Here is a 119849-nt window from a genome sequence, read left to right as displayed (position 1 = left end):
TACAAAGAAATGCAAAAATTTAGCTGGGTGTGGTGGCATATGCCTGTGGTCCCAGCTACTCAGGGAGGCTAAAGTGGGAGGATTGCTTGAGCCCTGGAGGTCCAGGCTGCAGTGAGCCATGTTTGTGCCTCTGCATTCCAGCCTGGACGACAGAATGAGACCCTGTTTCAAAAATAAATAAATAAATAAATAAATAAATAAATAAATAAATAAATAAAAAGAAACCAAGAGCTAGATGCTGGATGTATTCACTGCCACTGGGTGTCACTTCTTCCAGGCCCTCCACTGACAGAGCTAGAAAATATATGTGTGCCTGTTTACCCACGTATACACACATATGCCTCCATTATGTTTTGTATTTGTAGCCATTTACATATAAAAATGGAAGTTTTATATGTACCAATTTTGTCTCCCCAAACTTAACAAGTTGTCTTGTTTTTCTCTTTGTATCATCTCATTGCATCCCACAGTTCAGTGAAGTCAAGAAAATTAATATTTCCTTCACAGAGAAGGAAGCTGAGAAGCAGAGGTGTTTTTTTGTTTGTTTGTTTGTTTTTTGTTTTTTTGAGACAGGGTCTTGCTCTGTCACCCAGGCTGCTGTACAGTGGTGTGATCATGGCTTACTGTAGCCTCGACCTCCAGGGCTCAAGTGACCCTCCCACCTCAGCTTCCTGAGTAGCTGGGACCACAGGTGTGCACCACCACGCCCAGCTAATTTTTTTTTTTTTTTTTTTTTGAGACGGAGTCTCGCTCTGTCGCCCAGGCTGGAGTGCAGTGGTGCAATCTCAGCTCACTGCAACCTCTGCCTCCCGGGTTCAAGTGACTCTCCTGCCTCAGCCTCCAGAGTAGCTGGGACTACAGGCCCCCACCACCATGCCTGGCTAATTTTTGTATTTTTAATAGAGATGGGGTTTCGCCATGTTGGCCAGGCTGGTCTCGAATGCCTGACCTCGTGATCCCCCTGCCTCGGCCTCCCAAAATGCTGGGATTACAGGCGTGAGCCACTGCACCCAGCCAATTTTTAAAATTTTTTATAGAGTCGGGGTCTCGCTGTGTTGCCCAGGCTGGTCTGGAACTCCTGGGCCCAAGCGATCCTCCCGCCTGGGTCTCCCCAAGGTACTGGAATTACAGGCGTCAGCCACTGCACCCAGCCCAAGGTGCAGGGAATTTAAGTAACTTGCATAGATGACACAGCTCTGGAAGGAGGTTTCAAACCCAAGAAAAGAAACTTTCAGAGGCTTGGAAGCCCAGCCCTGCCCAGCCTCCTTGTGTCCTGATGGCTGGAAGACCAGCCCAGCCCTCAAGAGGCTACCTGGCTGTGATTAGTGGGAGTCATGAGGATGTCCAAGGACCCACTACACCCCAAGCATGTGAGCTGTGGAGGATCCCTCCATTCGTTGCTCCAGGAGGTGAGTTACTGGTGGTGTGGAGCCATGATTCGTGACCAGGACAGACCATAATTAGTGGTCACTGGTGTGGCCTAGCAAAGGAGTCCAGAACCAACACCCCCTGGGAGCTGGATGCAGCCTTGGGTGCCTGACTTCAGGGATGGGCTGGAATCAGGCCCAGTTGGGAAGAAACACATGGGTGAAGACCAGGTAGCTGGTGTTAGGAGCCTGTGGGCAATGAACTGGGGAAAGCAGAATTCCCCACCTGGTGCCTGCCCCTGCCCAGCCCTCCCCACTATCTGTGGCTTGATCCTTCGGGGTTCAGTATAAGCCCCTCAACTCCCGCTGGACTGGTGCTTCCCCTAGGCCTACTCATCTCCCCAGGCCTGAACCAGCCCAGAGCTCCTGTCTTCACCCGTCCCTGCATGTCTGTCTCTTTCTCCCTGCCACAGAGGGTAGGCAGGACCACCTTGGCCACTGTGTGCCTAGTGCCAGTCCCCTCTGCTGAAGGAGAAGATGCGTGCATAGTTGGCGGGTGGTACCTGGAGCCCTGGATAGGGGCATTCAAGAAGTGCCCGGGAGGCCCCTGGGGAATAGGGATTGGAGAGGGGCAGAAGGCAGGAGCCCCACAGCCTCTCCTTGGGGAAGGAGTGAGGGGACTGATGAGAGAACCCTGAAATCCACATCCCAGGCAGACAGGCAGCTTAAGCCCCCAGCCTGCTGGTCTTTAGGAAGCCTGGCACAGGGCTGCACACTCCCATTAGGGCTCAGCTCAGCCTCTGTGGATGGGGGGCTCCATGAGGCCTAGAGGCCTCCCCAAGTCCCTCCCGACTGGGGGCTGAGTGGTCACTGGGGGCTGAGCTTCAGTTGAGCACTTCCTGAGAACCCTCTGGGTCCAGATGAAGCCAGGCTTCTCAGAAAGCCAGGCTCTGGAGCCCAAGGGCCTGGGTTCCGGCCCCTGTGCTGCCATTTTCCTGCTAGGCAACTGTGGCCCAATCATGGCGTCCCTGGGAGCCTCAGTGAGCGTGAAGCTGTGGGTCAGGCTTGGCACATCGCAGGCCCTTGATAAATGGGCACTGCTGCTAGGAACGCTGCTGTGAGAGTCTCCTAGGGAACATGGCACGTTGTGGGGTTTGCAGGGCTTCGTGGGACCCTCAGGACATTCCCAGTCCACAGTGCCCCTTCCCCTTGCCATCCAAAAACACATACTGGGAGCCAGAGACGCCTCACACACAGCTGTGTTTGCAGTGTCGGAAGGAGAAGCAAGGAAAGTTTTCCAGAGAAAGAATACCCGGGGTGGGTGGGAGTGTGCCTAGCATTGAGAAGACCTTAAAAAAGACCGTCCTGGCCGGGCGCAGTGGCTCACGCCTGAAACCTCAGCACTTTGGGAGGCTGAGGCGGGTGGATCACCTGCGGTCAGCAGTTCGAGACCAGCCTGACCAATACGGTGAAACCCCGTCTCTACTAAAAAATACAAAAATTAGCTGGGCATGGTGGCATGTGCCTGTAGTCCCAGCTACTCTAGAGGCTGAGACAGGAGAATTGCTTGAACCCAGGAGGTGGAGGTTGCAGTGAGCCAAGATCGCACCACTGCACTCCAGCCTGGGTGACAGACCGAGACTCCATCTCAAAACAAACAAACAAAAGACCATCCTGGTGTCAGCTTTTCAGACTTCTGGGTTTTGTTGTTGTGTTGCTGAGTGCCTTGTTATTTATGCCTTGCCTTGTTCCACAAAGGAATTGAAGCAGCTCACAAAACCCAGAAGCCTGAAAAGTCAAAAACCCAGAAGTTTGGCCAGATGTGATGGCTCACGCCTGTAATCCTAGCACTTTTGGAGGCTGAGGAGGGAGGATTGCTTAAGCCAGGAGTTCAAGACCAGCCTGGGCAACATAGTGAGATTCCACCTCTACAAAAAATAAAAATAAACAAATTAGCTGGATGTCATAGTACACACCTGCAGTCCCAGCTATTTGAGAGGCTGAGGCAAGAAGGATCACTTGAACCCAGGAGGTTGAGGATGCAGTGAGCTATGATCACACCACTGCACTCCAGCTTGGGTGACAGAGCAAGACCTTGTCTCAAACAACAACAACAAAACCCAGAAGTCTGAAAAGTTACAACATGAAAGAGGACATCAAGTGAAGGGAAAAATCATGTTAGGAAAGAAAGATGAAGCCAGCAGTCCCCACTCACTGAGCTAGAAGACCTGGAACACTAGACAGAGGTGGTTCTGAGCTTCCTAGTGGCTGAGGAGAAGAGTGAAAGCGGACCCCAGCCCCTGATCCAGCATGGGAGGATGAAAGCACAGCCATTGTTCTGGAGACACTTTCTGGTTGTCATCATACAGGCTCCCTGGAGGATGTGCCTCCTCCCCCTTCAGGATTTAGCTCTTCTACTTCCCCTGGGCTGGTGTGGGTACATTGTCTGTGCTTTGACAGTCCCTAGATCCCATGTGTTCTAGAACCTTCTTTTCCAAAGCAGAACTTTTTTTTTTCCCTGTTTTCTGTTTTTTAAATCTATCTCAGCCTCCTGACAAGCAGTAAGATTTGGAATATTTGTTGAGGGGATAAATAAATGAACCCCTTAGTCAGTGCAGAGATATCTGTGCATTGCGGCCATTTCTTGAGCATTGCCATGTGCAGGTCAGAGACGTGGGAGCCCCCACACAGCGGGGAGGAGAGCAGAGGCGGAGGATGGGGGGCTAGGCTAACCCAGGCTTTCCAAGCTGTGATGGGGCAGGAGCTTCTCCACTAGCTCCAGGGAGGGGGAACTTGGGCTCTGGGCACCTGTTTTGGAGGTTGCACCCCTTTGAGGGGAGCTACGGGTTGCAACTCATGCAGGAAAGGTGACCTTAGTAGTGATGGAGGTGGAGTGGGCCATTTTCTGGATCTTTATTTAGTCACCTCCAGCCTTGTTGGGACAGGGATCTGAGGCTAAGCTGCTGTGGTCTCGGCACCCTCTGTCCCCACTTCCCCTCGAGGACGGCCATTTGAATATTGTCTAGTGTGGGCCATTTACCCCCGTGGGCAGGAGGAAGGTAGGAGGGACCTCAGAGAAGACTTCAAGGGCCCCCCCACTGCCCTTCTAACCTTGCAGATTCCCCTCTCGGGCCTGTTTCCTCTTCTCTCAACCAGCGATGCCAGGCTGAGGCTGTAGGTTCGAGAATCACGTAGGTAATGGGCCTGGCACATAGTAGGCTCTCAAGAAAAGGTCGGAGCCTCTTGAGGAGTCTGCCTGTGATGGATGCGGAGCGCAGACCCAGCGCAGTGCGGCGATTCGCCCAAGGTCACACAGCCGCCCCTCCAATTCGGACCCCGGGCGGCCTGACTCCGGGGGCCGGGGCTTGTCGGGAGCCAGCGTGGGGGCGAGCAGTGTTTGGAAGAGCGGCCGCGGCAGTGGGTGGGAAGGGGCTTCTATTTTGGAGCGGGTGAAAGGAGCGGGACACGCGGAGGAGGTAAGGAAGGGGTAGGCCCTCTCCGGGATCTCTGTCCCCCAGTCACCTTCCTGCGACCCTTCCTGGGAGGGGCGTCCTGGGCGGTGGGGGAAGGTGGGAGGGGCGGGCGGTTACCTCATCGCCGCCTCCGGGAGGCCCCGCTCGCTCGCGCCGGCAGCTGGGGCGACGACTCTAGGCGCGGAAGCGAGAAAAGGATAGAGGCACAGAGGCTCCGGGAGGCAGCGCTGCCCCCCGCGCCCCGCACCGCTGCGGGACCCGCGCCGCGAGAGGGGCGGACTTCGGGGCCTCGCGCGTCCGCCGGCGCCTGGATTGGCGCTGCGGGGCGGAGGCGGTGTCTGAGCGCCGCTCCGGCTCTGCTCTCTCTCGAGCTTCGGCACCCGCCCGAGCAGCTCGCGCGCCCGCCACCTGTCTGCCCACTCCGCTGTCTGTCTGCCCTCCCGCCGCCAGCTCCGGCCTCGGGCCTGCCCTCTCCGGTCTCGGTGCTCCGAGGGGCGACGAGAAGCGCGGCGGGGCCGTGGCGCACCTGGCAGGGCGCGCGGGGCGCACGGCCGGGGGGCGCACGGTGCGGCGCCGACCCATGAGGCTTTCCATCGCGGGGAGCGGCAGCGCCGGCCGGCCATGGGGGGTAGCCTGCGGGTGGCCGTTCTAGGCGCCCCGGGCGTGGGCAAGACGGCCATCATCCGCCAGTTCCTGTTCGGTGACTACCCCGAGCGCCACCGGCCCACGAACGGGCCGCGCCTCTACCGACCCGCGGTGCTGCTCGACGGCGCCGTCTACGACTTGAGCATCCGCGACGGCGACGTCGCTGGCCCCGGCTCGAGCCCTGGGGGTCCGGAGGTAGCGGCTCGAGGAGCGGGCAGGGGCATGTGACAGTGTGAGGGGTGTGCGTGCTCGGTGCACACGTGCGTGTCCGCGTGGAGGCTTCGGGCGCCTGGCTGTGCTCCGGGTTGGAGGGATGTGTGTGCGACCTGGGATACTCGCGTTTCAGCCCTTCCCGCCGACCTGGAGACGCCCAAGCCCAGGCTGGAGGCCGGGCGATTTTGCCCAGGGGCGTTCCCTTGCTCCTGTGAGCGCCTCCACCTTTGCCTGCCTCGGCTGGGGGTGTGGAGCAGCTCGTGGTGGTGCATAGCGGTGCCTTCCCGAGAGTGTGGCGTTTTGTGTTTGGGGCCTTGAGCAGAGCTACAATGGGAGAGACTGGGGTCAGGAGCAGGGGTGTACTTTCTACGGGGGCTGGTGGAGGGGTTCATTCTCTGCCCTATCATTTTTGTGCCCTGGAGCGAAGACTCTTTTAGTAATTTGTGCAAAGTAAAGGACAGACTTCCGACCCTAGAGCAGTGAAGAGGAAAGAGCAGGCAGGATTAAGCAGGGCTTCCTGGAGGGAGTGGCATTTGAGCTGAACCTGGAAGACCGAGTGAAGTTCTCAGTAAAGGAAATGGCAAAAACATACCAGGTGGAAAGACCAGCAGGTGCTTACGCTACGGGCATAAACGGTTACAGCTGACAATCTGGGGGCGTGGTGGACCACGGGGCTCGGGCCAAGGGCTTTGGAATTAGTCTTAGAGGCAGTGGTAAACACCGAGAGCATCTAGGGAGGAGAGTGGCCTGAGCCGAGTTGGGGAAAGCTGAAAAGAGGAAGATTCGGGATAAGCAGACGAGAGACCAAGGATGAAGGAGGGTGGCTGACAGGCTCCAGGCACGATTTGGAAAATTTTACCCTGGTGGTCATGAGGAGACAGGGCCCGGAAAGCTTGGGGGAGGGGCACAGAGGTCTGTATGGGGGTGATGTTGGCCTGAGGATTAGCGTCCAGGCCCCTGCAGAGGGTTCCAGAGCGGGAGAGTGGAAAGGAGGCTTCCGCAAACCCCGGCCACCTGTCCCCAGGAGTGGCCAGACGCTAAGGACTGGAGCTTGCAGGACACGGACGCCTTCGTGCTGGTCTACGACATCTGCAGCCCGGACAGTTTCGACTACGTGAAGGCCCTGCGGCAGCGCATCGCGGAGACCAGGTAGGGGCCCGGCAGTTCTGGCGGTGGGGAGCTAGGACAGGTCTGGCAGGGCCTTTGCCTGAGGAGAGTGTGTAGGGTCTCCCAACGTCGTGGGCCGGGTCTTAGGCCTTCGCCCGTGGGAAGGTCTTAAGCTGTATGTGCTCTTTGGCCCACATGGGCCTGGGGTTTCGTTTGGCGGGGGTGTCTCTGGCCGTAGGAAGGGAATGCGCCTGCGTGTGTATACCCACTGGGGGAATTCTTCGGCCGTGGGGCCCCCGGCACCGCGTCTCTCATCTCCCATTCGGCCCCCAGGCCGGCGGGCGCGCCCGAAGCGCCCATCCTCGTGGTAGGCAACAAGCGGGACAGGCAGCGGCTGCGCTTCGGACCGCGGCGCGCGCTGGCCGCCCTGGTGCGCAGGGGCTGGCGCTGCGGCTACCTCGAGTGCTCGGCCAAGTACAACTGGCACGTGCTGCGTCTCTTCCGCGAGCTGCTGCGCTGCGCTCTGGTGCGCGCGCGCCCTGCACACCCGGCCCTGCGCCTGCAGGGGGCGCTGCATCCCGCGCGCTGCAGCCTCATGTGACCCGATCGGACAATGCCATCCATGGGCCCCACCTTGTGACTGGGACAACCAGGGACCTGGATTGGACGGGATCGCCCAACTTCACTGGGACTGGACAGGGCAGTCTCCGCCCTGATTGGATGACGAAAGCTCCAACCCAGTCTCCTAAGCGACGGGCCCCTTTTTGAACCTCATCGGACCCAACCAGGTCCCAAGCTCCCTTGGAGATGACCAGTCCTTTCTGGGACCTCAATGGGTCACAATCCCATTGGATGGAAAGGACTTGGCTATGAATTTGACTGGAAACACGCAGCCTGCTCCTGGAGCTTCACTGGACATATTCTTTATGCCACACCTATCGCGGGATAATAAAAGGGAAAATAATTTGAGTGCACCTGGGATTTCTGGGCTGGGCGGGATAACGCCTTAAGCCTAGAGGTCAGAGTTGCCAGGCTTGGCCTCCAGGCAGTTAACTCCAGGGTCCTCGAAAGGGTCTGAATGGCCCCAAAGCGGAGTCCCCAAGAAACAGACAGGTGGCTGGAGCAAAACTTTACTGTCTGGCTCTGCTGGGCCACAGGTCTTCAGAACACCGGGCTCGCCCGGCCTCCTCTAAGGCATTCAATAATATTAGTAATTAAATAGCAACGCTCATCCCCCAACCGGAATGTACAACAGAGGTCCCATTGTGCCATGTGGTCCCAAGGGGTCTGGTCCCATGAGGTCTGGTACTCAAGAGGCAGAGGGGGCTCCCTGATGCAGAGGGGTTAAGGCCACAAAGGAAAAGGAGAAGAGATGGGGTCTGGGGACAGCTGAGCTGGTCCATCACATCCAGGAATCTGGCTCAGCCCTCGGGGTGACTGAGTGCAGGGCATGCCATGTCCCCAGCTCTGCGGGTCCGGAGGGGCGGCGGGGGCCCCGAGGCGTGGGGATGCGTGAGGGTTTACGGTCTGGCTGTGTGTCCATCCGACCCCGTGCCCAGGTCCTCGAGGGCTCGGGGCCAGCCAGGGGGCTCCCAGGTGCATCTACTGGCCCCCCCATGCCAGGGCAGGGGCTGCCTTCATCGGAGGAGCTGGAAAGGGCTTGGCTTCGGGGCCCAGGCAGCCCATTGGCCGTCCGGCCAGAGTCCCCAAGTTGGCCACATTTGCCACCTAGGACGCTGAGGGATGAAGAGGAGGAACTGGAGGAACAATAGGCAGAGTCAGGAGCTGGAGGGTCGGGGGCCCGAGCTGGGTCAGGGGCTGGTCCAGTGGGGGTCACGCTAGCAACAGCCTCAAGGGCCCGGGCGTTGGCCAGGAACTCCTCTTCCAGGCGCTGGAACAGCTGCTGCTCCTGCTGCGGGTCGAGCTGCAGGGGTGTGCGGAAGATGCTGGCCGGTGTGGTGCCCAACTCTGGACTGGGGCTGGAGACCCGGGAAAGCCGGGGTGCTGCAGGGCTGCGGGCACGGGGAGTCTGGGGGGTGCTCCTGCCCGAGCCCCCACTGCCCCTGCCCCTTGGCACCCATGAGTGCTGCCCGTCTCGATCCCTGCGCACAAGCAGCACAGCCTGCTCCTCGCGGCTCTGGCTCCGGGCCCGCCGGGCAGGGCTGGGGACGGACAGCTGGGCTCCCCTGCCTCCTGGGGCCCCCCGGGGCCGGCCGCGATCCAGCCGGTCTCGGGACTGGCTGCGCAGGGCAGGAGGCCGTCTCGGAGAGGCCGGGGTGCCTGTGGTCAGCCGCCGGCTGGGTCGCTCCCTCCGGGGGCCAGTGCCTGTGTCATCACTGCGGGCACCAAGGGGGCCGCTCTGGGCGGAGGAGGCTGAGGAGTCACTGTCCCCGGAGTAGCGGCGGGAGCGGGGATTGGGGGGCAGCTGATCGCGGGGCCTGGGGCAGGGGGACAATAGAGACAGATGGGGTACCACGGAAGGACTGGCATGCAGAACAGGCAGGGAGAGGAACAGCAGGGTATGTGGCTGGTGGACAGGGCTGTCAGGGGCATCGGTCTGTTCTGGGGACTTCCAGGGAGAAGTGAGCAGCTTCCTCCAGCCGCCCAGGGCCCCAAAAGCCACGGAAGAAGAAGTTTCCTGGGCTCTAGACACCCCCCTTCCCAGGACGGGCCAGAGGAAGCAAGAGCTGGCCTGGCTGCCGCCCAGACACAGGGCCCGCCCCAGCTGTGTTGTTGGTTTGGTTGGGTTGCCATGGAGATGGGAAGCCAGGCCCGCCCCCACCCACGGGAACTTTTCCCAGGGTGTGAGTCACTCTGGCGCACAGGCAACCCATCATGCAGGCCAGGGCTGACGCCCCCCCACCCTCTGGACCCCTCACTCCTCATCCTCCTGCATCTCACCTGGGTGGGGTCTCGGGCCCCTCCTTTGTGCTTCGTAAGCTAACGGGAGTCATCTCAGGCCGGGAGCCCCGGCGCTCACTCCCAGGGACTGGGCTAGCAGGGCGGGGACTGGGGGTGGGTGACACCCTCTGTGGAGAAAAGGTGCAGACCCTCGGCTGGGGTGGGCGGTGAGCTGCAGGGAGAGAGGACAGGCAGCATGTGAGGGACAGAGCCACAGAAGCGAGTCCCCTGCCCGTCCAGCCCCAGCCTCACCCTGGCACTGACCAGTGGAGGAGCAGCGGCACGGGTCGTGCTTGTCCAGGTAATGCTCCAGCGTGTCCCAGCCACCACCCACTCGCACCATCACGTGGCTTCTCAGCACCTGCAGGTGTGGGCAGGTCACAGCTGTGCCCCGGGCGCCCGGCAGCCCACCACCTTGGCTGCTGCCCGCTGGGGCGGCCCCAGGCCCTTACCCGCACAAAGATGAGCAGGCTCGAGTCCCCCACACGGTACTTCCCCTCTGAGACCTTGATCATGGGGAACTGGTCAGGGCAGGTGCAGCAGCCCAGAATCTCCCTCACCTGAGGCCAGAGAGAGAGGGTAGGGGTCAGAGGTCAAGTCCTCCTCCTGGGGCTTAATGTCAGCCATTCCAGGGTCAGGAGGAAGTCAGGCTTTCCGGGGAAGTGGATGGAGGCGGTGTTGCCCCGGATGGGGTACAGCTTCCACACGTGACCTTTCTTTTCTTTTTTCTTTTTTTTTTTTTTTGAGATGGAGTTTCGCTCTTGTTGCCTAGGCTGGAGCGCAACAGCGCGATCTCGGCTCACCGCAACCTCCACCTTCCAGGTTCAAGCGATTCTCCTGCCTCGGCCTCCCGAGTGGCTGGGATTACAGGCATGCGCCACCACTCCCGGCTAATTTTGTATTTTTAGTAGAGATGGGGTTTCTCCATGTTGATCAGGCTGGTCTCGAACTCCTGACCTCAGGTGATCCACGTGCCTCGGCCTCCCAAATTGCCGGATAACAGGCGCGAGCCACCATACCCGGCCCACACGTGACTTTTCACCAGCTCCCCTTTCTTGGCTCTCTGGGCCCAGGGAGCTGCCCAGGATGAGATGATGGGGCTGTGGTCAGGCCATGGTCTGAGACCCGGTAATGAACATCCCACAGCCCCTAGACCTGGGGAAGCCCCAGAGCCCGTCCTCACTCCCGCTTCACCCACTTCCCAGAGAAGAAGGCTGGGGCCCACAGGAAGGCCAGGCAGGCTATAGGACACAGGTGCAGGGGGCCCCATGCCCCTGGGTGGGCACTGATGTGGAGGCGTACCACAGACACATCGGACACACACACACACAGGCCACTGGCCGGGTGAGCACACACCACATACAGCCCCCCACCAGAGCCAGAGCGCTGCCAAGCTGGCCATGTGGGCGGCCCTGCCCGCCTCCCCGCCCACAGCGGCAGCAGTGCCGCCAGAGGAAATAAGCAGGTGGGGCCTTGAGTGACCCTGGTCCAGGACAGGGGGTGGGGCCCCAGGCTCTGCCCACTGCCATCCGCTATCTGCCTCCCAGGCAGGCACATTGTAGTCCTGACCTTCCGATAAGAAGAGAACTCTTGGTCCAGCCCTCAGGGGTGGTAGGGGCCACCCAGATCCTGGGAGAGGAGAGACTTGGGGGCAGGGCCCAGCACCTCCTATGCTTAGAGTAGAACGAATCCTGTAATTCCAAACAGGATCCCTGCTCCCAGCAACAGCAACAACCCAGCTAGGCTTCCCAGGGGTGCCTGGGGAGTGGGGAGACCTGCAGAGCCCCCTGGGGCACCTACTGTGTGCCAGGCACCTTGCCCAGGTTTTTCCATGCCTCGTCTCAACTGAGCATCACAGCACGCACTCAACCTCGAGCCTCCATGAGGTTGTGGGCACATCTGCCTAAGACTGACTGCAGGAAGGGCACAGAGGAGGTGCCCCAATCATGCGGCCCCCAGAAGAAGGAATGCACAAGCTCAGTTGAGGCACAGCACACAAAGTGAGGGAAGATCGTGCCAGGAGCCCGTATCCTGTCTCAGGCCCGGCTGGGCTGCGTCATCTCCCAGGCACCTCCCTCTCTGTGGGCTACCCATTTCCTTGGGGTCAGGTATACATTCCTTGGTTTGGTGCTCAACATGTGCACTCTTTTTGTGGGGCAGACTGTTCTGCAGATAGCAGGGTGGACCCTGGGAGGTTCAGGGACAGATCGCAGGCACTGGCCGTGCTATTGGGTCCCTGGCACCTGGTGCTGGGGGACTCACCAGCTCGTCGAGGTTGCGCAGGTCGCTGGGTGTCATGCGGGGGCCGCGGGCAGGAGTCCCTGGTGCGGGGGCAGTTTCAGTGGTGTCCTCCCCAGCGTCAGGGGCGTTGGGGGCTGGGGGTGCGGAACGCAGCTCCCGCTCAATCTCCTGCTCGAACTGCACGAGGCGTGGGGCGAGCAGGCCCAGGCGTGCCCCACGCCGCGCCACCTCCAGCAGGCACAGCACCACGCTCTTCTCGTTCTTGCGCAGCACCAGGTCCTCAGTCTCAAACATGAGCACCTCCGGCACACCCAGCTCCATGCGGCACCAGCCGATGAAGGTGGCCACGTTGTCGCGCGCCATGAAGGAGCCAGGCACTACACTGTGCGCCTGGAAGGCCACACCTCGGGCCGGGCGGGCGGCTGCCAATGCGCGGGCAGCCTCGGTCACGGCGTTGGCATGTTGGCACAGGGTCGTGCCCGTGGCCAGCCCCGTCAGGAAGCCATCGCCGCCACCCGGGAGACCCAGGCCGTACAAGGCATTGAGCCACTCGGCCAGGTCCTCCTTCATGGCCTCCACGTAGGCCTCACTGGAGCGAAATGGCCGCACGCTCTTGGCCGCCGAGCCCGCAATGCCCGCCACTGGGTCCGCCATGCCCGGACCGGCCGAGTCACTGTGGGCAGGAACACAGTTCAGGATCGCTATGGGGACCCAGTAAGCGCTCAGTACAAATTAAGCTGCTGGCCACCTGCACCAGTCTGTCACTCAGGCCAAATGCCTGGTTTACATGTTGGCTCTGGGAAATGTCGGTGCCCCAAGTTTCCTCATCTGCGAAAGGGGTACAGTAACATTCCCTGCCTCATAGGACTTTATGGGATAATTTTTATCAATTTAGGGTCCATTAAGTGTTTGCTGTGTGGCTTTTTGGGGTGGAAACTGGGGCTTGGCTGGGGCCTCCCTTTCAAGCAGGGAGGCGCGTCCATTGTGAAGGGCTGGGACCTAGAGAAGTGAAGACAACGGCCAAGGCCCCCAGTGGACACAAAAGGAACCCAGGTCCTGACCTCAGAGTGGGTTATGCGCATGGCTTAGGGCTGGTGCCCACCCCACGTCCTGCGGGAAGGTCCCCGTGCCTTCCTTGGCCCCCCTTCCATAAGGGCTGTGCCGTCATTAACAACGACATAGCAGCAATAGTGTAACAGCACGACCGCGCTAGGGCTCAGCGCGCGGAGGCATTATCTCCATTTTATAGATGAGGAAACTGAGGCGCAGAAAGGGCCGAGCTCGTGAAGGTCGCAGAGCCGTGGGTGGAGGAGCCCAGCGTCCAGGCGGCGCAGCGTGGCCGGTCTCCGCGATCCGGGGCCAGGGCCAGGCCCCGCCTCCTCCAAGAAGCCTCCCCAGCGCTCCAGGCCGGTGCCTGCGGGGCCAGGACTCAGAACGGCCTCCGCAGGCCCCGCCGGTGCTCGGGCCCTGGGCCCAGAGAGGGTGCGGGGTCGCCCAAGGTCACACAGCCCCGGGGAACAGAGGCCGAGGACGCCGCTTCCCACCCCGCCCCCCACCCCCGTCCATGCGCACAAGGCAGGGAGGGCTGGGGGTCTCCGCGCTCACCTGGCTCATCCCGCGGCCCCGGGGAGCATTGCCCCAGCGGGGGCCGGAGCCGGGCCGGGCCCGCCGCAGGGAGGCGCCGCCCAAGCCGCAGCTCGATCCGTCCCGCGCCGCGGCCTCCTCCTCGCCGCTGTCTCCGCCCCGCCTCCCTGGAATTCGGATCCGGCCCGGAGGGGGCGGGCGGGGCCGCGCGCTCTTAAAGGGGCCGCCCCTTCCCCGAGCCGGCGGGGGCTGGGGAGGAGCTGGGGTCTCCCCACGCGCTCGGGCCAGGAATGCCGGGTCTTCGAGCGCTCTCGACGCAGAGAGACCCAGGGCCCCCAGATAACTGCGACCGGCCCAGGTGCCCAACCCCCACCCAGCCTAGTACCCGGGGCTCCGTCCAACCTTTTTGGTCTCCTGGGGAGGAGGTTGGGACCTTTTAATCGCCCCCCTCCCCAAACGGTGGGCTCCACGGGCTGGCGCACAGCACGGCCTGTTCCCAAGATGAAGTCAGGAAGCGATAGCGGCTGGAGGCTGCAAAGTCACCTCCTCCCGGGTGGACCTCCCCTGGCCAGATAACCCGCACCGCCGCGGGGAGGGGGAGGATGGCCCTGGCGACTGAGGGCTCCTTGTGCTCATTGAATGCTCATTTTTGACCCTGAGATTAGGGTCAAAAGATCGGTTTCACAGATGAGGATACTGAGGCTCAGAGAAGTAGGCAGATGGCCAAGGCCGGAGTTCCGCACAGAACAGGGGACAGGGGGCATCGGAGGCCGGCCGGACGCGGGAGGGTTAAGCCCTGCTGGGCTCTTTTTAAACTGCAGAGGACGGACCGCCGGGATCAGCGGGAAATCCTGCCCCCTGCTGCTGCCGGCTGGACTGGGCGGGACGTCGGGCGGGTCTGGGCGGCAGCCATGCTACACGGGTGGGGCAGGCTTGCAGGGAAGCCACCAACCACAGCCAGGCTCAGAGCTCCAATAAATCTCCTACTGTGTGCTGCCAGGACTGCTCTGCGCCCTTGACCTGAATGGACTGGTGTGTCACCTCTGTGAGGGACACTCATGCCCAACTGGAGCGCAGTCAGGAGAGCAGCTGGTGGAGCCAGGATTTGAACATGACGATTATGGGGACGCCCTCATCCACGGATCAGCAGCATTGGTTGAGCACCTATTGTGAGCCAGAACTCTTGGTGCCAGGCATTCACAGGCATCATTCCAGAGTCCTTGCTACCTTTTCTTTTTTCTTTCTTTTTTTTTGAGATGGAGTCTCGCTCTGTTGCTCAGGCTGGAGTACAGTGGCTGGATCTGGGCTCATTGCAACCTCTACCTCCCGGGTTCAAGCGATTCTCCTGCCTCAGCCTCCCGAGTAGCTGGGATTACTGATACGTGCCACCACGCCCGGCTTTTTGTATTTCTAGTAGAGACGAGGTTTCACCATGTTGGCCAGGTTGGTCTCGAACTCCTGACCTCAGGTGATCGGCCCGCCTCGGCCTCCCAAAGGGCTGGGATTACAGGCGTGAGCCACTTGCCTGGCCTGTGTGACCTTTTCAAAGGGGTTTTCTCACCTCAGCGCCCAGCATGGCACTTCCTCCAGTGAGGAAGGCAGTAACTAGCAACCCTCAAGGCTGACATCTGCGTGGCACCTACTGTGTGCTGGGTCTCTTTGGGCACTGGAAATCAACAGCAAAACAGCAGGGAACCAAGCAGAGCCAGCTCTCAGGGCCTGTTGTCCAAGTCTGGCAGAGAGGCAGCCCCAGGGCAGAGACAGGGATGAGGTGCAGAGAAGACAAGGATGGAGCTGGGTGAGGGTGTGGGTGTGAGGGGGGCTGCAACTTAAAATCCCTCATCAGGAAAGGAGGTGAGGGAAGAAGGTCGGGGATATCTGGAGAGGGAGAGGGAACGGCCAGTGCAAAGGCCCCAAGGTGGGCATGTGTCCGGCGTGCTCAAGAAGACTGGGGAGGTAGCTGAGGCTGGAGTGCGGGGAGGTGGGTGAGGGAGGAGGTAGAGAGGTTAGAGAGACCCCAGGGCCGGTTAAGCAGGGCCTTGGGGGCTGTGTCTCTTTTGAGGGACATGGGAGCCATGGAATGATTTAGAGCAGGGGTGGTTGGCTTAGATCTTAACATTCCTGGCCGGGCGGGGTGGCTCATGCCTGTAATCCCAGCACTTTGAGAGGCAGAGGCGCGCGGATCTCGAGATCAGGAAATCGAGACCATCCTGGCTAACACAGTGAAACCCTGTCTCTACTAAAAAAATACAAAAAAATCAGCCAGGCGTGGTGGCGGGCACCTGTAGTCCCAGCTACTTGGCAGGCTGAGGCAGGAGAATGGCGTGAACCTGGGAGGTGGAGCTTGCAGTGAGCCCAGATCGTGCCACTGCACTCCAGCCTGGGCGACAGAGCGAGACTCCGTCTCAAAAAAAAACACATTCCCTGGGGCTGCTGTGGTGGGCCAGGGCAGGAGCTGGAACCTCAGAGGAAACCAGGTGGTGAGAGGGCGCTGGATTCTGGCCATATTGTGAGGGGAGAGCTGATGTGCTGGTGGATTGGTTGAGTGTGAGGACGGAATCCAGGACAACTCCCAGGGCTGAGCACTGGGAGGGCGGAGGTGCTAACACCTGGGGAGGGGAGGGCTGCTGGAGGTGGAGGAGGGTTACAGGTTTGGGGTGGAGGTGAATCAGGGTGTGGACATTTAACAGTTTCATCTTCAAAATACCCCGATGAGCTATGATACTCTTAGGTGTTCTCATTTTACAATTTGGGGAAACTGAGGCCCAGAGAAGGCATGGGATGTGTGTAGCCAGCAGCTGTGCAGGAATTTGACTCCTGCTTATATCTACCTTGCTGCATTTTGGGGTTTTGGACATGGGTGAAGTTGGACTGAACCCAGGCTCTGTCATTGGTCATTGGGTGGGATGGTGAAGCTCCCTGAGCCTCAGTGGCACCATCTGCAGAATGGAACAGTTGTAGTAGTTACATCATGGCGTTGTGAAAAATAATGCCACTACCCAGCTCAGTGTGGCCTGGCTCAGCATATCCACTTCTCTGGGGAGGAGGGATTATAAAGAGATTCCTTCTGCTGGGCGCGGTAGCTCACGACTGTAATCCCGGCACTTTGGGAGGCCGAGGCGGGTGGATCATGAGGTCAGGAGATCGAGACCATCCTGGTTAACACGGTGAAACCCCGTCTCCATTAAAAATACAAAAAATTATCCGGGCGTGGTGGCGGGAGCCTGTAGTCCCAGCTACTCTGGAGGCTGAGGCAGGAGAATGGTGTGAGCCCGGGAGGCGGAGCTTGCAGTGAGTGGAGATTGCGCCACTGCACTCCAGTCTGGGCGACAGAGCGAGACTCCGTCACACACACACACACACACACACACACACAAAGAGATTCCTTCCTCCTCCTCTCCCATGAGCTGTGGCCGGTGATAAGAGGCCTGTTCTAGACCACAGCCTCCCACGTGATTCTAGGACATGTAGCTGCTATGGTGCAGACCTCACTGGGGGTTCAGACCCCCTGGCCCAGGGCATGGTAGACCCTAGCTTTGACTCCCTCTGTCGCCCTCTGTCGTGTGGTGGCCCAGGGCCTGTGGGGCCACCTCTGGGAAAGCCTCAGCCTCTACATGGTCTCCCTTGTTCCTTGCAGGACCAAGAGAAACCACAGAAACTGCTGGAGGGACAGGAGGTTTGGGCTATAGAGACCCTGAGCCCATCTGCAGGGACCCTTGAGGCCACCTACCTCTATGCACAGAATGCTGTGGCTCCCATGTGGGCTCCTTCTGGCCTTTGGCCAGAGGGCACATAGCCAGTTTCTTGCACCCACTGCTGGGTGCCAGCCAGCAGCCTGCTTGGCCTTGGTTGCAGCTAGAGGTCAGATGATGGCTGTGGCGAAACTCTCATTGTGGCCTACAGCCCTGCTACCAGGCAGCTCCAGGAACCTCTGGCACTGGTTGGATTAGAACTCCAAATTCTCCAGTCTGGACTGAGGCTCTGAGCACAGCCCAGGCTAAGTGAGGGACTCGCAGGAGGCTTCCGGCTGCTGTGTCCAGGTGTGGGCTCAGCTCCAAGGACACCTGCTGGTCAGCTCCTGCTCTGGCTGTCGGACAGGTGACCCTGAGCTGCCTCCAGTGCCCTCAACAAGAGACGCAAAACTGGAAAACCCAAGTGGGCTCTTTCCAACCTGCCTGCATCACACTGTCCTCACTGCTGACCCTGCGCCCAGCAGATCTGTCAGGAGTGGGGTAGGAGGGGGCAGCACGAGGGCCAGCTGTTGTCCGTCACAGACTGCACTGTCCTCAGCCCCACAGCTGCTGCTGCTGCTACAGCCCTGCGCTCTTCCCCGTCGAGCAGGGGAGCCACTCCCTGTGGGCATAGATTGGTCTCCCCATGGACCCCGCCACCTTTGCCCAGGCCTGTGCCATGTGGCCTCGTGGGACCTCAAGTTTGTATTGGCAACTTTTAGTCTAGGTGCTTTTGGGGAGTTTGAGCAGGGTGTGGGTAGAGGCCAGGCTTTTTCTCCACCTGCTCTGCTCTCCGCCCTGCCGACCTCCTTCACGCCCTGGCACCAGCCAGCTTCGTGCAGCCCTTTGAGACAGGCTCGGAATCCATGCTGCCTGAGGGCATCTGTGCCCAGAGCATCCAGAAGTTTCTTTGGGCTGAGAAAAACAGACCTGCCTGCTGTAAACATCTCTACCAGGGCTATTTAGTGCCAGTGACAAACCCCTCTCGGGCAGGGACGTAAGGCTACTCCTGGGGAACCTATGCAATGCCAGAGTCTGACGGATGCTTGTGCAGTAGCAGCTTCCAGAGCAGGCTGCTTGTCTTCCCTTAGTGCTGGCAGCATGCGGGTCATGTCAGAGCACCCATCCTTTTCAGAAGCAGGTGCCTGTATACAGCGGGTTGGTGGGAGGGTGAGCGTGCGACCACCCTTAGCTCAATTTGGCCTCTCAATGGCAAGTCCTCCCTTGACCTCTCTACTCCCATCTCAGCTGGCGTGTGGCTGTCCTATGTTACCTGCCTTGAAGGTTATTAGGAATTAAGCGCATGGAGGTACTTAGTGCAGTGCCTGGCACGACACAGGGGCCCAGTGATGCCCTAGTCGAGTTTGGGCCTCGTAGGTATGTGTGCATCCTGGCTCTGACACACCAAGGCTGCGGTGAGAGCGTCCTCGGCCCCTTGAGGAACAGTGCTGGACTGGCGTGCAAGGCAGAGCAGGGCAGCTGGGGTCCCAGAGGTCTTTTGGGGCATGACAAGCATGCTTGGAGCCACCAAATGGTTTTGAGACTGGAGATGACCTCCCATGTCAAGCTGGTTTGGGCCGAGTGCGGTGGCTTATGCCTGTAATCCTAGCACTTCGGGAGGTCAAGGTGGGATGACCACTTGAGCCCAGGTTGAGACCAGCCTGGGCAACAGTGAGACCTGGTCTCTACAAAAACATCAAAAAATTAGCCGGGTGCTACACCTGTAGTCCCAGCTACTCAGTGAGCTCAGGAGGTGAAGCTGTGATTGCACCACTGCACTCCAGCCTTGGTGAGAGCAAGACCATCTCGAACAACAAAAAACCCCATAAACCTTGGTCTGGCTTCTGCGGAAGGGCTGGAGATACCGAGGGGAGAAGCAGGGAAACCAGTGAGGTGGCGTCATGGAGGTGGGGGCTGTGGGTGGATTTGCACTGTCCTGGATTTGGAAGAGAGCTAGATTGGGAGCTGGGGTTTGAGAATGGGTCATGGATGACTCCAAGGTTTGGGGCAAGTATGCGTTTGCTGAACTGGGGTGTAGGCAGGACGGGACAAGAGCAAGCCCTGCTCTACACCCATCATGCACCCAAGCCGAGTTGGCCCTAGGGAGAAAGGGCTAAAGCCACAGTATGGAAAGGGCAGCCAGGCAGTGGGAGGGCTCAGGCGAGCACAGCGCTAGCCTTGGGGCCTTCCTGCATTTAGAAGAAAAAGGAAGCAACGAAGGAGATGGGAGAACAGAAAGAAAGACCATTGATTTGGCAACATTAGAGGTGGTTGGTGACTGAGAGCTGTTTTAGTGCAAAGAATGAAGTGGGTTCCAGAGAGGGAGGGGTGGGCACAGCTCTTTCCATGCGCTTCCTGTAGAAAGGGCCAGGAAGATGGTTTGATGGAGGGAGGGGGATGATGGCTGGTTAAGGGAGGGTTTTCCAAATGCAGGAAGTCAAACACATATTAGAACAGGAAATGACCAGGGAAAGAAACAGCAGAGGTGCACACAATGCATGCCCAGAAGTGCTGGGGATGAGAGGGCCCGACCCAGTCTACCTGAGAGGGATTGTCCCTCACCTGAGGGAGCAGCCCCTTAGATGCTCCTAGTGCTTGATCCGTGATCCCATGGAAAGCAAAGTTATTTCCAGTTCTTCCTCTGCCTCCCTTACCTGCATCTCCCCTTGAACCTTTGGACACTAGTGGGTCTCAGAGGCTGCATCAGGGCCAGAGTCTGTTTCATTATTTCCCCTCACACAACCCCTGAACAAACCGTTTACCTGGAAGGCACCCCTCTCCTGGGTGGGGTGGGAGCATGCTCCCAGCAGACACGCAGTGACTGTGGAACAGAGGCCAAGAAGGATGACTGTTTATAAACATTTGGAATTTTATTTAAAAAAAAAAAAAAAACATCACAACCATGAACATTGTTACAGTTAAGAGGCCCTCTTGGTTCTCCACAATGATACTGAGCATGCTCACAAGGGGTTCCCATTGTTAAAGTCTTAGTTAAACAACCATTTTTAAAAGAAGGAAAAAAAAACTCCGCACACTACCATTTAACTTGTTTTAATGTTTCTTCACAAATGGTGAAAAATACTAAAGTACAGACAAGGAATAATCATAATGTTGTGGCCAACATTATAAATATGGAATTATAAATTTAAAACATTTTCTGGTTTAAAAAATAAATCTGGTAGTCAATGCAGCTCTGCGGGGTCTCTGCATCTAGTAGGGCCGATCTCTGCGCTCCTGACGGTGCTCGCCTCTGCAAGGTAAAGAGGGCCCTTTGGTTAGAATGGGAAGGGGTGAGGAAGCCCTTCCAGAGCCCCCAGGTGCCCCTTCCTGGCTCCTCCCAAGCACTAGGCACAAGCTTCCTAGCGCCATAAGGACTTGCTCCAACCAAGCTGGGAGGGGCTGTCCTCTTACTGTGCCTGGCGGCCCACAGCTCTTTTCACCAGCACTTACTTATCCATTTTTCCAGGTCCTCCACGTCCTCCTCTTCTTCCTCCCATCTGTTCCATCAAAGGTCCAGGGGGCCCTCCGGGGCCACCTCGTCTTCCTCCACCAAAGCCACCTCGGTCCATGCCCCGGCCACCACGGAAGCCACCTCTGTCTCCACCACGGCCACCTCTGAACATTCCACCGGGACCACCACGATCCATGAGGCCACCTCTTCCTCCCCGCATGCCACCAGGGCCACCTCTGCCACGATCACCACCTAAGGTGAGAAGAGCAGGGCGAAAGCAGTCAGTGGGTGGCTGCAGAGGCCCTGTGGACACTGTGGAAGCTGCTCTGCTTCCTTCTCTCACAGCAGAAACAAACGAGACACTTCACTCAATCTCAGCATCGGGCTGACAATTTAGAAATAACGACATGACAACTCAAAGTTCTTAAGCAGAGGGCAACTGCAGTTTACGAAGCCCACAAATAAGAAAAGAGGTTTGGCACCAGGAAGCTGAGGGGACACTCATGAAACCTGCACCTACCCGGGGGCGGGAAGGGTGGCGGGAGGAAGCCTTCAGGCTTTGGGGCCTTACACTGGTTGCACTCTGTTCTCCAGGCGAAGTTCTGGTTTCCACAACCCCTGCATACAATTACATCACAGCAGAAATCACCAATTGAACTAAGGAAGATAAACAAGGAAAGGTGGTGTGTGAACAGGTACACACACTCACTATCAAGAGGATCTATGTACACCCAGGCTTTAGGGCACAGCCTCAGGCAGCATTGCACCCACAGGACAGGTCAAATCAATCTTCAGAAGGCTCTGAAGCATCCAGTGAATGGCTGACTAGTGTCCCTAACCAGCCATCAGGGTCATCATTCTGTTCCTCTAGACAGAGCAATCCACTCTAGAGTAGGGATGGGGTGAGGGAAGGGTGGCTTCACTCGTAGGGTATCAATTTGCCAAGACAAGTACATACGGATTGGGACACTGCCAGTCTCCAGCTCGGTGCTGGACGTTTCCTCCTCCAGAGGGGTTCCCTCGGGAACCCCGGGGTCCTCTTGGAGGGAAGCCTCCTCTATCTCCTCCACGGCCTCCCATGCGACCCATGGGTCCCCCAGGACCTCCTGGGCCTCCTGGACCTAGAACAAGAAACAGCAAATCATTTCTCTGTAGCACCAGATTTGCTATGGGAAATAAAAATCACTAAGTAAACCCATAGATACCACTGTTGTCATTTCCCCATCACCATGTTTCCGTGTGGCTCAGGCATCAGCCCCCTTCCCTGTGAGGAGCGTGTTCCACGTGCTCTACAGAAACAGAGCTCCCACAATTTTTTTTTTTTTTTTTTTTGAGACGGAGTCTCACACTGTTGCCCAGGCTGGAGTGCAGTGGCACACAATCTTTGCTCACTGCAACCTCCACCCCCAAGATTCAAACAATTCTCCTGCCTCAGCCTCCCGAGTAGCTGGGATTACAGGCATGCGCCACCATGCCTGGCTAATTTTTGTATTTTTAGTAGAGGAGGAGTTTCACCATGTTGGCCAGGCTGGTCTTGAACTCCTGACCTCAGGTGATCCGCCTGCCCCAGCCTCCCAAAGTGCTGGGATTACAGGCGTGAGCCACCGCACCTGGCCAAACTCCCACAATTCTGTAAGGAGTAGGCATGTCTATACAGACACAACCAAAGCCGAATAAATGGCAGTCTGGAGTTGACAGGCAGAGTAGCTTCCAGCCTCCCATGTTCTTCTCTTCCTTTTACTCCCAACAAACATTCATTGTTAGCTCTCAATAGTCTAGTACTGACTCTACACACAATTTTATATTTCTTCACTCTAATAATCAAGTTTCTCAAGGGTATGAAGTGTATTGAAAACCTTTTAATGCAACATAGGAGCTCAGAAAAAGTACCTCCGCGGAGTGGTGGTGGCATCCCTCTGCCCTCACGGGGTGGCATACCACCCCGCATACTGTTCATTGGAGGCTTCTTCCGAGCAAGGGAGACTTTAAGTTTGCTCCCTTGAAAATCTTTCCCTGGAACAAGACAACAGAACATCAATTACTCCCCTATACTCCCTGTTCACCAACTCCACAACATCATCAAATGACCACTCCCAGATGCATCAGGTCTGCCTGTAATCTTCTCTAAGATCTTTACTGACAAGGCCAGAAAAAGGCTTTTTTTGAGATGGGGGTCTCACTGTTGCCCGGGCTGGAGTGCAGTGGCACAGCTCACTGCAGCTTCAATATCACTTGCTCAAGCAATCCTCCCAAGTAGCTGGAACTACAGGCACGCATCACCATGCCCGACTAATTTTACAAAATTGTTTGTAGAGGCAGTGTCTCGCTAGGTGGTCCAGGCTGCTCGTGAACTCCTTGGTTCAAGCAATCCTCCTGCCTTGGCCTCCTAAAGTGGCAGGATTATAGGCAAAAGCCATTGTGCCTGGCCAGAAAAAGGCCATACTTAAATATACTTAAAAACCTCCCTACAGCCTGACCAACATGGTGAAACCCCATCTCTACTAAAAAATACAAAAGTTAGGATGGCGTGGTGACATGCGCCTGTAGTCCAGCAGCTACTCGAGTGGCTGACGCACAAGATTGGCTTGAACCTGGGAGGTGGAGGTTGCAGTAAGCTGAGATTGCTTGGGCCAAAGTGAGGCCGACTCAAAAAAAACACCACAAGCAAAAAACACTGTCTACCATAAGGAGGAAAATAAGCTGGTGGGAAGCTGACTGCATGGCCAAGAAAAGAGAACCAGGACTTATTATTTGACACTTTCTTTGAGACAGAGTCTTGCTCTGTTGCCCAGGTTGGAGTGCAGTGGTGCAATCTCAGCTCACTGGAGCTTCAAACTCCCCGGGCTCAAGTGATCCTCCCACCTCAGCCTCCTGAGTGGCTGGGACTATAGGTATAGGAGTGTGCCACAACACCTGGCTAATTTTTGTATTTTTTTGTAGAGACAGGATTTTGCCATATTCCCCAGGTTGGTCTCAAGCCCCTGGATTCAAGCGATGCACCTATGTTGGCCTTCCAAAGTGCTGGGATTACAGGTGCAAGCCACTGGACGTGGCCAAGTCATTCAATGCTTTCAAGTTGGTTTTGTCTGAAGTGAAATCCCAGCATTAATGTCAAGGCCTTATTTAAATATATATATATTTATCTATATGCAAATGTACACGGGCTAAGATGTTCTTTTGAAGGGTTTTCTGTACCTTCTGATAATCTGTGCTTAGAGAAGTGTTTGCCACTTTAAGCAAGGTTGATTTGTAATACTAATGCCTGAAAATAAAGGGATCTCCAAATCCAGGGTCAATGGCTGGGTCCTAATACTACTGAAGGGAGACGGGCAATCTACCTCCCCCAGGAAGAGATGGAAGGTCTTCTTGCTCCTATGGTTCACAAGTTTCTCCCTCATGCCATACTCTATAGCCAGGGAGATTAAGAATGCCAGTGAGTACATCTCACCATCAAACCATTCCACAGCAGCCTTGGCAGTAGGTGGGTCTTCATAGGACACTGTGGCATCGCCTTTGGGCTTTCCTGTTTCCTTGTCCAGGTAGATGTGGATCATGGGTTGCCCAGTTCTCTTGTTCATCTAGACAAAGAATAGCATAGTTAGGCATGACTAGAATATACTAATTTGGGAGAAAAAAGTCCAGGCAAAATCCAGGAAAAGTACCAATTTTTCACATGTAGTAAGTCACTAAATGTCACCGTTTCTCCGCTTTTAAGTTTTTCAGAATTCTAAGTTATTTTCTCCTCTATCCCTGCTTTATCATAAAAACCAAAGCAGACCAAAGCGTGGAAGTGAACAGGATAGGCCCCACTCCTGCCTTAGCCATCTTCTGATGCTGGTTCGCCTGCCCTGGCATTTTCTATGCCCAGACAGGTACCCACTGAGCACAGCCACCTCGTAGGGGTAGTCAGACTTTGATACCACCACATAAGACATGACTGGCATAAAGAAAATTATCCTTAAACCGTGAAGGACAGTGTACAGGCTGTGAGTGAACTACAGGGATTCTTGGTTAGTCTAACACAGCCACTACTTCCTCCAATTAGAACAGATGACTAGTCTTTCAGCTGAATATCAGATGTGGTTGACTTGAATTCAGGAGCCACCTTGTATAAGAATATCTTCATGTGTACTTTTTTGCATTATATATGCACATGATCAGTTTAGTCTGTAATTGTTTACATATATCCAGTAACACGAGAGCAATCTATATAAGGCTTAAAAAAGATTACAATAGGATATATATATATTGATACCTGACTTAAAAAAAGGAACATGATACCTAAAAACTGAAAATATGGCAAAACTGTGGTATGAATAATGTGGAAATGCATTTTTTTCTTTTTTGTGAGACAGAGTCTCACTCTGTTGTCCAGGCTGGTCTCAAACTCCCGGGCTCAAGCAATCCTTGGGATCCTCCTGCCTTGGCCTCCCAAAGTGCTGGGATTACACATGTGAGCCACTGTACCCAGCTTGGAAATCTATTTTAACATCTTTATTTCCAAAATTTTGATGGTAAATACTACTTTCTTAACCAGGATAAACTCCACATTCCTGAATAAACTACATATTATATACATATTAAAAAGCAGTCTTTTTAATATGCTCAAGCCTGTAATCCCAGCTACTCAAGGGGCTTGAGGCTTGAACCCAGGAGGCGGAGGTTGCAGTGAGCTGACATTGTGCCACTGCACTCCAGTCTGGGCGACAGAGTGAGACTCCATCTCAAAAACACAAAGGAGTCTTGCACAGGGTAGAATATGACGGCAGACACTAAAAGCATTTTACTTTTGAGGTGTGTGATATCTGTGCACACACACACCTACAAGTAGGGAGAAATCGCCTTATATAAGATTTACCAAAATCAAATCAACTGTACTTCCTTTTTTTTTTGAGATGGAGTCTTGCTCTGTCGCCAGGCTGGAGTGCAGTGGCGCCATCTTAGCTCACTGCAACCGCTGCATCCTGGGATCAACTGATTCTCCTGCCTCAGACTCCTTAGTAGCTCAACTACAGGCGCATGTCACCACACCCGGCTAATTTCTGTATTTTTAGTAGATACGGGGTTTCACCATGTTGGCCAGGATGGTCTCGATCTCTTGACCTCGTGATCCACCCGCCTAGGCCTCCCAAAGTGCCGGGATTGTAGGCATGAGTCACCACGCCCGCCTAAAATCAACTGTATTTCTTTTTTTTTTTTTTTTTGAGACAGAGTCTCACTCTGTCGCCCAGGCTGGAGTGCAGTGGCGCCATCTCGGCTCACTGCAAGCTCCACCTCCCAGGTTCATGCCATTCTCCCGCCTCAGCCTCCCCAGCAGCTGGGACTACAGGCGCCCGCCACCAAGCCTGGCTAATTTTTTGTATTTATAGTAGAGACGGGGTTTCATCGTGTTAGCCAGGATGGTCTCGATCTCCTGACCTCGTGATCTGCCCGCCTCAGCCTCCCAAAGTGCTGGGATTACAGGCGTGAGCCACCGCGCCCGGCCAAATCAACTGTATTTCTATACAGCAGTAATAAACCAGAAAAGCGTCATTTAATGAAGACCATTAATCACAGCAACTTGAAAATAAACGAAACCTAGAAGTAAAACTAGTAAAGTTTGCAAGACCTTTAAGGAAATCGACAGTCTTTACTGAAGATCTAAATAGGCTGGGTGTGGTGGCTCACACCTGTAATCCTGGCACTTTGGGAGGCCTAGGTGGGTGGATCACGTGAGGTCAGAAGTTCAAGACCAGCCTGGCCAACATGGTGAAATCCCATCTCTACTTACAAAAACTAGCCAGGGGTGCTGGTAGGCGCCTGTAATTCCAGCTACTCGGGAGGCTGAGGCAAGGAGACCTGGGGGGCAGAGGTTACAGTGAGCCGAGATTGCGCCACTGCAATCCAGCTGGGTGAAGGAGTGAGAGTCTGTCTCAAAATAAAATAAATAATAAATAGAGACAGGCCAGGCGCGGTGGCTCACGTCTGCAATCACAAAACTTTGGGATTTGAGGCAGCAGATCACCTGAGGTCAGGAGTTCAAGACCAGCCTGACCAACATGGTGAAACCCCATCTCTACTAAAAATACAAAAATTAGCTGGGCGTGATGGCAGGCACCTGTAATCCTAGCTACTCAGGAGGCTGAGGCAGGACAATCGCTTGAACCCAGGAGCCAGAGGTTGCAGTGAGCCGAGATCGCGCCACTGCACTCCAGCCTGATGCCACAGCGAGACTGTCTCAATAAATAAATAAGCAAATAAATATACAAATAAATGGACAAATAAAATCTTCATGGGAAAAAAAAGATCACTATTACAAAAATGTAAATTCTCCTGAAATTACTTCATAGATTAGTAAATATTCAATTGGGGTTTTAAGGTTTTGAGGTTTATGGGGTTCATAAACTAACTCTAATACAGAAAAGCAAGAACTGAAAAACAGTCAAAATCCCTGAAGAAAAAATTTGCATTACTAGCTATTAAGAATTAGCATAAAGACACAATAATTTGAGGTTGGGTGCAGTGGCTCATGCTTGTAATCCCAGCAATTTGGGAGGCTGAGGTAGGTGGATCACTTGAGGCAGCCAGGAGTTCGAGACCAGCCCGGCCAACAGGCGAAAATCCATCTCCACTAAAAATATAAAAATTAGTCGGGCGTGGTGGCATGTGCCTGTAAGTCCAGCTACCTCAAGAGGCTGTGGTGGGAGAATAACTGAACCTGGGAGGCTGAGGTTGAGCAACACTCTGTCCCTAGGGGTGGAGGAGGGAAGGCCGGGTGTAGGGGCTCACACCTGTAATCCCAGCACTTTGGGAGGCGCCAAGGTGGGCAGATCACCTGAGGTCAGGAGTTTGAGACCCGCCTGACCAACACAGTGAAACCCCATCTTTACTAAAAAGACACAATTAGCTGGTAGCGCACACCTGTAATCCCAGCTACTTGGGAGGCTCAGGCAGGAGATTCACTTGAACGGAGGTTGCAGTGAGCCAAGACTTACGCCATTGCACTCCAGCCTGGGCACCAAGAGGGAAACTCCGTCTCAAAAAAAACAAAAAAAAAAAAACAAAAAAACAACAGCTAATTTTTTTTTTAAAAGGAACAAACCATAAGATATCTAGAAAGAAGTGAGGCAAAGGCAACCTTACAAAACAGCTCTCAACATCAATTCAATCTCTTTAAAATGCTCTGTGGTTTAAAGTTCTGCCAGATGACCTGGTTATGCTTTTACTGACCTTAACAACCCCACACTGCTTAAAGAAGTCTGCCAGATCATCTAGAGTCACACTGTCATTTAATCCTTGTACATAAATTGCACTGTTGTCAGAGTCTTCATCTGGATCTACAGGTGGGCCTTTCAGAGAAAACAAGACAGGAGAATTATTATCATGCATCTATATTAACTACCTGATCCCTACTGCCCAAGGGTATTCATCATAAATCTAAGAAAACTACCAAGCATACTAAGAAGAATGCTATCAAACTTTTGGTTTACTTCACTGTAGGCAATTATGAGTAGATGCTCACATAGGATTTCCCAAACTGTCCTTGACAGCAAGAATATCACACCGGTCTATAAGGCTGCTGAACTCTAGGCATGCATCTACCTCTGTACCATTAATTTATAAAGCACAATATGAAGCACAACTAGAATTCAAAATTACCTAGATCAAGATCTGGTCCTTCATCCATGGGTCCTGCCAACCAGGAAAGATCATACAAAATATTATTAGTGCACGTCTTGCAAGCTACAAACCTTACAAACACACATAGCTATCTACTATACCACCATTTGATGGGGATTCATTAAACTCAAAATGACCCGCACTGCTAAAATGGAGCAGTGCCTCTTTAACATTTGTGAAAGGTTTGCTAGGGTTTGCTTTTTTTCTTTGCTGGTTTGCTTCTAAACCATTAACCAAATACACTCTCAATGCTTATGTGCCAAATCAGTGTTAAATTTAAGTCAAAATTTTTCCTCTAAATAAACCAAATTTAAAAATTTATTCTCCCCCATATTACAGAAGCAGTTACTCAATACTTCAAGTTACCCTTTGTTTTGTAACCATAGGTTAACCTTATTACCCCTAAGACAATGCCGGCAGTACCCATTAGTCTCTTTTGTATAGATCATTTTTAAACCACTTATGAAACTAATAAAAAAATTATAGTTTTCTAAAAACTGACTGCATTTTTTTTTTAAACACTATCTATGGTAATACTCAAAAACTTACCACCAGGCTTATTGAAGCCACCTCGCTCTCCAGCGCTGCTGGGGGGATAAACGAAGAAATGAAGGCCTTTCCCTTTAAAAGCCAGTACCGCTCTGAGCCTTGGGGGGGCTCGTGGGGAAGAAGGGCACTGGCTAAACACATCTCCAAACAATGCATCTCTCTCATCTTGTCACTATGCCTTTCTTCAGGGCAGCTTGCTCAAATTTCCTCAATATACAACCTTGCTTGTCTGATTGTACACACCAGTGTGGTTGCTTCCTTTCATTTCGGGGGCTGGTATTAATAGTGCAATACTTGGCAAATTAGGAAGAAAAAATAGATCCCAAACACCCACCCCATCAGGTGAAAAACCAGAAGAGCTTGGTATAGAGGGGAGGAGCAAGTGGGGGTTAACTGCTGTGATAAACCTTTCCATGTTCATAAAGGTGCACCCTCAACCTCTCCCAAGGGAGAGCCAAATGAGGCCCAGGGTTTCCTAACAAGTCACAGTATAATAAAGCAGGAGACAACCACATTAAATTCCTACAACACACATCAGAGGACGCATCCAGCCAATCTTCAGCATAAAGCCATACATCTCAGGGCACGAATAGATTTAACAATCGCTGTGAAAGGAGAATTTACAACAAATACCAAGGCTCAACGGACTGGGGGTGCAACTTTATAGACATATCAGTTAGAATAATGACTATGGCCATGTAAAATTACTTAAAGAGGGGAGAGGGAAATATGAATTGGACTTTTTGGGTTAGATTTTGTTTTCTTTAAAATTAAATAAAGGCAGCTCCCCAGTGGGAGGCCCTGAGTTTTTTCTAACCAGTATTGCACCTTTAATACCTGAATATACAATTTCAAGCTGTTGCATGCAGCTTTGTTTCCTTTTTAAAAGTACACACCATAAAATGTTCTCTCTCTTTAAACACAAAAGTTTACACTTTAATGTTACACAATTCTAGAGTATTATACCTCCTCTGGTTCATTACCAAACAACAAGTATGCAGTTACCAAAGTTACAGAAGGATTCCATTTATACAATGAATACATTTTGTTAAAAATATTCTATGTATATTTTTCCTCTCCATATGGACACCGTGTCTAGTCCCACTTTTCATTATGCTGCCGGCTGAGTACTGAGTACGGGTACTTTTTAAGTATTGAAGTGTATACAAGGCTCTCACTTTGTAACCTGTAGCATATAAATGCGACAAAGCATGTTAAAAAGTTTCCACGTTTAACAGCCAATGAAAATATCAAAATACTGAGGCAATGAAAAAGGGCATGTTAACAACAATGAGTGCCTTACCTGTAGAAGACACTGAAAACCATCACCACACCACAATAAAAAGGGGGGGAACGAGGGAAATGCCCGTCTATCCCCACAGGATCCGACAGACTGCTTCACAGTCTGTTGAAAAACCTATGGGGAAAGCCATGGTCTCTTCTATGGCTGCAAGAGAGACTTCTCATCCAGAAAGAGGGGCCCCCTCTACTAGCAAAGTCTAGCACAATTAGTAGGATTATAACTTCTGGAGTATTTAAATAAACTTGAAATTGTATTTGCAATTTAAAAATAATAGGAATTCTAGGTGATTTGAGACGTGATGATAGTACTTTCAAGTGTCTATGTCTATTTTAAAACATCCAAAAAGAAGTGAAACCTTTATAATAGAGTATTTTACAAATCAGAAGATTGGTTTTACTTCATACCAAATCATTAAATTTTTGCCTCTTGTCAAATGACTTTCTTCCAATAAAGATTTCACTAAAGACTTTCTTAAAGTTATGCAGAATATGCAAAATAGTACTTTCAGTAGTGAAGAGTATTTGCTAATGTGGAAGTTAAAGATCAACTTTAATTCTGAAGTTCATTCTATTTTTAAAAAAATGCTATTTAATTTTTCCTTGAATACTGACACACCGAATCAAATGTAATATCTAACATTCTGCATAACTTTTTTTTTTTTTTTTTTTTTACCAGTTTATATAGGGACAGAACACACACAGAACTAGGCCTTCTGGATTATGTTAACCACCAATATTATAGCTCACCTTCATCAAAGTACAGACACCAGATAGGGAAAAGGGGATGGGAGAAGGGAGGGGAAGGGCAGGCAGAGGCAGCAGGGTTATGTCATTGATCTAAACAAAGTTTTCTAAACCAGATTGTGCCATCAATCAAAATGGTCAAACCGATTTAGACTTTCAACATCTCCAGTGGGAAGTGAGCCTATAATTATATACGTTACTCTGCAAAATGCTATTGGATTTTTCTGTGCTCCATCCAAACTCTATGTAATCAGGTGCACCTCAGGCTATAGTTTAAAGATTATGGGACCAAAATCTTCATATGTTCAACGATTCTGAGTACAAACAGAAGTTGGGGACAAACACTGTGGAAAACAGCTGCATTCCTTTTCTGCAGTATATACACCAGGTATTTCAAGACAACCATTCAAAGGCAGTTAGTTAAAAACTTAGGGTCATTAGAAGGGTTGTGTGTGTTCCATCCCAAATCTACTACCCACAGAGGCTTCTCACCTCTGGAAACCATGAAGGGAACTGAAAGCTCTGGTTTCAAAACCATTCTTTGTTCTCCCCGACCCAACGAAGTATACTGGCAGGGAAAGAAAATAAACTGCCACTTAATATATGCCACAAAGATGACATTTCCATGTTTTAGAAGATGGCTTGAGCTCAACAGATTGTCCATGGAAATGCAGAAATTAATTTCTTATGTCTTTCAGTCCCTTCTTTCCATTGAAAATCCTATGGATGAAACAAAATTAGGTAAAAGGAGAAAAGGTTTGCTCTTACCCCATTCCACCGCGTCCTCCTCCCCGCCCACCTCTGCTCATGCCTCCACGATCAAATCCCCCTCTTCCCCTGCCCCGGTTATCAGGGCCACTCATGCTCCGGTTCTCTCCTGGTCCGGAAAATCCTCCAGACTCCTGCCCATAAACACCCATGCTACTGGGGTGGTCCTGTCGGAATGAACCTGAGGAAAGAGTCACATCTGTAAGCCATGGACCAGCATTTACACCACTGCCTGATGTACTTTCTCCTGGAATCACAAAATCCTCAATTCCAAGGCATAACCAAGGCACCATCTTCTTTACATCACGATAAAGCACCCTTAATAGGTAGGCTCTTTTAAGTTCAACAAAACTGCTGGTTCATCACAGCTGAAATAACCTTATATAGTTAGCCTAGAATAAACAGTTTCTAAATAACAACAAGAAAAAAAGCCCTCTGGCTAACATATAGTTTATAGGGTTCTATATCCTAAGATGTCTCCAAAAGCAGCTTCTTTTGAGCTAAACTCAAGAAACGAAAACAGAGCCAGGTTTCTTAGGGCTTTAGCACACTGCTAGGGGCTGAGCTCCATAAATCAACACTACTCCTTTCAGTTATTGAGAAATCCCCGTGGACAGAATGTAATTTAAAAAGAGCAACGATCCTGGTACAAACTAAATTCTGAAGATAATTATGTGTTTTGGTTACCTCTCTCCACACAGAAGAACTGCAAATATTCTGTGAGGAGGATTATTCTTCCCCCTTTCCTTTTCTATTTTCTTAAAGAATCTTTATTTATTTTTAAAAAGACAGGGTCTCACTATGTTGCCCAGGGTGGTCTCAAACTCCTGGTCTCAAGTGATTCCTCCTGCCTTGGCCTCCTCCAAAGTGCTGGGATTACAGGTGTGAGCCACCATGCCCGGCCATTTTTCCCCTTAATGGATATAAACAAACAGCAACAAAAAAACATAGCTTTTACTTGACTATCAAAATCATAGTGGCCTGCAATAGCTGCCTCCCCACTTTACATTAATGACTGATAGGGAGGCCAAAAATGATGTTGGATTTACTCACTGCATACAACTTCCCCAAAGACAGCAGGGCTAGCAGTCTAAAACATTTTTTTCTGATGAATTAGTATTTCTTTTCTTTTTTGCCAAGGCATACTAAAAACAAATTGGAAAAAAAGCACTGAAATCTTCACTGGGGCATCCAAGATGTTAGCTGGAATGCCATGCCCTGAAGATGTGTCCTGGATTCCAAAAGCAAACAATGGCAAAGAGTATTCCCCCTGTTCAAAAACTCCAAACATGGCTGGGCGCAGCGGCTCATGACTGTAATCCCAACACTCTGGGTGGCTGAGGCGGGAGGATCACCTGAGGTCAGGAGTTCGGGACCAGCCTGACCAACACGGTGAAACCCCGTCTCTACAAAAAATACAAAAATTAGCTGGGTATAGTGGCAGGTGCCTATCATCTCAGCTACTCGGAAGGCTGGGGCAGGAGAATTGCTTGAACCAGGAGGCGGAGGCTGCAGTGAGCTGAGATCACACCACTGTACTCCAGCCTCAGCCCCAAGAGTGAAACTCCATCTCAAAAGAAAAACAAACCAACAAAAAAAACATCAACCCCACAAAAAAACTCTAAACACATTCATTCTTATTTGGTTTTCTCTCTTAGCAACTCACTCTGCTGCCCGTAGCTGCTGCTCTGTTGGCTATATTGACTTGGAGCTTGGCTGTAGGATCCAGTTTGGGGTGGGTAACTAGTGGGAGGCTGCTGCCCATAGCTGCTTTGTTGACCATAGCTACTCTGCTGTCCATAGCTGCTCGGTTGCCCATAGGTGTTCTGCTGAGAGTAACTGCTCTGATCATAACTAGTCGGCTGTGTGGAGGAATAGCTGAAAGAGAGAGAAGAAAAAAAAAAAAGCTTTTTTAGAAAGAAGACGCTTGTTATTTCAAATCCCCTGAATAAAAGAGACATTCACACCATGTGACACAGACATCCATAAAACAGTAGTTACTTTCTACACATCAACAATTTGAATTTCAAGTCAGCAAATACTTTTGTGTTCAGAATAAAACATTAAATGGGAGGGTAAAAAAAAAAAATTTTTTTTTTTTTTTTTTGAGACAAAGTCTTGCTCTGTTGTCCAGGCTGGAATGCAGTGGCGCGATCTCCACTCACTGCAAGCTCTGCTTCCCAGGTTCATGCCATTCTCCTGCCTCAGCCTCCTGAGTAGCTGGGACTACAGGTGCCCACCACCACGCCTGGCTAATTTTTTTGTGTTTTTAGTAGAGACAGGGTTTCACAGTGTTAGCCAGGATGGTCTCCATCTCCTGACCTCATGATCCGCCCACCTTGGCCTCCCAAAGTGCTGGGATTACAGGCATGAGCCACGGTGCCCAGCTGGGAGGGGGAAATATTACAACAACCATCTGTATAATCCTTAAAGAGTTTTCTCTTAATCATCACTCCCATTTAAAACAATGGTCATTTTCAGCTGGGAGCCGAGGCTCACGCCTGTAATCCCAGCACTTTGGAAGGCTGAAGCTGGGGGAATAGCATGAACCTGGGAGGTGGAGTTCACAGTGAGCTGAGATCCGCTACTGCACTCCAACCTCGGCGACTCAGGGACAGAGTGAAGACTCCATCTCCAAAAAAAAAAACCCAAAAAAACAGGCCGGGCGCGGTGGCTCACGCTTGTAATCCCAGCACTTTGGGAGGCCGAGGCAGGCAGATCATGAGGTCAAGAGATCAAGACCATCCTGGCTAACATGGTGAAACCCCCATCTCTACTAAAAAATACAAAAAATTAGCCGGGCCTGGTGGCGGGCGCCTGTAGTCCCAGCTACTCGGGAGGCTGAGGCAGGAGAATGGCGTGAACCTGGGAGGCGGAGCTTGCAGTGAGCCGAGATAGTGCCACTGCACTCCAGCCTGGGCGACAGAGCGAGACTCCATCTCAAAAGAACAAAACAAAACGTCATTTTCAACTATATTCAAGACAGGCAAATATGGGAGTTTAGGTGCTTCCTGTATTGTGGCAAGAATATGCATTTGGGGAAGGCTGACCCAGTGAAATGGGGACGGAGAAAATATAGAGAAAGTGAAGTGAGGCATTCAGTTCCAAGCCTGCCTGCCAATAATCTCGAGTTAACGATTTTCTGAAGGGATAAGGGTACGCAACACAAAAATAGTAGTTTTCCCTCAAAGATTTGTCTTTGCTACTTTCAATCTTTCAGACATGCCCGATTATCTATGAAATCTGAGTATTAATATAGAAAACTTCAGAATGGAGGTATTGTATGAAAGACAAAATTATGTCAATTACATGGGAGAAATTAATAGATACATCCTTGCACAGAAATGAAGCTTGAAAAGAACTGGTATTGGCCAGGTTTGAAGGCTCATGCCTGTAATCCCAGCACTTTGGGAGGCTGAGGCAGGTGGATCACCTGGGGTCAGGAGTTCGAGACCAGCCTGACCAACATGGTGAAACCCCATCTACTAAAAATACAAAAATTAGCTGGGTATGGTGGCACACGCCTATAGTCCCAGCTACTCACGAGGCTGCGGCAAGAGAATTTTTTAAACCTGGAAGGCAGAGGCTGCAGTGAGCCAAGACAGCACCACAGCACTCCAACCTGGGCAACAGAGCAAAACTCCGTCTCAAAAAAAAAAAAAAAAAAAAAAAAAAAAAAAAAAAAGGGCCAGAAGTGGTGGCTCACACCTGTAATCCCAGCACTTTGGGAGGCAAAGACAGGCGGATCACCTGAGGTCAGGGGTTCGAGACTAGCCTGACCAACATGGAAAAACACCGTCTCTACTAAAAATACAAAATTAGCTGGGTGTGGTGGCGCATGCCTGTAATGCCAGCTACTTGGGAGGCTGACACAGGAGAATCACTTTAACCTGGGAGATGAGGGTTGTGGTGAGCCAAGATCACACCATTGCACTCCAGCCTGGGTAACAGGAGTGAAACTCGGTCTCAAAAAACAAAACACACACAAAAACAAAAAAAACCCATCTGGTATTAAGCTTTACAAATCATGATGAGAAACAGTAAGGACACATATTTTAAATTCCGATTAAACTAGGCCAGAAAGTTTGAGGCTACAGGGGGCTATGACTGTGTCACTGTACCCCAGCCTGGACAACAGAGTGAGACCCAGTCTCCAAAAATAAATAAACAAAGCTTCTAACATACCACATCCCTCACCATTGCTGTATGAATTCAATAATCTCTCACTGTGTACCTATCCAACTTGCCAGACTAACTGCTATTAACTGCTCTCAATGCAATAGGTACAAACCTGCTCTGTGGAAGAAGGGTTGTAAGCCCTGCCCACTTTTGCTCCAAGCTGGCTGTATGGAGAGACACCCAATCAATTCTACTTGTTCCTAAACCTGTTCACATCTGCTGCAAAACAATGAAATGAGTGCAAAAAAGGGAACCGCTACTTCTAGCAAAACTTTTAGAGCACAATTCAAACAATTTGAAAACCCACATCTAATTAAACATGGGCTAAGAAAACTTGCAGGCTGGGCATGGTGGCTCACACCTGTAATCCCATAATCCCAGCACTTTGGGAGGCCAAGGTGGGCGGATCACTTGAGGCCAGGAGTTCAAGACCAGCCTGGCCAACATTGTGAAACCCTGTATCTACTAAAAATACAAAAACTGGGCCAGGCGCAGTGGCTCATGCCTGTATTCCCAGCACTTTGGGAGGCTGAGGCGGGCAGATCACCTGAGGATGGGAGTTCAAGACCAGCCTGACCAACATGGAGAAACCCCGTCTTTACTAAAAATACAAAATTAGCCAGGTGTCGTGGCGCCTGTATCTAATCCCAGCCACTAGGGAGGCTGAGGCAGGAGAATCGCTTGAATCCAGGAGGCAGAGGTTGCGGTGAGCCAAGATCGCGCCATTGCACTCCAGCCTGGGCAACAAGAGCAAAACTCCATCTCAAAACAAACAAACTAACTGGCTGGGCGCAGGGGCTCACGCCTGTCATCCCAGCACTTTGGGAGGCGGAGGCGGGTGGATCACCTGAGGTCAGGAGTTCCAGACCAGCTTGGCCCACATGGTGAAACCCTGTCTCTACTAAAAATACAAAAAAAAAAAAAAAAAAAAAAAATTGCCAGGTGTGGTAGTGAGCACTTGTAATCCCAGCTACTCAGGAGGCTGAAGCAGGGAATCGCTTGAACCCAGGAGGTGGAAAATGCAGTAAGCTGAGATTGTGCCATTGCACTCCAGCCTGGGCAACAAGAGCGAAACTCCATCTCAAAACAACAATAAAACAAAAAGAAAAGTTAGTCAGGCGTGGTGGCGTGCACTTGCAGTCCCAGCTACTCGGGAGGCTGAGGCATGAGAATCCCTAGGAGGCAGAGGTTGCAGTGAGCAGAGATTGTGCCACTGCACTCCAGCCTGTGCAACAGAGTGAGACCCTGTCTCAAAAAAGAAAACTTGGCCAGGCGATAATAATAAAAATAAAATAAAAAGAGTTGGCCCAAACATTAAAAGGTTAGTGCATGAATGAACCTTTATGTGTTAGGTAAAATGTAAAATGATTAAGGTGAATTATAATGCCCTGCGCTTTACTTATCCTAACTGCATTGGGGAAGATGGATCTTATAGTTCTATTTACATGTTTTCATATACTTCTGTGGGAGGCTGAGATGGGTGGATCACGAGGTCAGGAGATTGAGACCATCCTGGCCAACATAGTGAAACCCCGTTTCTACTAAAAATACAAAAAATTAGCTGGGCGTGGTGGCGGACGCCCGTAGTCCCAGCTACTCGGGAGGCTGAAGCAGGAGAATGGCGTGAACCCAGGAGGCGGAGCTTGCAGTGAGCCAAGATCGCGCCACTGCACTCCAGCCTGGGCAACAGAGAGAGACTCCGTCTCGGGGGAAAAAAAAAAAAAGAATAGTTATTAGCTGCCAGGCAACACTATGGGACCCTAGAACTGAGGCTTTAATGTAACCAAGTATGGTCAGATGACTTATCACTGCGACAGTCAGATAACATACCTTACCTGAAGAGGTCAAAGTAAGCTGGTCAACAACCTGAAAAAAATTGTTTTGTCACTGTTTTTGTTTTGCCACAAAAAGTAGACTGACCTGGTAGGAGGGTAGGATGGAGGTGCAGTGACTGGCTGCATGGGGTAGCTTCCAGGTACCTGGGGATAACTGTAGTTACTCTGTCCATATCCTAGGCTGGGCTGGTTGTAACCCCCCGTGCTAGATTGAGGTTGACTAGTCTCAGTGGGCTTGTTTCCATCCTGCGGTCTAAGAGGAGAAATAATAAATAAAATTAAAAAGTGACTTTTTTTGTGTGGCTGGTCAACCACAAAACTCCTGGGTAAGAATGCTACAAAGCTATGAGCAATAAGCAATGTTATGATTAAGCCTGGAAATAAATACAATAATAAATACAATCCTAAAGTAAACTACATCAAACTCAGTGTTGGTCCAACTATATTTGCTTGAAGACAACACTAAGGAAGGGGGAGAATCAATCATATCCACAGAAGAGACATTAATATGCTCCATTCATCACAGTAAACGCTATAAAAGCGCGTTGCGATATTGTGTGCTACCAGTTTAGGTGATCCGGGAGAAGTGATCTGTTAGGGAATAAATGCTTTTTCTCAAAGGGGACTGCTGAAGACTAGAAACTAACAATAATGTAAGTTTTAGGTTGGAGTAACATTTATGTAAGTCCACGGCATCATAAATTTAGAGAATTTGTGGGTTTGTTTCTCATTTATTAAAAACAGACCAGGCCAAGGCCAGGCGAGAATGGCTCACACCTATAATCCCAGCACTTTGGGAGGCCAAGGCTGGTGGATCACCAGGTCAGGAGATTGAGACCATCCTGGCTAAGACAGTGAAACTCTGTCTCTACTAAAAAAAAAAAAAAAAAAAAAAATTAGCCAGGCGTGGTGGCAGGCGCCTGTAGTCCCAGCTACTCGGGAGGCTGAGGCAGGAGAATGGTGTGAACCCAGGAGGCGGAGCTTGCAGTGAGCCGAGATTGCGCCACTGCGCTCCAGCCTGGGCGACAGAGCGAGACTCCGTCTCAAAAACAAACAAACAAAAAAAATCCCAGCACTTTGGGAGGCTGAGGCAGGAGGATGGTTTGAGCCCAGGAGTTTCAGACCAGCCTGGTAATATAGGGAGACCCCACCTCTACAGAAATAGAAAAATATTAGCCAGGTATGGTGGTACATGCCTGTGGTCTCAGCTACTTGGAAGGCTGAGGTGGGAGGACTGCCGGGGCATGGGAGGTGAAGGCTGCAGTGAGCTGTTGATCATGTACTCCATCCTGGGCAACAGAGAGACTCCATCTCAAAAAAACAAACTGCCAAGTACGGTGGCTCATGCCTATAATCCCAGCACCTTGGGAGGCCAAGGCAGGTGGATTGCCTGATGTCAGGAGTTCGACACCAGCCTGGCCAACATGGAGAAACCCCGTCTCTACTAGAAATACAAAAAATTGGCCAGTAGTGGTGGTTCACACCTATAATCCCAGAACTTTGGGAGGCCGAGATGGGAGGATCACGAGGTCAGGAGATCGAGACCATCCTGGTAAACACAGTGAAACCCTGTCTCTACTAAAAATACAAAAAATTAGCCGGGCATCATGGTGGGTGCCTGTAGTCCCAGCTACTTGGGAGGCTAAGGTAGGAGAATGGCATGAACCTGGGAGGTGGAGCTTGCAGTGAGCTGAGATGGTGCCACTGCACTCCAGCCTGGGCGACAGAGCGAGACTCTGTCCAAAAAAAAAAAAAAAAAAAGCAACAAACAAACAAACAAACAAAAAACACACACAGACACAAAATTAGCTGGGCAGGGTGGTGGGCACCTGTAATCCCAGCTACTCAGGAGGCTGAGGCGGGAGAATCACTTGAACCCCGGAGGCGGAGGCTCCACTGAGCCGAGATTGTGCCATTGCACTCTAGCCTGGACAACAAGAGCGAAACTCCATCTTAAAAAAAACAACCAAACTACCCAACCAACCAGAAAAAAATCATTTCCTAAACTGGGCTGCCATAAATTAATCTAACTTGGCTCAAAGTCTCCGTAATGGAAACACCAGAGTAAGGCAAAGAGACCCCTCCCAAGTCCCTGCTCGGATGAACCTGGAAGTAAGTATCCCTGTTAAATGATGCAAATTAATCTCAATTCCAAGGAAAACTCCAGGGGTTTCTATTACCTCTTGACCCTAACAGTTTACATCAAGGCTACAGCAGACTGAGTTAGAGCTATTAATATTTTAAGCAAAGTCCAAAGAATCAACAGGCAGGCCGGGTACGGTGGCACACACCTGTAATCCCAGCACTTTGGGAGGCCAAGGTAGGCGGATCACTTGAGGTCAGGAGTTCGAGACCAGCCTGGCCAACATAGTGAAACCTTGCCTCTACTAAAAATACAAAAATTCGCCGGGCATGGTGGTACATGCCCATAGTCCCCGCTATTCGGGAAGCTGAGGCAGAATTGCTTGAACCTGGGTGGTGGGTGCACTCGCCACTGCACTCCACAGCCTGGACAACAGAGCAGCACTCCAGCCTGGACAAGAGAGCAACACTCCATCTCAAAAACCAACCAACCAACCAACCCAGAAAAACCAGAGAGGGTGTAAAGTACTAACTTTTCCTGAGCTGAAATAGGTCCCACACCCTTTTCCAGTCGAAAAAGCAGTTGCCACTGATTATGAGACAGACAGCTGTTTTAAAGTGGTAACAAGTGAAAAGAAAAAAAAAAAAAAGGATGACTTAATCAAAACCCAATTCATATATAAAACCCTCCAGATATGGCTTGCATATACTGTTGCATCACAGTATCAAATGGGACTTCACACATTTGATGACACTCGGAAATGAGGCCCTTTCAGGAATAAGCCACTAAGTTTAACTTAGCTACTGCAAAGGTGGTCTACCAAGGGTAAATTACCAAGTGGCTCTGATTACTCACTGTGCATTTTAAAAGTAATTTCACGAGTGTTTGTCAGAGCTAATTTCTTACCTCTAGAGCAGATATATCTAGGTTAGAAGTTGATTTCTTGTTTATTCCCTAAAATGTCTTCTTTCAAACCAGAATTCAATGTCCTTTCAAGACTGTATACGGAAGCCACTTAAGTGACTGTCTAAAGCAAAGATCTAAAATCTTTTGTTAAGTAATAATTATACTGTATACCTGCTAACCAGTCATGGGGTATGAGCTCTGTTCATCCTATAGCAGGGTACCCAGTTAAGAATTTTTATTTGCCTATAATATTTAGATTAAGCCTCTATATAATGTAGAGAAAGTCATGTCAACTGCTTAAGCCGAGACAATAATGTTTGATTTCTTGAATATGGATATGTCCTTTCCAGACAATTAGGTCATACGACCATTTGTTGACTCACATGATGCTCCCTTCCCCTCCTGCCTGTGTGAACTACCACGTTTTTGCCAAAGAGAAAGCGGTTACCCATTTACAGGGTCAATGAAACCAAAGATAAAAGCATCAAAAGTACAATTCTATCAGTTATGCTGTTTTGAGTGAAAACACACACACACAGACACACACACACTCTCTCTCTCTACTTCTGCATTTAAAAACAATGGACTTCTCCTACCCCAAAGGTCATTCTGAAACCAGAGAACCTATTCAGTGCCATTCCTCATTTTGGCCCTTGGATGGCACCAGTTCACTTTTTTTTTTTTTTTTTTTTTTTCTGAGGCAAAGTCTTACTCTGTCGCCCAGGCTAGAGTACAATGGCGCCATCTTGGCTCACTGCAACCTCTATCTCCCAGGTTCAAGTAATTCTCCTGACTCAGCCTCCTCAGTAGCTGGGATTACAGGCATGCGCCACCACACCCAGCTAATTTTTCTGTTGTTTTTGAGACTGAGTCTTGCTATGTCACCCAGGCTGGAATGCAGCGGAGCGATCTCAGCTCACTGCAAGCTCCACCTCCCGGGTTCATGACATTCTCCTGCCTCAGCCTCCCGAGCAGCTGGGACGACAGGCGCCCACCACCATGCTCAGCTAATTTTTTGTATTTTTCAGTAGAGACGGGGCTTCACCGTGTTAGCCAGGATGGTCTCGATCTCCTGACCTTGTGATCCCCCTGCCTCAGCCTCCCAAAGTGCTGGGATTACAGGCGTGAGCCACTGCGCCCTGCCGGTTTTTTTGTATTTTTAGTAGAGACGGGGTTTCACCATGTTGGCCAGGCTGGTTTCAAACTCCTGCCCTTATATGATCTGCCCACCTCGGCCTCCCAAAGAGCTGGGATTATAGGTGTGAGCCACCACGCCCAGCCAATTTCACTGTTAAATGCAGAATATTTCTGTGGTATGTTCTAGCACATCAGTTACTGTAATTAATGTAACAGTGAACATCTGAGAGTATATGAAAGCAACCATTAATAAGGAACGAAACCACAGATTATTTTAAGTGTACACAGTTGCTTTCTTTCCCTCCAACATGAGACTGACGCATTAAGGGGACCATGGCCTTACCTTGTAGGTGCAGTGGCTGCTGGCTGCTGCCCATAGGCTGGATAAGCAGGCTGAGTGCCATATGCAGACTGAGCTGCATAGGAGGCCTGGGTGGTGGTGACTGTAGCAGTGGTGGTATCATAAGCACCAGTGCCATACCCCTGGACAGGCTGGCTGTATGCCTGGGGGGCAGTTGGAGTAGTATAACCTAGAACAAAGGAGAGCTGCATCAGATTTCAGGCCCCTCAGAGATCTGCCTAGACACTCATTATCAGAACAATTTGTAAACCACTTACTTTAAACCATCAGGATACTGAATCCCTTTAAATAGTCCCCCTTCCGCAAGAGTAGCAACAAACTGGTATTTAAAGCCTAAGTTCTCTGAATGTACCTAGTTTTTGGTAAAGTAACTGTCTCATTTGCTCTAACACCACACCTAACAGAAGTGGCATGTCATGCTACAGAAAACAGGATTCCTTCTGCCCCCTCTTGAATGCTGTGAATAGGAGACAAGTCTGTTTTTGCCAAGTCTGTACTGATTTTGCTAGCAGGTCTTCTTAACAAGTTTGTAAACAAACTTACACACCCCAAAATACCCTCAAGCAGGAATAAAACATCCCAGAAAAAAAGGTAAAAGGCAAATGACATAGCATTTTAAAATAATTAAAAAATGATCCAGGTACTAGTTCTAGCACTAAAACCTGTAATTTGGGTAGTAATTAATTTAATCACTTTCTTTTGGTCCCAAGCACTACATCATATGAAGCACAAGCTTAATTACTTGAGCACATGAGTAATAAAGATAAACTATAAATTCTAGTTGCTTAACACAGGTTATCTTTTTTTTGTAAATTATTTAAAATTAAACTTCGATACTCCTCCAAACAAACATTTAAAAAGTAATGTTTTCACATCATAAAGCAGATTCCTGCCTGGTTATCAAGTTACTCAGCTCCATTCCTCTTACTTACCTACCACAAGCAAAAGACCTTTTCCTGCTCAGCAATATTGGAGGTAAACCCTAGAGTCCCTCCTCCCCTTCAGTATTTCACTAACCAGGTGTCAGAAAAGACCTGCTCTCACAGGTATGCTGCAAAGCAAGATGCATTCTCTCCCTAGCTCCTGCCTCTGCCAGACCAGGCAGGATCCATGCCTTTCCCTTCGGGACTTCAGCGTGAAGCATGACCAAAACCACGAAAGTCTGCAGCTCCTAACTAGAGTATCTTTCCTGTAAGAGGTATTACAACCATTCCTGGTGCTGGACTCTTCTTCCTCATGGTCAATGGGTACAATTAAGCCATGCAATAAAAAGTTTGGTTTACACTTTGGGAGGCTGAGGTGGGAGGACTGCTTGAGTTTAGGAGTTAGAGACCATCCTGGGCAATGTAGTGAGACCTCGCCTCTACAAAAAACAAACAAACTTAGCTGGGCATGGTGGTGTGAGCCTTCAGTCCCAGCTACTTGGGAGGCTGAGGTGGTGGACTGCTTGAGGCTGGGAGGTCAAGGCTGCAGTAAGACAAGATCCAGCCCAGGCAACAGACACCCTATCTTAAAACAAAACAAAACAAAACAAAACAAAACTTTGGTCTAGGTGCCGGCATTTATATCCAAAAAAGAAAAAAAGTCTGTATCTCACTAAAGAAAAAGTTTCCATATTTAAATAAATCCTGAATCAAGACTGCCCATTTTAGTTAAGATTTAGGGCCTTAAAGTGTCCTCACGTACTGGCCAGAAACAAGTATCAGCTTCCTTTTGTACAATCACCATTTGTAGCAGAGAATATAATAATACCCTTTCTTCTCTACCTCAAATATTAAAAGGAAATTCTGAAATTATACACAGAGATAGTAATGTCCTTGTCAAAACTGCTGACTTAAAATGTATACGAAAGTATACATAGTTTCAGAAAACAGGAAGCCCCAAGCAATAAAAGTTTTTGAGCTGGCATGTTGTTCATCTGAACTGCTTAAGTTTTTTGCAGAGTCCTAAGGTCAACCACATAAGGCATTCATTTATTTAAATTTAATTAGAATCTAATACCATCTACCCTACCGTTCATGTACCGATTACACCCCACTACATGATACAACATCTATAAGATTTACAAGGAGGGCAATTAAAAAAAAACAAAAAACTAAAAGTGATCAGGGCAATAACTCATGTCATAAAACTATGCAGCAACAGTTTGGGCCTTGTCATGCTAAGGATTACAGCAATAGACACTGGGTTAATAAATAACCTTTTAATTAATCTGTAGTACCCACAAAAGCAGCCAAGCAAAATGAACAAAAAACAACAGAGCAAAATGATTTAATGACCAAAACAAAACAAAACAAAAGACCAGTGGCAAAAAAAGAAAACACACCTGCTATGTGCTGACAACTTGAAGGAAAAAGGTGGTAAGAAACATTACACAAACCAAAACTTTTGTTCAACGTAAAAATTAAAAGTTTTTAAGAATTCCATTCAATTGAGGTTTATATAGCCCCTTTCTTCTGAAGTTTAATTTTTAAAAATCCTAGAAGAGAACAGTGTATTTCTATGTATTCCTTCCAATGACTATCCGATAACTTTCATGTGTAAAGGCAGTATGAGGTAAGGAAAAATGCAGCATGTGTGCTTGAACCCACTCACTACCAATTAGGCTCCTGCTTAGTTTTGTTCACACAGTTTGCTCATCAGGCTTAATTTTGGTGTTTTTATACTCCAAAAGTTCTTGGGAGGATTAAGGGAGATAAGAAGGCCACCCTATAAATTGTGAATTTTATACAAACATTATTATTACTAACTGCAATTTCCAGCTCATCAAAGCTACTAGTCTCTATACTAGAGTGACCTGTACTTTTTAGGCCCACAGTCATGATAGGGCTTTCTCAACCAACGACAATGTGATACATGGCTCTAGACAACCATTAATTTGCCCATAAATCACTCCGTCTCGTTCCTGTAAAATGATCTAAGGATTTCAAAGACTAGATCTAGGCCACATTAACTTTCACACCATACTTGTTTTAAAAAATGTAATGGCTTTAATACATGAAGTTTATCTCACAATTTCAAAATTCTATGCTAAAAAATCCAAACTGCATAATCTTAGGTCCAGCTCTTCCCACAGCTGCAATTAAAACCACTAGAAAGTTTAGATAAACATTTCCCATCCTATTTGAGAAACACCCTAGACGGGTTAGGAATTACTTCCCATCAAAATCAGGACACTGGTACTCAATGAGATAAATTACAGACAGGTTTTTCCTCTTAACTGGACTATATATAATTTGGAGAACTAAAGATAGTTTGAAAATAAGAGCTCTGATATCTTTAAGACTTTATATTAGTCTTTTATAACAGCAATAATAAAAGGGGGGGTAGATAGAGAGCCTGAAACATTACACAGCACTGAACACAAAAAAATTATCATAGATTTTTCATGTATCCCACCCAACCTCAGTATCAGAATACAATTTCTTCTAATTCTTAGAATAGTTTATTTTTTAGTTTCCTGGAATAATGTTATATATATTCAAGACATACCATGGATTAAAATAATTCATAACACTTAAAACAGAAAATAAAATGTGTCTGGACTAGAAACCAACCAATAGACAAACATGATACATGCAGGGTGGCAGTCTGCTCCTCTAAATAAATCTCATCATGCAATCTATCCTTCACGGAACAGGGGAAAATCAGCTGGGGAGAAATCATCTGAAATACCTTTGGGAAGGTAAATAACTATTATTAAGGCTTGAAACAAAGTAATATTAAATAAGAAAACCTTTCCCAAAATCATATAAAGAATAGGACATGGATCTGCAAATGGCACCTGAAGCAGTTTTTCATTAGCACCTTGCTGTGTGTGATGTTAGAAAGTTTGGGGGTTAAACAAATGAAAACACCTAAAGGATTAACATTACAGGGTTAGACAAGATGGAAAGCATTTCCCATGCAAGAATGAGCAGGATAGTCAAACCTGTACTGGTCCCTTCTACTGTGGAAAGCACAAAACAAAAAGTAGAGGGTACACTATCAGATGAAGCAAACATGTGAAAACCAGTTTGATTTTTAAGCAGCTCAATTTAAGAAGATTCATTCTTACTCAGTATTAGCATTAGCACAATCTTTTACATAGTCTTCATTTCATCGTGAGATCAAACAGTTAAAAGTTCTTTTCTCTCTTGGAATTTATCCCACCCACATTCTATTGGAGATCTCTCAAGACTATTAAGAGTAGGGAAGAAAGAGAAAAAATACCTCTTCCTAAGAACAAAGGATTCCCCAGATGCCAAAGTATGGACCAGAATATACATCCAAAAGCATGACTAATAAGCTTCTTAGGCAATACCCTAGCCAGAATGACCCAAAAATCTCTCCAAGGCAGGCCTTACCAGTGGGAGGCTGTCCATAAGAAGTTGCATAGGCGGTCTGCCCATAGGTTGCAGTGGTCTGAGCCTGGGTATAGCTGACATCGGTGGGCTGTCCATAGGTTCCATAGCTTTGTTGCCCATACGCCTGCTCCAAAAAAATGAATGCAAGAATTTCATATATGAACTTTTGTATTTTAGCAATAAAATGCACTGCTGTTTAAGTTTCTAAATTGGAGAACCAAAATCAAAAACATTCCTTTCTAGAAAATTTAAAAAACAAAACAAAAAAACCAACAAAACAAGAAAAATAATCACAGTATCATAAATGTTATCCCTTATCTGATTCACTCATATTATGGTAAAGTTAACTACAAAAAAAGCTCATTAGGTAAGTAGGCAATGTCATTCACAGCTTCTCAAGAGGGGGAAAAAAAGATAATCAGGCAAAACCTCAGTTAACTATACATGAGATTAACAAGACACTCTCAAGGGAAGAGCAGTAAGGGCACAGGTGTATTAACTGCCAGCACTTAGCATAGCACAGTTTTGGTGATTGGAAACAAAAGGTAAGAAGACAAATGAACAAAGAGAAAGCAATGAAGAGGGCTAAAATCTGTCAGAAAAAATTGAAAACCAGATTTTCAGCCTGACAGAAAGACTTTAAAACTACTACACCACTTCAAAGAAAATGAACCAGAATGCTGTATGTCCTCTTATGGTGGGCACATCAAGAGTACTGTCTTTTGAACTTAGACATCAATAATACTTAAAATCAGGCAAGGAATGAGTTGTTCTTTCAGATTATTAGCATGATTATTCTCTAGGTTTGTTTAAATGACCAGTTATGTAAGATCTGCCAGAGACATCACATTCTGCCTGTCCTAGAACATGTTTCCAAGGCAGTTATTAGTATCCATTTTATGGCATGGATCATTTCAGAATTCAACATTATCTTGAGAACACTAGAAGGCTAATTTCTAGAATCTGTTGGCCTAGGCTTTTCAACAGACTCTTCACTGGAAAGAGCTCAGCAGCTCCTTGTCTAGGTTGCCAGATTTTAGAGCTAACCCCACCACTTACTGTGCAACCACTGGCAAGTTACTTAATATCTATGCACTGCAATGTTCTCCTCTGCAGAATGGTCGTATCATCTTCTTCCTTTGCAGAATTGCTATGATGAATAAATTCACTAAATTTAAACATAATGAAGAGGACCAAGCATGGAACAGGGCACCTAACTTGAGAAATCGTATTAAAAAGTTATAGAGAGTCAATTATCAGCTTTTGAATGGTTTCATTTATGATGGCAGAATGGAGTCCTTCGCAATCCCACTGTGAAAGTTTAAAATGCCTGGGTATTTTACTATTACAAACACATTACTCATTTGTTTTACTGGATAACTGAAAGATAACTGGATAATTTACTGATTTTACTTGGAGATGCAGCTACATGTAATTATTTTAAAGATTACCTGGGTGGTCTGTGCATATCCTTGAGTGGGCTGGGCGGTGTAAGCACTGTAGCTGCAAAAGAATTAAATGCAGTAACTTGAATAGAGAACATTCAAATACCACCTCTACAATTATAGAAGGCTCCATATTCAAAAAATATTAATCACACACAAAATACGGTTATAAAAGACTGACTTACCCCTGCTGCGCTGCAGCTTGGCTATAGGTACTGTAATCTAGCGGAAAACAAGGAGAAAAAATAGTATAAAGTTAGCAGAAACAAGGAGAAGAGAAAAAAGGGGGAAAGAATTCACGTGGCAGGAAGAATTCTTTAAACTGTAGGGAGACCTGCCAACACAGGTCCAAATGAGTCCCCCTTACCTCTCAACACCTAACAGAAAAAAAGTCTAAACCAGTTAAACTCAACATTTGACTATGGGACTAGCTGAGGTCAAGATCAGCTCATTTGGCAGGTATACTTTGTATGTTCCCGTGACCACAAAACCCGTCCCAATCCCAACCGTCATTTGAAATACAAGATGATCATCAATATCACAGACTGACAACAAGATCTACTAACAGGATCAGAAGTTTTTACCCTCATATAAAACGGAGGCATGCAACAATAATACAAAGTTTAACACTAGATTGGTTACGTTAGAACCTACCTCTCCTCAAAAATTAGTTTTCACTCCCCTCACTTTAGCAAGTTAGACAAACCATCATTCCCTAGCTCAACGACAGTGAAACGGAATGGCAGACAAGAAGGCAGTCACCACACTCCAGTGTTTTAAAGGGTTTGCTGTGTCAGAACTACATTTGTGCAGCAACTTAAAAGCTAGATATATTATAAATCCTGGTGAAGCAGAGCTAAGGCAGAACCCTGAAGACTGGCAAAGAAGAAAAAGCATTTAGTCTTTCTGGGAAAAATTTGGTAACACCATTGTCTTTCATACAACTCAAAATGATTTCAACGTTTTAAAAAAAAGACATGAATTTTCATCCCTTATAAACCTCCCTATAATTTTCCTTTTCCTATGAAATTTATAACATGCATCCAAAGGGACCAAAAACTCTGGTCCACTGAGGTGTCTACAAGTAGTAAAAACAAAAGGAAAATAATTTTCAGAGCACTACTGCATTAAAGTTAGATAAATTTAGTTTTTTTTTTAAAAGGCAGTTAAAGTAATTATTTTTGAAAATTCTGCCCAATTCTTTCTTCTCCACAAGGACACATATCTTGCTGTCTGAAGACAGTACTGCCATTAGGACGAAAAAAGGGGTCCTTTATTTTTCAATCAGAAAGTAGTCCCTCATCCAAAACCAACAATTGACAGCTCTCCATGGCATCCACTTCATGCAATCCAAAGCCAGCCTCACAATCCCTCTGCGGCCTGAGAGCGCTTTGCTGAAGCCATCTCTTCACGTTGGCTTATCTGCCTACCTCTCTATACTTTACTGGACTACCTTCTTTCCTTTGCACACACTCTTAACTCAAAACCCTGAATCACCAAGAGGAACAAATCAACTGCCCAAAGGCTACCTATAATGAAAAAATAATCTGTTCATGACAATCTTAAAGGCATTTTCAATAGCACTACAAGTCATACTCTCTGTGACATTAAAACTAAATACAAATCATTTTTTTCCATGTGGCATCTATAAACTAAACACAGCAATTAATCATTTAACATCAAATATTTTAACCCACGTTTTGTTGAGGTCTTTGCTTGAGAAATGATTCTAAATCACTGTCATGTAAGTTCAACGTTTGCAAGACGACTTTTACACAAGAGCAGTTATGTAAAACATAAAACTGGCAAAGCTGATATGGAACAACCAATGACCTCTTATCAGTGAGAAACCAGAGGATTCGGCCCTATACTAACTTGTGGGCTATGGAAGGTAGCAAATTTGTTTCATGAACTTACATTTATCTTCCTAGAGCACACAAACATCTCAGGCCCTCAAACAAGCTATTAGGTTGGTGCAAACGTAATTACTTTTGCACCGACCTAATACAATTACAAACTGGTCAGATTATTCAGCAACCGTGTTGGTTTTTAACCCCCAAAAGTGAGTCACAGACTTCACTAAAAATCACTTCACTGTGATTGAGGGGTGGGGGTTCTAGATTGCTGCGAGTCTGCATTCCAATTCTTTGTTGCACTGGATATATATGCTTTACATACTTTTCTACATGAGATACATACGAGGAGAGAAAACTGTTATTATTATTAACCCAAGGCAACGGTTTAACACTTTAGAGCAGTCACTATGGAAGCTGCTTCACACTACCTGAGTTGAAGTCAGCATGCAACAATTTGTGGAATGCTTATGCTGGAAGGTCAGAAGGGCTCAAAAGCTTAAGAGGTCTAGCCTAACTTCTGTATTTTACAGGAAAGGAAACTAAGGACCAGATTACTTATGTGACTCTCTGAAGGCCCCCCCCAGCCAGGCCTAATGTGTTTACTTTGTGTCAACAGAAACCACAACTGTAATTCTAATACAGTACAGCACATGGTAGTTACTGGTGAACAAAGTTTGAACAAAGTTGACTGAAAAAAGGCATGTCCAGCCATGCAAAAATGTCAACGCACACGTTTTGCCTTTTCAGGCTTTTGCAGAGAAGAGGGTGGATAGGGCACCTAGGAAACCACTTCCCACCAGGGGGTTAGCTGTGGTATTTCAGAGTCCTCTCTTCTACTGGCACTCTTTGGTATCCCGGCACGAACAGCCAACACTTACCTGTTTATTGACCACAGATGGGGAGAATTCTTAAACTGTCCTTAAGTTGCTGGATTCTGGACTCTAAAAACTCTGGAGGGCCTAGAACTTTTCCTGTCTTCCTTCTCATCTTCTCCCACTGTCTCTAAGGCCTGGAACCAGGTGGCCTGAGAATACCCCCGGGGCAAAAATGCTCCACCCTGCCAATTTTCGCGGGTTAGTGTACCCACAGGTTGCGAACTGCAGGTGATGGCTAGGCGACACTCTTAAACGCCCCTTCCATCAAGGACCACTCTACTCCCATTTTGGAGTTACCATCCGGGGCTTGCTTGCAGGTGCCTTTAAGATTGCTTCTACTGGCCTTTTTTTTCCCTCTCCTCTGTCGACCTACGAAATCAACAGGCCTGCCGGCCTAACGCAGGCGAATAGACGTGCGAGGCCACTACTGAAACATAATTCAAACGCAGGCTCAGCCTTTTGTTCCTCCTAGGTCAGAGAGGCCAGAACTATCTTTCCGGTAGCGTTTCTCGTCTCTCGACCCAGGCTGGCCTTATTATACAACGGATGTCCCTCGGCGTTTGCAGAAAAAGGGCCCTGGGAAGCCACTTAATTGGTTTTGGGGGAGGGGAGGGCGTAGATTAATAAATAACGATAAAAATAGAGAAGCCCAAGAAAGCGGCAAACTGGGGGCCCTGGAGGAGGGAAGCACTTTCTGTCTAAATCCCTGGCGAGCAGAAGTTCGGCTTGGGGCTGGAAGCCGCAGAGGGGGCAGCTCGGCAGCGCCAGACACCCCAGCCGACTGAGTCTTAAGGATGACGGGGCTCCCGCTCATAGGCCAACACCCCTCGGCCCACAAATCCACGATATCTTTATTTGCTTTTTTCCCTGGTTTCTCGGGAAACCCTGAAAACGGGGAGAGAGGCCTCACAGGGACAGCAGCCTACGGCCCCCCCTGCGGTTTCATAGTGACCGGCTTGAGGCCTGGCCAAATCCTCCCCTTCACGCAGGGCCTCGAAGGCCGCAGGCCCCGCCCACGTGGCGGGAGGCCCAGAGCGCAGGGCGCGAGGACCGCCACACAATGGAGGCCAAGGCGGGCCCCGCGCGCCCCCGCCACAGCGAGCCCCCCGCGGGCCACGGGCGCCGGAAGATTCCAGAACCGGCCCGCCCGGTTGGGGGAGGGGAGAGGAACGCGGATCCCCGAGCTCGTCGGGCCGCGGCGGGTGCCTCAAACCCCTCTCTGCAACTCCACTCAGTCTTCCCAGCCAAGCCCAGAGACGAACGACCCCCAGTTTGGGCGTTCCGGCTACCGCCGGCGAGACCGCAGTTCCACCATACTCACCCGTGGACGCCATTTTCTCTCCTTCCTCCTCGTTCTCTCAACGTCCGTCTCCCTCTCGCTTTCCCTCTAGGCGCCTCACTGCGCAGGCGCAAATCCCGCAACCCCGGGCGCGACCATCGGGCCAGGCCACGGGGGTGGGGTCAGGAGGGATGAACCACCGCTTTCTCGTTCTTCGCGTCCGCAACCCTTGTCCCAATCCTCTCTAAAGAACGCCCGACATGACACTCGGGCCAAAATAGCACCTAAGAGGCCAGAGCGCGGGTGAGCGGGTCTCAGTGTGAAACCGGAGAGGCTCTCTGCACGAGGCTAGGCTGTTTGGAATGGTTCCGTCCGTTGGCTCTAGGGACCGTCGCTGAAGAGTCGGCCCTGCAGGGAGACGGAGATCGGCGGGAGGGCTGGGGGAAGGGACCCGGACTAGAACAACTGCTGACTAATCCGCGGGCCGCGGGGAATGGGTGGCGCGCCAGTCGGTCGGCCGGGGTCACGCGGCCGGGTGTGCGCGGAATGGATTCAGGGTTCCCGGGTCTCGCCCGGGAGCTAGAGTCCCGACTCCCAGCCAGGGTCCCCGACCGGCCTTTCGGGGTTGCCGGGCGCGCTCTGCAGTGAGTACCCGGGACGCGTGGCCCGGGCCAGCGGGGAAGGGCCCCCAAGGCCGGTCGGCTGGGTGGGAGGCCTCGAACGCCGTGCCTGGCCCCGAGACCCCATCCCCGGTAACGGTCGAGGTGGAGCAGGCCCTTTAATCATCCCTCATCCAATACCCTCGTTTCTACAGAAGGGGAAACTGAGGCCCAAGGAAATTGAGTATCTCTGCAAAGTCCCCAGCTGAGTTCGAACCAGACAGATCCTGGGACCCCCTACTCTATCCGCCACCCGGAAGAATCTCCGTCCTTGTCTTTCCATTCTGCCCTCCCGGCTTCCCAGTAAGGTAGGCAGGGCCTGGTGGTGCACTGCCCCGTTTCATAGATTGAAGAAAGTGAGGTCCAGGGGGCTCAAGTCCCAGTTCCGAGTGTCCACGGGTAAGCCCTTCACCCTTGTTAAGGTGCCCAGAGCGGGGAAATGGTTGTGAGGTGTCGATGCAGAAGGAGGTTTAGATGCAGGAGGAGGTTTACGGTGGGTGCCTTGGCCCCAAACCCTGCCCACCTTCCTGGACCTCTAGCCCCAGCCCCCTAGGTGGATACCGGGGTCCGCGAAGGGCAGGGTTCACCTTCAAATCCCTCAGCAGGACCAGGAGCCAAGCTAGTGTCCTTTCTTCAGTGAACATATATAAAGCACTGGCTGTGTGCTGTGAATACCATGGGGAATGTGGGGTTGGATGAGAGGAGCCATGAGCTCAGACCACCTGCCTAGGGAGACAGACTGGCCAAGCTGTGCTCCTAAGGATAAGATCCATGATGTTAGGGGGCCAGAGGAGGGGAAGGGATATTTGAGTTGGGCTTCCAAGGGTGAAATAGGAGTTTGCCTGCTGGCAAAATGGAGGGAAGGACAATGCAGGCAGAGGAGCTTTCCACATTTTTCCTGCAGGAAACTGGTAGATGTGGAGAAGGCACTTGGCAGGGGAGCAAATTAGGCAGCCTTCTTGTCTCCCTGGGATCCTGCTTCCTGCCCTGAATCAGCTCAGTGGGAGTCCTGGGACCGAGAGGCCTGACCAGGGATGAAGACCTACAGGCCCTGGAGGACAGGCTGGATGCAAGAGGAGAGCACGGGGGAGAAGGCCTTGCTTTGGTGGGCAGGGAAAGGCCATGTTTGAGGGCCAAAGCTGGGACCAGCTAGGCTGGAGCAGCCACCTCCATATTGAGGCCTTCTCGATGGGCCAGTTGGTGGCTACCAACGCCTGCCATGATTAGTGGGGATTGCTATGGTTTATGGAGCAAGGGTTGTGGGCCAGGGCCTGCCTTAGCCTATTCCTTTTTATTTCATCATGCTCTGAGGAAAGGAATTTCTGAATTTCCATTTTACAGATGAGAAAGGAGAGGCTCATCTGTAAAATGAGGCTCCTCTGTAAAAAGATGAGGGTGGAAACTTACCTCAGGACACAGAGCAGAAAGAGGTGGAGCACATACTGTACCCTTCCTGTGGAAAGGGGAGCCAGGGCCAGAGGGGCTGTGCCAGTAAGGAAGCAGGAGGAGGCTTACGGTGGATGGGTTCACCCTCAAAGGGGATGTCTCAGTCCCGGGTCTCTTAGTATGGCTCAAGGTGTGGGACTCCTGCCCTTTTGCCCCACCCCTTCCCCAAACTGCTTGCCCATTGTCTGGCCCCACCCCAGGGTCAAGGGCAACTGAAACCATCTGGAGCATTAAGGCTGGGCACAGGGGAGGGGAGGAAGGAGCCAGGTAGTAGCCTGAGGGAAGGGGGAGGACAGAAGAGGGCTAGAGATGGCCCTGAATTCGCCCTGGGGGGTGAGGGCCTGAACCCCTCTTTTTGGGATTTCAGGGCCCATCAGGACTCAGGAGTCTCTATGCCTGTCCTCTGCCAGTCCTTAAACAGAGGTGAGTGGAATGGTAAGATGGCTTATGAGCGCATGGGTTAGGGTCTGAGCTCCACTATGGCCAAGCTGCTGGGCCTGCCTCTCCAGCCTGTTTTCCACCTCTGTAAAATAGGGCTGTTGATAAGGTGCTTGAGAGGGTATTGGTGAGATAAAAGCTCCAATAATAACTTGTTATTGTTTTCTTTTATCCCCAGCACACAGCCCCAGGACCACCCTTGACCATCCTCAACCAAGCTATGCATGCCAGGGGCCCCCATGGCCAACTGTCCCCGGCGCTGCCTCTGGCCTCCTCAGTCCTCATGCTGCTGATGAGCAGCCTGTGGCTGGTGGGGGCCGGCCCTGGCCTGGTCCTGGCCCCGGAGCTGTTGCTGGACCCCTGGCAGGGTGAGGGCCAGCCACGTGGACCTTGGAGGAAGCAGGAGACTTGCTGTAGGGCCTGGGCCCAGTTGGCAGGAGCAGCACAAGGCCTCCAGGGGTCAAACAGGGATGGGGCCCAGTGTCCTGGGGAAGCGTGGTCTTAGACAGGAGCATGCCCAGCACATCCACAGCCAAGAAGGGAGGCAGAGGACTTGGCAGGGTGGGCTGGAACCTGTGGGTAGGAGTGCTTTTCTCATGGTTTCCCTTTCTGGCAGCTTTTCCTTGAAATAAGAACTAAGGCCAGGTGGCTGACGCCTGTAATCCCAGCACTTTGGGAAGCTGAGGCAGGTAGATCACTTGAGGTCAGGAGTTCGAGACCAGCCTGGCCAACATGGTGAAACCCGTCTCTACTAAAAATACAAAAATCGGCCGGGCGCAGTGGCTCACGCCTGCAATCCCAGCACTTTGGGAGGCCGAGTCGGGTGGATCACGAGATCAGGAGATTGAGACCATCCTGGCTAACATGGTGAAACCCCATCTCTACTAAAAATACAAAAAGATTAGCCGGGCGTAGTGGCGGGTGCCTGTAGTCCCAGCTACTCGGGAGGCTGAGGCAGGAGAATGCTGCAAACCTGGGAGGCAGAGCTTGCAGTGAGCTGAGATCGCGCCACTGCACTCCAGCCTGGGTGACAGAGTGAGACTCCGTCTCAAAAAAACAAAAAACAAAAAACAAAAAAACAACTAAGACTTTCAGCTAAGCATGAGGATGGGAGGAGGAGGTGTTGGGGGTTTGAGGAGTAATCTCAGCTGAGCACCTGTTTCCCAATAATAACTCCTCCAATTTGTATTTGAGGACCCCCAATGATGCTCAGAGAGGTTAAGTGATTTGACCAGGGTCACACAGCTTGAGGGAATGGGGTAGCTCCAGGATTGAAGCAGGACATCTCATGCTCTCAGCCAGATATGATTTAGTAAATACAGAAGCAGAGTACCTTCATGGTGTCTGGGAAATAGTGAGTGCTCAGTAGCGGGTTGTCAGTGAAAAGACTGAGTGGCAGGTCCAGTGTGTTCTGTTTAATACCACAGAGGCGTAGCCAGTGTTTGGAAGTCCTTGGTCCCTTCCACCAATGATTAAGTGCTGGCTGTGGGCAGACTGGCTCCTGGGGAGGGGAGGTGGGCTCAGCAGGTCGCCCTGGTGTAGGGTAACCTTCAACCTGGCACACCTGGGACAGCCTTGGATGTTGGGGCCACTAACCTGGCACATAAGCCCCTTCTCTCTCCCAGTGCACCGGCTGCTGACCCATGCCCTAGGCCACACGGCCCTGCCGGGCCTGCTCCTGAGCCTGCTGCTCCTGCCCACTGTGGGCTGGCAGCAGGAGTGCCACCTGGGCACGCTGAGATTCCTGCATGCCTCGGCCCTGCTCGCCCTGGCTTCTGGGCTGCTGGCAGTGCTGCTGGCAGGCCTTGGGCTGTCCAGTGCAGCCGGCAGCTGTGGATACATGCCTGTCCACCTGGCCATGCTGGCTGGGGAGGGCCACCGCCCTAGACGGCCCCGTGGGGCACTGCCACCATGGCTGCCGCCGTGGCTGCTGCTTGTCCTGACGCCACTGCTCAGCTCTGAGCCACCCTTCCTGCAGCTCCTTTGCGGCCTCCTTGCCGGCCTGGCCTGTATCCTTTGCCTGAGCCCAGGGCCCGTGGGGATGTGTGGGTTCTGTGGGTGGGTGCCTGGGAAGGAAGTGGCACAAAGGGGTGAAGGCCCAAGCAATACCAAGGAGCCATGCACACACATTCCAGGAGCTTCTCTGAGTCTTCCTCTGGGACATGCTCTGGGCTGGGACCTGGGGGCTTATGGCCTGGTGGAGGTGCCAATTACAATGTAAAGGGCTCTGTGGGCTCTCTGTAATATCAATGCCATTCTTCGCAGAAATAGAAAAAAAAATCCTAAAATTTATATGGAAACACAAAAGGCCCAGAATAGCCAAACCACCCTGAGCAAAAATTAAAAATTAAAAAAATTAAAAGCCTGGCCAGGCGCAGTGGCTCATGCCTGTAACCCCAGCACTTTGGGAGGCCAGGCGGGCAGATCATTTGAGGTCTGGAGTTCAAGACCAGCCTGGCCAACATGGTGAAACCCCATCTGTACTAAAAATAAAAAAATTAGGCCAGGCGCGATGGCTCACGCCTGTAATCCCAACACTTTGGGAGGCCAAGGTGGGTGGATCACGAGGTCAAGAGTTCGAGACCAGCCTGGCCAACATGGTAAAACCCCATCTCTACTAAAAATACAAAAATTAGCTGGGCGTGGTGGCGTGCGCCTGTAATCCCAGCTACTTAGGAGACTGAGGCAGGAGAATCACTTGAACCTGTGAGGCAGAGGCTGCAATGAGCCGAGATCATCCCACTGCACTCCAGCCTGGGCAACAGGGCGAGACCCCGGTCTCAAACCCCAAAAAACAAAAATTAACCGGGCGTGGTGGCAGGCACCTGTAGTCCCAGCTACTTGGGAGACTGAGACAGGAGAATTGCTTGAACCTGGGAGGCAGAGGCTGCAATGAGCCAAGATCGTGCCACTGCACTCCAGCGTGGGTGACAGGGCGAGACTCTGGTCTCAAACCCCAAAAAACAAAAATTAGCCAGGCGTGGTGGCAGGCGCCTGTAGTCCCAGCTACTTGGGAGACTGAGACAGGAGAATTGCTTGAATCCGAGAGGCAGAGGCTGCAGTGAGCCAAGATAGCGCCGCTGCACTCCAGTCTGAGCGAGAGAGCGAGACTTCCTCTCAAAAAAAAAAAATTACATTACATTAAAAGCCTAAGTGAATGGAAAGATCTCATGTTCACGGATTAGAATACTTAATATTGTTAAAATGGTAATGCTACTCAGTTGATGTATAGATCCCACACAATTCTTATCAAAATCTCAGCTGTCTTTGTTGTTGTTGCAGAAATTAGCAAGCTGGTCCTAAAATTAATAGGGAAATGTAAAGAACCCAGAATACCTCAGATAATCTTGAAAAAGAAAAGCAAACCTGGAAGACTTACACTTTTCAATTTCAAAACTTAAAACTACAAAAGTGGCCAGGTGCGGTGGCTCACGCCTGTAATCCCAGCACTTTGAGAGGCCGAGGCAGACAGATCACTTGAGGTCAGGAGTTCAGGACCAGCGTGGCCAACATGGTGAAACCCCATCTCTACTAAAAATACAAAAATTAGCCAGGCGTGGTGGCGCACGCCTGTAATCCCAGCTGCTCAGGCGGCTGAGGCAGGAGAATTGCTGGAACCCAGGAGACAGAGGTTGCAGTGAGCTGAGACTGCACCACTGCACTCCAGCCTGGGCGACAGAGCAAGACTCTCTCCAGAAAAAAAAAAAAAAAAAAAAAGCCATACAAAATTATAATAATCAAGATATTGTGGTACTGGCATCAGGATAGACATACAGATCAATGGACTAGAATTGACGATCTAGAAATAAACTGTTAGATTTACTGTATAGTCAATTTATTTTGACAAGAGTGCCAAGTCGATTCAATGAGGAAAAGAATATTCTTTTTAATAAATGGTGCTAGAGGCTGGGTGCAGTGGCTCACGCCTATAATCCTAGCACTCTGAGAGGCTGAGGTGGGCCGATTTCTTGAGGCCAGGAGTTTGAGACCAGCCTGGCCAACATGGTGAAACCCTGTACTAAGAATACAAAATAATTAGCCAGGTGTGATGGCATGTGCCTGTAATCCCATCTATTTGGGAAGCTGAGGCAGGAGAATTGCTTGAACCTCGGAGTTGGAGGTTGCAGTGAGCCGAGATTTCACCACTGCATATCAGCCTGGGCGACAGAGTGAGACTCTGTCTCAAAAATAAATAAATAAATAAATAAATAAATAAATAGTGCTAGAGCACTATTTATTGGTGTTCTGCTTCTAAGATTTTTTTTTTTTAATTTTTAGAGACAGGGTCTCGTTCTGTCACCCAAGCTGGAGTGTGGCGACACCGTCATAGCTCACTACAGCCTCAAACTCCTGGGCTCAAGTGATCCTCTTGCATCAGCCACTTGAGTAGCTGAGATTACAGGTGTGCACTGCCACGTCCAGCTAATTTAAAAATTTTTTTTGTAGAAATGGGGGTCTATGTTGCCCAGGCTGGTCTTGAACTCCTGGCCTTAAGTGATCCTCCCGTCTCAGCCTCCCCAAGTGCTGGGATTATACAGCTGTGAGCCACTGTGTCCAGCCCTAAGATGATTCATACCTATTGGGGAAAACAATGCCACGGGAGAGAACAGGCTGGCCCCTGCACTCTGGATTGGGGACAGGAGTTATCCAGGCCTGTCTGAAGGCAACAGCAGGTGTGTCCATGGGACTTCTTCCAGGAAGGGTGGGCCTTAAGTTACAGACCTGAAAAGGTGCATAGCGTTCTGGGAACAGAGTGGATCACGGGCGAGCCCAGGCCTTGGGGTGAGGCATACCTGGCTCTGTTTGGCTGAGTAGCTTCAGGCAGATCCCTTTTCCTTTCTGAGCCTCTGCTGCTGACCAGGGTGACGCTATTCCATGCTGGTCCACAGTGAGGAGACGGGAGGGAATGGTGGCCAGCACACTTGGCATGGGGCCTGGCCTGTGGTGTGGGCCCACCCCTGGCTGCTTTTGGTTTTCCTTGACCGGCCGCCCTGCCCGGGGCAGACAGATGCAGCTGGGGCCTTCCGGTGGCTGGAACCCTCAGAGCGACGGCTGCAGACGCTGCAGGAGGGCGTCTTGTGCAGGACCTTGGCAGGGTGCTGGCCCCTGAGGCTCCTTCCCACCCCGGGCAGCCTGGCGGAGCTGCCTGTCACCCATCCTGCCGGAGTGAGGTGAGGGTGATGCGGGGGACGCCAGTCCAGGTGGTGGGCACTGTGGCAGGGCTGGCAGTCAGGCCCTCTTCTGTTCCCACTCCTCCAGGCCTCCCATTCCTGGACTGCCTTATGTGGCCTCCCCTGACCTCTGGTCCCACTGTGAAAGCTCAGCCCTGCCCCCACCAGGCCTGAGGCCTGTGCAGCCCACCTGGGAGGGCTCCTCAGAGGCGGGCCTGGACTGGGCTGGGGCCAGCTTCTCCCCGGGGACTCCGATGTGGGCGGCCTTGGATGAGCAGATGCTGCAGGAGGGCATCCAGGCCTCGCTTCTTGACGGGCCAGCCCAGGGACCCCAGAGCGCACCATGGCTGTCCAAGTCCTCTGTCTCCTCTCTGCGGTAAGGTGGGGTGGGCAGAGGTGGGGTCCCCTGGTATAGGGGCCGGGGTGGTCCTGACACTCCCCACTTGTCCCCCCACCCCCCACAGGCTGCAGCAGCTGGAGCGCATGGGCTTCCCTACAGAGCAGGCGGTGGTGGCACTGGCAGCCACAGGCCGCGTGGAGGGTGCCGTGTCACTGTTGGTTGGAGGACAAGTGGGCACTGAGACCCTGGTGACCCATGGAAAGGGTGGGCCTGCCCACTCCAAGGGTCCTGGACCTCCCTAGCCCAGGCAGAGAGTGGGGCACAGGCAGGCCCTTGGGTGCTAAGGGCTGGGCTGCATGTGGGTAGCCTGAGCTCCTGCTCTGTCTAAAGAAGGCCACAGTGGGGAGCAGGGGCACCTCTGGAGGCAGGAGAGGCCCCCCAGCATGCTGCCCTAGTACGTGTTTAGAATAAAAACCAGTTTGTTTTTCAACCTGGACCTCCTTGGAGGCAGCAGTTGTGTTTGACTCTTCTGTGTTGGCATCAGGGGGATGAATGAATGAATGAGTGAGCACCAAATGAATGACCAGTTGTGGGAGAGCTGTTCGCCGATGTCCAGAGACACAGGCTTCCTGGCCCTGCACCATGCAGCCTGTACCTCCAGGAGGCTCTGTCCTCCAGCACAGAGCGTTCTCCACTGCCCATTTCTAGCCCTCTCCCGTCGTAGCCTCATTCCCAGCTGCCCCCATCTAAGCACACACTGAGACCAAGCTGCGGGGAATCAGGTAGGGGCCTTTATTGGCCAGCACACATCTACCTCCTAGCATCTGTCACAAGCATTTGCAGGAGTAGGCGGCCCCTTCCTCTCCATGTCCCCATCCCCAACCTGAGATGCGGGAGGGCCTGGGGGCTCAGAGGGGAGAACTGAGGCAAGAAGCCCCCAGTGATCCAGTCAGAGGATTGGGCAGCCTGACCTCGGGGTGGGGAACCCAGCACTGGACAACAAGGAGGGAGGGGCACAGGAGGGCTCCCCGAGGTTTGGTCGGGGAGGGGGAGGAAGACTGCCCCCTGCCCTGTCATCTCTGCATGTGCCAAGCCCCAGCTCCTGACTCCCTCAGTGCCTTTGGGCCTGGATGTTCAGACAGCAGATGAGACGAAGCCTTGTACCTCTATCCCTCCTTGAAGGCCTGCCTCCCCACACTTCACAGAGGGAAACTGAGGCCCAAGCCTCTCTTCTCAGCCCTTGCTCAGCTTCAGACATGTGCATGGTGCCAGGACTGAGACCTGCTTACCCCTAAGGCCTAGATGGCAGAAGGGACCCTGAGGACATTAATAAATATGGACGGGCGGTCCCTGGAGGCAGCTGGCTGAGTCCAGGTAGGAGGGGAAGCCTGGCCTGGTCTGCCTCAGGGGCCGCCACCGCCCTCAGCCTCTCTCGTCCCGGCTCCTGGGGGCCACGATCCGGTAGTTGGCTGCATGTCCGCCCCTCTTGCCCCGAAGGAGGCTGGGGGTGCCTGTGCCGGCAGGGCCTGCCCCAGACCCCAGCTCTGGCTCTGCCGGAGGGAAGAAGGAGAGAGGCCACATTACAGGGGTTCATGTGAGGTGCCCACCTCCCCTTGGCCCTCTAGGGGGTGGCAGAAGCAGGCACCCTCTGCCAGGTATAATCCACCCTGGTATCTGGCTGCAGAGCTGTGGGAAAGGGGGTCTGCAGATTGGTTGGTGCCTCACGCCAGGACTTACCAGCCCCCCAGCCCAAGGAGAGCACTCAGGGCCTCTGATTCCTGCTTTGTCAGGTGGGGATAACCACACCCACTGCCTTTAGGAAGTGTTTAGATGCAGTGAATGCTTCATATAAAGGCTGCTTCTTTTTCTATTCATTTTGGGGTGGAGGTGTACCCTGAATCATCCCCATTTGGTAGCTGGGTAAACTGAGGCTAGGTAACAGACATGGGCTAGGCCACCAGTTGGGGGAAAGAGCTTAGGAGGCCAGGCTCTGCCACTGACCTCCTGTGCAGTCTTGGGCAAGCTGGACCTCTGTCAGGGCCTCAGTCATCTCATCTCTGAAACAGGGACAGTTCTGGATGGAACCGGAAAACTACTCATCCTTCAAAACCAAGGGTAGGAGCCATCTCCTCCAGGAAGCCTTCTGTGACTATCATCTCAGCCCTTCCCAAAGTAAAATGAGCAGGCCAGGCAGGTCAGAAGAATAGGCTGTTTTTCTAGGGGGAGATGGACACTCAGGGAGGAGAGGGCCATGGTGGAGGACTTGGCTAAGCCTCCACAGGACAGATACTTGGGTTCTGGTGAACACCAGGTTCCCACTGAGGGCACTGCCAGGGAGTGGGCTATCCCGTCGTAATCATGACTGCCAGTGCCCCGACCCTGTGTGGCCCAGCCTGCCCTGCACCTCTGGGCTGAGATGAGGGCTCCTGGAGCAGACAGGCATGTGTGGTCACTGAAAGGGACATTCCATGCCTTAGGGAGCGTGGGAGGGGAGTGGCACAGAGCACTGGCCCCAATGCCAGCTGGGATCATGGCTTGGTCCTACTCTGCCAGTTATGTGGCCTTAGGCAAGTCGCAGAACCTCTGAGCGTCATCTGGAACATGGGCATAATAGTCCCATTTTCACACCCTTGTGATACATGTGTTTACCGTGACCAGGACTGGAAAGTGGTTTTCACGGGAAATGCTGGATTATTATGGTTACTAGGTTGGTGTCGCTTCCACCCAGGTCTCCTGCAGGTCTGGTCCCTGTGAGTTTGTCACAATCAAATTTGAGGCCATGGATGAGTGGTGGAGTCAGCAAACCTTTGCTGATGCAGTCCAAAGGGCCAGGACTTTAGAGGGGAGACCTGAGGTGGACCCCTAGCCTGACCATTCCCACTCCTGTGACTGAAGCAGTCACAAGAGCCTCTGAGCTTCTGTTTCTTCATCTGTAAAACGGCCACGGCATCGCTCACCTAGCAAGCTTACTCCTCTAAGAGACTGGAGATGATCAATCCAGCCCAGGTGGGCCAGACACTTGGCAGCTGATACTATTATCATAATTATTGACTATAACCTAAACATGAACCTCATCTGGGTCTTCAGTAGCACCTGATGTGTATGTTGGGCCAATGGGGAGGGTCCCACCTCCTTCCCCGTCCCATCTCCCACTCCCCCGACCTGTCCCTCCAAGCCCCGACCTAAGCTGGCTTGAGGGGCCACTGGCAGTGGGTGTGGGACTTCTGAGGTGCCTGGCACTTTTCTCCCTGGGCTGTCAGAGACAGAGCTGGCTGAAGGCAGGGACAGATCCAGAGCAACAGTGGCCCAAATGTGTCCCTTCTAGCTCCTGCTCCAATCCTGAGAGAGAAGGTGAAGACACCTAAAAAGGTTCTGGGAGCCTGAGATTTGGTCCTTGGCCCCTCTCTGTAAAAGGGGAGGAGGTCTGGGAGCTAGGCACTGAAGTTTCTAGAAGTTAGAGAAGCATGTGGCACCGTGGGAGGAGCTTTGGAAGCAGACCCCACACCCTTCCCAGGCTCTGGGCCTCTGCACGGGCAGAACTCTCTCAAGGCTGCCCGACCCACTTCCCCACCTGGCACACTCATTGGGATCTTCCAGGACGCAACGCAGAGTCCCCTCTTCCAAGAAGCCTTCTCCAACCCCTAGGGACAAGTGACTGTTCCTCACCCATATCCTTCCGTGCTCCCCTACCCCATATCTCTGTAGATACGATTCCCTGCCACTCATGGCCAGCTCCCCAAGGCCGGCACCTATCCGTACTCCAGAGCGCCAGTGCCCAACCAGGTCTGGCTTTCAATGAGTGCTCCCTACAGTTTTGCTGGATGAAGGAGGCTGGGCTCTAACCCTCCTTCCTGCTTGGGACCTAAGTTTCTCAGTCTTTTTTTTTTTTTTGAGATGCAGTCTCGCTCTGTCGCCCAGGCTGGAGTACAGTGGTGCGATCTCGGCTCACTGCAACCTCTGCCTCTCAGGTTCAAGTGATTCTCCGCCTCAGCCTCCCGAGTAGCTGGAATTACGGGCACCCGCCACCACACCCAGCTAATTTTTAGTAGAGATGGGGTTTCGCCATGTTGCCCAGGCTGGTCTTGAACTCCTGACCTCAGGTGATCCGTATGCCTCGGCCTCCCGAAGTGCTAGGATTACAGGTGTGAGCCACCATGACCGGCCTCTCAGTCTTTAAAATAGATGCGAGGTTGGACATGATGTGGAGGCCTCCATGCACTGATGTGCTCACTGGGCTGCGAGATGGGGCAGCTGGGCAGGTGAACAGAGCTCAGCCCCTCGGGTAGCCAATCCCTTCCTTTCTTCAGGGCCAGCCACAGGCTCCAGTTTCATAGAGAGAGATTTTCTCAGCCTCACTCCCAGGAGCCAGACGCAAGGAGGGGTACCACCCACTGGTGTCTAACCACCTCCTGTACTACCCCAACCTGCCTTCTAGGACCTTCTCAATCTAGGCCCTGCCAGACTTTGTCGCTTCTAGACTCCTTCTGGTCCCTTGGCCTTCGCTCATGCTGTTTCTCTGCCTGTTCACTCTCCCCAGATCCTTGCCCTTCAAGTCTTCACTTAGATACCACCTCCTCCAGGAAGACCTCCCTGACCCCCCTCCAACCTCCTCTGGGCCAGGCCAGAGGCACTTCTATATCCTCATGGCTGCCTGTACTCCCTTCCCTGCAGTGTAGCTCACCTTGGGTTTCTCTACCAGTGTCAGGGTTCTTCTGAGCCCCCCAGCACCCTATACTCCTCAAGGGCAGGACTATGTCTGTCTTATCTTGTGGAGCCTGTCCCAACAAGGTGCCTGGCACAGAGCAGGTGCTCATTCACTCGAGTGACCAGAGCCTTCTCTCTGCCAGGCACCATTTGCTGGCTGGCTGGCTGGATGAAGAACGAGTGTCCGCTGGCCTGGGCCAAGCATCGGAAGGCACCTTCTGCATGCCCAGGCCTTTTCCAGGCCCTTCCTGGAAGAGGCTGCCCCTGCCTGCCCGCCCTGCCATTACCTGGCCAGATGATGGCTTCCAGGAGGGTGACCCGTCTGGCCAGGAGCTCCAGCTGAGCCTGCTGCTGCAGGAAGCTCTGTAAGCTAGGAGCCTGATGGGAGATGGAGAAGAGCAGACGGTGCGAGTCTGGCCTCCGAGGGCTGGGCTGGGGAGCCAAGCAGGGAGGGTGGGAGGGCACTGCCAGCTGGCGTCAGGGCAGGAGCCTGGGAGTGAGTCTCAGTACTGAGACCTCAGTCTCCCCTCCTATGGTGGGGACAGGGCTGGCCTGGCTCCTCAAATAACCACATGGGTGGAGAGTTTCATTCACCCAGGTGAATGAATGCCTGGGGTGAGGGCCTGGCTCTCTTAGTCCCCTAAAGGGACCAACAGAACAGGTTAGGAGGACCAAAGGGAAAACTGCAAAGGGGACATCTGGGGCCAGGAGGATCTGCCTTGTGAGAGCCTCTGGGGGCTTATGGGAGAGGAAGGTCAGAACTAGTAGGTGGTGTATTACCCAGAGTCCCCTGGGGCCTGAGCCTAGCTCTGTCACCCACAGTCCCCTGCCCTTCTGGAGTCTTGCTCCATGACCTATTGTCTTGCGGGCCTGACTCTGTTACCCATGATTTCTCTAGAGCTGAAGACTGACTAGAGTCTGGATCCATTACCTATAATCCTCCTGTTGCCCTGAGCTGTGATTGGATTCCCCATGACTCCTTACACTGCAGGAGTCTGGCTCTGTTACCCACAATCCCACTGCTGGAGTGGAGTTTGGTTCCATTGCCCATAATTTCTTCCAAACTTGAAATCTTTCATCTCTGGTTCCCTGCAGGCCTAGAAACCACACTACCCATAATGCTTAGAGGCCCAGGTCTGACCACAGCAGCAGGGCCCGGGTTTCTGGGGCACCCCTGCACCCGTGGAGGAGGGAACCAGTCATTGAGGGAAGGGTGGTTGTGGCCTCTCAGGTCCATGCTTGCCTGGGGCAGGCACCTTCTCCAGCCTCATGACTGGGCTCAGGCCAGTTCCACCCCAGGAGGGCTTGGGGAAGGCTGGCAGGCAGGGGCTGGGCCGTCTGTCCGTCTGTCTGTCTCTACTCACCATAGAGCCCAATCATTGTTTCCAAGATTAAAACCCTCTCAGCTAAAATCTTCAAAGCCTCGCGTAGTTGGTGCAACCCCTCCCCCTGTGGAGGAAAGAGACAGATGCAGCCGTGAAGGGGGTAGGGGAGGGGACCCTGCAAAGCCCGTCGGTGGCCCATGCCCCACCCGGGACATGCACCTGCAGCCCCACAGTACCTGCCACAGCCCAGGGTCCATGGACAGCCAGAACAAGACCAGGTGAGGACAGGAGGGGGACAAGGCAGGTGGAAGGAAGCAACCCCTGCAGGACCTCCCAGAAGGTCCCGTTGGATCCCAGCTGGCTGCTCTCTGACAAGGCCACAAATCCTGCTGCGCTGAAGGCAGGGGGAGCCAATCTTCAGGGGCAGAACGGCAGTCCCAGAAGCTGCTGGGAGCCTTCCTGTCCTCTAATGTCTGTCGCCCAGCACCAGTTGCTCTCCCAACACCTGCATGACTATATCTCTTGGCCACCTATATGCTTATTTACTTCACATTCTTTTTGCTTTAAATCACCACATTAGCCTCACCCTAATTACTCCGATCAGTGAGCTCAGGCTACTTACCAGTATTTCCACTCATGCCCAAATGAATATATAGATGTTCCTTGACTTTCAATGGGATTTCATCCAGATAAACCCAGTGTAAGTTGAAAATAGCACAAGTCAAAAGTACATTTTTTTTTGAGAAGAAGTTTTGCTCTTGTTGCCCAGGTTGGAGTGCAATGGCGCGATCTCAGCTCACTGCAACCTCCACCTCCCAGGTTCAAGCGATTCTCCTGCCTCAGCCTCCCAAGTAGCTGGGATTACAGGCGTGCACCACTACACCCAGCTAACTTTGTATTTTTAGTAGAGACAGGGTTTCTCCATGTTGGTCAGGCTGGTCTGGAACTCCTGACCTCAGGTGATCTGCCCGCCTCGGTCTCCCAAAGTGCTTGGATTACAGGCGTAAGCCACCGTGCCCAGCCAAATACATTTCTTTTTTTTAAGAGACAAGGGTCTTGCTATGTTGCCCAGGCTGGCCTCGATCTCCTGGCCTCAAGTGATCCTCCTATCTCAGCCTTCCAAAGTGTTGGAATTACAGGCGTGAGCCACCATCCCTGGCCAAAAAAGTGCATTTTTGACATACAATATTTTCAACTTATGATGGGTTTATTTGGAAGTAAGTTGAGGAATGTACTGAAAGCCTATATTGCTTTCGCACAATTGTAAAGTTGAAAAATTGTAATTTGAACCATCGTAAGTTGGGGACCATCAGTATGTCAATAAAATTAGACACGGTTTGAGTTACATTGCTTCTGGAGAACTTGTGCTTAAAATGCTGAGAAACCTGAGGCTCAGGCCTCTGCCCCTTCCCCAGCTCTTTGCGCTTTGGGCTCCCTGCCTGGAAAACAGTGCTCACCTCTCCCAGGGCTTAGACTATGCCAGGTCCACAATCTGGCACATCCTGATGCGTCACCCTCAGCCCAGCCCTCTCCTCTTAGCAGTATGGATCTGCTTCTCCCTGTCTCTGGCTCCCGGACCCCAGGGATGTGGCACTGGGCTCACAAAGCCCCTCCTCCAAGGCCACCAGCTCTGGGGCTCCCCACTCCCCAAGTGGTACCAGCTGCTACCCAGGGCTCATGCCAGTGACCTCATCTCTTTCTCCCCATCTGCATCCTTTCCTTCCCCAGCATATGGTCCATAGTCTTGACAACACTCCATACTCCCTCACTCCTTCCTCTTTCCTAGTCCAGACCAAAGCTATTTCCAGAATGTAGATCTCTCAATTCCAATAGCGCACCAGGATGACAAATAGAACTATCCCAGCTCTGACAACATCTGGAAATCTCTCTTGGTGCCCTTTACTCAGTACAGATAAGTGAAGGGATGGACAATATGCATAATTGTATAATTACAAGCCAACCCTTTAAGGTTGTTGCTTCCCACAAAACCATCTAAACAACTAAGAGGTCTCTCAATATGTCCATCATGAGCGAGCCTGCTCGCTGGGGCTGACCCTTGTGATCCAGCTGTCCTGTCCTCATCACATGGATTGGGTGACCCTCAGGCCGCTGAATGGCCATTTCAGTCTGGGGGTCCCAGGGTGACCGCGAGCTGCATGCCAAAGTAATCCCCCTTCGAGTATTACAGGGGCGGGATCTAAAAATGAATGACCTTCGCTGGGCACAGTGGCTTACACCTCTAATCTCAGTGCTTTGGGAGGCCAAAGTGGGAGGATCACCTGAGGCTAGGAGTTTGAGACCAGCCTGGGCAACATAGCAAGACCCCATATCTACAAAAAATTAAAAAATTAGAGTGGGCACAGTAGCTGTCTTGTAATCCCAGCACCTAATGACACTTTGGGAGGCCAACGTGGGCAGATCACTTGAGGTCAGGAGTGCAAGAGCAGCCTGGTCAACATGGTGAAACCCCATCTCCACTAAAAATACAAAAATTAGCCAAGCGTGGTGGTGTGCACCTATAGTCCTAGCTACTTGGGAGGCTGAGGCAGGATAATCACTTGAACCCAGGAGGCAGAGGTTGCAGTGAGCTGAGATCACACCACTGTACTCCAGCCTGGGTGACGGAGGGAGACCCCATCTCAAAAAAAAGGAAAAAAAATTATCTGGGTGTGGTGGCACACACGTGTAGTTCTAGCTACTGTGGAGGCTGAGGTGGGAGGTTCACTTGAGCACAAGAGTTTGAGGCTACAGTGAGCTATGATTGTGCCACTGCACTCCACGATGGGTGACAGAGCAAGACCGTGTCTCAAAAAAAGGGGGGCTGGCATGGTGGCTCACACCTGTAATCCAGCACTTTAAGTGGCCAAGGTGGGAGGATCACTTGAGCCCAGCCAGGGCAACATAGTGAGACCCCCGTCTCTAAAAAAAAAAAAAAAAAAAAAAATGGCCAGATGCAGTGGCTCACGTCTGTAATCCCAGCACTCTGGGAGGCTGAGGTGGGTGGACTGCTTGAGCTCAGGAGTTCCAAACCAGCCTAGCCAACATGATGAAATCCCATCTCTACTAAAAATATAAAAATTAGCCAGGCATGGTGGTGCACGCCTGTAGTCCTCGCTACTTGGGAGGCTGAGGTGGGAGGATTGATGCCCAGGAGGCTGAGGCTGCACTGGGCTGAGATCGTACCACTGCACTCCAGCCAGGGCGACAGAGACCCTGTCTCAAAAAAAGAAAAAATTAAAAAATTAGCCAGGCGTGGTGGTGTGTACCTATAATTCCAGTACTTTGGGAGGCTGAGGTGGGAGGGTGGCTTGGGCCCCTAAGGTCGAGGCTGCAGTGAGTCATGATCGTGCCATAGCACTCCAGCCTGGGCAACACAGCAAGACCCTATCTCAAAAAATAAAAAAAAAAAGATGATCTTAAAAAATTCCAGGCTGAGCGCAGTGGCTCACGCCTGTAATCCCAGCACTTTGGGAGGCCTAAGCGGATGGATCACCTGAGGTCAGGAGTTTGAGACCAGCCTGGCCAACATGGAAAAACCCTGTCTCTACTACTAAAAAAAAAAAAAAAAAAAAAAAAAATTAGCCGGGTGTGGTGGTGCATGCCTGTAATCCCAGCCACTCTGGAGGCTGAGGCGGGAGAATCGCTTGATCCCGGGAGGCAGAGGTTGCAGTGAGCCGAGATCACGCCATTGCACTCCAGCCTGGGCAACAGAGCAAGACTCTGTCTCAAATTAAAAAAAGGAAAAAAAAAAAAGATAAAAAAAATTCCACTAAGCCATTCCTGGCATGGACAATGGGACAAGCTGACATCATGAGCTTCCTAACGAGGTACAATAAAAGGCACCACAGGTGCCCCTGCCAAGAGTATTTAGCCTGCATCTCATCATGAAGAAACAATCAGACAAATTTAAATTGTGGGACATTCACACAAAGACAAAGTCAAGAGAAGAAGAAAAAGGCAGGAGGCCTGTTCTAAGTTAAAAGAGACAAGAAATGTGACAACCAAACGCAGTGTGTGAGAACCTTGATTATATTTTGGACTTGATTGATTGATTGAATGAGACAAGGTCTTGCTCTGTTGCCCAGGCTGGAGTGCAGTGGTGTGATCATGGCTCACTGTAGCCTTGACTTTCAGGACTCAAATGATCCTCCCATCTCAGCCTCTCAAGTAGCTGGGACTACAGGTGTGCACCACCACACCCAGCTAATTGAAAAAAATTTTTTTTTTTTTTTTGTAGAGACAGGTGTCTCCCTATGTTGCCCAAGCTGGTCTCAAACTCTTGGGCTCAAAAGAGCCTCCCACCTTGGCTTCCCAAAGTGCTGGGATTATAGGCATGAGCCACCTTGCCCAGCCAGATCTTGGACTTTGGAAAAAAAAGAGCTTTAAAAGGCATTTTGGGGGCCAGGCGTGGTGGCTCACACCTGTAATCCCAGCACTTTGGGAGGCTGAGGCGGGCAGATCAACTGAGATCAGGAGTTTGAGATCAGCCTGGCCAACGTGGTGAAACATCGTCTCTACTCAAAATACAAAAATTAGCCAGGCGTGGTGGCAGGCACCTGCAATCCCAGCTACATGGGAGGCTGAGACAGAAGAATCGCTTGAACCCAGGAGACAGAGGTTGCAGTGAGCAGAGATTGCGCCATTGCACTCCAGCCTGGGCAACAAGAGTGAAACTCCATCTCAAAAATACATAAATAAATAAATAAATAAATAAATAAATAATAAATAAAGGTATTTTGGGGGTCAGGCACAGTGGCTCACGCCTGTAATCCCAGCACTTTGGGAGGCTGAGATGGCCAGATCACCTGAGGTCAGAAGTTTGAGATCAGCCTGGCCAACATGGTGAAACCCTGTCTTTACTAAAAATACAAAAATTAGCCAGGCATGGTGGCGTGCGTGCATGACTGTAATCCCAGCTACTCAAACATTGGAGGCAGGAGAATGGCTTGAACCTGGAAGGCGGAGGTTGTAGTGAGCTGAGATCACGCCACTGCACTCCAGCCTGGGTGACAGAGACTCTGTCCTGGTGCTCCAGTCTGGGTGACAGAGACTCCATCTCAAAAAAAAAAGGAAAAAAAAAAAAAGAAAAGCCATCTGGGGACAACTGGTAGAATTTACAGATAAGTCACATATTTAATGGCATCATTTTGCTAAATAAATGTTAGCTTTCTTAAGTATGACGATGGTATTGTGGTTATGTGGGAGAATGTCCATATTCATTCACGGTGCACACTGCAATGTTAGGGGAAATGTGGCTGGGTTTTGCAGCTTACTTTTTTTTTAATTTTTAAATTATTATTATTATTATTATTATTATTATACTTTAGGTTTTATGGTACATGTGCGCAATGTGCAGGTAAGTTACATATGTATACATGTGCCATGCTGGTGCGCTGCACCCACTAACTCATCATCTAGCATTAGGTATATCTCCCAATGCGATCCCTCCCCCCTCCCTGCAGCTTACTTTTAAATGAATTTGAAAAAAAGATCTATAAATATATAAGAGAGAATGACAGAACAATTGTGGCTCAATACAGTCATACGTCACGTAATGATGTTTCAGTCAACGATGGATTGCATATCTCCACGGTGGTCTCATAAGATTATAATGGAGCCAAAAAATTCCCATTGCCTAGTATTTACTATATTTTACTTATTTACTTATTTATTTTTGAGACAGAGTCTTGCTCTGTCGCCCAGGCTGGAGTGCAGTGGCGTGATCTCGTCTTACTGCAGCCTCGACTTCCCCGGCTCAAGCGATCTTCCCACCTTAGCCTCCCAAGTACCTGGGACCACAGGCACGTGCCATCATACCCAGCTAATTTTTTTATTTGTACAGACAAGGTCTTGCTATGCTGCCTAGGTTAGTCTGGAACTCCTGGGCTCAAGTGATCCTCCTGCCTTGGCCTCCCAAAGTGCTGGGATTATAGATGTGAGCCACTGCACCTGGTCATATACTATACTTTCAATTGTTATTTTAGAGTGTACTTCTACTTATTTAAAAAACAGTTGAACTGTAAAACAGCCTCAGGCAGGTTCTTCAGGAGGTATTCCAGAAGAAGGCATTGTTATCACAGGAGATGACAGCTCCATGCATGTTACTGCCCAGAAGACCTTCCAGTGGGACAAGACGTGGACATGGAGACAGTGATATTGATGATCCTGACCCTGTGTAGGCCTAGGCTAATGTATGTGTTTGCATCTTAGTTTTTAGCAAAAACATTTAAAAAGTGAAAAAAAAAAAAAAAAAGGGGCCAGGCACAGTGGCTCACACCTGGAATCCTAGCACTTTGGGAGACCGAAGAAGGCGGATCACTTGAAGTCAGGAGTTTGAGACCAGCCTGGCCAGCCAACATGGTGAAACCCCGTCTCTACTAAAAATACAAAAAAATTAGCTGGGCATCGTGGTGTTCACCTGTAGTCCCAGCTACTTGGGAGGCTGAGGCAATGAGAATTGCTTGAACCCAGGAGGCGGAGGTTGCAGTGAGCCGAGATCAAGCCACTGTACTCCACTATACTTTTCTTGAGACATAGCAAGACTCTGTCTCAAAAAAAAAAAAAAACAAAAAAGTAAAAAAAATAATAATCTCACCAGCACGGTGGCTCACGCCTGTAATTCCAGCACTTTGGGAGGCTGAGGTGGGCGGATCACTTGAGGTCAGGAGTTTGAGACCAGCCTGGCCAACATGGTGAAACCCCGTCTCTACTAAAAACACAAAAAATTAGCTGGGCGTGGTGGCTCATGCTTGTAATCCCAGCTACCCAGGAGGCTGAGGCAAGAGAATCGCTTGAACCTGGAGATGGAGGTTGCAGTGAGCCGAAATCACACCACTGCACTCCAGCCTGGGCGACAGAGCAAGATTTTGTCCTAAAAAAACAAACAAAAAAAACCTCCAAAAACCTTTTATGGTGTATTTTTACTGTACCTTTTCTATGTTTAGATAAACAAATACTTACTATTGTGTTGCAGTTGCCTGCAATATTTAGCATAGTAACATGCTGTTTAGGTTTGTAGCCTGGGAGCAATTGGCTACATCATACAACTGAGGTGTGTTGTAGGTTATTCCATCTAGGTTTGTGTATGTACATTGTATGATGCTCATGCCACAACAAAATCACCTGATGGCATATTTTCCAGGACATATCCCCATCATTAAGTGACACATGGCTGTACCAATAATTGGTCCATCTACAGGAAGGGCAGAATGACATTCATTGTACCAACTTTTCTGTATATCAAAATGCAAAATGGCTGGGTGCAGTGGTTCACACCTGTAATCCTAGCACTTTGGGAGGCTGAGGCGGGTGGGTCATGTGAGGCCCAGAGTTCAAGACCAGCCTGGCCAACATGGCACAACCCCATCTCTATTAAAAAAACCCCATCTCTACAAAAATTAGCCAGGCATGGCCACAGAGTCCCAGCTACTCAGGTGGCTGAGGCACAAGAATTGCTTGAACCCAGGAGGCAGAGGTTGCAGTGAGCTGAGATTGAGCTGTTGCACTCCAGCCTGGGCGATAGAGACTCTGTCTCAATAAAAAAGGAAAAAAATAAACATAAACAAAGAAAAATATTGGGGAGGCCAGGTGCAGTGGCTCACACTTGTAATCCCAACACCTTGGGAGGCTGAGGTAGGAGGATCACTTGAGGCCAGGAGTTTGAGACCAGCCTGGGAAACATTGTGAGATCTTGTCTGTATTTTTTAAAACATAAAATTAAAAAGAAAAATCTGGGGAAAAGTGTTTTTAAAATCCACTGTTTGGAACTCCCTCAGACCAGGCGGCCTGATGTTTGCACTGATGACAACCCAGTCTCCTTCAGCCTGGCCTGCCCTCTGCACTCTGGATCTAAGTGTCTGGGCCTGCTGGACACCCCTACTTGGCTGTAACACAGACTCCTCCCATTGGTCCACAGACAAAACTCAGCCTGCTTGCTTCTCCTGGTTCTCTTTTGCTATTTTAAGTCTCCCTTGACTCCTCACTGCCTTTTGCAGCCAGACCAGCACACAAGTGTCTTTTTGCTCCATCAACGGCTGTCTGTCCTCACTGGCTCCCACCCACTGCCCAGCTCAGTCTCTCACCAGGATGACCACAACAGCCCCCTATCTACTGTCTTTCTGCTTCTCCCATCCATTCGCCATGGCAATCACAGGGATTTTTTGCAAATAAAAAAACCTGACCACATCACTCTCCTGCTTCTAGAGCCTTCAATGCCTCCCCACTGCCCTAGAACAAAGTCCAAATTCCTGAACATGGCCTCCTACATCCTGAAGGACTCTTTAGCCTCTGTTCCACTCTCTACCTGTCACAATGCCACTCCAAGTATTTGCAGATCCTCAAATATCCGAGGCTCCCTCTTGCCACAGGGCCTTTGCACCTGTTGTACCCTCGCCTCTGCCTGGACACCCCGTGCCTGGTTAATGCACCTTTCAGGCTTCACCTGGCTCCTCCGGGAGGATGCTAAAGTGTAAAGTGTTTATAAAGTTGATAGTCCTGTAGCTGCTGATTATAGGTCTTTTTTCCCCCACCTCACTGTAACCACCCTGAGGGTGGGGACTGTGTCTGAATTGCATCTGTGTCCACAGTGCCCAGCCCCAGGTCTGGTGCCTATGGAGGAGATGCTTGCGGAATGGTAGCTGGTTCTCTGGCCCTAAAAGCTTATAAGTCAGGGCTCCAATTCCCGCTCTGCCAAGGATTCTCTCTGCAGAGTCGGGCTTCAGTTTCCCTGTCTGAATAAGGGGTGAGAGCTTTGATCCAGGTGGGCGGGCCCAGCGCAGTCACTCCAGTTCCTGCAGTGCACCATCATGACCACCAGGTGTCACTGCTGGGCCACAGCCAGAACACGTCTGCAAGCTGCACTAAGGGAGTTGGTTGGTGAAGTGTACGTAGGAGCCCTCGGAGACCTTGCCAGCACTGAACCTCATTCCCACCTGTCCCCAACAGAGCTATTCCCCCAGCCCCCAAAGCCTCATGCAGCCCCCAGCCCAGTGGGTCCCCTCCCAGGCAAGCAGCAAGCAGGGGCAGAAGTGCAGGTAGAAGAGGGGCAGGAAGGTGGGTGGGCAGGGGCCCTGCTACCTCTTGCGGGGAGCCCACAGGTGGTTCTGGGCTCAAGGACTGGTCTAGGATGGCCAGGGCATCCTGCCGGGGGTTCTTATGAAGGGACAGGACTGCCTAATCTCTCCCACCCCTCCTGGGCTGGGTGGTAAATGTGTTCCCAGACCAAGGGCCTCTGGGAGAGGCCAGCAAGTAGCGTAGGGGAGGCAGAAAGCCAGGCTTGCATGGGTCTATCTGATCCCAGCTCAGCTCATGTCCATACTGGCAGTATTCAGAGACTCTGGAGCTACAGAGGATGGGCATGGGGTAGGAGGAGATTCAGGGCAGCAAGGGCCAGGAGAGGCTAACTGGAGAGGTAGCAGGGCACCAGAAGTCATGGGCAGACACAGGGGAAGACTCGTGCAGGGTAGGGGGCTCCCACGGCTGTATCTATCACTGACCCCACAATCAAGAACTGAGAGGGCAAGGCAGGCACTGGGTGCCACCCACATCCTCACTAACTTGTGACTGCCAGGAAGTAGGGTGTCCCAGCCAGACTGCATGTGGAGGGGGAGTCACAATCCCACCCCCCAAAAAGAGCTTCCTAGTTGTCTCTCTCTCCTGAAGGAGTGTCTGCCTCCATTCTGTCCATTTTCCAGATGTCTCCCCTGTCAATGATGGTTTCCAGATCCCCGTGTTGTGGGGCTTTTGGGTATGGTATGTTTTAGGGTCCTTATCTTTCCCCCACTTCTCTTGGGTGAGTAGATTTCTAGGTCCTAACCCGAAAATCCCTCCCCTGCAATGATCTTCAATGATTGTGAAGGTTTCTATTTTCTTTTCTTTTCTTTTTTTTTTTTTTTGAGACAGAGTCTCGTTCTGTCGCCCAGGCTGGAGTGCAGTGGCGCGATCTCTGCTCACTGCAACCTCTGCCTCCTGGGTTCAAGCGATTCCCCTGCCTCAGCCTCCTGAATAGCTAGGACTACAGGTGCGTACCACCACGTCCAGCTAATTTTTGTATTTTTAGCCCAAAACTTTAAGGCTAATTTTGTATTTTTGTATTTTTTTTGTATTTTAGAGATAGGGGTTTTGCCACGTTGGCCAGGCTGGTCTCAAACTCCTGACCTCAAATTATTCACCCGCCTCGGCCTCCAAGAATGCTGGATTACAGGTAGGAGCCACGGCATCCCGGACGATTGTGAAGGTTTCTAGGACCCCACATTAATCATGAGATTTTGGGGTATGTGGTTTCTCGTTCCCCCTTCTTGTCCCCTTCTCATTTACTCTGTCTCCTCCATATGTGAGAGTTTCTAGGCTTCCCTTCTCAACCATCATGGGTCTCCTATGTATGTGATGGTGTCTAGGACCTTGTGTAAACTATAGGTCCTTTAAGTATAGAGGAGTCTAGGTCACCTGGCCTCATTAACCACATCAAACGTGTACATAGCAGTTTCGAGGCGTCTCCTCACAGGCTCCATGAATTTCCGATGTGTATGGTGGTATCTAGTTCCTCGCCCTTTTTACCACGTGGCTCCTATGCACCTCATCATTTCTAGGCCCATTTCCTAGGTCCTCTATCCCATTCTCCCGTGTAGATACTGTCTTCATTCTTCCCTTTGTTCTGCAGACAAGGGAGCAAGCTAAGCCATTGCTGGGAGGGGGCTATGGAGGCAGGGGATGCAGTCTGGCCTGGGTCAGCCCAAACCACCCAGGAGGAACACGCAGAGCCACCCTGGCCTGGAAAGGCTGCAGAGGGAAGGTGGAGACAGGCACAGAGACTGAGACAGAAGGCATGGGGTCTGCTGATAGGGCTGGCCCTGCCCAGTTGGGAGCAACAAGATGGGGAAGGAGTTGGGGCTGAGAATTGCCAAGGCTCCTGCCTGGGAGACCAGGCTGTAGTGGGGATGTGGATGGGATGCCCCCACTCCCAGGGCCTCCTGGGGAGGGAATACTCTCTTGAGCACGTAGGGCTGAGAAGGCAGGGAGAGGCCAGTGCCAGGCCAGAGCTTACCCAGTGGCTCTTCTCACCAGGGTCTCCCTTAGGGCCAGGTTCCCCCTGCAAGGAGAGACAGAGATAGCAGCAGTGAGGAAGGGAAGGAGACAGAAACGGAGGGGAAAAAAAGAGGGAGGAAAAAGATGGGGGAGAGGGAGAGAAACTTAAGAGTAACAGAAAGTAGCTTGCATTGGATACAGAGCAAAAACCAACTGATTGAAGGCAACGGAAAGTAATAAAAAGCAGACAGAAACTGGAGAATATTCAACCCTTAAAAGAAGGGAATGGCATTGGGTAAAATCCATATATTTACAGCTTTTCCTCACAGGGTGCACCCCAGCCCCATCAGCCTGGCAAAAAAGAGCTCAAGCAGAAAGTTTCAGTTTTATTGGCCTGAGGATTCAGAGGTTGAGGTTGCCAGAGAAGCAAGAAATTGATGAGAAATACTGGGAAGCAGGGAGCTACAAGTGGGGGAACTAAATCTGCATAAATGTTCCTTTCTGACGCTTGGATGGTCCCTGGATTGCCCAATCACAGGGCAATACTCCAAGGAGCCCAGAGGGGGAGAACCAACAGATTGGTAGAACTGACTGAAGATGTCAAAAATTGCCCACCATATAGGAGACAGAGTTTAGAGTTCCAGTCCAACCAAGTTAGAGGTGCTTGTGAACACCTAAAGCTTTCTAATGAAACTCTAGAACAGTCATGACTTAGGAAGAAAGACCCTATCTCAGGATTAAGGGATTTTTCCTAGGACTAAGAGCAAAACCAGAGATTCTCTCTAATAAAACCTACAACTAAGCCTCTGAAAGAGCAAGATGACCCATCAGTAATTTAACTGTTCTAGAATAAAACTCAATACTCTTCAGGAGATAACAGAATTTAGAGTCTTTTCAACATATTATCTACTTTGTCCAGTGTGCAATAAAAAATTACTACATGTGAAGACACAGGAAAATGTGACCTATATTCAAGAGAAAAATCAGTCAATAGAAATAGATCCACAGCCGACCTAGTTAGAATTAGCAAAGGAGTTTAAAATATCTATGATTAATATGTTAAAGAATCTACTGAAATTGATATGAGTGACAAGATGGAGAATTTTAGGAGAGATATATAAATTATAAAAAAGAATCAAATGGAAATCCTGGAAGTGAAAATGATAATACCAGAAATAGAAAATTATCAGATGAAATTAACATAAGATTGGACACAACAGAAGAAGTAATCAATCAACTCAAACATAGGTCAATGGAATAATTTAAACTAAAGTGCAGAGAGAGCCTGTAATCCTAGCACTTTGGGAGGCCAAGGTGGGAGGACAGCTTGAGGCCAGGAGTTTGGGGCCAACCTGAGCAACCCCATTTCTACTAAAAATGAAAAAACAAAAACCAAACAAAAAAACAAGCCAGGTATGGTGGTGTGCACCTGTAGTCCCAGCTACTCAGGAGGCTGAGGTGGGAGGATTGCTTGAGCCTAGGAGCTCAAGACTTCAGTGAGCTGTGATCACGCCATTGCACTCCAGCCTGGGTGACAGAGCAAGACCCTATCTCAAAAAAGTAAAATAAATAAATATAAAGCACAGAGAGACAAAGATTGTTTAAAAAACTAACAGAACTTCAGTGACTCATGGGAGAAAATCAATGGAGTTCCAGAAGGACATACTGGAGAGCAGAAACAGAAAAAAATGTTTGAGAAAATGTTGACCTTTTTTTTTTTTTCAAATTTGATTTAAAAACAAAGCAAAACAGACTTCTGGGTTCCAACCTGGCATGTAAAGAGGTTAAAAGTTGTTGGCCGGGTGCGGTAGCTCAAGCCTGTAATCCCAGCACTTTGGGAGGCCAAGGCAGGTGGATCATCTGAGGTCAGGAGTTCGAGACCAGCCTGACCAACATGGTGAAACCCCGTCTCTACTAAAAATACAAAAATTAGCTGAGCATGGTGGCAGGTGCCTGTAATCCCAGCTACTCTGGAGGCTGAGGCAGGAGAATCACTTGAACCTGGGAGGTGGAGGTTGCAGTGAGCCGAGATCACACCATTGCACTCCAGCCTAGGGGACAAGGGTGAGAGTCATCTAGAAAAAAAAAAGGACCTTAGAAGTTATCATTCCATCTTAACAACAAGTGGAAAGTTGAAAAAAACTGAAAAATCAACAACTCTTCTTAGATCTGTTGGAGAAGTGAGACCATAGGCAAACCACTGCCTCCAAAGCTGGAGAGGCAAATCCAGACCATCACAACTTACTAAAGCAGAAACCCACAAGCACAAGCCTCCAGAGGAACCAGGGCCAGGGTAGGAAAACCTAAATTGTAATTGATGAACTTCTGGAGGCTCAGTGTAGACAAGTCTTAGGGTTAAAAACTCCAGGGGGACCCAGTCATAGGCCCACATCCCTCCTTTGGTGAGTTTTACCTCAAGGAGCTCTACAAGGCCCTCACAGTGAATATCAGAGAAAAATGCCCTTGTCCTTCCAGCAGGGAGAGGAGAGAGAAGGCACCATTTTGAAATAGACCAAAGCATTCTGTTCTGAACAAAGCCTGCCTCAGGAGAAACTACTTTACCAGAGCCTAACCTGTTGGGGTGATTGGACCCAACACCAGGTCATGGGGGCGACAAAGTCTGGCAGAGTCAAAGGAATGAGAAAAGATAGTTTGAGAGAGAAAGGGGATCCAGAGGGCCAACACGAGTATGGAGGCCGTGAAGGCCCCAAGTTCTGGGAGCCCACGCTATTTACTGGTGATCAAACAAAGAAACAGGTGGCAAGGATGTGGGGGTTGAGAGAATGCGATGCATCAAGTGCATGATTTACAGCTGTGATAGTTTAGCATTTTCTTTGAAGCATATGGAGCATGTTCTGCTACTTGAGGTAATGGGAGTGCTAGAAGCAAGGAGCCAGCAAGTCTAGACACATTCCAGAGGCCACGAAGGGTTTTATGCCCTGAGCCCTGGATTCCATCCAAGTCACGAGGGGTTTTATGCCCTGGGCTTAGATTACGGTGCGGCAGGGTAGCCTTCCACCCTTTAGCACAGAGTTTGGTGTTCCAAAGGCCATGAGGGGTTCTTGACCCTGGACCCCAGACATGTTCCAAGACTCTTTTACATTATGTCAGACATGCAAGCCCTGCCTCAGCTTCCCTCCCAACACTCAGCTTTTCTCCCAACACTAACCAACCTGGAGGAAGCAAAATACCCACTTCTAGCTCCCTCTAGTTTTCACATGAAAGAAGGGAAATATCCAACTCTAACCCCCTCTAGACAACCTGTCCCACCTAAGGGGCAAAACAACCCCCAAACAAAAACAAAACACAACAAAACAACAACTGAGACACACTGGTGAAGTTCACAGTCCAAGGGCACAAGCTCATCTAAAGACTGAGATCTAGGCCGGGCGCAGTGGCTCACACCTACAATCCTAGCACTTTGGGAGGCCAAGATGGGTGGACTGCCTGAGCTCAGGAGTTCAACACCAGCCTGGCCAACATGGTGAAAGCTCATCTCTACTAAAACACAAAAAAATTAGCTGGGTGTGGTGGCGGGCACCTGTAGTCCCAGCTGCTTGGGAGGTTGACGCACGAGAATCACTGGAACACAGGAAGCGGAGGTTGCAGTGAGCCAAGATCGAGCCACTGCACTCCAGTGCTTGGGAGATAAGAGTGAGACTCTGTCTCAAAAAAAAAAAAAAAGACTGAGATCTAATCATAGAACTCCAGAACACTTCCCTTCCCCCTATACCTTCTCACTACATTACTAAAGGCCTATCTACTGCAGTTCTTTTGCACAGTACATTATGTCTACCTTCCAGTGAAAAATTACAAGGCATACTAAAAGGCAAAAACACAGTTTGAAGAGATTCAACAAACATCAGAACCAGCGTCAGTTATGGCAGAAATGTTCAGATTATCAGGCCAGGAATTTTAAAAATCTACAATTAACATGCTAAGGGAATTAATGGAAAAAGTAGACAACATGCAAGAAGAGATGGATTATAAGCAGAGAGATGGAAATTCTAAGAAAGGCCTGGGCGTGGTGGCTCACACCTGTAATCCCAACATTTTGGGAGGCTGAGGTGAGTAGACTGCTTAAACTCAAGAGTTTGAGACCAGCCTGGGTAACATGGTAAAACCCTGCCTCTACAGTTAAAAAAATAATTTAAAAAAAGAAAAAAAAAGATATTCTAAGAAATAATTAAACATAAGTGGTAAATATAAAAAGCACTGTAACAGAAATAAAGAATGCCTTTGATGGGCTTATTCATGGACTGGACATGGCTGAGGAAAGAATCTCTAAGCCTGATGATATGACAATGGAAACTTTCAAAACTGAAATGCAAAGAGAAAAAAGGCTGAAACAATAGAACAGAATATCCAAGAATTGTGGGACAACTACAAAAGATGTAAATATGCATAATGGAATACCAGAAGGAAAAAAGAGAAAGAAACACAAGCAATATTTGAAGTAATAATGACAGAATTTTCCCCCAAAAAATGTCAGACACCAAACCACAGATATAGGAAGATAAGGGAACACCATATAGGATAAATGCCAAGAAATAACAAGTAGGCATATCATATCCAAATTTCAGAAAATCAGGCCGGGTGCAGTGGCTCACACCTGTATTCCCAGCACTTTGGGAGGCCAAGGCAAGAGGATCACTAGAGGTCAGAAAGACCAGCCTGGGCAACATAGTGAGACCTTGCTTCTAAAATTAAAAAAAAAAAAAAAAAAATGGCTGGGTGCGGTGGCTTACGCCTGTAATCCCACCACTTTGGGAGGCTGAGGTGGGCAGATCACCTGAGTCAGAAGTTTGAGACCAGCCTGGCCAACATGGTGAAACCCTGTCTCTACTAAAAATACAAAAAGTTAGCCAGGCGTGATGGCAGGCGCCTGTAATCCCAGCTATTTAGGAGGCTGAGGCCGGAGAATCGCTTGAACCCAGGAAGCGGAGGTTGCAGTGAGCCAGGATTGCGCCATTGCACTCCAGCCTTGGGGACAAGAGTGAGATTTCATCTCAAAAAAAGAAAAAAAAAAATTAGCCAGGTGTGGCACGTGACAGTAGTACCAGCTACTCGAGAGGTGGAGGCGGGAGGATCCCTTGAGCCCAGAAGCCTGGGTGACAGAGTATGACCTTGTCTCTAATAATAATAATAATAATAATAATAATTTTTTAAAAAACTTCAGAGAATCAAAGATAAAAAAATACTGAAGAGAAAACAGAGGGAAAAAATATCTTTCTTGCAGAGGAGCAACAATAAGAATTACATCCAACTCTGCAGAAACCATGCAAGCAGGAGAGTGGAGAGTAATATACCAAGTATTGAGAGTAAAAAAACACATCAACCTAGAATTCTTTACCCTGAAAAATTATTCTTCATACATGAAAGGGAAATGAAGACTCTCAGACAAACAAAAAGTGAGGGAATTTTTGTCAGTAGATCTGCCTTGTAAGAAACATTAAAAGAAGTTCTTCAGCAGAGCACTTATTTTATTTTATGGAGTGAAGTGTTGCCCAATTCTAGAATCACAAATAAAGCCAACTGGGAAAAAATAAAAGTAGTTCTTCAGAGAGGACAAAAATTATATGTCAGAAACTCACATTTTTTTTTTTTTTTTTTTTGAGACGGAGTCTTGCTCTGTTGCCCAGGCTGGAGTGCAGTGGCGCGATCTCCACTCACTGTAAGCTCCGTCCCCCAGGTTCATGCTATTCTCCTGCCTCAGCCTTCCAAGTAGCTGGGACTACAGGCGCCTGCCACCACTCCCAGCTACTTTTTTTTTGTATTTTTAGTAGAGACGGGGTTTCACAGTGTTCACCAGGATGGTCTCCATCTCCTGACCTCATGATCTGCCCGCCTCGGCCTCCCAAAGTGCTGGGATTATAGGTGTGAGCTACTGCACCCGGCCAGAAACTCAGATTTTACATAAAGAAAAGAGGAGCATGGCCGGGCATGGTGGCTTATGCCTGTAACCCCAGTACTCTGGGAGGCCGAGGTGGGTGGATCACCTGAGGTCAGGAGTTCGAGACAGTCTGGTCAACATGGTGAAACCCTGTCTCTACTAAAAATACAAAATTTAGCCAGGAAGGGTAGCGGGTGCCTGTAGTCCCAGCTATTCAGTAGGCTGAGGCAGAGAATTGCTTGAACCCGGGAGGCAGAGGTTGCAGTAGCAGAGATCGCACCACTGCACTACAGCCTGGGTGACACAGCAAGACTCCGTCTCAAAAGAAATAAGTAAATAAATAAATAAATAAATAAATAAATAAAGCCAAAAAAAAAAAAAAGGCAGAAAAAGTCTGGCAGACAAAAATAGGAACAAAGAACAAGGAAAACAAACAGAAAATAGTAGCCGGGCGCGGTGGCTCACACCTGTAATTCCAGCACTTTGGAAGGCCGAGGCCGGTGGATCACAAAGTTAGGAGTTCAAGACCAGTCTAGTCAAGATGGTGAAACCCCATCTCTACTAAAAATACAAAACTTAGCCAGGTGTGGTGGCGGGCACCTGGAGTCCCAGCTACTTGGGAGGCTGAGGCAGGAGAATTGCTTGAACCTGGGAGATGGAGCTTGCAGTGAGCCGAGATCGAGCCACTAGACTCCAGCCTGGGTGACAGAGAAAGACTCTGCCTCAAAAAATAAAAAAAAGAAACAAAGAAAGAAAATAGTAATATGGTAGCTGTTAACCCAACTATATAAATAACACTTCATTTATTTAGTTATTTTTTATTTTATTGATTGATGATTTTTCTGAGATGGAGCCTCACTCTGTCGCCCAGGCTGGAGTGCAGTGGCACAATCTTGGCCCACTGCAACCTCCGCCTCCCAGGTTCAAGCGATTCTCCTGCCTCAGCCTCCTGAGTAGCTGGGATTACAGGAGTGCGCCATCATACCTGGCTAATTTTTGTGTTTTTAGTAGAGACGGGGTTTCACCATGTTGGCCAGGCTGGTCTCGAACTCCTGACCTCAGGTGGTCCACCTGCCTCCACCTCCCAAAGTGCCGGGATTATAGGTGTGAGCCACTGTGCACAGACTATTTAGTTATTTTTTAGAGGCAAGGTCTGGTTCTGTCACTCAGGCTGGAATGCAGTAAAGCAATTATAACTGTCACCTTCAACTCCTGGGCTCAAGCAATCCCCCCAGCTCAGCCTCTCAGGTAGCTGAATCTACAGGTGCACACTACCACATCCAGCCAATTTTTAAATTTGTTTTACAGAAAAAGGTCTCATTTTGTTGCCCACTCTAGCCTCAAACTTCTGATTTCAAGTGATCCTCCTGCCTTGGCCTCCTGAAGTGCTGGAATTACAGGTGTGGGCCACTATGCTGGGCCTCAATAATCACTTTAAATGTCAATGGCCTAAATACAGCAATTAAAAGATGAGGATTGTTAGAATGGACCAAAAAATAAGACCTAACCGTATGTTGTCTACAAGAAACTGACTTTAAATATAACCACAAAACAGATTAAATGTAAAGGAATGGAAGTTAACTGGGCATGGTGGTACATGCCTGTGGTCCCAGCTACTCAGGAGGCTGAGGTGTGAGGATTGCCTGAGCCAGGGAGGTTGAGGCTACAGTGAGCTATGATTGCACCACTGCACTCCAACCTGAGTGACAGAGAAAGACCTTGTATCAAAAAAAAAAAAAAAAAAAGAAGTCAAGGGATGGAGAAAGATATAGCATGCTAACTCTAAACAAAAGAAAGCAAGAATAGCTTTAATTCTACAAAGAAAATTAATTTTAGAAAGAGAAGATTTTAAGTCAGGCACAATGGTGCACACCTGTAGTCCCAGATACTTGGGAGGCTGAGGCAGGAAGATCACTTAAGACACTTCATTCACTATGTGCCCAGGAGTTTGAGTTCAGCCTAGGCACATAGGGAAACCCTGTCTCTAAAAAAGAAAAAAGAAATCATAAAAAGTACTCAATCCAAAAGAAGACAAGAAAAGAAAAGGGAAAAAAGAAACACAAAACAGAAGGAATAAATAGAACATAAACAGCAAGATGGCTGAACAGAACCATATTAATTAATCAATGATACATATCATTAAATATAAATTAACTAAACAGTCAAACTGTTTTTAAACAGCAAGACCCAAGTCATATGATGCACTTTTTTTTTTTTTTTTGAGATGAAGTCTCACTCTTATTGCCCAGGCTGGAGTGCAATGGTGTGATCTCAGCTCACTGCAACCTCTGCCTCCTGGGTTCAAGCAATTCTCCTGCCTCAGCCTCCCGAGTAGCTGAGATTACAGGTGCCCGCCACCATGACAGCTAATTTTTGTATATTTAGTAGAGACGGGGTTTCACCATGTTGACCAGGCTGGTCTTGAACTTCTGACCTCAGGTGATCCACCCGTCTCAGCCCCCCAAAGTGCTGGGATTACAGGCGTAAGCCACCGTGCCCAGCCCACACTTTCTTACATTTAATAAAATTTATATACATATTTTTATATAAAGACAGAGTTTTGTCATGTTGCCCAAGCTGGTCTTGAACTCCTGAGCTCAAACGATCCACCTTCCTCAGCCTCCCAAAGTGCTGGGATTACAGGTGTGAGCCACCACACCCAGTCATGATGCACTTTAAATATAAAGTTACAGGTTGAAAAAAAAAAAGGATAAAAAAAGATATAACATGCAAATGCCAAGCATAAGAAAGCTGGTGTGCTATTAAAAGCACACAAAGTAGATTCAAGACAAGTATTATCAGAGATAAAGATATTAATTTCATAAAGATAAAATGACCAAGGAGACATTAAAATACTAAATGTGAATGCATCTAATAACAAAGACTCAAAATACGTAAAGCAAAATTGATGAAATTAAAGAGAGAAATGAACAGATCTACAATCAGAATTGGAGAGATAGAGTGTAAATGAAATACAGAGTCAAAGAGACAGACATACGGGAAAGAGAGAGATACAGTGAAACAGAGAGCCAGAGTGAGAGAGACAGAGGCAGCCTGATCCAGAGGACAATGAGTCTCAGAGACAGGGAGCATCTGAGAATAAATGACAAGACAGGGAGGGTCAGAAGCTCTGGTTGCAGGGGATGGAGTCACAGGAGGAATCTGGGACTATGGGATCCTGCAGGGATGATTGCAGGACAGACAGCAACACTTACCCGCTGCCCAGCAGAGCCTTGGGGGCCAGGCTCCCCACGCAGTCCCTGTGTAGGAGGGAGGAGACGAATGGCGTCAGCTGTTGAGGACTCTGACCTGGCGCCCTCAGGACTCCCCAGAATTCCCCCACCTGGGGCCACCTGGGTACTCACTCTCTCGCCCTTCTCTCCTGGGTGGCCAGAGATTCCTTTGGGTCCAGTGGGGCCTGGGGGTCCCTGAGCAACAAGACAGGGCCTCAGCCTTGTGTTGGGGCAGGATGGAGTGGGCAGGGGCTTGGGAACAGAGGTGTTGGGGAGGGTGCTCAAGCTTGGTCTGGGCCTCTGGGTTCTTCACCATACACCCAGCACACAGCAGTCAGTTCATACAGCTCAGTGTTAAAAGATCTGATCCTGGAGTCAGACAGTCCCACCACAGCTCATTGCCATGTGCTGGCACAAGAATCTCCACTTTTCTTGGTCTTAGGTGATAACCATACATGGTTCTCATTACTTGGATTGAATAAGATTTATGGAAGGTAGTTTGCATATTAAGTGCTCAATAAATACTTGTTGAATGAATGAATGGAAGGATGAATGGATGGATGGATAGATGGATACAAGGGTGGATGATGGACAGATATATGGATGTATGGATAAATGGAAAGATGGACAGACACATGGGTGAGAGTACAAGGAGAACTACTCACTATGTGTCCAGGACTCCCAGGGACACCTGTGGGGCCAGGAGGCCCAGGGGGACCTGGAAAAAGACAGGATGTCCTAAGGGTCGGAACAAAGTACAATCTCAGGAAGTGCCCCATCAGCTCCCTCCTGATAGCCACAAACCCTATTCCCTTTGCCATCTACCAACTTCACCCTTTACCCCTGGCCTGGACTCAACTTACCCATGGGCCCTGGAGGGCCTGGAGGCCCAGTGGGTCCCTGGGGCCAGTGGTTGTTGGTCTCAGTGAAGGTGTTGGATAGCAATGGGTCTCCTGGGTGAGCAAAGATGATGAGTGAGTAGAGCTGGGTAGAACGGGGTGGTTAGTCTTCACCTGCCACCTCTGCCAAGACAGCTTGGACTGCCCTATGGGGCAGCCTGCAGCATGGCTGGTACCACCTGGGCACCTGCTCCAGGGTGAGGAGTGTGGAGAGTGTTGGTCCCGCAAGACCAGGAGGCAGGGAGATGTGGGTTCTAACCCCACTGCAATCTAGCTGGTGACATCCAGCAACACTCTCTACTTTTCAGAGCCTGTACTGTCACCTGTCAAATGGGAATGACAATAAAAGATACCATTTATCCACCACTTACTGTGTGCCAGGCTTCTGTACATGGGTGTTACGCAGCTCTGGGAGGCTGGCACTGTCATTGTCCCCATCGTATGGACAGTGAGATGGAATGAATGCTGGGATGGCAGAATGAATGGTGTGCTGGGTTGTGCACCAAAAACATGGTGGAGAAGAGGCTGAAACCTGGCGCTCCACACTCTGACCCCTGGCAGCCCATGGGCAGGTCAGGCTGGGCTGCCAAAGGGAAGAAGCCAAGGATGCACGTCGGGGCCTGGAGGAGGGGCCAGGCCTGTGGCCTTGGGAGTTCAGGGCTCGCTTCCTGCTGCCGGGTCTTTTGCGTCCCAGTGCTCTGAGAACTGGATTCCAGCCAGTTCCAAGGCTCGGGAGGGCCTGATGCCCGGTGGCTCTAAGCACAGGTTCTGGAGGCAGCCTGGGTTTGAAGCTGTTCCCCTACACCCAGGCTGTGGGACCCTGGCAAGCCACCTTCCTTCTCTGGTCCTCAGTGTTCCTCATCTGTAACCACAGGACAACGGCGCCTGCTGGAGGACTGGGTCACATGTGGCCTACCATGAGCAGGGCTGGCACACAGAAGGCACCCGGCAGATGGTAGTGGGCACTGTGCTGATGGCTACTCCACCCCCACCTCCACCTGCTGGGATCCCGGGGGACTCACCATGCTGGGAGATCCGGGCATGGGGTGGCCCAACAGGGGCTGGGGGCCCAGGGGGACCAGGAGGCCCTGGTGGCCCAGGAGGTCCCCTCTCTCCAGGGGTGCCCACAGCTCCAGCCCGGCCAGGGCTCCCTGGGGGGCCCTGTGGACCTGCAAGGGAATCACATGGATTTGTGGGTATACAGGAGGCAAGGAGGCCCAGGGTGGCCTTGAGCGACAGGACAGGGCAACCTGGAGCAGTGGGCACGAGAGAGGGCCCCGGAGTCCACAGGCCTAGGCTACCTGGTAGTCTAACAGGGGGATGAGCACAGCGCCCAGTCCTCCACCTCGTCCAGGCTGAGTCTTCCTTCCTTGGGGCTCCCAAGCCCCCAAAACCCCTCATAGAAACCCTGGTCATATGGGGCAAACACTGCTGCTTCTCCTCTGCCCAGCCCTGCTCCCAGCAGTATGGAAGCTCCAGAAGGGCAGGGACATGTCTGACCCCACCCAGTGCCCAGCTCAGAGCCTGCTAAATGTAGGTGCCCAGGGAATGTGGGTCAGTGAACATAAGAGAGGATTTCATGGAGCCCAGGCGTGGGCAGGGCCCTCCCTGGTGGGGTGTTGAGTGAAGAGGCAAGTAGATGAAAGGGCCCAGGTCATCCTGGCCATGTCAGGAGCAGGGAAGGGCCCACCTGGTGGGGGGGATGGCCAGAGGAGCTGTGGGGCAGCATTGCGGGCACTCACCTGGTGGGCCTCTCATCCCCATTGGGCCCCGGCTGCTGGCATCTCCCTTGGGGCTGGTGGGCCCGGGCAGCCCCCGAGCACCGACTTGGTCTGGGGGGTAAAGCATATCAGACTGGCAGCTCCATATCTGCTCTTGACCCCCACCCCGGCCCCAGCCCCCCAACCAGCACCTACCATTTCGGGGAAGCAGCGGGACCCTCACACTCTCTATGGCTCCTGGCAGCCCTGGGGTGGGGGGGTAGGCAGAGGTCAGTGTCCCCGCTGGGCCTGGAGGAGGGAGGCTCATCCAGAATCCCCACTCCCAGCTCCCCCCGACCTCCAGGCAGGGTCTGCTGGGGCTGCTTGGTCTCCAGGGACTGCAGCATTCAGGAGTCCCAGGAGACGGTCCTCTTAGGCGGGTCTAAGAAACGGGAAATGGGAAGACTGAGGCCCACTAGAGGGTTAAGCTGGGAGTCAGCGACAGGGTGGGGACCAGAATCCCACTTCTCCCATTCCCAACCCACTGCTCATTCCCACAGGGGAGTCTGAGTCTGACACTCACCCTGGAGGCCTCCATCTCCGGGGCTGCCCTGGGCAGGAGGGGGGCCCCAGAGCGGGGCAGCGTCCTCAGGGGTAGCTGGTGTTGGAGGTACCGGCCGCTCTATGACAGTCAGCATGGCCATCTGAAGAGGAAGACAGGGACGGTGTGGGTACCAGGGTCTCACTAGGACCCCTCCCTATTTTTTTTGAGATGGAGTTTTGCTCTGTTGCCCAGGCTAGAATGCAGTGGTGCCATCACGGCTCATGCAGCCTCAACCACCCAGGCTTAAGTGATCCTTCTGCCTCAGCCTTCCAAGTAGCTGGGACCACAGGGATGCACCACCACACATGGCAAATTAAAAAAAAAAACTATTTGTAGAGACGAGGTCTCGCTATGTTGCCCAAGCTGGTCTTGAACTCCTGGGCTCAAGCAATCATCTTGCCTCAGCCTCCCAAAGTGTTAGGATTACAGGCAAGAGCCAGGGTCTCACCAGGGACAGGCCAGCCAAGGGGCCTGGTATGGGAGGCAGGAGGCACATAGCCAGCAGGGCCCAGCTTGGAGTGGAGCCCCAGGCTCGAAGGGGCACCGAACTTCATCAGAAGTGACAGTGTTTTTCAAAGCACACAATTCATAACACGCATTATGGAAAAGTCACTGACACCATCATTGCCATCAAAGTTGAGCTTTGTGACTGTCGCGGTGCTTGCTGGGCCATGCGCTTTTTCTCTATGGTTATCCAAATAAGAAGCTTGTCTTGATTTGTTAAAGCACCACAGGGTATGGCTGGAAGAGTTTCACTCAGTTTGTTTTTTTGTTGTTTTTTTTTTTTCCAAGATGGAGAGCCTTGCTCTATTGCCCAGGCTGGAGTGTGGTGGCGCGATCTCAGCTCACTGCAAACTCTGCCTCCCGGGTTCAAGTGATTCTCCTGCCTCAGCCTCCCGAGTAGCTGGGATTACAGTCATGCGCCACCACACCTAGCTAATTTTTGTATTTTTAGTAGAGATGGGGTTTCACCACATTGGCCAGGCTGGTCTCAAACTCCTGACCTGAAGTGATCTGCCTATCTCAGCCTCCCAAAGTGTTGGGATTACAGGCGTGAGCCATCACTCCCAGGCTTTCACTAAATTTGGAAAGAAGTTTGGAAGAGTCTGACATGAAATAGAAACCTGGAGGTGTACACAAAGTCCACTTTTGGGCCCATGGGAGGAAGACTCTGGGAAGCTGGAGGTGTCCCCTCAGCTGTTGAGGACCAAGGAAAGGCCAGATGACCACAGATCAGGGGCTCAGGGATCGTGGGGGCCTGTCCAGAGAAAAGCTGAAACTCTCTGGCAGATCCTGAACCAGGAATTCCCATCACAGATGTGCAACTGAGTTGCTTCTTACATGGGCTTCTCCTGGGAGGGAGCTCAGGGAACTGCTCCTGGAACCCTGTGCCTTGTAACTCAGGTGCCAGCACATGCTATTTGGAAGCTTGGTTTTCCCATTTGATAAATCAGGGGCATCTTCTTTTTTTTTTTTTTTTTTTTCTGAGATGAGTTTTGCTCTTGTTGCCCAGGCTGGAGTGCAATGGCATGATCTTGGCTCACCGCAACCTCTGCCTACCAGGTTCAAGCAATTCTCCTGCCTCGGCCTCCCTAGTAGCTGAGATTACAGGCATGCGCCACCACGCCTGGCTAATTTTGTACTTTTAGTAGAGACGGGGTTTCTCCATGTTGGTCAGGCTGGTCTCGAACTCGCGACCTCAGGTGATCCGCCCACCTCAGCCTTCCAAAGTGCTGGGATTACAGGCACGAGCCACCGCGCCTGGCGGCATCTTCTTTTTTTTAATTTTAGAGACAGGGTCTAGCTCTGCCGTCCAGGCTAGAGTGCAGTGGTGCTGTCACGGCTCACTGCAGCCTTGTCCGCCTGAGCTCAAGTGATCCTCCTGCCTCAGCCTCTTAAGCAGCTGGGACTGCATGCCAGCTGTGTGCCACTAAGCCCAGCTAATTTTTTGTAGAGATGGAGTCTTGCTATGTTGCCCAGGCTAGTCTCGGGCTCCAGGCCTCAAGCAATCCTCCTGCCTTGGCCTTCCAAAGTGCTGGGATTACAGGTGTGAGCCACCATGCCCAGCCTAGAGAAATCTTTTCATGTTAGGGTAGGGAAGTATTGTAAATGGCTGCTGAATGCCCCATAGAATGAATTCTCTACAATTATACAACATGCCTTCTTTTGCCTGGTTTTCAAATTTCTCTATTGGTAAACATTTTTGCATCTGATAATCTCATTAAGTTCCCAGGCTGGGCACAATGGCTCACATCTGTAATCCCAACACTCCGGGAGGCTGAGGCAGGAGGATTCCTTGAGGCCAAGAGTTCAGGACAAGTTTAGGCAACACAGCAAGGCCCCAGCTCTAAAAAAAGTTTTTTAAACTAGCCAGGTGTGGTGGCACATGTCTGTGATGCCAGCTACTCAGGAGGTTGAGGCAGGAGGATAGCTTGAGCCCAGGAATTGGAGGCTGCAGTGAGCTCCAACTCACGGCAGATTGCAATGCCTGCACTCCAGCCTGGGTGACAGAGCAAGACCCTGTTTCTGAATCAAAACAAAATGAACAAACAAAAGATAAATTTCTAGAGAAGGGAATGATGGAGCAAAGAATGGCACTAAAGTGTATGCATGTCTGTGTGTTTAGAAAATCTGGAAGAAAGAATGCTTAAATGTTGACAGTTGCATTCTTTGGGGGCATGGGCAACACTGTGAATGGTTTGCTGGCTGTTTTTTTACATTTCTGAATTTTTTTTGTTTCTAAATTTAGAATGTTGTACTTTTTAATTTAAATTAATTAATTAATTACTTTTTTTTTCTTGAGACGGAGTCTCGCTCTGTTGCCCAGGGTGGAGTGCAGTGGTGTAATCTCGGCTCACTGCAACCTCTGCCTCCTGGGTTCAAGCAATTCTCTGCCTCAGCCTCCCAAGTAGCTGGGATTACAGGTACCTGCCACCACACCCGGCTCATTTTTTTTTTTTTTTTTTTTTTTGAAATGGAGTTTTGTTCTTGTTGCCCAGGCTGGAGTGCAATGGCATGATCTTGGCTCACTGCAACCTCTGCCTCCCGGGTTCAAGCGATTCTCCTGCCTCAGCCTCCCGAGTAGCTGGGATTACAGGCATGCGCCACCATGCCTCGCTAATTTTTGTATTTTTAGTAGAGATGGGGTTTCTCCAAGTTGGTCAGGCTGGTCTCGAACTCTTGACCTCAGATGATCCGCCCTCCTTGACCTCCCAAAGTGCTGTGATTATAGGTGTGGGCCACCGCACTTGGTCCTGGCTAATTTTTTGTATTTTTAGTAAAGACGAGGTTTCACCATCTTAGCCAGGCTGGTCTTGAACTCCTGACCTTGTGCTCCACCTGGCTCGGCCTCCCAAATGCTGAGATTACAGGCATGAGCCACTGCGCCTGGCCTAATTTTTTTTTTTTTGAGACAGAGTCTCGCTCTGTTGCCCAGGCTGGAATACAGTGGCGCAATCTTAGCTCACTACAACCTCCACCCCCCAGGTTCAAGGGATCCTCATGCCTCAGCCTCCTTTGTAGCTGGGATTATGGGCATGTGCCACCATGCCAGGCTAATTTTTGTATTTTTAAAAGAGACGGGGTTATGCCATGTTGGCCAGAATGGTCTTGAACTCTTGGCCTCAAGCAATCCACCTGCCTCGGCCTCCCAAAGTATGGAGATTACAGGTGTGAACCGCTGCGCCAAGCTGTACTTTTTAATTAAAAAAAAAAAAAAAAAAGTTTTATGGCAGCGCAGTGGCTCACGCCTGTAATCCCAGCACTTTGGGAGGCCAAGACAGTGAATCGCTTGAGCTTAGAAGTTCAAGACCAGCCTGGGCAACATGCAGAAACCCCATCTCTACCAAAAATTTAAAAATCAGCTGGATGTGGTATTGTTCACCCATGGTCCCAGCTAGTCAGGAGGCTGACGTGGGAGGATCGCTTGAGCCCAGGAGGCATAGGCTGCAGTGAGCTGAGATTTTGCCACTGCGCTCCAGCCGGGGCAACAGAGGAAGACCCTGTTTCTAACAAAACAAAACAAAACAAAAAATACACAACATTTTCTCTTGAAATAATTTGAGACGTGTGATAGATGTTTTGTTTTTGAAACGAGGAAGATAGTATTATGGATGGGGGTTGGGGGGATAGAGAAAGGGGATGGGGCAGGGGCAGGCAGGAGATCCTACCAGGATCTCTGGGCAGTGTCTATGCTGATCTGGCTGGGATGGTGATGGAGCCCCATGGGAGGGAGCTCACAGGCCTCCTGGAGGAAGAACAGGCCAGGCTGGCTGTGACTTGCGCTTCACATATACAGTCTTCACTGAGTGGATGCCAGTATCCCCTCTGCTTTACAGATGGGGAAACTGAGGCACGACCTGTGAGCAGGCTTCCGAGGGAGGGACACTGGAGGAGACCACGATATGCCTGACAGGGGATGCTGCTCGCCGAGTCGGCTCAGAGCTGCCCTGTGGGTTCGCTGAGGGTGTGAGCATGGGGTTCGAGCATCGGGTGCAGGGAAGGAGGTGGGGAGGGTGGGATGATGGTTGCCCGGACTGGCCTGGGGCAGGGGACAACACAACCACCAGGAGGGAGCTGCTCACCCACCTTGGCTTCCAGCACCTTCAGCCGCTCTGTCAGCTCTGACACTTTGCTGCAGTTGAGACAACCTGCGGGGAGGGAGGATGCTGGGGCCAGGGCCAAGGGTCCTAGGCTTCCCCTCAGAACCCTTCAGTCTCTGGGGGGTGAGATGGAGGAAAGCATCAGATACCTGATGACCCCAACCCACGAGGGAGCCTTAGGCTTGGGAGGGGCTATAGGATCACAGTGGGTCCAGGGGGACCTCACCCTATGGGTTCCTTTTGGCGTTGGAGCCTCCAGAGTGGCCTCCTTCTCCTGCAGCAGGACCAGGGATCCGACCCCTGGCAGCCTCTGTGTCCAAAATGACCCCTTTCCCAGAAGCCAAGAAATGGCAACGGGGCGGGGGCCATGGATGAGGCTGAGGACCTCTCCAACGACCCCAGCCAGCCTCATGGGCTAAGAGTTTAGAGCTCAGACAAGCCTGGGTCTGAGCCTTGACACTTACTGTCCTGCGTGACTTGTCCTCTCTGGAAAGATACTGTTGCTTCCTGCCTGGGCAGGGCTGGGGCCAGGGCTTGCCGGCTTTGGGGACCCACCCAGCGCAGTCTGGACTGGGCTGGCCTCAAAGGTCCCAACCTCTGAGCCTCCCCTGACCCACAATCCAGCGCCGCCCCCCCGGCTGCCTGGCTGAGACTCACGAGAATGACATGAGTCATTCACAGCAGCTCCGGACATTTACGGAGCCTCCCAGCCAAGTGCTATGCCAGCAGTCTCTCCCCTCCTCACGGGAGTGTCACCCCTGTTCACACCTGAGGACACAGCTCAGAGCAGGGAGGGGCGAGTGCCTAACTATCACAACATCTGGGGTCTAGTCCTGGTGCTGCCCCCACTCCCGGCTGTGGGGCCTGGGGCGGGGCAGGGCAGGGAGGTCAGAGACCTTCAGCTTCCTCCTCTTTAAAAAGGGGACAATGGGAGGGCGGTGGACAGCTGTGAGGTCTAAACGAGCTGCTGATGGGAAGCGCCTGGCACAGGGCCTCGCACACTGCTGATGCTCAGAAAAGTGCTGATTAAATAAAAAGAGGAAATGGGGGATTGAACTGGCGTCTGCAAGAGTCCAGGGGTCATGGGTCTCAGGGTGTCTGGGCCCAGGTCAGATGCCCTTCTGGGGTCCTTTCTGTGCCCCCCGAAACAACTTTTGTAGCCTGGGGAGTGTGGGGTGGGGAGACGGTTACTGTCCTTGACCCTCCACTGTCAGACCTGCTGGCTTTTAGGACAGTTACCAAACTGCCCTGAGCCCCCTCCAGGGCTCCCTCAGCCCAGGGGGACCCCAAGAAGCTATCCCAGGACCCACCTGAGAAGGCTGTGGGCCGAAGCGCCATCCGCCGCATGGTACTGCCAGACCACGTGGGCTCCAAGGAGCCAGAGGAACCTGCAACTAAGGGATGGAGGGTGAGAGCCCTGCTGGCGTGTGATCCTTGCCTCCTCAGGCCCCCCTGCCCACCACTGTAGCCCCAGCAGGGATCCCTACTCCCCTCAGCGCAGGACACAGAGGCCCAGAGAAGGAGAGGCAATGTATCTGGGTCAAACAGCATGAACTGGGCTGAGCTACAGCAAGGCTGGCCACCTGATAGGCCTGGGAAGAGGGACTGGCCAAGTGGGGGTGGGGGGGCATAGATGAGGCTGAGGACTTCCCCAACGACCCCAGCCAGCCTCATGGGCTAAGAGTTTAGAGCTCAGACAAGCCTGGGTCCGAGCCCTGACACTTATTGTGCTGCGTGACTTGTCCTCTCTAGACTTATTTTCCCATCTGTAAAATGGAATTCTAAGGCCTCTAAACCTCCCAGGCTGGGGTGAGGCCTGAGGTCGGCCATGAATGCAAAGGGCCCACTGTGCACACACAGGGACTGGCACACACAGTAGGTGCTCAATAAATGGTCGCCGTGACTGTCGCCATCCACACTCTTGCTGCCTGGCTTGGTAAGAGGAGACTGAAGTGGATCCAGCCTTGGTTTTAAATGAAAACCAGAGGGAGTCTGGCTGCCTGGGAGGGCAAGGGGAGCCAGTTCCAGGGCCAACCCCTGCCCCCACCCCTACCCGAGGAGGACCCCCCTCACCCTCCCCAGCCGCCCTGGCTGGTCTGGCTTTGGGGGACTGGTTTTCTCCACAGCTGGAGGGATGGACTGGCCAAACCAGGGGCGGGGGCACAGCTGGAGAGGCTGTGGAGCCAACACTGGCAACTGCCCCCCTCAGCCCCCCAGGCCTTCCTTTTAAGGCCACGAAATGTTGTCTGGGGGGAGACAAGACCCAAATAAGGAGCGGGCCTGGCAGCTCAGAGCGGGGCTGTGGGTTGATGCAGGGAGCGAGAGGCGCCGGGAACTCAAACCAGACGGGTCCCTCTGGCCAGCCCCCAGCAGAGGCTGCCAGGCCCTGCTCTGGGTCCCATTGTGGGGCTTTCACTCGTGCTGAGCCTGCATCCCCAGCATACCCTCCTCAAGGGCCTACGACTTGCCCAGGCACAGGCGGCTAATCTCACCCAGGATGGAGGAAGGTGGGTTGCCAGCCCAGGACTGGGGCCGGCACTGGGGACTCCCTGGGGAGGGGAGACATCACTGTGAACCATGCTCATGTGAAGGACCTTGTATAGCCTGACTCAATCCTACAAGGAAGGTGATAATCAGAACAGACAACTCTTGTTTAGCATTTACCCTGGCCCTGGCACCATCTAAGCACTTCACATACATAGTCTTAACTGTGAGTGGGTGCTAGTATCACCTCCAATTCACCTCCACTTTCCAGAGGGGGAAACCAAGGCACAGGGCAGCTCTGTGCTACCTCTTCTCTTTCGCCCATGCTCAGATAAAGGTAGATGAGTGAATGACGCTCAGCTCCACTTCCCCGCTAGGAGGAAATGAGGCAGAGAAGAGAGGCAATTTGGCATCGGTTGTCCATGGGATGGTCCCAAGCCTGGATATGAACCCAGGTCTGCCTGATTCCAGGGCCAGATTTCTTTTTTTGGTTGGTGGAGGTGGGGGGCACCTGGCAGGGAGGCTCAATGTTCAGCAGGAGCACTGGTGCCTGAGAAGAATGGCCTCACCAAGCCCTCTTCATTCTTTCTGCTTCCAGGTGGAGATGTGATGTCATTTTAGTACTCTTTTCGAGAAGTTGACCAAAAGAAGCGGCCGTCTCTCACAACCTGGGGATGTTTGAGTTTCCTCTGTGATGAAGCTTTGTCCGCTCCCCCACCTGCTTCTGCCCTCCCCTCTACTCTGGTTTTTTTTTTTTTTTTTTTTTCCCATTGCATTATCTACCTTCTAGCGTGTTATTAACTGCTCCAGTTTCCCAGGCCACTGCCTGTCATCTGGCCTCCTGGCTGGAACATCAGCCCCACTAGGGCAGGGACCTTGTCGGTCTTGTGCTTGGCCTACAAAAGTACCCAGCACCCAGTAGGACCTCATGGGCCTCATGTATAAAACTTCTTTTTTTTTTGAGATGGAGTCTCGCTCTGTCACCCAGGCTGGGGTGCAGTGGTGCAATCTCGGCTCACTGCAACCTCTGCCTCCTGGGTTCAAGCGATTCTCCTGCCTCAGCCTCCAGAGTAGTTGGGACAACAGGAGCGTGCCACCATGCCCAGCTAATTTTTGATATTTTTAGTAGAGGTGGGGTTTCACTGTATTAGCCAGGATGGTCTCCATCTCCCGACTTCGTGATCCACCCGCCTTGGCCTCCCAAAGTGCTGGGATTATAGGCATGAGCCACTGCGCCTGGCCATGTATAAAACTTTTGTTGATGAATACATGAATCACCAACTGAAAATAAATTTTGAGCAAGCAAACCAAATATAAGGCAGAAACAACTGTCTTGAAAGTCAACATAGGCCGGGCACAGTGGCTCATGCCTGTAATCCCAGCACTTTGGGAAGCCGAGGCGGGTGGATCACCTGAGGTCAGGAGTCCGAGACCAACCTGGCCAACATGGTGAAACCCTGTCTCTACTAAAAATACAAAAATTAGCTGGGGGTGGTGGTGCATGCCTGTAATCCCAGCTACTTGGGAGGCTGAGGCAGGAGAATCGCTTGAACCCGGGAGCGGAGGTTGCAGTGAGCTGAAATTGCACCACTGCACTCCAGCCTGGGTGATAAAGTGAGACTCCTCAAAAAAAAAAAAAAAAAAAAAAAAAAAAAAGTCAGCATAAATGGGCCAGGTACAGTGGCTCACACCTGTAATCCCAGCACTTTGGGAGGCTGAAGTGGGCAGACTGCTTGAGCCCAGGAGTTTGAGACCAGCCTGGGTAACATGGCAAAACTTTGTCTCTACAAAAAATTTAAAAATTAGCTGGGTGTGGTGGCGCATGCCTGTGGTCCCAGCTACTTGGGAGACTGATACGGGAGGATAGCTTGAACTTGGAAGGTCGAGGTTGCAGTGAGCTGTGATTGTGCCACTGCACTGAAAGAGTGAGACCCTATCTAAAAAAAATAATAAAATCAGCATAAATGTTTTAATGTCACACTAGAGTGTCCCTGAGTTATTAATCTGTAAACTTGTGGTTGGAAATTCTTTTTCAACCAGTTTGTTTTCGATGTTTCTCCAGAGGCCAGAAAGAATTAGAAAAACAAATAAAAACACGGTCTGACCAGCAGCATAGACATCAAATGCTCAAAGTAATTGCAAATTTAAATTAAAAAAAGAAAAGAGTTTAAAGAAATAACAAAACTGTTCAAAAGACCAGAAAATTTTGGCTTTGGATTCAAGATTCACAAAAAGTTATCCAAAAACTCCCCCAAAATTCTGAGAAATGGACAGAAACATTTTAAGGGATGTAGCAGGTTGTTAAACGACCGTGTAGCACACAAAATTCCAGTAAGGAAGAAGCCACAGGTTGTGGGGAGATCTGCCGTTGGACAAAAATGTCATATCCCGGCTGGGCGTGGTGGCTCACTCCTGTAATCCCAGCACTTTGGGAGGCCGAGGTGAGCGGATCACAAGGTCAGGAGATCGAGACCATCCTGGCTAACACGGTGAAACTGCGTCTCTACTAAAAATACAAAAAATTAGCCAGGTGTGGTGGCAGACGCCTGTAGTCCCAGCTACTCGGGAGGCTGAGGCAGGAGAATGGCGTGAACCCAGGAGGTGGAGCTTGCAGTGAGCCGAGATCGCGCCACTGCACTCCAACCTGGGTGACAGAGTGAGACTCCTTCTCAAAAAAACAAAACCAAACCAAAAAAATGTCATATCCCTCCCACTGGTGTTTGGTCAAAGGCCCTGAAACAGGCCCCTGTGAGCTGAGACCCTCCTCATCTCAGCCTGGTGGTCCCTTCTGAAGGGTTCCTCCCTAGCCTCAACCTTGTCCTCCCAGGGAGGCCCTGAAGGCTGGTCCCAGGACCACAAACCCCAGCTCCACTCTGGGAGCCTGACTGTGGCCCACTTCCCACCATCTGGGAGGTCCTCACATGCCCTACACACACACACACACACACACACACACACACACACACACACACACACACACACACACACACACACACACGTGCACGTGCACACGTTCCCACCCCATGCCCTCCCCTAATCTCTACAGCTGCTGCACCCATGTCACCTCCTCCAGGAAGCCTTCCCAAACAGGCCAGTACACCTACCAGTGTCAAAGCCCCCTCAAAGCTCATCACTCCCTGTCTTGACCTCCACATCTTGACCTCCACAAGGCCAGTGCTGTCTGTAGTTTCTAGCCCTGGGCCCCATAAGCAGCTCTTCTTCCCTCTGCCCAGTGCCAGGCCTGAGCTAAGAAGCTTTGTGCCCCTTCTCAGGACCCTCATGACACCCCATGACACAGAACACTGAGGTCCAGAGAGGAGAGGCTTCTGCTCTGTCCTTGCAGTGGGAGAAGGGGGGCTGGGATTCCAATCTTGCCCTAAATTGGGGATTAGGGATGTGAAAAGTTGGGGATTAGGGGTGTGAAAAGCTGGGGGTGTCCCTGGGATCCACCTTCATGACTTTCTCTCCCTGGGGGGGAGCCACAGGAAGGGCTTCCTCGTTCACAACCCACCCCACAGATCTGCTCTGCTCGGTTTAGTAACCACAGGCCATAGGGAGGCAGCCTTCCCAGCCCCAGTCCAGGTCTCCTGCAAGGAATTTACTTTGCAAATGTAAATATTTGCTTCCAGTGGCCAGAGCCAGGGGTTAGGGTCGGAGCTGGGGCTGGGAGCTCCAAGAACTCTCCAGCCCAATCAGGAGCCTCCGGGAAGGCTTAGTCTATGTCCAGCCTGGCCTCCTCTTCAGGGTAGGCAAAGTTCCTATTTAATTCCTGTGCGCTCACTTTATACGTGGCCCGTGCCAGGCACTGGGGATGTGGGAGTGCCAGGCACTGGGGATGTGGGAGTGCCAGGCACTGGGGATGTGGGAGTGCCACGCACTGGGGATGTGGGAGTGCCACGCACTGGGGATGTGGGAGTGCCAGGCACTGGGGATGTGGGAGTGCCAGGCACTGGGGATGTGGGAGTAACGGTGGCAGGATGGGGGTCAACCTAGCCAGGTGGAAGCACCCACTGGGTTGCAGGCAGAGCAGCGACTTGCTGGCCACTGCCAAGGCCGTGTATGGGAGACAAAGCCGGTGTGGGCAGGGGGTTCAAACAGAGGGAGGGTGAGGTTCAGGGGATGCAGGCAGGGGCTGAGAGAGTGGAGGAGGCAGCCATGTCGGCCGGGCATGCAGGATGGGCTGGCAGGAGGTGGGGGTTGCTGGGTGGTGGATGTAGGTGGATTTGCAATGTTTAGCCCTCAGATTCTGAATCTGCAAAGTAAAGCTCAGACTTAGCACCATACCTGGAGCCTGGTTAGGATGAAAGAGATGAGTGTGGACAGCGCCCAGCCCTGGATGGTAGAAGAGACCAAGGAGCCCAGGAAGGGCCTGGGCTAGAATCTCAGTCTGTCTTTAGGCTATTTTAAAATTTTATTTTTAGAGACAGGATCTTGCTCTGTCACCTAAGCCGGAGTGCAGTGGCAGGATCACAGCTCACTGCAGACTTGAACTCCTGGACTCAAGCAATCCTCCTGCCTCAGCCTCCCAAGTAGGCAGGACTACAGGTGTGCACCACCATGCCCAGCTAATTTTTTAACTTTTTTTTCTGAGATAGGGTCTTGCTATGCTGCCCAGGCTAGTCTTGAACTTCTGGCCTCAAGCAATCCTCCTGCCTTGGCCTCCCAAAGTGCTCGGATTACAGGTGTGCGCTGCTGTGCCTGGCCCATTCTTAGGCTATTTTGTGGTCAACCTCGGGCAAGTGTCCCTCCTCTGGTTCCTCTTCTTGGAAGACAAGGGCTGTGAGGAACCATGGATGGGGAAGGGATATGTATGCTGGGGACAATGGGACCTATGAGGGGGAAGCAGAGGCAACTCAGCTCCAGGGGGCCCATGTGGAGGGGAGAGGAGGGAGGAGAGGGAGCCCCGGCCTCTCTATCTTTCTATCTAGGATGAGCTGGGGCTGAGACCGGCTTCTGCCAGCCTCACAGCATCCCAGCTGTCTGAACACGCTCCCGGGGACATCCTCAGCCAGCACTGCTGCAGGGGAAAGATCCCTGATTGCACAGACTGACCGGGTTTGAGCCCACCTCCTCAGCTCACAGGCTGCTCCCCTGGACAAGGCATTCCCCTCTCTGAGCCTCAGTTTCTGCATCTGCGCCTTCTGTACCATGACCTGCAGGCGGGTGTGCCTTGCAGCGCCCAGCATGGAGGACGGTGGCAGCTTTCCTTCCCCTTGTCCTATTATTGCAGGAGGATCTGGGGCAGGGGGATGCCACATAACTCAGGTCGGCACCCTGGGGAGAAACCTGGCGACAATACTTGCTTGCTGTGTGACCTTATGTGAGACCTACGCCCTCTCTGAGCTTCATTTTCATCATCCGGACAGTGGGGCTGATCTGTCTGCAGGAAGCCTCAAGAGGCAGAGTGACATGGGGTTTACTGCGGCAGCCTCACTGTCAGCAGAGCCCACTGGCCCAGGCACTCAGGGGGTCAGGCCCAGGCCCAGGCCCAGAAAAGGTGATTGTGGGGCTCGGCCCGCCCTCCTGACATGGCCCTGGCATTGTGCCCACTCCTCCCTGCCCACTTGGTGCATTCTGGCCTTGGTTCTTCCTCACCCATTGTTTCTGATAAGCCCTATTGTTTCTGATGAGAGGCGGCCAGGTGACCCCTTGGCCAGCCCCACCTCCTGAGGCCTGGGGGCACAGAAGCTTGCTCAGACAGGTCCCAATCTTGGCTCTCACCAGCTGAGTGAACTCGGGCCAGTCCCATCACCTCTCTGAGCCTCAGTTTCTCCATCTGTAAAATGGAGCCCGTTCTAGCCCCTTCTCCACAGGTTGCCACGGACATCAAATGAGACAATCCTCATTTGTCACAAAGTGAACATCCCCATTCTGCAGAAAACCAGGGCCCAGCGCCGTGATGTCCTTCACTAGAGCCTACCAGCCTCACAGAGACTCAAGGTCCATTTCTTGAGCAGCTGACTATGAAGTGGGGTCTCAGAGGCAGGAGGCAGGACTGTGTCTGCCAGGTCGCCATGCAATCCCCAGCATGGAGTAGGTGGTGGGGGAGCAGGATGGGAGAGGAAGACATTTGTGGAGTATCTACCATGAGCCAAGCATGAGTGCTACTTCTTCATGCTGGGTGACTTCCAGATAAAGCCAAGGTTCAGAGAGGAGAAGTGACTTGCCCCAAGTCACACAGCAGAGTGCAGCTGATTTAGGGCTGGATTCCAGAATGGCAGGTGTTCCCTCTCCTCCTTTGGCCCACCCCAGGCTGCCCTGGGCCCTGTTGGCCCTGCTGATGCAGCTCTATGGCTCGAGGGTCAAGAGACAGCACTGGGCAGGTGACAAGACTGGGCACCAGCAGAAGCAGCAGCTTGGGAACCCAGCCTGAACCCAACTATGGGAGGAAGGGCAGAGACCAGGGTCCCCTGGCAATGTCCCTATGCCTCTCTGCTCCCCATTCCTAGGACCCCAGCAGAGTTTTCTAGAATAGTGCATGCATCCACTCACCCACCTCCCTTTCCTCCACAGACTCCACCATTTCATCCTAGCAATATCCAGGGAGGCAGACTCTTATCATCCTGCCCATTTCCCAGGTGAGGACACTGAGGCTGAATGTGGAGGAGCCCGGGCTGCTGAAGGCACACACAGCAGCTTGGTGCCTTTTAGTGACGGTACCTTTCCCTTCGAGTGGGCAGGAGAAGAATGCTGCCTGGAGTGCAGCAACCCCAAGCCCAGGGCCCTTGCACAATGACTTGCACAAGCATGGGAAGTCCCCGGCCCAAGGCCATGCAGCTGGTGTGTGGCAGAGCTGGCCCGGCCCAGGAAGCCTCAGCTATCCCATACCCACGCTGGGACCTGAAGGCCCCACAGAGGGAGCTGGCCTGGCTCCATTGCCTGGCTCATGCCCCTGCCTTAGCATCAGCAGAGCCCCCAGCCCTTGGCCTGGCTCCTGGACTCACGGCCTCCAGCAGCTAGATTCAAGGGCACGGGTGCTGTCCCCACCTGTCCTCTCCCTCACCCGCTCCTTGAAGGCCCCAGAGACCAGGAAGGTCTGCCCTTGGGAGGGCAGCCAGGGACAGAATGGCCTTTGTCTGGGGAGGCCCTGCCTGGGCCCAGGCGGCCCCCATGCCCTGGGGATTCGGCCCTCCCCTCCACAGCACCTCTGTAGTCTCCTTGGCAGCCGCGCCTCCTGGCTGGCTCTCCCGCCCCTCGGCCCCACCTGCCTTCCCCTCTCCCTTCCACCAGCAACAAGAGGGTGCTGCTCCTGGCTCCCCTTCAAACGTCTGTCCACCCGCTCCAGCCTCCCACACCGGCACTTGTGACTGCCTCTCTGCAGGAGTGTTTGGCATGGGGCGTCTCGGCTCTCCCTGTAGGCACCCGGTTTCTCCCCGGCTTCACTGGGTACTCCTCTACCCCATGTCAGAACCTGCCAGACCCCTCCCCACTGTGTGGTGAGTTCTGAACCCCATCCCCATGGCTGTGTGCCTCTGGGCACTCCACTCCACCTCACTGGGCCTCAGTCACTCTATCTGCGAACTGGGCTGTTGAGGGTCCCCGGGAGGTGAAGTGTGCACATCTCCCAAGAAACACCTGTGAGCCGTGGCTTCTGGAAGCACCATGTTCCTTTGAGTCAGAGGCTACATTTTCGCACATTTGTGTTTCCGGAATTGGGGTACGTCCTGAGACTGATGTTCACGTTCATGTGCTGCTTTGGGGGCCCTGAATGCTTCTGTCCCTTGAGCTGTCTCTGAGCCTGGTTCTCAGGATGGTTCTGGGCCAGCCCATCCTCTTTAGCGCCATGCTTGGAAACACAGCTCTTGGTGTCCAAAAATCTGCTGCTCATGGGTTCAGCCAGGCGGTGAGGAAGGGAGAGGCCTGGGCTACTCAGCAGAGGGGCAGGTGCCTGGAGGAGAGGAGAGGGTTCTGCAGGGGAGAGTGTGGCCAGGCTCCTGGGAGGCCCAGGCTGCCTCCTCTGTGCCCCTGCAGGGTGCTTAGCCCTGAGCCACCCAGAGGTACACACAGTGAAGCCAGGTCGGGTGAGAGAAGTCCCTGAGCCTGGAACACGCTCTGCACACAAGGGCCCAGCCGAGCCCTCCCATCCCTGGAGCCCAGGGGCGGGGGGCGGGGAGTGCAGCCTGGCAGACAGACAGAGGTGTGTGCCCCTCCCCTTCCTGAGCCTCGGTTTCCTCATCTGCAGGATAGGTAAAACCGTTCTTACCTCTCTGACCCATGAACTGACTAAAATGGTTCTTTGTTTCCCTGTAATGTCTGTTATTGTGTCATACAGAAATGTCTGGATGGGTTTCCCCGAGTGTGGAGGAAAGACTTAGGATGGCATGACTTAAAATGTGAGCTATGCAGCATGTATAATATTCTTCTGGGGGTCCTGAGAGTCTCCCAAGAGGCAAGCGGTCACCGTGGGGGGCAGGGGGGACAACAAGCACTGACTGTGTCTGAACCAGGCTCTGTGCAGCTGGCCCTAGCAGGCACGGCACTGTGCATGACTGAGTAACAGTTCACGGCTCCATGCACCTGCAGGGAGGCACCTGGCCTGCTGTCGCGGGGCTCCGGGAGCCGGCCGGGCAGTCCTACCTTCCTCGCAGCTCACTCCCGAGTGCCCAGGGCAGCACCTCCACTCACGGGCGGTCACTATCTTGTACATCACCTTGTATGTGGGTCTCACCACAGTTCTGTAGCTGAAAGAGTCCCCAGGTGGCCCAGCTGAGACAGGGTCCTCCACGACCTCTCCCACTGCCTTGGACACCCATGGGGACAAACCCAGAGCTTCCAGGATCCTCTGCTGCCTCCAGATCCCTTTGGAGGCTCTCTCCTCCTGCATTTTGGGATTCAGCCCTTCCATCCCCCCACCACCTTGCCACAGGGATCGGAGATTGGATACCAGCTGGACAGGAAGACCCTGCAGGCTGGGCTAGCCTGAGCCCAGCAGTGAATACTCACTGAGTAAAGGAATGCAGGCAAATGGTGTATCCCTCCCTCAGGAAGCCCTCCAGGGTGCTTCAACAGCACAGGGGATAGGCTGAGAATGGTGTCGGCTGATGCTGCCTTTGCTCCGCCCACCCTGGGGTCCAGTCTTCCCCCACATTCCCCATGCAGTCCCCCAATCAGGCCTTTGCCCAAACTGGGCCTCCACCTGGAATGCCATCAGCTCCTTCTCCACCTCATTTACCTGCTCCCCGGACAGCTCATGGGCCAGGGGCAGTTCTGCAGCACTCGCTGAAGGTAGGTGCCATTCTGCACATGGCATGAGATGGTGCGGGTCACCACATAGGAGCACCAGTTCCTGAAACAGACCCAAAGAGAGGAAACTCAGGTACCGGGGACTCCAGGAGGATGGGTGAGGACGTCCGTGTTCTCTTCAAGAGCCCCGAATCCCCAGGAAGCGAGAACCCCTGAGCTTGTAAAGTCATTTGGGCCCAAATGGCTGGTGGGAGTCTCTGTGGCTGAGGGGTGAATGTCATGGCCCTGGGGGTGGGGCTGTGCAGAGAGCTCTCGGTAGGTCTTGAGGAATGAATGGCAGGGGAAAGATGGAAGCGGGCCATCTTCCCCTGAGTTCTCCCTCCCCAACTTCTCTCCTCTCTAACTTTGACCCATCCAGGCCATCATCACTGCCTGGCTCTTGCCTGGACAACTACAGTGAGTGGCCTCTCCATCTGCCCCTCGGTCCCTCCCTAGAGGGAGTGTCACAGAATGGAAACCTGCCTACATCCTTGCCTTGCCTACCCAACTCCCCAACCCTCAGGATCTCCTGTACCCACACCTGCCCCAGGCTTTTGCTGGTGCTGGGCCCTCTGCCTGGAGTGCCCTTCCTCCGCTTCTCCCCGTGGCACCTCCTACCCTCAAAGCCCGGATGTGACATGGCCTATTCCCTCCATCCTTTCCCATCTTCACCCTGACCCGAGCAGTTCTGATGGTGCCCTGCCCTGGCTCCCGCAGCATCTGCACACCTGTCACGCTGAATTAAGCTACCAATTTGTGCCTGCCCCCTCTGCCAGCATGCAAAAGGAGAGGCCCTGTCTCACTCATTCCCATGTCCCCTCCGTGGGACGGCTGGGATGTGTAATCAATGCCCCAAGCCCAGAGGACTGACTTCTCCAAACACCAACTAATAATCAGAGTGCACTGCACATATTGAGCACTTATTGTATGCAAAGGGTATTTACACTATCCTCTAATGGTGAGGAAGGTACCCCCACCCTGTTTTTACAGAGGGGAAACTGAGGCTTGGGGAGGTGAAGACAACTGCTTATGTCACAGATGGTGCATGGAGGAGCCAGATTTGAACCCAGCAATGTGGATGGCCTAGCCCAGCCTCTGACTCCATCCCAGAGCCTCAGCTCCCATCTTCTCCTCATCTCCTTGAGCCACGGTCTGTGGCTCTGTGAACACCCCGGCCTGGGAACCTGCTGACCCCAGGCTTGAGGGCAGGAAGAAAGTCTGGGAGGGGTGGGGGACCCAGGCTGAGAAGGGTCACCTGAAACCATCCCTCCTTCCCCAGCCCCTGCAAAAAGCACAGGGCCCGTGACCCTGTGCAGGGCTGAGGGCTGCTGAGCACCTGGAATGTCCCAGCCATCACAGAGACTCCCATGCCCACCACAGTGCGGCCCCCACTCGCTGCAGCCCTGCCCCCACCCCAGACCACCAGAAGGAGAAACTCCTGGGCCAGGACCAGGCAACTAATTCAATTTAGGGCCCTGTGGAATTCCCTTCATCTTTCTGTGCCACACCAGAATCAGTGCTGGAAGACAAAACAACCTAGGTATGGTCCTGCAGGTGGGAAGGCTGGGAGAAGGGATGGTTGAGTTTGGCCCATGAAGCAGGAGAAGCTCAACAGAGCCCTTGGCCAGCCATCCCATGCAGAGGTGACAGGTGCCTGCCATGGCACCATCAGAAATGGCACAAAACTGGGAACAGCCTAAATAGCTATGCAGCCACCAGACACGGGAAACCAGATGCTGTGACAAAGCCCGAGGTCTCCGCATGCTGACCTGAGACCCAGCTATCACACCTATTTACCGGGAGAAAAAAAGCAGACAAAGACCAACGGATACACAGTGATTGCATTTCTATTACATTAAGAGAGAGACAGAACGTCAACTATTTCTACATGCGTGCACATGTACAGATATGTGCATATAAAGTGAGAAAAAAATGACACTTTTCTCAAACTGCCACGATGGGAGCAAGGAGGGCTTTCCATCTGCTCTGTCTACTACACGAACAGTAGCTATGTTTATCATGCTTGCTGCACGCCAGGAGCTGTGCCCAGAGCCTTCCACGTGTTCGCTCAGTTAAATTCTCACACTCTATTAAAAAGCCACTTCAGTCCGGGCACGGTGGCTCATGCCTGTAATCCCACCACTTTGGCAGGCCGAGATGGGTGGATCACCTGAGGTCAGGAGTTCGAGACCAGCCTGGGCAACATGGTGAAACCCTGTCTCTACTAAAAACACAAAAAATTAGCCGGGTGTGATGGTGGGAGCCTGTAATCCCAGCTACTCAGGAGGCTGAGGAAGGAGAATTGCTTGAATCTGGGAGGCGGAGGTGGCAGTGAGCTGAGATCGCACCATTGCATTCCAGCCTGGGTAACAGAGTGAGACTCCGTATCAAAAAAAAAAAAAAAGCCACTTTACAGATGGGAAGAATGAGACTCTGGGGTCCAGGACGTGCCCCAGGCACCCATGATAGGCGGCACAGTCAGGGTTGGAACTCAAGTCCCTCTGGCTCCAGAGCTTGCACTCTCAACCCTAGGCTAGAAGTGTTTCTCCTAATGAGTAGGTGAAGATTTCAGCCCTTTTGGAGGCTGAGGCAAGGAGGATCGCTTGAGGCCAAGAGTTCAAGACCAGCCTGGGCAACATGGTGAGAACCCCATCTCTATAAAAAAAAATTTTTTAATTAAAAAAAAAAGGTCGGGTGCAGTGGCTTACGTCTGTAATCCCAGCACTTTGGCAGGCCAAGGCAGGTGGATCACTTGAAGATCAGGAGTTCGAGACCAGCCTGGGCAACATGGCAAAACCTCGTCTCTACTAAAAATACAAAAATTAGCTGGGCGTGGTGGTGTGCGCCTGTAATCCCAGCTACTTAGGAGGCTGAAGCAGGAGAATCATTTGAACCCGGGAGGCAGAGGTTGCAGTGAGCCCAGATCGTGCCACTGCACTCCAGCCTGGGCGGCAGAGCGAAACTCTGTCTCAAAACAAAAAAAAACCAGAGGTGTGGTTTTGAACCTGTTAGGGTTGAATATGGAGAGTGGGGGCATAAGCCCCTTTAGAAAATTGCTGTGAATCATGGCTCCTCTCCAGAAATATGCATAAAACTTGGTGTACAGGTTAAGGGGGTTCAGAGGCTCCTTGGAGCCTATGTGACACTCACCAGGCTGGCCCAGGGGCTTCGTGAGTGAAGGAGGGAGGGAGGAAGAGGACAATCTGGGCAGAGGACAGTCGGAAGCTCTGGAGACAGGAAAGGGCCCCTGGACACAGAATGAATACACTATGCCAGTGAGCAGATGCTCGCAAACACACAGTGCCTGCACACGCAAATGCACACACACATATGCACACACAGGCACACAGGGGCAAATATGCATGGCAGTGAGCACGTGCACACAGACACACATAGGCATATGTACACACAATGCATGGACACACGTGTTCATGCACACAGATCCACACAAACACACAGACACATACACACACACATGCACACACAGGCACACAGGGCAAATACGCACTGCAGTGAGCATGTGCACACAGACACACATAGGCATATGTATACACAATGCATGGACACACGGGCCTCCATGTGCACACACAGATCCACATAAACACACAGCTACATACATGCACACAAACGCACACAGACAGGCTAAGGCAAATCCAGCAGGACACTTAATCACAGAAATGACTGTCCTCCCTGCACACAAGTCCATACCTGCAGATACAGGGCTCTGTGCCCTCACACATTCACATATACACAGTCATCGGCTCTGTCACATGCACATAGACAGACCAAAGCAGGCCCAGAGGGGCACACAGTCACAGTCAAACCTTCTCCCTGCAAATGCGTTCACACTTGCACACACACTGACACACCTGCACACGCACACACACACACATGCCCTCTCGCATGGACGCAGATAGGCTGAAGTTGTGATCTCTGGGCATGTCCACACAGGGCCCCACAGTGCTCTCATTCATGTACACCCATGCACACGCAGGCACATGTGTACACACACACACACACTTCTCACACGTACACAAACAGGTGAAGGCAGGCCCAGCAGGGCACTGTTGGCCATCTTCTCACACATATCTATACAGGCACGCACAGAGCCATCTGCCCTCACACACACACGTGGACAACAGCCCTCACATGCCCAGCCTCCAGACTAGGCAGGTAGAGGTGGGCCTGTGATGGTCCACAATGGCCAGAGCTGTCCTTCTTTTTACCAGCGCGGAGCTAGAGAAAAAAAAACAGTATTTTTCCTTCTTCTTCCTTAATTAAAATCTCCACCATTGGTGCGTGCCTGTAGTCGCAGCTATTTGGGAGGCTGAGGTGAGAGGATCGCTTCAGCTCAGGAGTTTGAGGCTGCAATGAGCTATAATCATGCCACTGCACTACAGCCTGGGCAACAGAGTGACACCTTGTCTCTTAAAAAAATTCTTGGCCGGGTGCAGTGGCTCACACCTGTAATTCCAACACTTTGGGAGGCTGAGGCGGGCGGATCACCTGAGGTCGGGAGTTTGAGACCAGCCTGACCAACATGGAGAAACCCCGTCTCTACTAAAAATACAAAATTAGCCAGGCATGGTGGCGCATGCCTGTATAACTAGGCAGGAGAATCGCTTGAACCCAGGAGGCAGAGCTTGCGGTCAGCCAAGATCATGCCATTGCACTCCAGCCTGGGCAACAGCAGCGAAACTCCGTCTCAAAAAAAAAAAAAAAAAAAAAATTTGCCATGTGGGTCCCTGCCTGGTTGCCACAATCTGGACTGTGCTTGAATCCTCTCCTTAGGAGACATGGAGCTGGTGGCCGGCTAGGCAGACCTTTTGGACAGGAGAGGACACTCATGCCAGGTGGAGTTCAAGTTTAGTCCCTTGCCCCCTCCACCTGGGGATCACTAATAATTACCCCATCCCCCACCTTGAGGACCCCAGCCCCAGGACTCCTAGCATCAGCCCGAGCTCCTCCACAGGGTCCCAGCCTGGCCCTGCCACCCTCCTGCGCCTCTATCCACCTTACAGGGGTAGCAGGAGGCTCTTTCTAAAGTGCAGACTTAATGTTGCCACCACCCACTGTGGAGTCCGCAGCCCACCATGACTCCCTATAGCCCTGCAAGTGCTGCCCTTCACTTTTTATTCTGCTCGCCTCTCCTGCACACTCATGCAGCCCCTTCTCCCACCTCTGATCTTAGCATATGAAGATCTCTCTGCCTGGAAAGCCCCTCCCTCTTGCTCCAGCCAACTCTTATTCATCCTTTGGGTCTCAGCCCTCAGGCCCACGCAGGAGTTGGGCATCACCCATTAGCCACTCACAATAGCCCTGGGCTTTACTCACTCAGGCAGGTGTTGGAGGAGGGCATGAGCTGGGACCAAGTTTGTGTAGGGCTCAGCCTGAGGACGCTCAGCGATGTTTGTTAAATGACTGAATGATGGAGAACAGGCAGCAGCTCCGGGCAGAGGAGCTGGGACCCGAGGTTTCCACAGATGAAGGGACCCATCCCAATGTGCTCCATCCCTGCAGCCCCTGGGGGCTTCCTTCCCTGGGGTGTGGTCATTGATAAGCTGCCCAAGTGCTGGGTGAGGCTGGGCAGTGGGGCGGGTAAGGGCAGGGGCTGGGAAGAGGTGGCACTTCCCTCCTGGGCCCAACACTTCTGCCCACTCGGGACCTCCAGGCCCCCAGAGGCCTCCAGGAGGGGAGAAACAGGCCAGACCAGCTCAGCCTGGCACCGGCCACCCCCACAAGGGCCCCCCACCTACACCCACACTCCACCCCCTGCCACGAGGGGCCCAGGGGACTTTGTCTCTGTAGGGCCCAGGGCTGCGATCCGGAACAGTGATAGGGGCTAATTGCAGGAGGCAGCCAAGCGGGCCCAGGGCCAAGGGCTGTGATGAAAAGAAGAAAGGACCGGGCGGGCGGGGGTGGTATGATGAGAGCCAGAGCCCTGCAGTGGGGGCGAAGTTCCAGCCCTGGCTCTGCTGCTTCCTACATCGGTGACCTTGGACAAGGCCCTGACCCTCTCTGGACCTCATTTTGTCCATCTGCAAATGGGGACAGCAGAATTTCCTCCAGCGGGGGAATTTTCACTCAAAGCCCTTAGCACAGTGCTAATAGCTATTGTTCTTTCCTGTTCCTGGACTGAGGGGCTCAGGCCCAGACACGTGCCCCACACCCAGCAGCTGTGGTCCAGGGGCTTCCCTGGGGATTGGGGACACCAGCACAGTACCTTCTTCACAAGGTCTTCCCCTCGGAATAGGGATTATCAGGTTCTGCATTTTACAGAGGGGAAAACTGAGGCTCCAAGAGAAAGCACCTACCCAGGTCACCCCTGTGGGCATCAACTGGGATTGGAGCCCCCTAGAGAGAGCTTGGGGCAGATCCCCTCCATTTTAGAGCCCTCCATTCTCCCTGATTCTAGGGTTTGCCGGAAGGAAGCTGGTGCTGCAGGGGCGAGAGATCTGGGCTGGTGAAGGCTTGAACCCTCAGCTGAAACGCTGAGATGAGTGGTTAAAGGAAGCGGAATCCAGGCTTAGAAGGACCTCAGTGGGGCAGGAAGCAGCCCCAGGGGCAGGGGCAAGCCAAGGCAGCTCTGAATAGCCCTTGGGCACCCTGGTTCCGGGGGTCTCCAAGTGTCACCACATTCCTGGGGCAAGGGGCGGCCCCCTGGATGCCTTCCCAGGCCACCCCCTCTCCAGGACAAAGCCTCTTTTCTGCATCTGGTCCCTTGGCTGCCAAGGGGTGCCTGGGGTGCTGGGGTGTGGGTGGCAGGAAGGCTGACAGGGCATGACATCCCCAGGCTGTCTCCAGTGACGTGGGGATGGGGCCACAAGTGGAGGTCCTGGTAGCCCACAGACTCCTCAAGCTCCAGGTCCCTACCCCCATGTGACATGATTGATAGCAGGAACCACTGCAGGTGAGGCCCAGTGCTGGTCCTTCCTACGAGGAAAGAAGGAAACTGAGAGCAAAACTGAGACCCATGGCCAGGAAGTGACCCACTTGAGGTCACACATCAAGCCTGTAACGCAAGGAATTCTGTCTCCATTCTGTCCAGGGCTGGAGCCCCTAACTCCTAATCACGACTACAAACCTTTCCTGGTGCCCCCAAGCCGACAACCTCTTTCTCTCTTCCAGGAAGGCTGCTGGGGAGAAAAAGCCACTGGATTTGGAAATTGACTGGTCTGGATTGAGGTGCCACTTTTCCTCTGTAGGCCTCAGACTCCTTTTTTTTTTTATTATTATTATTATACTTGAAGTTTTAGGGTACATGTGCACAATGTGCAGGTTAGTTACATATGTATACATGTGCCATGCTGGTGTGCTGCACCCAGTAACTCGTCATTTAGCATTAGGTATATCTCCTAATGCTATCCCTCCCCCCTCCCCCCACCCCACAACAGTCCCCAGAGTGTGATGTTCCCCTTCCTGTGTCCATGTGTTCTCATTGTTGAATTCCCATCTATGAGTGAGAACATGCGGTGTTTGGTTTTTTGTCCTTACGATAGTTTACTGAGAATGATGATTTCCAATTTCATCCACGTCCCTACAAAGTACATGAACTCATCATTTTTTACGGCTGCATAGTATTCCATGGTGTATATGTGCCACATTTTCTTAATCCAGTCTATTATTGTTGGACATTTGGGTTGGTTCCAAGTCTTTGCTATTGTGAATAGTGCTGCAATAAACATACGTGTGCACGTATCTTTATAGCAGTATGATTTATAGTCCTTTGGGTATATACCCAGTAATGGGATGTAGGCCTCAGCCTCCTTATCTGTACAATGGGTGCAATAGCGTTGCCCACAGGGCTTTTGGGATGCTCAGGCTACTGTGATAGGCTTCTGTCAACACATGGAGTGACAGTCCCCAGTGACCACCAGATACCTGGTTATAGCCACCATCCTGCTCCCACCCAGGAGACCCTGGGAGGTGAGGAGCCCAGGCTGGGAAGCCCTGCCTTGAACTGGCTGCAGGGCAGTCTGGGCCTTAAGCTGTCGCCACTGTCATCCTGAGCCTAACAGTGGGATTTCTGAGTTCATAGTCTCTGTCCTCTTAGCATCTGGGATCCTGGAGGCTCACATCCATGCTCTGGGCAGGTCATGTTCCCTCTCTGAGCCTCATCTTCCTCCTCTATGAAACAGAATCATAAAAAGTGTACCTCCAAGCAACTGGGAAGATTCTGGAGCTGATGAATGCAGGTAATGGGGCCAACTGAGGCTAACTGTTGTCTGCACACAATAGGCGGTGGCTGTAACATCTGCCACACCTCCACCCCTGTCTCAGACAACTGCCCTTCTGGCCTCTGATGCTTCAACCACCTCCATCCTCCAGCCCTGCCCATGTCAACCGCTCTTGCTAGCCCAGCAGGGGCATGCTGGCCCCTGACCACTGGGAAAGGAGAATTTCTGAAAAGAATTAAAGAATTGAGGCCGTAGGGGGTGGGGGCCGCGCAGGCCTTTGAGTGGGATGAAAAGGCCTGGAGAGGCCTGGCTACTCCACATTGTCTGCCTTGGACAACAGCGGCTGGCCTTTAGGAGGGGACCCTGGCTGGAGCTGCAGCCAGGACAATGGCCAGGGCAGGTTCAAACACTGTCATCAAGAAGAGAAGGGCAGATTTGCAACCCAGCTCTTCAGTGAGTAGCCCATGAGTCTAAAAGATGATGCCAATTCCCTAGGGTCTCAGTTTGTTTAACCGTTGAATGGGGACAGTTTTCTCTACCTCATTCGGTCCTTGAAGGATTGATGAGGACACTATATATAATAATGGGTCCCACCATGTCAGGTTCTGGGAGCTCCTCCGTAAAGGCCAGCAGGGAGGAGGTTCCCGGCCGCTAGGAGAGCAGAAGGAAAACCGTGCTCTCTCTTTTCTCTGTCCGAAATGCCAGGTCCCTGGGGAATCTCTGGCACTGACCCACTGGGCTGTGAGACCACCCCAGTCCCTCCTCCGAGGGAGATAAATAGCCTGGGTACAAAACAAACAAACAAAAAACAAAACAAAACAAAAAAACAGGAACAGGGAAAAGGGGAGAGAGGGTCCACGAAGAGTCGGCTAGGGGGTGTCATAGGCCTTTCCCAAGTGCAGGGGGAGGGGCCTTAGGGACAGGGGGACAGAAGGGCCAGGGCTTCGCCCTCGTTGCGCCCCTTCCCTCTCCTCTCGGGCTCCTGGGTTGAAAGGGAGGGAGTAGGGGAGGCAGCCAGCTCCGACACATGGAGTAGGGGACCCCGCACTCGCGGGAGCCTCAGCCGGACCGCGGGATGGCCGTGTCCCTGCCCTCACCCGGACTGGGGACTGGATCGCCCTCCCAATCCCGGCCCTTCCTGGAGGTGGGGGCGTGTGCGCGCCGGGACCCCCGGCCAGCGGGGTGCAAAGGCGCCGGGAGCTCTTACCTGCGTCCGGAGAACGGAGCTGCCCCGATGCTCCACGCAGCGCCGCCTCCCGGGAGCAGGAGCCCGAGGCAGAGCAGCGCCCAAGCCCGCGGGCCGCCCATGCTGCACCAGGCGCCCTCCGCGCGCGGCCCCTCGCGGTCGCCGCCCCCAGCCTGTCCTCCCCGCCTGCCTGCCCGCGCCGCCAGCCGCCCCGGACGCGCGGAGCCCGGTTTCCAGCTCCGCGGCCGTAGGGCGGGCAGGAGGCGGGCGGGGGCGGGGGCTCGCGCTCCCGGCCTCGCCCGGCCCCTCTGCGCGGCCCCCCGCCCCCTGCGCCGCCGCTGCCAACCCGGAAGGAGCCCGGAGGGGCCCGGGCGGCCAGGGCGCCCCCGCCAGGAGGCCCGCCAGGTGTCCACCTGAGCCCCATGCCCTGCGCCGCGGGGCCCTTTTGGGGCCGGGGTGCCAGCTCCTAGGTGTCCTCCCACGGGCTGTAGACTGGGAAACTGAGGCCCGGGCCACGGTCCCAGACGCAGCCGGGACCCGAACCCACCTCACACACCTGAGCGAATGATATCGGGGACTCATCCTTTTTCGACACCTTTGCGGGATCCAGCCCTCCAAGGAAAGCTTCCTGAGCAGTGCGCGCCACGTGTACTGGGCACCTCACCGCGGCCACTTCACATCCTATCTCAGTGACTCTTCAAGCCACTCTGCTCGAACTGGGCACAATATCCCCATTTTACAGAAGAGAAAACTGAGGCCCAGGCACTCACAGTCTCCCTAGGAGGAGATCTGGGCTGACCCCATAAGTGCAGAGTCTGTTCTTATTCTCATTTTACAGGTGGAGAAACTGAGCCACAGAGAGGAGCTGTCATTTACCTAAAGCACCGTGGCAGGGGTTTGGCAGAGCCAGGATTTGCACACAGATCGCCTGACTTCGGAGAGTATCAGCTCTTAACCACAGCACTTTGGTCTATGCCTTGATTTCACCATATGTAACAAGGTAAGAATTGGTGTTGTGGTTTCTTCATCTGGGGTACATGGATGGGCTTCTGGAGGAATGGCTCTGCATCCCACAAAGGTATATGGAATCGTAGTGTGTGTGTGCAGGGGTGCATGTGTGTGTCGTATGTGTGTATGGTGGATGTGTGTGCATGCTTGATGTGGATTTATGTGCATATGTGTGTCTGTGATAGGAGTGTACGTTTATAGGGAGGGACCAGAGCTCTCATCAGAGGGCACCCAGACCCCCAATCTCCCAGGGCAGTCTCTAACCCCGCCTTCTGCCTGGATTGATGGGCAGTAGTTAGGCCTGGGCTGGGGAAGCCCTTGCCCAGCTTGGCTCCTTCCTGTTATGGCTTGTCCAGACCCACGGTCCCTTCTAGAAACACTCCCCAGAAAGGATCTGCCAGTCACTGGATTGCCCCTCCTGGACTCACCAGGGGCAGGCAGCATAGGCCACCATAGGCAGGCAGGCAGGACGGGGGATCCATCACCAGTGTGTCCACATAGAGAAAGCTGATGCCCTGTCCCAAGGGACAGGTAGTGAGAGCTGGGTTCAAACCCTGCCTCTGCTACTTCTGCTCCAGTTAGCTCAGGCAAGTCTTGCCCCTCTTGGAGCCTCAGTGTTTCTTTTGCAGGGAGGACAGTTGTACATTCCTTACAGGAGTGTGGGAAGGACTGAGATATCATGGTAATGGCCTGTCACCCACTCTCCCCTACTTCACATAGTCCCCCAAGGGCTCCCTCTCCCTCCAGCGACATCACCATGGTGCCAATGTTGCCCCCTTGGGGAGCTGTTGCCCTCCCTTTCACGTGAAATTTTGGCGCATCTCCTGTGCCATCTCTCTGACCTCCAAGAAATGCAGCTTCGTACCTCTCTGGTTAGCCCTTGTTTTTGACACAGCTAGATCAATGACTTAACACCCTGGATAATTCGTCACTCCTGAGGAGCCATGCCCCCAAGAGGATGCCAGGCCTGTCTGAAACCCCAATCAAGGGGCCCAGATAAAAAACCATCACCCCACGGGGTGCTTTGAGCTGTTTAGGAAGCTCAAACATGCAGCTGTTTAACACGCAGCTGTTGAGGAAGGAGAAGCACTGGATAATGCCTTGGAGGGACTGAGAGGTGTCTAGCGTGTCAGATGGGTGCTGCAGAATGAGGCGGCACTGCTAGGTCTGTTTGCAACATGTCTGAGATGCTCCTGCGATTAATGGCATCCACGTTTCTTAACCAATGCCATCAAACTTGTGGCAGACTCAGGCCGCTGCAGAATTTCCCCAGCAAAAGACTCTCCTGGTAAAAGCTGTTATCAACATTTTCATATCAGAGAGGGGCCTGTCCTTGCTGAGGCTGGGATTCCCGGGTCCAGGGTATTTATTTATCACTATAGACAGAACTTGTGGCTGTGTGACCTGATGGTTACCACCCCACAGGCCCTGTGACCCATAGGCCAGGGTGTCAATTCCAGAGCAACCTCTGGGAGCTGTGTGACCCGACACAAGTCACTTCCCCTCTCTGAGCTTCATTTCTTTGCCTGAAAAAACAAGCCACAGGACCTTCTTTTTTTTTTTTGAGTCAGGGTCTCACACTGTCACCCAGGCTGGAGTGCAGTGGCGCGATTTCGGCTCACTGCAACTTCAACCTCCTGGGCTCAAGTGATTCTCCTGCCTTAGCCTCCTGATTAGCTAGGACTACAGGTGTATGACAGCACATCTGGCTCATTTTTGATATTTTTTGTAGACACGGGGTCTTGCTCTGTTGCTCAGGCTGGTCTCGAACTCCTGGCCTCAAGCAAACCTCCCACATAGGACTTTTAAGGTCCCTCTGGCTCAAGAGTCTGAGCTTCTGGGAAAGTGTGAAAACTTCAGGTCTCTCCTTCAGTGGCCCTGGGGCACAGCTGAAGCCCCTGTTTAAGGGCTCACTTTCCTGTTGGATGACAGCCTGCTTTCTGGTCCTCTTTCCTAGTTGAGTGGAAAGGCAGGAAATGCCGTGGGGGCCTGGGGTTTTGATTATTTGAGGTTTCAATGTTTGCTGAAACTGAGAGGAGAGGGGCCGCTGGCTTGAGGTCTCAGGGCCTGTCCCTGAGGGCAGGGCCTCCCCACTGCGGGGCCTGGTCCTTTCCACTGCCAAGACCAGACCACAACCGCCAGTAACGACAGCAGCTTCCGTTCCCCAGCGCTGACTGTGCGCCAGGTGCTGTGCTAAGCATTTTGCTTGTATTGTCTGCTGCGATCCTCTCCGCCACCCGGGAGGCAGCCTTATTGTCCCCAGGTGTGGGGCTCACGGCTAGTGAGTGATGGGCAGCTGCCTATGAGTTTACCCAGCAGACCACACTGCCACCCACTGGCTGAGCCCTGAAGCGGGGCTTCTTTGGGGTAAGAGATAACTTGGCTCCCATTTGGAGTCCCATCTTGGGGCTGATGAGGCCAAAGAGAATGTATGGACACATACCCAGACCTGGACCCACACCCAGATGGACCACACAGGGACACACACAGACACCCTTCCAGGGCAAGCCATGGGATCCGGGAAACACAGCCCGTCTGGGGCAGATTCACTGACGCATCCACCCTGGCCTAGTCCAAACAGGAAATGTTTTATCCTCTTAACAAACAACCTGGGCGGCAGCCTCCTTCCCCTGTGAAGTCTCTCGGGGCCGTAGCTAAGGGACTTTTTCCTCTCGCTGTGTCCTACAGGACTGTCTCTCCAGCTTGGGTGTGCCCCATCATATCAGCCCTGTGCACACACTAGCTCGTGTGAGCTCAGGCACTCTTCCCATATCGTGCCTGTTCCATAGGTGAGGAAGCAGCCTGAGGGGTCCTCAGAGTCCATGGCCGCAGCCCCCAGAGGCCCAGGCCTAATTGCCAAGGCAGTGCCTGGACACCATGAAGGAAGGGACCGTGTAAGGCCACAGCCTTAAAAGCTGCTGACCAGACAAAGGACAGGGCCCAAGAGCAATGGCTGCTGTCTGCACTTTTGATCAGGGGGTTTGGCCCTCCTGTCCCTGGCTCTCAGAGATGGGAGCACCCTGCAGGGCCAGGGTCGGGGCGCTGGGAGACCTGGGCGGTCTGCAACTGCCCAGCCGAGTTATTTATGCTCCATGGAGCTGCCCTTCTCATTCACCCAGCTCATTCCTTCCCCAGAGGGCTGGGACTGGGGCTGGGGCTGGAAGGGAGTAGCGGGAGGAAGGAAGCTGTCAGAAAATCATAAATTAGGGCTCGGGAGGGCCTTCCTGTCCTCTGGAATCTCCCGTTTTGCATGTTTGAGGGGGGTACAGGGGGACGACAACAGAATGACAGGGCCGGACGTAAGCGAGCATGGCAGGACAGGGCACCTCTTGTTGGAGTGAGGAGACCTGGATGTTCTATGTGATCTAGGGAGTCCCTTCTCTCGGAGCCTCAGTTTCTGCATCTGGAAAATGGGGGTGATGTGAGGACTCAGGGACTTTCCTGCAACTGTGCTTTGTTGACTGTGCAGGAATGGACAAATGAGAGGCTTTCTCCTTAGCAACGTTTGTTCCCCCTTCCCCTCCTCTGGCAATTTCTCCTAAATCCTCCCCTTTCTGACACCCCACCTCTGCCCTACTTGCCTTCTCTCAGGTCCCTTCCTCTGCTTCTCTTTCATCTCCTCTTGCAAAAATGGATGAACAATATCTCCATATGCAGCATCCACCCAACTAGGGGGTAGAGGGAAGAGCTCTAGGCTCAT

General features: G+C 51.6%; 5 protein-coding genes across 19 annotated transcripts; 2 read left to right on the top strand and 3 right to left on the bottom strand.

Moving 5' to 3' along the window:
• Positions 1 to 5008: 5008 nt before the first annotated feature.
• Positions 5009 to 8048, top strand: RASL10A (RAS like family 10 member A). The gene is made up of 3 exons (XM_054470229.2): positions 5009 to 5680; positions 6723 to 6847; positions 7139 to 8048. Exons 1-3 carry the CDS (start codon positions 5462 to 5464, stop codon positions 7404 to 7406), a joined length of 612 nt encoding a protein of 203 aa, XP_054326204.1. The 5' UTR covers positions 5009 to 5461; the 3' UTR covers positions 7407 to 8048.
• Positions 7922 to 14168, bottom strand: GAS2L1 (growth arrest specific 2 like 1). Of its 2 annotated transcripts, none has more exons than XM_054470209.2 (6): positions 13553 to 14168; positions 11969 to 13361; positions 10159 to 10266; positions 9971 to 10067; positions 9707 to 9878; positions 7922 to 9243 (listed from the first exon to the last, which is right to left on the bottom strand). In XM_054470209.2, exons 2-6 carry the CDS (start codon positions 12599 to 12601, stop codon positions 8208 to 8210), a joined length of 2046 nt encoding a protein of 681 aa, XP_054326184.1. In that variant the 5' UTR covers positions 12602 to 13361; positions 13553 to 14168; the 3' UTR covers positions 7922 to 8207. The 2 variants fall into 2 exon arrangements, with proteins under 2 accessions (XP_054326184.1, XP_054326185.1); XM_054470210.2 differs by having other exon boundaries at positions 11969 to 12620; positions 13553 to 14166.
• Positions 14169 to 20107: 5939 nt separating this feature from the next.
• EWSR1 (EWS RNA binding protein 1) lies at positions 20108 to 52420 on the bottom strand. Of its 3 annotated transcripts, none has more exons than XM_054470218.2 (17): positions 52080 to 52420; positions 48213 to 48249; positions 48034 to 48085; positions 46583 to 46706; positions 42219 to 42405; positions 37835 to 38002; positions 33402 to 33613; positions 31736 to 31916; positions 28922 to 28956; positions 28352 to 28384; positions 27923 to 28041; positions 24162 to 24291; positions 22604 to 22726; positions 21672 to 21834; positions 21234 to 21331; positions 20713 to 20965; positions 20108 to 20512 (listed from the first exon to the last, which is right to left on the bottom strand). In XM_054470218.2, the coding sequence occupies exons 1-17, from the start codon at positions 52090 to 52092 to the stop codon at positions 20473 to 20475; spliced, it is 1968 nt and encodes a 655-aa protein (XP_054326193.1). In that variant the 5' UTR covers positions 52093 to 52420; the 3' UTR covers positions 20108 to 20472. The 3 variants fall into 3 exon arrangements, with proteins under 3 accessions (XP_054326193.1, XP_054326192.1, XP_054326196.1); XM_054470217.2 differs by having other exon boundaries at positions 28922 to 28959; positions 52080 to 52401; XM_054470221.2 differs by lacking the exons at positions 20108 to 20512; positions 20713 to 20965; positions 21234 to 21331; ... (4 more) ...; positions 28352 to 28384; positions 28922 to 28956 and adding an exon at positions 29878 to 30107 and having other exon boundaries at positions 52080 to 52401.
• Positions 52421 to 52447: 27 nt separating this feature from the next.
• On the top strand, positions 52448 to 60581 carry RHBDD3 (rhomboid domain containing 3). Of its 6 annotated transcripts, XM_054470228.2 has the most exons (8): positions 52448 to 52681; positions 52852 to 53004; positions 54510 to 54565; positions 54759 to 54948; positions 56206 to 56589; positions 59589 to 59751; positions 59840 to 60127; positions 60216 to 60581. In XM_054470228.2, exons 4-8 carry the CDS (start codon positions 54801 to 54803, stop codon positions 60391 to 60393), a joined length of 1161 nt encoding a protein of 386 aa, XP_054326203.2. In that variant the 5' UTR covers positions 52448 to 52681; positions 52852 to 53004; positions 54510 to 54565; positions 54759 to 54800; the 3' UTR covers positions 60394 to 60581. The 6 variants fall into 6 exon arrangements, with proteins under 6 accessions (XP_054326203.2, XP_063519136.1, XP_063519135.1 ...); XM_063663066.1 differs by lacking the exon at positions 52852 to 53004 and having other exon boundaries at positions 52477 to 52681; XM_063663067.1 differs by lacking the exon at positions 52448 to 52681 and having other exon boundaries at positions 52990 to 53095.
• Positions 60582 to 60776: 195 nt separating this feature from the next.
• On the bottom strand, positions 60777 to 115406 carry EMID1 (EMI domain containing 1). Of its 7 annotated transcripts, XR_008496813.2 has the most exons (17): positions 115163 to 115386; positions 105729 to 105842; positions 105134 to 105237; positions 95383 to 95466; positions 94059 to 94120; positions 89451 to 89571; positions 89084 to 89134; positions 88910 to 88999; positions 88190 to 88336; positions 87132 to 87221; positions 86934 to 86986; positions 86401 to 86463; positions 86251 to 86295; positions 77162 to 77206; positions 66160 to 66244; positions 65083 to 65173; positions 61625 to 61641 (listed from the first exon to the last, which is right to left on the bottom strand). XR_008496813.2 is itself a non-coding variant. In XM_054470224.2 (16 exons), exons 1-16 carry the CDS (start codon positions 115261 to 115263, stop codon positions 61514 to 61516), a joined length of 1389 nt encoding a protein of 462 aa, XP_054326199.2. In that variant the 5' UTR covers positions 115264 to 115387; the 3' UTR covers positions 60779 to 61513. The 7 variants fall into 7 exon arrangements, 6 of the variants coding, with proteins under 6 accessions (XP_063519132.1, XP_054326199.2, XP_063519133.1 ...); XM_054470224.2 differs by lacking the exon at positions 66160 to 66244 and having other exon boundaries at positions 60779 to 61641; positions 115163 to 115387; XM_054470225.2 differs by lacking the exon at positions 65083 to 65173 and having other exon boundaries at positions 60780 to 61641; positions 115163 to 115385.
• Between the last annotated feature and the right edge of the window lie 4443 nt (positions 115407 to 119849).

This window comes from Pongo pygmaeus, chromosome 23, assembly GCF_028885625.2.
Source record: "Pongo pygmaeus isolate AG05252 chromosome 23, NHGRI_mPonPyg2-v2.0_pri, whole genome shotgun sequence".
Classification (NCBI taxonomy): domain Eukaryota; kingdom Metazoa; phylum Chordata; class Mammalia; order Primates; family Hominidae; genus Pongo; species Pongo pygmaeus.
This window is presented reverse-complemented; position numbering and strand designations above follow the sequence as displayed.

Excerpts from the sequence above, each read along its gene's own strand:
- RASL10A (XM_054470229.2), top strand. The coding sequence starts at position 5,462 with ATGGGGGGTAGCCTGCGGGTGGCCGTTCTAGGCGCCCCGGGCGTGGGC. Across the intron at positions 5,681-6,722 it reads CGAGCCCTGGGGGTCCGGAG|GAGTGGCCAGACGCTAAGGA; the intron begins GTAGCGGCTCGA and ends ACCTGTCCCCAG. Across the intron at positions 6,848-7,138 it reads CAGCGCATCGCGGAGACCAG|GCCGGCGGGCGCGCCCGAAG; the intron begins GTAGGGGCCCGG and ends TTCGGCCCCCAG.
- GAS2L1 (XM_054470209.2), bottom strand. The coding sequence starts at position 12,601 with ATGGCGGACCCAGTGGCGGGCATTGCGGGCTCGGCGGCCAAGAGCGTG. Across the intron at positions 10,068-10,158 it reads GCCTGCTCATCTTTGTGCGG|GTGCTGAGAAGCCACGTGAT; the intron begins GTAAGGGCCTGG and ends CCACACCTGCAG. Across the intron at positions 9,244-9,706 it reads GGGCCCGAGACCCCACCCAG|GCCCCGCGATCAGCTGCCCC; the intron begins GTGAGATGCAGG and ends CCCCTGCCCCAG.
- EWSR1 (XM_054470217.2), bottom strand. Across the intron at positions 28,042-28,351 it reads AGGACCAGATCTTGATCTAG|GCCCACCTGTAGATCCAGAT; the intron begins GTAATTTTGAAT and ends TTTCTCTGAAAG. Across the intron at positions 24,292-27,922 it reads AGCAGTGTGGGGTTGTTAAG|ATGAACAAGAGAACTGGGCA; the intron begins GTCAGTAAAAGC and ends TTCTTTGTCTAG.
- RHBDD3 (XM_063663065.1), top strand. The coding sequence starts at position 56,049 with ATGATTAAGTGCTGGCTGTGGGCAGACTGGCTCCTGGGGAGGGGAGGT. Across the intron at positions 56,590-59,588 it reads CCTCCTTGCCGGCCTGGCCT|ATGCAGCTGGGGCCTTCCGG; the intron begins GTATCCTTTGCC and ends CGGGGCAGACAG. Across the intron at positions 59,752-59,839 it reads ACCCATCCTGCCGGAGTGAG|GCCTCCCATTCCTGGACTGC; the intron begins GTGAGGGTGATG and ends CCACTCCTCCAG.
- EMID1 (XM_054470224.2), bottom strand. The coding sequence starts at position 115,263 with ATGGGCGGCCCGCGGGCTTGGGCGCTGCTCTGCCTCGGGCTCCTGCTC. Across the intron at positions 105,238-105,728 it reads ATGAGCTGTCCGGGGAGCAG|CTACAGAACTGTGGTGAGAC; the intron begins GTAAATGAGGTG and ends GGACTCTTTCAG. Across the intron at positions 87,222-88,189 it reads TGCCCGGATCTCCCAGCATG|GAGACCCATTGCTATCCAAC; the intron begins GTGAGTCCCCCG and ends TTGCTCACCCAG.